The sequence below is a fragment of the Tenrec ecaudatus genome, chromosome 6, assembly GCF_050624435.1.
Source record: "Tenrec ecaudatus isolate mTenEca1 chromosome 6, mTenEca1.hap1, whole genome shotgun sequence".
Classification (NCBI taxonomy): domain Eukaryota; kingdom Metazoa; phylum Chordata; class Mammalia; order Afrosoricida; family Tenrecidae; genus Tenrec; species Tenrec ecaudatus.
In genome coordinates, this window is record NC_134535.1 from 66300792 (window position 1) to 66444970 (window position 144179).

Below are 144179 nucleotides of genomic sequence, written 5' to 3' on the forward strand. Positions count from 1 at the left end.
TAGATATATTTATAACTATGACCAAAGAATAAAAAGGAGTAGCACCAGCCAAGGTTGCTTATACACAACCAGTACCTGAAGGGGGTTTGGTTCCTTGGTCTGGAGGTCTGGGGTCATCGTTTGGTGGAAAACCCCAGTTAGTTGACCCAATAAAGTAAAGTTCCTAGTTTGTCTGTACAGCCTGAGCACTTAAAAGCTTGCAAGCTACCATCCAAGGGACAAGTGGTCTCTAGTCCCCAGAAGCAATAGAGAAGGAAAGAGAGTCAGGAATAGAAATCGGATATGAAATGTGTGGCTAATTGCTTGTATAAACAACTGCCTGCTTTGCCGCGATACCAGAAGAAGTTGATAGTGCTTGGCTGCCATTACTGACCATTTTGATCAAATATGACATAGAAAATATTCTGATTAAAAGGCTGGAAATGGAGAACACAATTTAAAATTCTGATGGACTCTAGAGTTTTGGGAGCCCTATAGGGTGGATGAACTCCTCCAACGCTTGCCCTGAGATCATCTTTAAACTTTAAAAATAGCCCCTGAAATGGTACCCACACATAATGGAACACTATGCAATATTAAAGAATAATAAAGAATCTGTTAAACTGCTTTTAATTTGCATAGACCTGGAAGATGATATGCTGAGTGAAATAAGCCAGTCACAGAAGGACAGGGATTTCAGGAAATGGCTATTGTAAAAAGTCAAGGAAAGGCTTGCACTCAAAAAGAAAGGAATCCTTGCTGGCTCCCAGGGCTGGGAATCACTAACTAGGTAATAGACGGGGAGGTTAATCTGGGTGAAGAGAAAGTCTTATAAAACATAAGGGGTGGTCAAAACATCCCGAAGACAAAGGAAACCGCTGAGAAGAATCAAAGACTAAAAGGCACATACTACCACAGCTACAATTCCGCTCCATCAGTAAGAACAACAATCTACAAGGGCATGGGTGCGTTAGACAGCCACTCAAGAGCATGTGTCCATGGTTATCCTGTGCCCGTGACCATACATAGGTTGCGCCAGAGGATATTTCTACATTTGTATTTGTAGGTGTTATAAATATACATGTCTATAGGAAACAGGGGGGCAAAGGTGTGGAAACTCCTTAGCCATAACCAAATAATTTGTGAGAAAGAGTCACTAGTCTTGGGAGCTTAGAATCACAGACTTGGGTAGGAGGGAGGCAGGGATAGCTAAGTCAATTTGCATTAAATACCGTATATACTCGTGTATAAGCCGAGTTTTTTCAGCACAAAACTGGGGTTCGGCTTATACACGGGTCAGTGGCACCCCAGCGAGGTGTAACATCTCGCTGAGGCCCCCCGAGGTAATATGACGAGTGCTGACACTGCAGGGAGGGCTTTGAATGTTTGTTTACTCACATCTAACCAATCAGAGCTGTTCTATGACATGTATCTTTGAATAAGCCTTTTAAAGACCGTGTGCGAAGGATATGACATGAATGGATGTCATCTGGTCAAGCCCGACTAACAAAAGGAGGAAATCTGATGAAGCCTGACATAGAGTTAATAGCAAAGTGGGTTCGAGATGCATGGGAAGACATTCCAGAAGACATGGTGCGACGTGCCTTCCAGAAATGTAGTATTAGTAATGCTATGGATGGCAGTGAAGACTGCGCTTTGTATGAAAATGACAGCAGTGATGGTGATGACGGCGATCTCAGTGAGGACAGCGTCTATGATGACCTCACACCAGCTGAAGCTCTGCACTGGGATACGGATGATGATGAGGAATCCAGTTTGGAAGGATTTTAACTCTTTACATTTTAGCTTGGTTGCTGATTGAGCTCAGGGAATAGTACTCTTAAGGTATCATTGTTGATACCTTATTGTTTTTGTTGAACCTATTTTCCACTTACTGTGTTTGTTTACTAATGTTAAATGACTTGTCCTTTTACTTATGTTTTTTATTTAAAATATTTAAATACATTACCCCACTGATGTCTCCATTTTTAGTCATTTTACTTTCATTTGTTTTGATTATTGAAACTCACCAATAGCTTCTGCATTTTCCACCCTAGGCTTATACTCAAGTCAATCAGTTTTTCTGGTTTCCCAGGTAATAATTAGGTACCTCAGCTTATACTCTGGTCGATTACATTCGAGTACATATGGTAGTCACAAATGTTCTACACCCACTGTGGTGAGTCACCACTCTGGCCTAAAAGCTATCCAGCGCCTATCCTAGAGGCAACCCATGGCCTCACCCTCTCTGGAGGAAAGGAGAATGAAGCAAAGGAAGGATTCCAGCCATCGACTAGTCCCGAGGACCAATAGATGACTGGAACCATAGCCGCCACTGCCCTTAGGCCAGAAGAACTGGATATGGCCTGACGCCCACCACTCTGAAGGCCCAGGGTACAGTAGGAGAGCAACGTAGAACAAAACTCAAAGGAGCAAGAAAGATCAGATTTATTGGTCTGACAGAGATTGGTGAAACCCCCAAAGCTGCGGTGGCCCACAGACACCCTTGAACCCTAGAACTGAACTTATGCCTGGGGATCACCGTGCAGCTAAACCGCACACAGGCCATCAAATGAGTAGTGAGCACATGTGAGGCAGGAGCCGCGAGAACAACGTACCGTAGAAGACCAAAGGGGCAGAGCTCGCCCAAATCTTAGAAGTCAGGGAGCAGCAAGAAAGAAGGACAAATGCCAGCGAGGATCCCAGGAGAAAGAGGGGACAGTTGTGTTACGCTGAGGGAACTGCCATTGATGCTACAAAACAAACTGTGTAGGAGCGTAGACTGGAACCCTACTTTCCTCTGTAAACTCTCCCATGGGCTACAATAGTAACAACAACAACAACAGCAAAATAGCCTTCGAAATCTTAAAACCAAATGCTAGTCTGGCTTAACCAGGAAGAAAGGTCTGCCTTGAGCATTATATTCTTTGAAGAACTATCAATATGGGGTTAACTTGACGGCAGCCACTCAAAAGACTAGATGGGAACCTCAGGGCAGGGCAAGTTTATGTGCATGAGGGAGGAGCCAGTGGGAAAGGAGGGTGAGGACAGTCGCACACTGTAACCAGGGCCACTGAATTGTAAGGGAAGACACTGTTGGGCAAGGGTGTGTTTTTCTGTGTAGCTTCTGAACAGCAGCAGAAAATAACAGAAATTTAAAAAAGAAAACCATACGGGGCCAAACTGACACCAGCAACCTGGGTTTATGTCAACGGGAAAAAACAAGTCAGAAAGAAGGCAGGGAATGGATGCACAACTTGAAGGACATCATCAATGTCATTGAATTGGACATGTAGAAATTGTTGCATTGGTGTGTGTACTGCTTTGTATCCCTCAATAACAACAACAACAAATCAATAAAACAAGTGTTTTAAAGAGAAAAATAAGGCGAGGGTTGGGGCAGGGACTCTAAGGCCATTACTGTCAGAGGGGCTTTGCTCTGTAGATGGCCTAAGCTCCCAGGAGCTCCTGGGTGGTGCCAATCACTGACCATAAGGTCAGACATTCTGGCCATCTACTCTGAGAAGGCAACCCCTTGAAAACCCCTTAGCAGGGTGGATTCTCCACGAAGCGCATGGTGTTGCCATCAATGAGAAAAGACTGGACAGCGACTGTGCTGAAGTCATTTGGATGTTCTCTCGTATTGTCTATCGCTGATTCCCTCCCTGAACATAATCACATAATCTACATGTTCCTAATTTTACCATATACAGCTTTACAAAGCATCATTCCCACCAGATGATATACAAAATCTCAAATTCAATCTAAGTTTCATTCATAGCTCTTGGTATTGAATCAAATTCCATAAATATTAGTCAACACTTCTAAAGTTCCTTTAGCACAAACAACTCAGAAATCATCATGTTCTAACAGTCACATGGCTGAAGTCAGAGCGGACTGGTTTTGAAACCGGGAATGGCCCAACCCTATGAGGGTCAGCTGCCACACTGGATGAGTAGAAGGGAGGGTGACAGCTCGGTGACATGCAGGACCGTAAGGCGTTCTTTCGGCATCCATTGAGAGAACAGTTGAATAAAAACCTGGATTAGTGATGAAATTTTTGGTTAACAAAATACAGGATGAGAAAACCTAGCTCAACACTGATCCTAAGAAAAAAGACCTAGGAATTTTAAACCAACTCAGGCACAAGTTAACCAGCAGGATTAGAATATATAAAAACATAACAGGGTAAAAACAATCGGTTCTTATGATGTGGCCCTGCTTATTCTCAGCCTCGTGACGCCATCACTGACACAAGCGCTAGAGCAATGAGTGCTGGAGAAACCAGATGATTGCTGGCTCTCGGAAAGAACAGCACCTGGGTCTCAAAGGTTTGTTTCAAAGAAGCAACCTTCTAAGTGAGGTGTCTACTAACTCCACATGGAAAAAGCACACCTGCCTGTGTGACCCAAAGATTGTAAATAATAAAACAAAAATCCAAAGAAAGGAATGGCATCAGAGGTTGAATTATGAACACAATTGTTTACCGAAGGCTATAGATGACAGTGGACACCCAAAAATCCAATTGCAGGGTCCCCACATGGATTAAGTCCCTGGTGAATTCTTTCTAACCATCCTCCAGGGATGCAAATTGCCTTGCTATCAAACAGAGCGTATTATAATGGCTGATGTAGTTAGGTTCACATTTAATAACCTATCATTTGATCTCCCTCTCAGTTTTTAATATTTTCTTCTTTCTTTTTTATTAAGACTTTTCTGTTTTGTCTAGTCTAGTTTTGTGTTGGGTTTTTGTTTGCTTCCATGCTTTGTATGATTTTGTATTATTGTGTCTTTCCTTGTATGATTTTCTGTATGAAACCCAGGATAGGTAGATGGGGGGTGGCAATGGGGAGCTAACAACAAGTATGGGAAGAAATTGTTCTGAAACTGATCATGGTGATGATTATACAAAGCTACTTAGTATGACTAAATTATATGATAGATGAAATATATGCCAATAAAGTATTTTAAAATACATAAATAAAATCAGTAACATTTAATAGGGTCTTAGACCCTGATGGAAGCTTCTAGATCAAGTATAGCAATTGTCTCTACACTTGGCATAAACCAGACCTCACCTAAGACGTTAAAATCGAGGAAAGATACAATAAGGACAAGGCATCCCAACTGTGTCCTGAGGACAGCCCGGATGGCTCAGCACACGGATCCCGGACATAAAGCTGTTCCAGAAGGACTGACGTGCAGAGAACTGACCTGCCAGTAAGGAGGGGAAGGGAAAGCGAGACAAATTTTGGCTTAACCTAAAACAGTACCGTTATGGACTGAGTTGTGTCTCCTACAAGTGTTAGAATCCTGCCTGATATCTCTGTGGATGTAACCCCATTTGGGAACAGGGTGCTCTTTGTTATGTTAATGGGGTCGTATCAGTGAGGGGTATATCCTAAACCTAATCACTTTGAGTCTGCTGAAGAGCTGCACAGGCACAGAGACAAGAAGCACAAACGGGGCAGACAGACAGACACTCAAGGAAGAATTCCAAGGATTGCTGGCTTTAGAAGCTGATGTACACAAAGGCCCTCCCCCCAGCACTACACTCAGAATCTGGACTTGCAGCCTCCTGCACCATAAGAGAATCACTGCCTGTTCTTCCAAGCCACCCACTTGCGATTCTCTGTTACAGGGGCATTGCTCTTGCCCAGCCTCTCTGAGTTGGTTCCAACTCGCAGTGACCCAGTGCACAACCAACTGAAACACTGCCTGGTCCTGTGCCATTCTCACAAGGGTTACCTCTGAGCCCCGGGTTGACGCCATTGTGCCAACCCGCCTCATTGAGGATCTCCCTCTTTTTCCATGTGCCTCTGCTTTATGATGTCCTTCTCCAGGGATTGTTCTCTCCTGAAAATACATTTGATGGGCATTCTTGCCGTACTTCTTCCCAGACAGGTTTGTTTGTTCTTTTGGCAGTCCATGGTATTTTCAGTGTTCTGTGACAGCGACATGATTCAAATGCATTGATTCTTCCGTGGCCTTCCTTATTCGGAGTCGAACTTTCATATGCATATGAGGTGATTGAAAATACCATGACTTGAGTCAGGTGCACCTTAGTTCCCACAGGGACATCTCTGTCCTTCACTTTTAAAAGACCTCGTGCAGATTTTCCCTATGCAATGCATTATTTGAATTTTTTTGACAGGTCCTCCCATGAACATTGGGGAGTCAAACAATCCTTGACAATGGCCATCTTATCTGTTGGTCCAGTTATGAGGATTTTGGTTTTCTTTACATTAAGTTCTGCTATTGGGTAAATGTTGGGCTGCTAATTACAAGGTTGGTGGTTCAAACTCACCAAGTGCTTCACAAGAGAAAGTTGAGGCTATCTGCTCCTGCAAAGATTTAGTCGATTCTATATGGTTCATTGTTTTAAAAGACAGGGGTAGTTTGGAGAGAGGTGGGACGGGTCGGGGTGGGGGATGGCACAAAGGAGAACTACCCCCTGTGGGTTTCCGAGACTAACTCTTTTTGGAAAAGAAAACCACGTCTTTCTCCAGAGGAGTGTCTGGTACTTTCAAACCGCTGACTCTGAAGTTAGTGGAATGCTTAGCCACTGAAGGCAGAAGAGTAAAATTCCCAGCAAATCGCCAAACACAGGGCATCTGGCTCTGTTTGCATGAAGCAACAGTGACATCTAGTGGTCATATTAGTTATTACATGTGTGATTAGTCATCACAACCTTGCTAACTACAAGGTTGGTGAAGAGGTTGAAAAAGTCCGTCAAACACTGAATGATGCAAACCATAGAAAGGACTTTAATCTAAAGCTCTTTGTTAACTATGCCTTCATTCTCTGGTCATCCACTGCGCTCCCAGGCCTCCCTGGAATGCGGGCGCACAAGCTGGTCACTACTCTTATATAAACTAGACCACTTGGCATCATTTGCGATGGCCCGCATGGACTCCTACAGCTAGAGAACCTGAAGGCATTTGTGAACCCACTGGAGGGCAGATTCCCTCCACTAATTCTTACTCTCAGCGATTCCCTCCACTAATTCTTACTCTCATCCCAACCCCTCTCTTAGTCGCTGTGAGTTGGAATTAACTCGAAGGCCTTTCTTTGTAGTAACTCCCTTTTATCTACTTTCCAAAACTTTCTATGTAAATTTTATAGAATCTGAAACTTCCATTTTGACTCTACTTTATGTGTATGGCATATTTTACGATACATGCATGCTGTGAGCACAAACCAGAGCTTAGTACAGGCAATCCCAGAGTTTCTAGAGAGATCTGTTCCTAAGTGTGTCTTGAAGTCAAGTTTGTCGATGAGTCAGGACAAGTGCATACGGTTGGTGATGGAGTGGCTACTAACCCCAGGGTCAAGACCACCAGCAGAGACAGAGGGAGATTTCTGATCCTGGAATGAGTTACAGTCTTAGAAGCCCAGCGGGGCATTTCTACCTTGCCCTGTAGGGTCTCTGTGAGTGGGAACGGGCTGGCTGGCAGTGAGGTTGGGTTTGGGAGTAGTAGAAGAAAAGACTAGAAGCCTTTTCGGTGTGAATAAAACTGTACATGCAGCAAGTGAAGGTGTCTATGATGGTGTCATGAGTGGGGGCTGATTCAATCTTTTCCAAGTGAGGGGAGTTTTAAATTCTCCCTGTAACCCCAACTAGTCAACAGGTGGATTCAGGAGCGACCTAGGCATGAGAAGGGGGAGGAATGACGGCCCTTTGTTTCTGCCACCATTCACCCAGAGCAGCTCTGACAGTGCGGAGGGCATGTAGGCAATCACAGCCTTCTGCTGTAGATCTCAAAACACCTAGAAACACATCCCTAAAATATACAGGAATTTAGTATGTCATGAAGGTGGCATTTCGAATAAATATGGGGAAGATAGATTATTTAGTAAGTGTTGAGAACCTTCAGAAAGCATTTGGAGGAAATATTAAGATGGACCCTTAGGCCACCACTTCAACCCCAGCAAATCCCAGCTAGATCGAAGATTGGGAATAAAACACAAAACTACTAAAGTAGAAGAAAATGACATTTTTAATGATTAGAAAGAAGCAGGCCAGGTCTTTCTAAATAGCCCTCCCAAATTCAGAAGCTATAAAAGAATATGCATATGTTTGACTCAATGAAAACACTTTTAAGCCTGACGCATGTCAACAAATTAGCACAAGTTAGGCCAAAATGTAAGTCAGAAAGCTTCAAAACTTTTTTCAACTCAAATCACAAACAAGGATTTTTTTTATTAATTGCATCAGGAACTAAGGTGGCCAATGTGTCAGGCCATCTCATTGAGTGTCTTCATTTGGAGGACTTCCCCGTGACCACGGTGCCAGAGCATAGAGTGCCACATCTATAATCCAGAACCAGAACCACCAGAACCAAACCACAACCAGAACCAAACCACCACAAGAAACACACGACCATGAAACGGACCACCATCAGAAACAGACAACTGATTCTACTTCGTAGCACATGGAGTTGCCACGAGCTGGTACTGACTCAACATCCACAAGGCCTTTGACCCAGTTTTAATCTTTGTTATTCCTTAGAACAGCGTCAAGAAATTAGAATGAAGACCTCTCAGAGTTTTCCTGGTGCTGCCTACTTCCCGAGTATCCCTAGAGATTCAATTGTCACTTTATTTCATGCCCAAGAAAGCACACAAGACTTCGGGGAAGATGGCGATGGAGTGACACATACCAGAGGGACGCCACAGAATTCAGCCCAGGAGAGTTTCTTAGAGGGAAATTTAACGCTGCTGGAATGCAGGAGGAGCATCATAAAGATAAGTAGGCACAGACCCACGGGGTTTTGAGGGGTTGGGGCTTGACCTTGGCCCTGCCACTGTCTCTGCCAGAATGGGGACCATTTGGAGCCCTTGGGGGGGAGGGGCTTGGTCTCAACACAGCCACACTTGGCTGCTGCCTGCCTCAGGGCAGGGACTGAACTCTTGCAGCTCCCTGGGCAGGGATCCGGGTTCAGCTACATTGTTACTTTTGTTTCCATCTCTGCTCTCTATCCCACTACAGTCTTGGAGGTCTGAGCAGGGACTTTTCCTCAACACATCCACAGCTTGCCACCCCAGCCTCAGGGCAGGGACTAAACCCTTGCAGTTCCACTGTAGGTGATCAGGACTCAGCTACATTGTTGTTTTTGTTTCCTTCTCTTCTCTATATCCCTACATAAGTAGTCTTACTTTTTAATTTTTTTCCTCTTCTTTGTCTCTTTCCTGTTCTCTCACACTCCACTGCTGACCTCCAGACCACTCCCCTTAGCCTAGGGCATTTATACCTGCACCACACCCAGCTAGGTAAGCTCCACCCTGTGTAGCTAGCCTGAGACTGGGAAAGCCCTGCTGACCTCCACCAGGGGATACTCTGCCCAACTTCTTACCCGGGAATTCCTGCCTGTGTTCCTGGGGGCATAAGGCAGTTTAGCCAACACTTGTCAACATTACAAGCTGCTGCAGGAACCTCTGCCCAATCTCCACAATACCACAGCAGGCAACCATCAGCCTTCTGGGGCACTCCCCTGAGAGGGAAGTCACAGGAGGATAAAGTGGTAGGTTAATTCCATAGTGAAATTAGCTGTAGGCAGTTCCAAGAAGCATTCCTACAAGTCTCCCAGAGAGAGCCAGTGCTCTTCGACTCCCTGAAAAATGGCACGTGGCTCCTCTAAGCAGCGCAATACAAACAGTCATTAGCCCCAATGGCCTCAATGAAGAAAAAAAAACAGGAGAAACAAAAGGCAATAGCAGAAGATGTCCTGAACATAATGACATGCATAGAAGAAGCAGACACTGAGTTGCCACAGAAAATTTTTCAGAATGCTTGGAGTCATACAGGATATGAGAGAAACAATACAGAAAAAAGGATGAAATGATACAGGAGATAAAGGCCATACACCAAAGGGAAATAGAGGAGCTTAGGGGGAGATAACAAAAACCAGTAACAGAAACACAGACCACAAGAATCAACTGGGGCAAGCAGAGAATCGCATCAGTGACTTGGAGGACAGCCAAGTCAGAGTTTAACAAGCATGAACAAAAATCTAATAAGATCATCAGAGAAGCTGAAGAAAACCTAAGAGCTATGTCTGATGCTATGAAGCAAAACAACATTAGCAGTATTTGCTTACTGGAGGAAGACATGACAAAGAAGGCATCTGCAACAATAGTGAGAGAATTCTTGGAAGAAAACTTCCCCACCTTAATGAGTGAAAACCAGGCAACCATTCGAGGCTGAAAAAACACCAGCTAGTCTGAATCCCAAGAATAAATCACCAAGGCACATAATAGTTAAACTATCCAACTTTGAGGAAAAGGAGAAAATCATGACAGCAGCTAGGGAAAAACAAGCAATCACATAAAAAAGGCTCCCAAATAAGAATATGCTCAGACCTATCAGCAGAAACTATCAAGAAGAGGAGTGGAGTAACATATTCCAAAAATTGAAGGAAAACAATGCAAACCCAAGAATACTCTACCCAGCCAAATTATCGATCAAGATAGATGGAAAGTAAGAGTCTTCCAAGACAAGGAAAAACTTAAAGAATACGTTAGAAGAAACCCAGCCCTTCAAAATATCCTTGCCAACCCAGTATGGGCAGAAGAACAACATTCACCAAGCATAAATAAGAGACCACCACATAGAACAACCTGACCCAGAGGGCAACAAAGAGAAAACAGACCCCAAGATAGCAATGGCTTAAGGATGGAAAGAAGTCAAGAGTGATACACACACATGCACAACACACTAATGAGACAGGAAATTAGGAAAACTCCCAACACAAAAGGTATAAGATGACTTCACAGAGTCCGCAGATGGAGATAGGAATCCTGAATATCAATGGCCTGAACTCAGGCATTAAAAGACTGAGACTAGCAGACTGGCTTAGAAAACACAACCCATCAAACTGCTGCCTACAGAAGACACATCTCAAGGCTACAGACAAAAATAGACTGAGAATCAAAAGTTGGAGAAAGTCATACCAAGCAAACAACTATTCAAAAAAAGCAGGGGTTGCACTCCTAATCTTGGATAAAATTGACCTCAAACTGTAAACCATAAAAAGAGGTAAGGAGGGAAATTATATATGCTCAAGGGAATGGTAGACAAAGAATCACTAAGCATTGTAAACATATATTCCCCGAATGAGAGACCCACTGAATGTGTCAACCAAACACTCCAGAAGATGAAAAAAGAATCACAGCCTCAACAATTATAGTGGGTGACTTCAACACAACACTGTCTGAGAAAGATAGATCACAGGAAAAGAAACTCAACAAGGAGGCTAGAGATCTAAACATAACAATTAGACAATTTGACCTGATAGATATTTACAGAGCTTTTCATCCAAATACTAAAAAAATTCACATTCTTTTCAAGCCCACATGGCACATATTCGAAGACAGACCACATGCTGGGACATAAATTTAAGCACCATAAATTTAAGCACATTGATATCATATTGATATCTGCATAAATTTAAGCACATTGATATCTCTCTCTGACCACTGTGCCATAAGGCTGGAAATCAACAAAAGGAAGGTAAAGAAAACAAGAGCAAACAATTGGAGGATGAATAACTCTCTACTGCAAAAAGAGTGCGTGCTGGCGCAGATCAGAGATGAAATTAAGAAATGTATAGAAGCCAATGAGAATGAGCACATGACGTACCAAAACTTATGGGACACAGAAAAGACAGTTATCAGAGGAAGTTTCATAGTAATATATGCACACCTGAGAAAGGAAGAGAGATTCATGATTGATATGCTATCACAAAATTTACAACAACTAGAGCAGGGTCAGCAGGACAATCCTACTAATAGCAAAAGAAAATAAATTATAAAATTCAGGGCTGAGATTCAGGAGAGGGAAAATAAGAACACTATGGAAATATTAATGCTGCTAAAAGTTGGTTCTTTGGAAGGATAAACAATTGACAGACCGCTGGCAAACCTAACCAAAGAAAGGAGGGAAGAAATTTCAATAGCTAGAATAAGAGATGAAAGGGGATATTACAACAGATCCTAATGAAATAAAAAGGATAATTACACAGTACTACAAAGGATTGTACTCCAATGAATTCAACAATTTGGAAGACATGGACAAATTCTTGAAAAAACAATCCCTCCCTAGACTATCCTCGATGGACATCAAGAATCTCAACAGATCCATAGCAATAGAAGAAATAGCCAAGGTTATCAAGGGATTACCAAAAAAAATCCCCTGGAGCAGATGGCTTCACTGGAGAATTCTACCAAGCATTAAGGGAAGAATTAACACCAATCCTACACAAACTCTTCCAGAACATAGAAAAAGACGGCAAACTCCAGAACTCCTTCTGTGAAACTAGTATAACTCTGATACCCAAACCGGGCAAGGATCCCACAAGAATTGAGAACTACAGACCAATATCCCTAATGAACATTGATGCAAAAATCCTTAACAAAATACTAGCCAACAGAATGCAAAAGTATTAAAACAAATAATTCACCATGACCAAGTGGGATTCATACCAGGGATGCAGGGATGGTTCGACATATGAAAGACCATTAGTATTATTCATCATATTGACATGAAAAACTATAAGAACCACATGATAATATCGATAGATGCAGAAAAAGCATTCGACAACACCCAAAACCAATTCCTGTTTAAGACACTGGAGAAGATAGGAATGGAAGGAAAATTCCTCAAGACAATACAAGCTATATATGAAAAACCAACAGTCAACGGAAAAAAGACTAACACAATCCTACTGAAAAAAGGTACCAGACAAGGATGCCCCTTGTCCCCACTCTCATTTACTATCGTGCTGGAGGTTTTAGCTAACAGCATAAGGCAAAGAAAGGACATAAAAGGTATTCATCTGGGGAATGAAGAGGTGAAACTATTGTTATTTGCAGATGATATGATTTTATATATGGAAAATCCCCAAAGTTCCACAAGGGGAGTACTGGAAGCAATAGAGGATTTGGCAAAGTGGCAGGATACAAGATCATAAACCAGAAGTCCATCGGACTATTATACACATCAGATAACACCACAGAAGAGGAGATCAAAAAGGTGGTACTCATCACAATAGCCAAACACAAATTGAAATATCTAGGAATATACCTAAATAAAATAACAAAAGATCTATATGGGGAAAATTACAGAACACTATTACAAAAAACCAAGAGCAACCTCAACAATGGAGGAATATCCCATGCGCATAGATTAGAAGACTCAATATAGTCAAGATGTCAGTTCTGCCAAAGGCATTATATAAGTTTAATGCAAACCCGATACAATTACCCTCATCTTTTTTCAAAGAAATGGAAAAACTGATTACCAACTTCATATGGAGAGGGAAGAATCCCAGAATTAGCAGAGAACTTCTCAAGAAGAAGGACACAGTGGGAGAGCTTGCTTTACCTGACTTTAGCACATACTATGCAGCCATAGTTGTCAAAACCACATGTCATTGGTACAATGACAGATACTCAGACCAATGGAAAAGAACTGAAAATCCAGAAATAAAATAATCAGCATACAGACAACTGATCTTTGATAAGGGCCCCAAAAATATCCAATGGGAAGCAGATGCCCTCTTTAACAAGTGGTGCTGGAAAAAATGGATATTTACCTGCAGAAAAATAAAACAAGACCCTTATCTCAATCCATGCACAAGAATAAACTCAAGGTGGATCACAGGCCTTGAAGTTAAAACTCAAACTATTAGGGCCATCAATGACGGAATTTGGACCAGCTTGGGAACTTTGGCACAGGGAATACCCAGGCTATCAGAAATAGGGTAGGACAAACACAGAGGGAGCACAAATTGACAAATGAGATATATTGAAGATAAAACACCTGTGTACATTGGAAGAATTCCCCAAGAGAGTAATAAGAGAGTCCACAGACTGGGAAAACATCTTTAGCAATGACACATCAGAAAAAGGCCTTTTTACTAAAATTTACAATACTCGGCTAGCTTCCAAGAAATGAAAAAAAAAACAACTAATTGTCCACTTGAGAGGTGGGCAAAAGACCTGAACAGGAGTTTCACAGGGGCAGAAATCCAAATGGCCAGCAAACATATGAGAAAATGCTCCCAATCTTTAGCCATAAGAGAAATGCAAATTAAAACAACAATGAGGTACCACCTAACACCCTCAAAAATAGCCCAGTTCAAAAATCAGAAAGCAACAAGTGTTAGAGGGGCTGTGGGGAGACAGGAACTCTCATCCACTGCTGGTGGACTTGTAAGTATGTATGACCACTATGGAAATCTATCTGGTGATATCTAAAACAGATGGAAATCGAGTTACCATATGACCCAGAAATCCCCCTACTGGGCATATACCCAGAAGAGGTAAGAAACAAACCAAGGCCAGACATCTGTTCTCCAATGTTCATTGCGGTACAGTTCACAATTGCAAGGAGTTGGAAGCAACCCATATTTCTATCAACTGATGATTGGATTAAAAAGCTGTGGTATATACATATAATGGAGTACTACACATCGCTAAAAATGCAGTGATGAACATATGAAGCACATCGCTGCATGGGAAGAACTGGAGGAAATCATGCTAAGCGAAGTAAGTCAAGTACAAAAGGGCAAATACAACATGAGTCTGCTGAGATAAGCTTTTAAAAAATGCAAAAAGGGTATAGGGAAAAGCTGCTGGATACAAACATTCCTGGGGTGAGAACCAGGTAATATGGCAGGGATCAGACCAAATACAGAGAGACACATGGTAGACAACTAAAAAGGAGGTGGGGAAAGGGGAAAAAATAATCAAAAAAGAAATGGGCTGCAGGGGCACAGGGCACTAACCCATCCAAGGGGAGGGTATTGTTTATATCTCCACAGGGAAAGAGTGGCCAAGCTTCAACCCAGTGTTCCAACATGTGAATGCAACATGCCAGCATGGAGTAGGGAATCAGTGGAGAGGTCTGGGAGTCCGTCCCAATCCCATCTACTAAGTGGACACCCGCCCCTCCCTGAGAAGAATTTATTTCAAAGGACAGCATTGAATCTGCAGCTATGGGAGAGGAACATATCTGATCGGAGCACACGGGAGCCAATGAAGGGAGAAGAAGAGAGTGGAGCACATCCTTGCCCACCAGGCCTTGAGGAAAATGTTCCCAATTAGAGCAGCCAGTCCACAGAGAGGACCACATGGTCGGCCCCACTATGAGACATGATGCCCCTCACTGACTCATAGCCCTACAAGAGACAACACCAGAGACACAGTGTGGGAATTGCACCTGATCTGTTCCTGCCACAGAGGCAAAATACTAAGGGGTGCAACAGAACAGCAAGGTCCCCAGGGAATGCTGATGGTGGACTTTGGGGCCAGGGCGTGGTGTCCCAGTAGACTGGACTGGAAAACACTCCTAAAGGCCAACAAAGAATCCTTGAACTAACTACAAGCTTTTCTTTTTTGTTGTGTTTTGTTCTGTTTGTTGGTATTTTGTCATTGGTTTATTGTTGTTGTTTTGCTGTATATTGTTGCTTGGTGCGATAGTTTATTGTGCCAGCCTGGCCGATAAACACAAGTAGGATTAACTGAAGAGCAGAGGGATAAATGGCTCGGTGAGTCTTGCCTTGTTTGTTCTGTGCCTCAGTTTAAAGAGGTACACTACCTGTGGGATGCCTAGCCTGTGGACTGTGTCGCTGTAAGGTGAGGTCCCTTTAAACCCACATGATTGGAATGTTCATCTCTGGAGCTGGGGACTGACAGTTGATGACAGTTGGGGACCTGCCTTGCTGTTTGCTGCCTGGATATATATATAGCCCAGCTCTCTCTACAGAAGGGAACTGGCAACTGGCAGCTCTCAAGCCTTAAAGGACTGCTAGTGTCTCACTGCTTTGTAATTGAACTGTTAATTTCTTGTATTTTCTATCTGTATATAATTTAACGGTTTATTTCTTGAATTATTTATCTATCTTTATAAATATATTTATATATAATTACTAGCAATCTGGTTTGTCTCTCTAGAGAACCCTGTCCAACACATTTTGGTACCAGGAGTGCTTCTAGAGAAATAAACTATAAATATGGATTTCTTAAATTGGCTTTCCAACCTATTTAGTCTTGATGTGGATACGTCTGCTACCCGTACTAATCCATGGTGTGAAATAGCAAAGATAATACCTAAAGTAGCACCTAAAGCAGATGACGTGCTGGATAAAGGAGATGCTCTAGGCAATCGTATATTTGATATTTTCCAGGAGTTTTGTGATAATGATAAGTATAGGGAAGCTGGTTGGCTGGTCCTTCATACAATGGAAAGTGTGATTAAGAAGAGGGATGATCTCAGAGCCTCAAAAGCACGCCTCAGGTGCAGGCTAACAGATTTGAAAACTTCCATCTGTGCTACAAAGGAGAGCCTTCTCTCCTCTAGTAAAAGAGCTGACATTGCTGAGAACCAGATCCAGAGTCTCATTATATGAGTGGCTGAATTACAATGGCAGCTGAATTGCAGATCTAGAGTAGTGTCTGAAACCAAAGTAAGGGCATTAATTGGGAAAAGTTGGGACCCTGAAACATGGGATGGGAACATATGGGCTGATGATCCAGAAGAAGAGGATATTGAGCCTTTAGAAACACCTCAGCAGATTAGCCAAACTATTCAAGTTGATATGCCAGGTGGGGCTGCATCAGTAGCATTACCTGAGGAAGATGCCTCGCACGATATTGCTGAGAGCACCCAGGAAACACCCTCACCACCCATTATTTCCACTAGACCTGTCACTAAAATGAAGTCTCAGAAACCTCTTAAAGGTGAGGTTGAGAGGATTATCCAAGAAGAAGTACACTACACACATAAAGACCTGCTCGAGTTCTCAAATACGTACAAGCAAAAGCCTGGAGAATACCCCTGGGAATGGTTACTCAGGGTGTGGGATACTGGTGCACGAAATGTACTATTAGACCGGTCTGAGTTTCTGAATATGGGACCCCTAAGCACAGACTCTTCTTTCAGTGTCTCTGCGAGACAAGCTAAAAATGGATCTAAGTCTTTATTTGGTTGGTTCAATGAAGCATGGACTGCCAGATGGCCTAGATTAGGTCAACTTGAAGTACCTGACCTACCTTGGTACACTGTAGAGGAAGGCATCCAAAATCTTAGAGAAATGGGTATGTTAGAATGGATCTATCAAGATATTCCCATAGACCCAAAAAGGGGGTGTCCTGAGGACATACCCTTTACCACAACCATAAGGAACAAGATTGTGAAGTGGGTCCCAGCATCTCTTAAGACTCCTGGAATTGCTATTTTATGTGCACCAGGATTAACAGTGGGCACTGCCCTAAGCGAACTCAGACATTTGCCACAATGGGGCTGATTGGTCCCCGTGATGGTAGAGGGCAGGTGTCAGCACTGAATCAACAGAGAGAGGGTGGGCATGGTTATAATAGACAACAAGTTTTCAATAATAATCAAAGCAATCTGTCTCGTGTGGAATTATGGCATTGGCTACTTAGCCACGGTGTCCCTAGGAATGAAATAGATGGGAAATCTACTAAATACTTACGTGATCTGTACAGACGAAAAAATGGTAGATCAGGTGAACAGCAGAATAGACAGTCACGATCGCTCAATCAATTCCCAGACCTGAGCCAGTTTACAGACCCACACCCCTTGAATGAAGGGGAGGCCGGTTCCCTTGTAAGGAGGATCCTGCTAAATCACTGAAGGATTATACTGTTAGTCTTTCTTCTAGCCTTCCCCAAGGGGACCTGCAGCCTTTCACAAGAGTGACTATTCATTGGGGGAAAGGAAATAATCAAACTTTTCAGGGATTACTAGACACCGGCTCAGAACTGACACTAATTCCAGGAGACCCAAAATGTTTCGAAGGCCCACCAGTCAGAGTGGGGGCCTATGGAGGTCAGGTTATCAATGGAGTTTTAGTTCAAGTACGCCTCACTGTGGGTCCAGTAGGCCCCCGTATCCATCCTGTGGTTATTTCCCCAGTTCCAGAATGCATCATTGGAATAGACATACTTAGTAACTGGAAGAACACCCATATCGGATCCCTAAAATGTGGAATAAGGGCTATCATGGTAGGAAAAGCCAAGTGAACACCATTAGAATTGTCATTACCTAGGAAAATAGTAAACCAAAAGCAGTACTGCATTCCTGGAGGGACTGCAGAGATCAGTGCCACCATCAAAGACTTGAAAGATGCAGGGGTGGTGATTCCTACCACATCCCCATTTAACTCACCAATTTGGCCTGTAAAGAAGACAGATGGATCCTGGAAAATGACAGTGGATTATCGTAAACTTAACCAGGTGGTGACTTCAATTGCAGCTGCTGTCCCAGATACGATTACATTGCTTGAGCAAATTAATACTTCTCCTGGTACATGGTATGCAGCTATTGATCTGGCTAATGCATTCTTCTCCATACCAGTCTCAAAGGACTACCAGAAGCAGTTTGCCTTCACCTGGCAGGGGCAACAATATACTTTCACAACTCTCCCCCAGGGGTACATCAACTCTTCTGCCCTGTGCCATAATTTAGGCCGAAGGGACCTTGACCACCTGTCTATTCCACAAAATGTCACACTGGTCCATTATATTGATGACATTAGGCTGGTTGGACCCACTAAGGAGGATGTATCAAAGAATCTAGATTCATTGGTACAATATCTGTGTACAAGGGGTTGGGAAATTAACCCAACAAAGATTCAGGTACCCTCCACATCAGTAAAATTTCTAGGGGTCCATTGGTGTGGGGCATGTCGAGATATTCCTACTAAAGTGAAGGATAAACTATTACATTTAGCTCCCCCAACGACTAAAAAGGATGCACAACGCCTAGTGGGCCTCGTCGGATTTTGGAGGCAACATATTCCTCACTTGGGTGTTCTACTTCGACCTATTTATCAGGTGACACAAAAAGCCTCCATTTTTGAGTGGGGCCAGAACAAGAAAAGGCTCTTCAACAAGTTCAGGCTGCCGTGCAAGCTGCTTTGCCACTGGACCATATGATCCAGTTGACCCAATGGTGCTAGAGGTGTCAGTTGTAGATAAAGATGCAGTGTGGAGTCTTTGGCAGACCCCTATTGGTGAATCACAGCGTAGACCATTGGGATTTTGGAGTAAAGTCTTGCCATCCTCTGCAAACAACTACTTCCCCTTTGAAAAATAGCTGTTGGCCTGTTACTGGGCCTTGGAGGAGACTGAACGCCTCACCATGGGCCACCAAGTCACCATGAGGCCTGAACTACCTATCATGAACTGGGTATTGTCTGACCCACGTAATCATAAAGTTGGACATGCGCAGCAACACTCCATTGTTAAATGGAAGTGGTATATACGAGATCGGGCCAAAGCAGGACCTGACAGAACAAGTAAGCTGCATGAAGAAGTGACCCAAATGCCCACAGTCTCCACTCCTGTCACATTGCCTCCTTTCCCCCAGTCTGCACCTATGACCTCCTGGGGAGTTCCTTACCATACTTTAAGTGAAGACCAAAAAAGTCATGCTTGGTTTACGGATGGCTCTGCACGATATGCAGGTGCCACTCGTAAGTGGACAGCAGCAGCACTACAGCCCCTTTCTGGGATCTCCCAGTGGTGAAGGGAAATCTTCCCAATGGGCAGAACTTCAAGCAGTGTACCTGGGTGTTCAGTTTGCATATAAGGAAAAATGGCCAGATGTGAGACTATATGCTGATTCATGGGCAGTGGCTAATGGCTTGGCTGGATGGTCAGGGAATTGGAAGGACCATGATTGGAAAATTGGTGACAAGGAGGTGTGGGGAAGAGGTATGTGGATAGACTTCTCTGAATGGGCCAAGAAAGTAAAGTTAATTGTATCTCACGTGAATGCTCACCAAAGGATTACCTCTGAAGAGGAGGACTTTAACAATCAAGTGGATAAGATGACACGCACTGTGGAGACTGGTCCTCCTCTTTCCTCTGCCACCCCTGTTATCGCCCAATGGGCACATGAACAAAGTGGACATGGTGGTAGGGATGGAGGTTATGCATGGGCACAGCAATATGGACTTCCACTCACCAAAGCTGACTTGGCCACTGCCACTGCTGAGTGTCCCATTTGCCAGCAACAGAAACCAACATTAAGTCCAAGATATGGGACAATTCCTCGGGGAGATCAACCAGCAACTTGGTGGCAGGTTGATTACATAGGACCACTTCCATCATGGAGGGGACAGCGTTTTGTTCTTACTGGAATAGACACCTACTCTGGATATGGATTTGCCTTCCCTGCACGTGATGCTTCTGCCAAAACTACTATTCGTGGACTTACAGAATGCCTCATCCACCGGCATGGCATCGTACATAGCATTGCTTCAGATCAAGGAACTCATTTTACAGCAAATACAGTGCGGCAATGGGCCCATTCCCACGGAATCCACTGGTTGTATCATGTTCCTCATCATCCTGAAGCTGCTGGCTTGATAGAACGATGGAATGGGCTCCTAAAGGCACAATTACGGCGCCAACTAGGTGGCAACAACTTGCGGGCCTGGGGCAATGTTCTCCAGGAAGCTGTATACGCTCTAAACCAGTGGCCAATATATGGTGCTGTGTCTTCAATAACCAGAATTCATGGGTCCAGGAACCAAGGCGTGGAAGCTGGAGTGGCACCGCTCACTATTACTCCTAGTGATCCCCTTGCAGCATTTTTGCTTCCTGTCCCAGCAACCCTGTGTTCCTCAGGCCTGGAGGTCCTGGTCCCGAGGAAAGGAACTCTCCCACCTGGAAACACAGCATGGATTCCACTGAACTGGCAGCTGAGAACGCCCCCTGGGCACTTTGGACTTCTCATGCCTTTGGATCAACAGGTCAGGAAGAGTGTCACCGTATTAAGTGGTGTGATTGATCCTGATTACCAAGGAGAAATTGGACTGGTGCTACATAATGGAGGTAAAGAAGAATATGTCTGGAATCCAGAAGATCCCATAGGCCGACTCAGTGTTACCATGCCCTGTTATTAAAGTAAATGGTAAGTTACAGCAACCCAATCCTAACAGGACTTACAATGACCCAGACCCCTCAGGAATGAAGGTCTGGGTCACGCCGACAGGCCAAAAACCACAGCCAGCTGAGGTGCTTGCTAAGGGCAAAGGTAATACAGAATGGGTAGCAGTAGAAGGAAGTTCTACCTATCAATTATGACCACGTGATCAACTGCAAAAGCGAGGCTTGTAATTGTCAATGTATTTTCTTTGTATGTGATTATTGCATATATTTCCTTTGTTCAAGTATGTTATATCAGATATAATTTGACTCAGTGTGTTTTCATTTATATGTATGATAGATGATTGATGATAAGTATAAGTGTGATTTCATTAATATCTGGAAATTATATAAGTATGTATGGGTAAAGAATTGTGTACAGGTGCCAGGTTGGCAAGGGGTGGATTGCAACAGTTTATTGTGCCAGCCTGGCCGATAAACACAACTAGAATTAACTGAAGGGGAGAGGGATAAATGGCTCGGTGAGCCTCACCTTGCTTGTTCTGTGCCTCAATTTAAAAGGGTACACTACCTGTGGGATACTTAACCTGTGGACTGTGTCGCTGTAAGTTGAGGTCCCTTTAAGCTCACATGTTTGGAATGTTCATCTCTGGAGCTGGGGACCGACAGTTGATGACAGTTGGGGACCTGCCTTGCTGTTTGCTACCTGGAAATATACAGCCCAGCTCTCTCTACAGTAGGGAACAGGCAACTGGCAGCTCTCAAGCCTTAAAGGACTACTAGTGTCTCACTGCTTTATAATTTTACTGTTAATTTCTTGTATTATCTATCTGTATATAATTTAATGGTTCATTTCTTGTATTATATAATCTATCTTTATAAATATATTTATATATAATTACTAGCAATCTGGTTTGTCTCTCTAGAGAATTCTGTCCAACACACTTGGTTTTGCTCTGTCTTGTTTCTGTGAATGTTATTATCTCTGAAGGTCTGTCTAAATAAGATAATCTGGAGGAGAAAACAAAGGGACCAACAGTTCTGGGGGAATATGGGATAGAGGGTGGTGGGGGAAAGGTAGTGGTGTTAACAAACCCAGGGACAAGGGAACAACAATGATAATAATTTATAAATTATCAAGGGTTCATGAGGGAGGAGGGAATGGGGAGGGAGGGGAAAAATGAGGAGCTGATGCCAGGGGCTTAAGTGGAGAGCAAATGTTTTGAAAATGATTAGGGCAATGAATGTACAAATGTGCTTTACACAATTGATGTATGTATGGATTGTGATAAGAGTTGTATGAGCCCCTAATAAAACAATTAAAAGAAGAAAAAAAGAAACGGATCACCACCAGAAATGGGGAGAGAGGCCTGAGACAGATTCTCTTGGAGTCACCCGAAAAATAAGACCTGCTGATACCCAGACTTTAGACTTCTAGTCTACAGAACTGTGAGTAAAAACTTCAAGGGTTTTGCTTTGGGTTGGGGTTTGAACCTTTCACGAGAAATGAATGGATGGATGGGTGAATATACACTATCAGGCTCTAGGACACTCTGTGTCACTGCATGGAGGCTCAAGGATGCACACGACAGGCAGGCAGTCACAGACAACGCACAAGGACTGAGTTATGAGGTTCCAGAAGGGAAACATGGGTGGGCGGGGCAGGTGGGGGTGGGGAGAGGCTGACACATTTGTCTCGGTTTCCTCATCATCCCTCAGCATGATGGGAATCCTGTGGCTGATGAGGAAGGGACATCTGGACTCTGGGCATTGCAGGGTACCCACCACCACCTCCACCTCCCATAGCACGTGGTGCATCTTCCCCAATCTTCATCCTGTGTATCGTTTGGTCAGCCCATTGAGGACCTCAGCCACATGCAAAGTATGGGCCACCTCCAGCAATGCGGCCCTCTTCACGTTGTGGAAGCTGCAGGAAGTCAAGAAGCTGGGACTGAACTCTCCGGGGGTTGGCCTCGGTGGCCTGCAGCTGCGTGGCCCCAATCCCCCGCCCCCCGGGCTCCCCACACCCCCACACATGGAAGCTAAGCAGGTTGTGGGTGAGCAGCTTCAGATAGCCAAACTACTATTGTTTTAATCCACCCAATGTGTGACACTTTGCTAGGGCAACACTATAACACGATACTTTAGAGAAAATGTTTATGATGCTAAGAACATTCCAATCTGTCTTGGAAGGCGTACAGCCAGAACACTTCCCTCGACAAGGATGGTGTGACTTTATCTTAGATACTTTGGACATGTTGTCAAGAGAGACCTGTCCCTGCAGAAGGACATCATGCTTGGTCAAGTGGAGGAAGACGCCAAAAGAGAGGAAGGCCCTGGATGAGGTGCCTGTAACAATGGGCTCAAACGTGAGGGCCATTGTGATGATGTCCCAGGACCAGGCAGGGTTTGCTCCATTACATACAGTGTCCCTATGAATCGGAACCAACTCAACAGCCCTGGACCACAACAACGTGTGAAAATATGTGTGCATGTGAACCGTCCTGGCTATGCATAAAGTACCTGGGGAAAAACAGGCCAGATGGTGATCAGAGTTATTTCTTGAGCGCAGGGAAATTGAACGCTGAGGCAGGAAATGGGGAAGAGACCTGTTTTTCATTCAGTGCATCTTTTGGATATCACTGTTTCCACCAGGTGCAAACCTGACCTCTTCAAGTTCAAATAAGAATTCTGTGAACTTTCTGCTGCATGAAAGAAGCTTGAAAACCCTTGCTTTATAACCTCGAGGTCTGACATTTAGGAGCGATTTCATTATTCTCCATGACCGTGCCTTGTCCCACTTGGAAAACGCTCTAGAAAGCCTGGTCCCTTGCTCTGCACCTTCACCGGTAATCCTTAAACTTTTCCCCACCGTTACATTCTGTGGTGTCTACACGTGGGGGGAGGGGTGGGGTGGGGGTCTCACTTAACAGCATGATGTAACCTGAGTTTCCCCAGAGTGAAGCAGCTTTGGGGATCAGAGAGAGCCCTGACCACAGCAGTGATTAAAATCACTGTTCTCCCGGAGATATTTTGAAATAGGACCTACAAAATCTCCCATCCCCCTAACTGGGTGGTTTCCTCAAATTCCTTTAGGGGTAACCCCTACATGCTCCAGAGCAAGTATATGCCCAGCAGGGGCTCCGCACAGCAGGTTCCCAGCAGGCACCACCGAGACAGCTGAGCCTGCTCTGTGAGAGCCCCAGCAGGGTCACCTGGAGAGGCTTGGCTTGCATTTATTTCACTGCGTGAAGGGGACCCTGCAAAGATGCGCTCTCCAACTTTGTAGAATTTGATGGAACACTTCCTCCCGGTTCTATTACACTCTGCTCCCCACAGAACACGGGCATGAACACAGGTGGGATTAGAAAGAGAGACAAAACTGAGGAAAGATCGTGTCGTGTTCAGAATCATATGTGACCATGGGGGTGCAGATCAAAAAATAACAACAAAATAAACAAAACATGCCTTGAGTTTCTAGTCAGCGTACCTGTGGGTGTGATCCTGTCTGCAGTTTTCTGTAGTCATGTCCAAGAGGTCATACCAGTGTAGGATGAATCCTAGCCCTAAACACTTCTGAGCTACAAAAAGACTAGAACACATAGCACACACACACACACACACACACACTCAGGAAGACAGATGCCATGGGAGGGGCTCTGTGCGCCAGGGACCACCACGGAAACCAGGAATAATACCCAGGGCTAATGGTTACTACGCATGGCTAGCCAAAAGGCAGCAGCTGGGAGGCCACCCCAAGGGTGTTTAGAAGCAAGGTCTGGCGGTCGATGCCCCCAAAATCGATCACTGAAACCCGTATGGAGCACGTTTCTACTCCTAGACGCGAAGTCACTAGTCTCATGCGTGATAAGACTAAAAAGATGGGGTGCATTTCCCAGACCGGCTGGAGCAGGCGGGGGCTCAAAGCAGAGGTTTGTGGCTACACGCGGGGATCGGGATGCTGGACGAGGGGGAGGGGAAGTTCACGTACAAGAGTGGCCCGAGCGAAAGGCGCAGGCTCTGGTGTTGAAGCAGATTAGGACGCAGCTACGAACCAATGTGACTGTGGCCAGGGATGTCCGGTCACCTCCTGTGGCAGTTACATCATTTTATGTCAACGCGAAGCTAGATACACATGTGGGGGTGGAATCCAGCCTGTCCATCCGCATGGCCTGCTCAGAGGGAGGGCCCAGGGAGCCTCCCTCCCTCTCCCAACCTTGATCTTCCGACGTGCCCCCCCACCCCCACCAGAGCTGCCGCAGCCTTGCCATGTGGCCACCAACCTTGGGTCCACACGACTTTGCCATCCCGGCCTGTGATCTTCCCGCGCTCTGCACCACTGCACGTGACCCTGCGAGGCTCCTGGGGCGGTCTCCTGGTTCTCGCTTCTCAGCGCTGAAAGAATCCACGAGTCAGAAGCACTTTTGCTTCCCAGCCACCCTGATACGGGAAAAGGGCGTTTCGGCTGGTGCCGCCTCCGAGAGGACACGCTAGTGGGCAAGGCCACGGAAACCACACGGGAAATGGCTGTTCCGAGGAGGCTACGGAGCCCAAAGGAGCACCGACCGACCGAGAGGGAGCTCTGAGAGGGCGCACGCGCGAGCAGATCCCACTCTCAGAGCGAGCGAGCACGCAGGCCTTCGGTCTGGGCTTTTTATCCCCTCCTACTCCCCCCGGGCGGGGGCGTGGTTGAGGATATTGCTTCACCTTAGTGGCTGAATTTAGGCGCATGGGTGACGTAATTTTGCTAGTGCCTTGTATGCATACTCAGGTTAACCTTCACCTGGGCCTAGGTAACCTGGGTCTGTGCGTGCCCAGCTTTGTATGGTCCCCACAGGGGTCTAACGTGTACCTGATTTCTTTCCAACCCCTTGATTGTAGCATGGCCGGCTAATCTCTGTTTAGCATAGGTCGCTGGCAACAACCTCCTGTGTCCCTCATCTTCCTACCTGTCAACTGCATGAGTCTTGAGGGACTTAGAGACTCGTATCGGGCTCATGGACTTGAGTAGGGCTGGGCGGGGATGTTTTCTCCATCTGTAACTCCTTGTTAACATAACGCTCTTTCTTACACATAGGCAAGTGTCACTGCATGTATTTCTGTAGTCAACTGGGCCTCGCACACCTCCGTTCCCTCATCGTACAGATTCCCCGGGGTTAACACCCTTGGCAGGGTTCTTGGGATAAAGAAGTGAGACAGGACATGAGGGGCCTTCAAAAAGTTAACGGAGAAATGATTTGCACGATAATGGAGTTTTTCCATGAACTTTCTGAAACCTCCTGGGAGACAAAGGAGCCAGCGTGGGTCCTAGCACATTGCTCAACACAGGACTGGTGTTCGTTTGCAGATTTTTACAGTTCCCAGAGACTGATGGCTGAGAAGCTGGTGGGAAAATAAGCGGAGCAAGTAAGTGTGAACCAGTTAATGCTAAGTAAGATAAGGGCTCTTTCATCCTCGAGGGAAAATGGGGCCCCCACAGGGACTTTGACTGCAGGGGTGTCCCCATCAATTTTTCTTCTCAGGAAGATCCTGAGGCAGCAATGCATAACGCCAGTGGCAGAGAGGCAGGGTAAAGCAGGGATATGCAAGATGGGCGACATGCTCGCTAAGAGACAGTTAACAGAACCAGGCTGAATAGAGGCTACCAAACCTAATCGAACATCAGAAATTCTTGGGGAGGATTTTCGCTTTGCTGTCCCTTTGTTTGGGTTTGATGCGGAATCCGAAACCCCCTAGAGGTAGGTAGGCAGCCACTATGGTTAAGGTTTTCACCAATTCCCACTGAGAAAGCATTGGCCCCTGGTGGGAAAAGATCCTTCCCCATAATCGACACTGCCTAAGGCAAACTAGAATTATTACAGCAGGAAGGAAAAAATGACTAACAGTCACCTTGATTTTTCATTTGAAGCCGTTGGTAAAAGGGGGTGCTCAATAGGTCTTCCCCAGAGCACAGTGTGGGAAAAGGAGGCTCGCCAGGACATAGCCATGACAGACTTCCATGGGAGCCGAGCCACCCAACAAACTCACCCCTTGCGCTGAGCGCAGGAATTTGGGAAAACCCCTCTCACAGCAGTGCTGAATTTAGTTCCCCCCCAGGACGGGTCTCGTGTCCATTGGTGGTCTCTCTCTGGTGGCTCTTTGACTGCAGACTTTGCTCACCTTAATCTGAACTGCTGCTTCTTATGGGTACCAGGACAGGTCAAGCACTCAGGGATCACTGCACTTCCTCCTTGTGGATGAACAGAACCATCAAACCATCCCCCCACCCTGACCTCATGTCCCAGCCATTCCCCATGTACACCAGTAAAATTAACACTGAAACGAGACAGCTTGTCCAGAAAACTTTTATTGTTTTCTCGAGATTCTAAATACCTCACATTCTTTGATGGAGTCCGGTAATGGATATTTTTCTGAGACTCCAAGTCTCCAACCCTAGTTCCTTCTTAAAGAATGCAATTCAAGATCATTTGATAAACTTATCTCATTTTTTTAACTCCTAGGAAGCAAAGAATAAAAGGGACTTTCCTTAACGTGATCAAAGATACCTACCTACCAGAAGCCTAGAAAGTATATACCTATCAGCCGAGGCACCTAATTTTACCATAAAAACGGCATTAAAATGTGCTGAAGAACTCGGCTTATCCACAAGTATATACGTGTATATACATCACCATTCCTGTGCGGGAGGCCCTAGAAAGAAGGGGGGAAAGCAGTGGGTAGGGAGACTACTCCCCCTTCCCTGGACCCAAGAGCAGCCATTCTGATTCACTGCTTATGGAAGGCCAACTTCACGGACGGCCGTCGGCCATATGTGTACTCAAAACATACGCCTATTTTCTTACCCAACAACGCTACCTCTAGGAAAACCAGACGCCATGTCTTTATGTCTGAGTGGGATGCTGTCTCCAGCACTGCATACACTCAGAAACAACCGAATAGTATGAGGAGGCGCCCGCTAGGCAAATTCTAACATGAAACAATGTGGAGAACCACTCACTGAAAAAGGAATCCTGATGGCGTCCTGGTTACGAGTTGTGATCCTCAAGGTCTGCAGCCGCTCCATGGGAAAAAGATGTGGCTTTCGACGCCAATAAACAGTTCCAGTCTCAGAAACTCTCGGGTGCAGTTCTAGCCTGTCCTATGAGCTGCCATCAAGTCAATGACGGTGAATCATTTAAAATGATGCCGCAGAACAACACTTCCTGGGGGGAAATAGCCTCCACTAGTATGTTCAGGGAACACACACACACATTGGAAAGATCCAATGTTCCTGACAGAACATAGTAATGGCTGTCTTTCTGAGAAAACTTAGGTTCCCTTGCACTCTTTTGTTTTTTTTCAAATTTTCATAAGCATGTGTTGCTTTCTAATTAAGAAAAAATACTGCATTTTAAATGGGCCCTCAGATGTTTGCTATAGGCAAAAAGAAACTGGCTCAGAAATAAAGAGGGGTTTAATGAGGGGAGAGAGGAGCACTGTGTACTTGATCCCTTCTCTTGTCATCGAGAACCTGTAAGTCCAGAAAGCTCAATCGCATCCTTACTGTTCCACAAAACAAAGGAAAATGGCCCATCTAAAGGTCCGCTTTATGCACCCACACTGGCACACGAGCACTCTGCACAGCGCGTTTACACACCAGTGGCGTCAGGCAGTCCTGTAAAGGGGCTTATTGAACTGCTTCCTTGGTTCAGCAGGACCACGGAGTGGGTACTGACGAGGAGAGCAGGGAGAGGAGAGCAGTGTTCTGTGCTTGTGCTTGGATCGAAAAATGGTACCCAACTCCAGGATTCAGTGTGGAAATCCCACTAATCAAACTGGACTTTACCTTAAATTCACCTATAGCAGATTTAAGGAACAGTCTCCCTTGGACTTAAGATTGAAACTCCCTAGTGTAAGAAGCACATGACTGCTATCCCAAGGTTATGCAATTGACGGTCATTGGAGGGGTTCAGCTCTCTTGAATGCGCCCAATGAATGATGGCCTGGGATTACCATATAGTTACTATTTTAATGTCCGCCTTGCTGGCTACATGTATTAGTTTGGCAGGCATGCTTCTTTGTAAATGAGAGTTATTAAAAGTTTTTCCCTATCGCCAGCCCCCACTGTTCATGTACACAGTCCAGTCACTTAACCACTTAATCTGTACAGTCAACAATTCTTATATTTCAGTCTGAAGCGAGCCTATAAATGTATAATTTCCTTTTCTCAAGAGCATTTTAAAATTCTTTACCATTGACTAAATTTATGACACTATCAATAGAATTACCTTAAGCCCCAGAGGGATGATTTATAATTTTCTCTATCATGTCTCTCAAATAAATCAGAGACATGTGAATCATAGACACATGAATGAATTTTGAACTCCCGCTTCCTTCTAGCCCCAGTCTAAGAACACTTAGTTCTCGCGACATGTTCCAACTTAATACTTGCCCTCATGAAGACATCACTGAAGATATGGGCGCTATAAAAAGTGTGCAGAAACCTGATGGTGCCTGGCTCTCAGAAAGAATAGTGTCTGGGATCTTAAAGACATGGCTTCAAATAAGTGAGGTGTCAGCTGAGTCCACGCTGAAAAGCACACCAGCCTGTGCTAGCCAAAGACTGTAAATTATAAAATCCAAATCTGGAGGAGGGAATGGTATGAGAGCTTAAATTGGGAACACCTGGTTTGCAGAAGGCTCTGAATGACAACAGAGACCCAAATTACATTTGCAGGGTCCCCTCATGGATTAAGCCTGCAGTTAATCCCCTGAACACAGTCCATGGATGGGAAGACTTGCTATCAGAGTATTATAAGGTTGATTATGGCATATATAATTAGGTTAAAATGTAATAAATAACTTATCATTTGATCTCTTTTGACCCATTTTAAAGTTGTTTCTGTTTTTTTATTTTTCTTCTGCTTGTCTTTTATGACTTTTTTCAAACATTTTATTAGGGACTCATACAACTTTATCACAATTCATACATGCATCAATTGTGTAAAACACATCTGTACATTCTTTGACCTCATCATTTTCAAAGCATTTGCTCTCCACTTAAGCTCTTTGCATCAGGTCCTCTTTTTTTCCCCTCCCTCCCCGCTCACACCTCCCTCATGAGCCCTTGACCATTTATAAATTATTTTGTCATATCTTGCCCTGTCCGACATCTCCCTTCACCCCCTTTTCTGTTGTCCGTCCCCCAGGGAGGAGGTCACATGTAGATTCCTGTAATTGGTTCCCTCTTTCCAAGCCACTCACCCTCTACCCTGCCAGCATCGCCCCTCACACCTCTGGTCCTGAAGGTATCATCCGCCCTGTATTCCCTGTGCCTCCAGCTCCTATCTGCACCAGTGTACATCCTCTGCTCTATCCAGACTTGCAAGGTAGAATTCGGATCATGATAGTTGGGTGGGGGGGGAGGCATTTAGGAACTGGAGGAAAGCTGTATTCGTCATCGGTGCTACATCACACCCTGACTGACTCATCTCATCCCCTAGACCCCTCTGCAAGGGGATCTCCAGCGGCCGACAAATGTGCTTTGGGTCTCCACTCTGCACTTCCCCCTTCATTCACTATGGTAAGATTTTTTTTTTCTGATGATGCCTTATACCTGATCCCTTCGACACCTTGTGATCTCACAGGCTGCTGTGTTCTTCCATGTGGGCTTTGCTGCTTCTGAGCTAGATAGCCGCTTGTTTACCTTCAAGCCTTTATGACCCCAGACACTATCTCTTTTGATAGCCGGGAACCATCAGCTTTCTTCGCCACATTTGCTTATGCACCCGTTTGTCCTTTCAATGATTTTTATATATGAAATCCAGAATAGGCAGTAATTGGATTAATAATTGCCTAGGGGCATGGCAGGGGAGGGCCAGGGGAAGGGGCGGGGACTGGGGAGCTGGCATTGAGCAAGAGAAGAAAATGCTCTGAAAGTGCTTGTGGTGGTGATGCACAACTCTTCTTCAGAGGGCGGGACGATTAGATTGAATGACGTGAAGGATATGCCAAGAAACCACTTTTTAAAAAAGGAAAATGGCACTCAGATACAACCGTGGGTTCTTTTTTGCATATATCTTTGTAATCAACGTAACGTTTCAGAACAATGGGAAACAAAAAAATAAGGGATACAAGGTTCCAAACAGTTACAACCCATCAACTGACATCACACACTAGGCTTAGCTCATCTGTAGGCATTTGCTAGAGAAGAGAAGTACAGAGGCTTTGGAGTGAGTCACCTTCCAGCATTGGTGTGGAGAGGGTGTATACATATCTAAAAACAAAGAAAACACTACTTGTTAAGTACTTTTGGTGCTTGCTGACAGGTCCAGTACCTAGGGAAGAGAACAGATCATTACTGGCCTTTGCACATGCGGACTGACAGGCTACTGCAAAGTGTCTCTATTTGCTGAAGTAAGCAAGACTCACAAGAGGGCCCATTCACATTGTGACTTTTTGGTATAATGCATGCATGTTATTGGTACATAAGAGTGCTCTAGTGGTCATTTAAAGGTCATTCAGTCTTTTTTTACCTAAAAAAAAAAACCTATCCTTCCAATTACTTTTCCAAAAATACACAAACATTGTACTATAAGGTAGTACATAAAGACAATGTACTATCTACAGCCTCGTTAGGTGGGTAGTGTCTGGGGTCTTAAAAGCTTAAGAGTGGCCATTATTGTTTCTTCCCACCCAAACAAAGGCTAATGAAGGGAACCAAAATCACAGAGAAACAATTAGTTCAAAGGGCTAATGACCCACATGAACCACAGCCTCCTCTAACTTGAAACTATAAAAACTAGATGGTACCCAGCTACCCTTACTGACTATTCTGATCAAGGACAAAATTGAAGGTATAAGTTAGAACGAGAGAAAAATGTAGAACAAACCCAACCTCAAGAAAAAAAATTTTTTTTTTACATAATGGTGCTAGAGACTGGAGGGCCCCCAGAGACTATGGTCCCACTCACTCTTCTAACGAGAACAGCAGCCACTCCCAGGCCCACTTCTCCACCAAGAAATGCAACGGCCTATAAAACAAACAAGAGCATTCATGAGGAGTGTGTTCCTTAAACAGTCAACCACATGAGACCAGAAAGGCAACATTTGCCCAAAAACCAAGATGCGAAGGCAAGGAAACCAGAAAAATGAGAACAGGGAGCCCAGGGTAGAAATGGGGAGCGTGTGGACACACTGCAGAGACTCCAGCCAGCGTGACAGATCAATGTAGGTGCAAATCATCGAATGGAAAGCTCATTTACTCATTTACAGTGTAAACGTTCACCTAACGCACAACCAAAAGTTAAAAAATAAAAACCTTAAAACCATCCCCTTCCCAGGAAAAAGCAGCCCCAGGAAACGGGTGCATGGAGAGTCTGTTATGGGCTACTGAACAGTCAAGACTGTTGGACAAGAATGACAGAACCTTACAGACTGAGCAAGCTACCTCCACCTCACGAACCACCTACGGAACCCAGAAGAGTAGCAGGCCGGGGAACAGTTCTCTCGTCAATCAGCCTGAACTCGGGAGAACATGACTCTCACTCACTTGGGAGGGAAGAGGAGAGAATAATATTAGTTATTCTTAACTGTAAAGTTTAGCAGATGACTTCACTTTGGGGAAACTAGGTCTCTTTCTTTCCCTGTGGGTGGAAGGCAAAGTGAGCCCAGTACCCCACCTACAGCCTTTCCAGACTCGAGGTGAGGGATGACTGCTCTCTAATGCAGAAGCTGCAGGTTAGCTTCAGATGGCACAGAATTCGGGACCAAAAGAGCAGTCATTCATTAGTCATGGTTTCCATTTATAATTTACTGGAAGATGGAAATATCACGATGTGGACAAAAACTGCTCTGCTCACTGCATACGCCACTCTTGTGATTTGTGTCCCAGAGCTCACACAATTCTACTAACTTGCAGGTCTCAGTTAAGGCCCTTTCTGAAAAACAATAGCTTCGGTTTCAGAATTCAGTGCAATTCGATCAAGTGCACATGGACGGCATCCACAATCTTCCCACCAGTATCTCCAAGGTCTTCCAGAGGTGGGGATAAAAATGCTGACTCTATTCTTTCCCTTGATGGTGGGAGAGGGAGCTGGGGGGTGAGCCTTTTGTTCAACCAAATGAGAGTGGCAGGGAGCATGACAAACATGAAGGGCGTTTGCAGGACGTGGAGGTCAGAGCTGGTTTTGTGGCACGCCAACCCCAGGACTCTCTGTGCCTTTTGGAGAAAAAGCTCCTCAGTCTGGAGGGAATATGGGGAGTGGTTTTCCAGCCTTGCATTATGACATACATTGCCAACACATCTTTGTACAAAGGGCATTCAACCAGACTATGACACTGGAGGGAATGTAGGCCAAGTCATGCTGAACCCCGGAGTATCTGACTCAAGTAACTGAAGTGTTACTTCACCTCCGTGGGCTCAGAGTTCCCATCTGCATAGTGGAGAAAACAGGAGCTGTCTCAGATCCGCTCCCTGGCTGGGACCTGGGGAGGGGTGGGTGAGAGAGAGCTGGAAAGCACTGGAGCCTTCTCTAGATGGAGAAAGGGAGTAACAAAGGCAGTTTCAAGTAACAAAGTACCCCCATCAAAACAAAATAAAAAACAACACGAAATTCAAGTAACAGAGTCCGGGTCCGGGGCTTGGATTCTGGCTTCTGATCTGCTGGCAGAGAGCAGAGGCCTTGGCAGGTGGCTTATGCGTGGGGGAAAGAGCCAGAGGCCAGGGCAGAGGTTCCACAGAGATTCTGTGGTGGTCTCGCCCATGCCAGTGAGCCTCTCGGTCGCTGAGCGGAAGGAGCAGGCTGTTTGGGTCCATTGCTTTGCTGCGACCCCTTGAGTGAGTATTTCTCTGCCTAGGATCTTCAGGTTGGTTAGCAACCGACATTTCAACAGAGAGCAGGGGGGTTTTCTTCATATTCCAGGGAGAAAGAGAGCAGCTAAGGAAAGCTATCTTGATCTTCCTCCTACCGTTTAGCACAAGAATAAAAGACAATTCTGAGACTCCGGCTGAAAGAACCGGAGCAAGGGAGAAGCGCCGTCCTCCCCCCCTCCCCCCCCCACCCCCTCCAAGAGACACCTGCACGTTCCTTACAACTGAGCTCTTCTCTCGCGGCAGTTTCTGTTCTCCCAAGCCCGTGTGAACATGCTTGCATATAAAAACACGCCGAGAACTGGAAGGGGGGGCGGGGTGCTGAGGGGGTGTACGGGCATCCTTAAAGTCCAACCAGAAAGATGCGGGCGGGGTTCACAGACAAGTTGCGTGGTCTTTTCTAAACAGCCCACAACGGAACAACTTTACAGTTCAAAAATCACAGTTTATTTTGGCTGTTAAAATCCACTTCCTCGGTTCTCAAGCGGACATCCTAACCCCCCCTTCCACCCCCCACCCAGGAAAACATGCCTTATTCCAACTCCCACGATCACATGAGCCGTGCAGGTGCCATTCATTGGACGGTGCAGACTCGCTGGACCCGGGGCCGGGCCCTTCCTTGCGAACCAGGCGCTGGAGGCAGGTGGGCAAAGCCCTCACCGGTTCTTGGAGGCGCCCCCCGCGCCCCCGCCGGGCCTGCCGAAGCTGCGGCTCATCTGCGGGAAGTGCACGGCGGGCGTCCTCTCCGTGGGGCCGTACAGTCCTAAATTCCTGGCCGTGGCTGACTTCCGGAGGGGCTTGACACTGGGGAAGGGGCTGAACATGGGCATTTTCGGGTTGCTGCCTTGGTGGGGTCTGCTGGTGGCTTTTTCTCCGGGCGCGTCAGGCTGCTCCGGGAGGTCGCGTGGGCCCGGCGGGTCCCCCTTGGGCTCCCTTTCGTCCCTTGGGGTCAGTTCCAAGCCTTCGAGCTTCACCTGAACTGCAGACACGCTGGCGTCAGCATCCTCAAACTCGGGCTCCGGGGACTGCCCTTCGATTGTCCTCCCCTCGGAGAGGCGGCCCTCCCTGAGAGCAGCCACGGCCGCCCCCGGGACCGGAAACGCCTCGGACCCCCCTAGGCTGCTAGCTCTGCAGCCGTCCGTCTGCTCTTCGATCAGCCCGATGGTGTCCCCACAGCCCTGCTGGCTCCTGGTCCTCGCCATGGTCTTTTTGTGCACGCGGATGTGAGTCCGCCAGGGAGAGTTGAGCTTGGTCTTAAGGTCCTCGTGGGGCGCAGGAGAGAGTTTCCCTCCAGTGTGGCCGGGGATGTGGATGACAGCGTTCTTGGCGGCCCTGTTGCTCATTTTCATCTTCTTTCCTAAGAGAAGGTGGTTGATGACTGGAGAATTGTTGACCTGAGACGGGAGGAGGCTGGTCACGGGCCCTTTGTCTGAAAAGAAATGTTGACAGGTTGTGTGAAACAGGGCTGAGGACCACATCCGTCGCCACACAGACATCGCAGGGAGCTTGGCCCGGCCCCCTTCCCACTCTTCCCAGCTGTCAGCTGAGTCCTGTGACTGACAGCGGCAGAAGCCGAATCCCACCATGGAGCCCTGGGTACCAATCTCCTCTCCTTCAAAGGGAAGAGGCTGGCCCCTCATCAAGACTGACAGCCTCGGCTCCCTCATGTGCTGTTACAGAGGCGGACTGTTGCTGAGAAGCAGCTGCGTGGCTCTTTCATCTAGAAAACCTTGGAAGCTTTTCTAAAAGAATAAGACCAACACTGCACAGATGGGCTGTCAGCTTCTGAGAGGCAGGGGAAGAAGTGAGAGACGGCAGAATGAGATGTGATGAGAAGACCATGATCATGCAGTGTAATCACAGCTCTCTAATGCCTGCCCCCACGCACAAGAAACCACTTTGACGTCCTCGAGAGACTTCAAACAAGAGATGTGTTCTCCCCGCCAGCAACACAAGAGATCTCCCTCTGGGCTCCTCTTCAATACAGCCTGCCGCAGGAGAGAAGGCCTCTCGGTGCCAACGCCCTTTCTCCCCGACGTTCCTGTCATCTGGATGAATTTGCGCCCGCACTGTTTACTGGTGGCATCCACCCTCAGTCACAGCCCAATCTTCAGTGTCCAGTGAAGACGAGACACCTGTCTCCTCCTCACCCCTCGTCTTTTAGCCCTGTGACTGGCCCACCCATTACCTATCTTCCTAGTTCCTCAAACACCCCAGTTCCAGGACTTCACCTTCAGGCCACACTGATGTTAGCACCCTGAACCGTATCCCCCAGGTCTACATGACACAATGGACATCTAACTCTGCGAGTGTTCTCTTTGACTCTAGCTTGCCTGTTCTCAAGTGTAACCAGATCTGGCACTGAGCACAGACACTGAGTCTTCAGTCTTCTCACAGCCTCTCTTCCATCATCTTTGGCTCCTTCACACCCTGTGCCTTCCTTTGAAGCACGGTCAATCACCTGGACCACTGTCTCACCAGTAACCACACCTTCCATGGTTCCCTATCCCTTTGTGGTGTCTCTCTCACTGCTATCGAGTCAATGGCAACTCATAGTGGCTCTACAGGACAGGGGTGGAACTGCCCCTGTGAGTTGCCAAGATTATCAGTGTTTACAGAAGTAGAAGCCCTATCTTTCTCGCGAGTTGCTGCTGGTGGTTTCAATCCCAAGGAGCTGCCTTGTGGATTGGAGCCCAATACATAACCACTTTGACACCAGGGCTCCCGGGCCCTGGATTCATAATTCACACCCTCTCTAAGGAAACCTGAGATACTACTGGCCTTTAATTGAGGTGCGGGTGGGGGTGAGAGACAGTCATTTAGATGGATAACCTTCAATTTCCTGATGTTCCATTTTGCAGCATTCTCAATATTGCTATTTTTTTTAACATCTATCATTCCCTCAATGACTAATCTAAATCTTTTTTTTTTCCTAATTCTCCTACCCAATCCCCAAATTGCTCCCAGCAAATGACTTTTCCTCCAATTACTCCAGGAAAACTGAAGCTATCAGAATGAAAGGCCTCAGCTTCTTGCCCTCCCTTCTCTCAGAGATGGGCACCTTAACATCACCCTTATCGCCTTCCTTTTACGTCCCCAAAGTAGAGTTCATTTGCTTTTTGCTCAAAGCCAATTTTTTCACCTGCTGTTCACCCTACCCTATACCATTTCCTGTAAAACCTTACTACTCTAAGTGAGGTTCCCCCTTCCACCCACGCAGCATCACCTAGGGGCTTTTTGGAAATGCAGAATGTGGGCCCCACCCAAAACTCCTAAAGCAGAATCAGCACTTTAGCAGACTCTCAGTGATCCATATGCATACTAACTTGAAGAATCAACGCTCTAGAACCATGCCCAGAAGCAACCATCCCGCCCTTCAAGAGAATCATGTGAATCATGACCTAGAGCAGGGCTCAGCTTTCGCAGTAAAGAGCGGTTTAGCTCTTTCTGCTGTTAGTGCAGAAGCTACCAAGAATGACAGGTAAGCAAATGGGCCTGGCTTTGCACCAACCAAGCTTCAGTTTAGGGTCCCAATGGTCTATTTGTGAACGGATGGTGAGCATTTTCCTTCCCTGAAGCACAAAGAGGAGAGGGTAGACAGGAGAGCGCGAATGTCAGAATTTGAACCACCTGGGGGAGCGGAGAGGGAGGGGTAAAAAATGAAGAGCTGATGCCAGGGGCTAAGGTGGAAAGCAGATGTTTGGAGAATGAGGAGGGCAATGAATGTACAAATGTACTTTACAAAACTGATGTACCTATGGATTGTGATAAGAGTTGTATGCGCCCCTAATAAAATTATTTTTTTAAAGAATGTAAATAGGAGAAATGCCGGTGCAACATGGAAAACGGGACCACTGTCACTGAGCAATATGCGTTGAAATTACTAAGTGGAAACGAAATTTATTGTGCAAACTTTCTCCCAAAACAAAAACTACCAGTTGGTAAAATTTGGCCTGTGGGTCATAGTTTATAGACTATGGGAACAAGCCAAGGGAAAAAGCCACCAGGTAGATTCAGCCCCCAGGGGCACAGGTTTGCCATTCCACCCAAAGCTGTGACTGTGTCCTTGCAAAGAACTACAGAAAGACTAGAAGCCTCTGGCTCCTAGCCTGGTTTGACCACTCCTGAAAGCCCTAGCACCACGGATGATCGAGAAAGCTGCCGAACAACCGTATCTTCATCGTTTAAACCAAATCAAAACCCAACTGCCCTGCCACTGAATGCATTCCAACTCCTAGTGACCTTCGGGACAGAGGGGACTTGCCCCTTGGGAGTAGAAGGCCTCCGCTTTCTAATGTGGAGTGGCTGGTAACTTCAAATCACTGACCTTGTGATGATCAGGCCAATACACGACCCACTGCACCACCAGGGCTCCTTTCAAAGAGCAGTGTTGGTCCCTGCCTTCCTGGTAGATTTATTTTAGAGACAAATAAGTGTAACAATTAAAGTGGTCTGGACTTTGGGGTCAAGGAGTGGCACCCAGAAAAGACTCCTAAAGGTCAACAAACAGACCTTGAACTATTTACAGGTTTTTCTTTTTATTTTTTTGCTCTTACACCTTTTTGTGTGTGTCATTGTTTGTGTTGTTTGTTTTCTTTTGTTGCTTTGTTTTGCTCTGTCTTGTTTTTTGTGCATATTATTATCTCTGTAGGTCTATCTGGATAAGATAGGTGGGATAAACAATCTAGAGGAGAAAACAATGGAACAAATGGTTGGGGGGGGGCATGGGGAGGTGGAGGGGGAGAAGGGGAGGTGGAGAAAAGGAAGTGGATATTAACAAACTCAGGGACAAAGGAACAATAAGTGATAAAAAATCAATGGCGAGGAGAGTGTAGGAGGCCTGGTAGGGCTTGATCAAGGGCAATGTAACTGAATTACTGAAATCCAAATGAAGACTAAGCATGATAGTGGGACAAGAGGAAAGTAAAAGGAAATAGAGGAAAGAACTCGGAGGCAAAGGACATTTAAAGAGGTTTAAATATAGGCATGCATACCTGTAATATATTTATATAGAACAATGGGGAAATAGATCTATGTGCATATATTTATAGGCTTAGTATTAAGGTAGCAGGTGGACATTGGGCCTTCACTCAAGTACTCCCTCAATGCAAGAACACTTTGTTCTATTAAACTGGCTCACCTTCCCGACATGATCGAGGAAGACAAAGAGGGTAACAACAAATATACAAACGTGCTTGACACAATGGATATATGTATGGATTATGATAAGAGTTGTACGAGCTCCCCCCCGCAAATTAAAGTAGTCTGATTATTGCTAAATTTCTTTTGTGATTCTTTCTTGACAACTCAGGAGAAAGTAGGCATCTTTAAGAACTGACTCATCATAAGGTACAAAGACAAGGTTATATATACCCTACTTGAGTGAGTAGCCTCTGGGATCTCAAAAGCTCATGAGTGGTTGCAGAACATCCCACTATTGGTTTCTCCCTGTCTGGAGGAAAGAAGAATGAGGAAAGCCTAAAATACGTGGAAATACTTAGCCCACTGGACTTACTGACCACATGAACACCAGTCTCCATAACCCAGAGAGCCAAAGAACTAGATGGTGCCCGGTCAACACTGCCAATTGCTCTGAATGGGATGAAATTCAGAGGTCCCTGGTAGAATTGGAGAAGAGCAGGGAACAAAGCTCAAGATCATTTTTAAAGACTGGCTTAATGGTCAGATAGAGGCTGGTGGAAACCGCAAGACGAAGAGCCTTTAGTCACTCTTCCGTTCTGGAAATCAATGCGGTCCCACAGCTCAGTTTCAGCCGAATAACAAGCAGGTCTATAAGGAGAATGACAACACTACTCACACAAGTTGGAATCAGCAGCCATTTGAGATCAGAAGGGCGGCACAGCTCCAAGGACAAAGCTCAGGAGGGTAAAGGAAGGAGGATGAACGGACACAGTGAACATTCCTGGACATGGGATGAGTAATGCTACACGGGGGGTACTGCACCAGGTGACACGAGACAAATGTGTATGCTCAGTTGCAGAGAAAACGGATCTGCTCTGTAAACCTCCACCCAATTCAAAATATTAAGGAAAACTAAAAGAATTTGCCTATTTCTCCCCAACATATGGAAGGTGAATTCAGCTTCTGTGCACAGTCAGTCACATGCTAAGCCTCAAAAAATTTTAAAAAAATAAAAGGCTTAATTTATATCTTGATTAACCCTGCATAGATATCATTTTCATTAGGACATTCATTCAGAACATGATAAATCAGCTCCAAAATCAGACAGTATTAAAAGATAAAGCAGATTTCTTGGAATCATGTATTTTTAAAAGGAACACCACCACAGCAGCTGGACAATCCTTGGAAACAAGTGTTTCTGACGGCACGACCATTGGCTGTCAAACTGACGACCAGGAGGGTAACCCCAAGTGCGTCAGAGTAGAACCAGGCCCCAAAGGCTTCTCGATGAGGGCTTCCCACCCCCAGGGGAGACCCCACGCCTTTTCCTGAGGCACTGCTGATGAAACTCCTATGTCCTACTTCCCAGCCAGCAGCTCAGTCCTCACCAGGGGACCCCAACTGTCCTAAAGTGTGGTTTCTCAGCAGACTCCGAAAGCACTGCGCCGGCCCGCCTTCATCTCTGACCTGATCATCTGTTCTATTGTTGTTGAGTGCCATCCCGTCAATTTTGGCTCATAGCCACCTCGTATGTGACAGAGCAGAGCTGCCCCGCAGGGCTTTCTTGGTTGTGGTTTTTATGGACCCAGATGGCTGGGTGCTTCTCCCAGAGAGCCACTGGGTGGGTATAAACGGCCAACTTTGTGGTTAAGTCACGGAACATGGAACTGTTTGCAGCATCAGGCCTCCACATCGATTACATTGCTACCTAACACTTAACTTGCTAGTGCCTAGATCAGTTGTTCTCAACCTGTGGGTCATGACCCCTTTGGGAGCCCAACAACCCTTTCACAGGGGTCACCGATTCATAACAGTACCAAATGACAGTGATGGGGTAACAACAAAAATAATTTTATGGTTGGGAGGTGACCACAACATGAGGAACTGTATGAAAGGGTCACGGCATTAGGAAGGTTGAGAACCCCTGGCCTAGATGATGAAATCCTATTTTCACATGCGTCAAATTTATGAGACAATAGCTGCAGAATTCCCCAAATCCAAGGACTGCACAGCTTTGCAGACATTCAAGTCATCCCATAAGCCCCTCTCCACCAGTGCCCACAGTGACGTCAGGCTTAATACCATCGATGCCTTGGTCCTTGGAACCTAAAAAGAAGCCAGGGTCTGTTTCTTCTGTAGAACCTGAGAAGATAAAATAGAAATGAGACTCCACACGATGCTATTATCTTGTGCCAGCTAGTAATCTTGGGACAGTAATTTCCGCCTAGGCCATTCTGGGAAAGACTGGCTCTTCCTTTCACGAGCTGAAGCGGTGGGCTGGATGCCAGGGCGCCCTGCATTACCTGCCCTGATGTACACCTGATGGACCTGCTGCTGCTGTTTCTTTTTGATCCGCGAGTACTGCCGCTTGAGCGCGTTGATATCAGTGGTCATGCGCTCCATCATCATGCTGTTAAAGGCGGCGTGGTACTCGCTCCGACAGGAATTGATGGCTCCCGGACTCAGCTCCGCAATGTTGTTGCACCTCAGACTCTGCTCCTCACCTGGCTCTGCACTCGGGAAAACAGACAAGGAGATGGTCGGTGGAGGGGGCAGGATTAAAGGGAACGGGTCACACGATAGCCTGGCGTGGTTCTCCTGGGCCTTCAGGAAATTCCAAACCACACCAACAGGAAAGGAGAAGGCGGGGGCACACAGGGAATCTGTCTAGCCCTTGGTTTGACTGCTGCCTTTTCTTATCTGCATACCTGTGGGTCTGACCTGGGCCATGCGCGTCCACTGTTTGATTTTACTCCTTGCTGGGGAAGGGGGGCGGTGCGCTTCACCACATGGTGAGAAAATGGAACTAAAAGATCATGGAACTTTCCACACCGAATCCCATGGTCTGTTATCATGGTGCGGTCTTCAGCATGCACCGAAAGCAGCAGATCTCCACACAAGGACATGGGATTCCCACAGAAAGTTTGTAAAGGTCAGTCAGCCACTGCATGCATTTTCTTTGAGTCAAAAAAACCCACATTCTCAAGGCTTCGTGACTCTGGAAGTGAATGTCTTTATCCACCTAACAGTATCTCCTGCTCGAGGACCGTGTGTGCCCTGCACGCACCCAGAGCCGGCCGGAGGCGAGGCGGACCAGCAGACACGGCCTTCAGTCAAACTGAAGAGAACCACGTACGGCCGAGGGCGCACGAGACTGCGTGGGACCATCGAGGGCGTGCATGTGGGCTCTCAGGGCTGTATGTGAAACTGGCCTGAGAATGAGATGAATGAAGGGATTTCAACTCTGCTAACATCTGCTCCAAGTCTAAAGCTGGAAATCTGATCAATGGACTGCCTTTTCTAGGGAAATCAGTTCTCTGAGGTGAAGAAAATGAAGTGGGGGATGCTTCATCTGAGCCTGATTAAAACCACAAAGAAAGACTAATGAAATACCACCTGAGGACATATCATGTCATTCTGAGCCATGTGATTGGGAGCGAGGGTGAGGGCACACGTGCGCACACGCACACACACACGCGCACACACACACACACACAAGGGAGGAAAGGAGCACAAACCAGACTACAGAAGTGCAGCATCAAAACCAGAGAAACTAATCATTTTAAACCATCATAATACACATATATCAGCATAAATTACAATATCTAAAAATATCTAAGTACAAAGACAAGCACTAGTGTTATGACATATTGATCCTGTGGTTAGAAAGTATGCATTGAAATTCAGACACACAGAAAGCAGAGGGGATGGTACGTTACAGGAAAGAATGGGCCATCAAAGGAAATCTTGGGTTCAGATTTTTTCTAAATCATTTAAAAAGAGATGAGAGCCCATGCCAAAGACACACACACACACACACATTCCAAGGACACACATACATGCCAATGACGCATACACATGCCAAAGACACACACATGCCAGAGACACACACACACACACTGTATTCTACGTAGGTTAAAACGCTAAGAAAACAGATGCTTAAGGAACATTCACAAAAGCACCCCCTCTCCCCAACCACCACCAAAAAAGGAGTTTTTCAAGCAAGAAAAACAAAAGCATGTTGGTCTGAAGAGGCAGAATGAGTTGCCGTACGGCACAGAGACGGCAGAGCTGGCTGTGTCTATCCCTGCAAGCAAGAGAATGCTCTCCGAGCTAGAAGGTGAAGATGACGCAGCGATAAATGTCCCAAAGAAGAGCTGCGTCCGAGGCAGGAGAGAACTCACTAAGAGAACCACAACTGGCTGCCAACAAGACCACACACTAGATAACACACGCAGAATAGTCTGTCTGTGCAGGGGTGGGGGGGCGGAATGCAAATTCACAACATGAATTAACTTCAGAGCTCCACGTTTTGAAGTGAATAAACAGAACCTTAAAATGTCTGGAAGCTGTAGCTAATGAAAAGCGCTTATGGAGGCTCTGAACTTGAACTTGCCGTGAAGAACGCACTCAGAGATGTGGAGGCAATCCTCGGAGATTTGAAGGAGCATCAGGCAGAAGAGGGAGGGGACTTCCCCTGTGTCATTCCCTGGGGAAGATTATTCGCACAACAATTCGTAGGGGAGGCTATCTCATTTCAACTAGAAGCCGTGGACTAAGCCGAGGAACCCTCAGAAGCCACAGTGAGATAATGAGCCTGTCAAGCAAGGGATTCAGCTGGAAACCCCACGGCAATGACCAGTGTTCTGGACTCAGCGCAGAGATCCCTGTAGTCGAAGAAGAGCCAATCTACAGAGTTCAATTCAAATAAAATAGAATTTAGTAAGCACCCACCATATGCCAGGCTCTGCACTAAGGAACTGGGCATACTGTCGTGAACAATATGGAACAGGGGAAGGGGTGGGACAGGTTAAAAGCCACCCTCAGCAAAATTTAAAACTAGGCAAGTACTATGCGTATAACATAGAAATATTCTAAGTGACAGAATAGCAGAGACCTTCAAGAGTGATAACCACTGTAGCCACTCAGTGGTCACTGAGGCATGCCCAGAACAGGGTGACAGTGTGGTATGGTGACAGTGAATCAGCACATGGGTGAGTCTTAAGGAGCGCTACCTCTACTTACCTTTAATGTGCTTCTGATACTTCTGCATTTCGGGCGCTAAAAGCCCACTGAGAGGTCCAAGGCATCCAACTGCATTGGCAATGGCATCCTCATCGTCCACCTCATGCTCTTCGTCGCTGTCTCCGACCTTACCACGTCGTCTTGAAAAATATTAGAGAGGAAGAGAAATATTCCAAGAAAATCGTGCCTTTACATAGCTACAGCTACAGTTACATGGTTTACACACCATACATATATGTAAGTCACATATGTAGATCCCCACCCACACCAACTACCATCAAGCTGACCCACGGTGACCCATATAAGGTTTGTGGGCTGTAAATCTTTAGGAAAGCAGACAGCCCCTTTTCTCTTGTGACTCTGCACACACACAAACACATGCATGGGGGCTTCAAACGTTTTTACGGAAAACTTGCATTATCTTACCATTTCCCATAAACATGTTGAAGCCCCAGAGTTTATATACCATTCAGCTGCCAACCTACTTCATGAAGAGATTGCATGTCTCTCTTCCATTTTCCACAAACATTTTGTCTTCCCCATATATTGTCTCGCTGTTCTTGTCTTGCTGCATACGCAGCAGCATGCGGCGCACACGCTTCTTCACCTGGCTTCTATGCTCCATTCGTACACAGAGCTTCCTCACCTTTTTTCACAGCTGCACTGTGATGGGACCAGGCACCTAATGATACTTACTGGATTTGCTCCCAATATTATCCCATGATTATAATGTGCACAAGTCTAATCTGTGGGATAACTTACCATGGTAGAACTGCGGGGTAAAGGGTATATGCATTAATATGAATAAATACTAAACTTCCCCCCAAAATCCTTAAATAATATTCACTCATCAGCAGGTATGAGTATTTGCTTCCCTACAACCTTATCAACAGTGTTACCAACTTTTTAAAATTTTGCCGATCTGATAAGTAAAAGACTATATCCCAATCTAGTTTTAAACCGCATTTCTCTTATTATAAGTGAACTCTATCTCACTACCATCCTTTGACCACTTTTCAGTTAGATGGTCATTTATTGGGTTCTAAGAACTTTATACACTAGAACATAAGTTACTATTCTGTGTAGTACATAACAAATATTTCCCCCAATATATATTCATCTTAAGGACTTTTGCTTTGCTGTTTTATTTTGGATCCTGCAGGAATAAAAAAATGTTGGTGTATTTAAACTTAATATTTTTGTTCATTAAAAAAATGAGCAAGTTATTAAGGTCATCCCAATCCAAAGAACTAAAGGAATTCTTTCACATTTTCTTCAGCTAATTTTATTATTTCATTCTTCTCAGTGGAACTCTTTTCCTACACGGAATTCATCCTGATATAAAATGTGAGGTATGACTATTTTTTCCAGGCCCATTTACTGAACAGTAGATTTCCCCATAAACTGAATTACTATATTTATCTTAGTCAAGTTCCAGTTTTGTATTAGTCTAAATGAAAACATCTATTCATCCACATTATTTTACTTTTGAGATTTTTTAATATTGATATTTTGAAATATGTTGCTGCTATTTTGTTGAAAGTGTTGTTAAACTTGAACTTCTTTGGAAAGTATGTTTTTAAAAAATATTATGATTGCACCAATCATACTGAATTATAAGGCAGATCCTTTAGGGAAGAGGCATTTGAATTGCAAGTACCTAACTACTTGGGCATATTTTGGTGGATTAAGGGAAATTTGTTGACAATAACAAATGAAGGTATTAAATCTTCCATCATGACCATGAAACTAGCACATGCGTACACACACACCACCACCCCTCCCCGGCAACCTTACCCAGAAAGTGAGGCGGCTTTAACTGTGGCTGGGAACGGTGTGATGTTGTAGGTATATTTCTCCCGCAACTCTGCCAACTGTGGGAAAGGGAATGGCGCCATGGAATAAACAGTCTGAAAAACAAAAGTGAATATGCCAGGTCTGAATGGTGACTTTCAGTGACGCTGCTCCTTCCTGGACCACAATGAAGTTTGGCGAGTTTGAGGGTGAAGGGACAGTGTCACCCCTCACCCACAGCGTGGGGCGGGGCAGAGCCTACTTCAGTATCCACTTTGGAGAAAGAAGGTGGGTGAGCACCACAGTGAAAGGTCAAGTCAACCCGGGTACGGCTGGGCGCCCAACTGGTGAACATGGCTGACCCTCTAGGGACCGTCGGACATCCTGAGCTCGGCTGACAGAGGGGTCAGCTCAGAAACCCTCCATCAGAAAGCTCCGGATCACTCCCATACCACAGAGGCCGGCAGTGTGCTTAACATAGTAGGCTTTCTTCTCAAAGCTTTGGTGGTTTTTACAGATATCTTATGATCAACTGTCGGTTTTTCCCAAAGATACCACCTTTTCAAATGACTGTGAGCTCTAGGTGAAAATTGCTAGCTGTTATTTTTAAACAAGGAAAGGAAAACCAGAAACAGTGACAGGGTGTAAAACCCAGGCTGTTGATGAGTCTATGAATAAAAGTGGGAAGGCACCTGTGCTTCCACCGGAACTTCAAAAGCAAGTTCAAAAACAAGTGCCACCCGTCGGCGAGGAGAGTAATCTTGTTTGCGCTCTGCTTTTTATTAAGGTTTAATTACTCCAAAATATATTTCTTTAATGCTTCAGGTTCTTACACACACCAGAAAAATGTATACAAATGACATCTTCTTTTCCCCCAGGAAGCCATTCAACTAGCTTGATGAAGCTTTTCGAGGAAAACATTCTACAGTCCTTCCACTGCAGGACTGTTTTCTGCAGGTTCCGGCGCTGTCTGCCACACGTTTTCCTGAGTAGGAAAGGTGGCCTCTGGAAGGAGTTTCATTTGGCTGCTGTTACAGATCAGAGCCACTAGTGTGACAGCCCACTGCACTCTGGTCTCAAAAACAAGAGGCATGGCTGGCCGTGCCCACACTCCCAGGGCGCCAGCTTGTGCTGTACTACGGTACCTCCCCAGATTCCAAACAAGGGCTTCCCATCACCAACTGGGCAAAGCTACTGAGCTTCGAAGCAGGAAGAGCAAAGGAGAATCAATGCTTTTCCATTCTGGTGCTGGTGCAGATCGGTCTTGGAAGAAGTAGAGCGAGAATCCTCCTTAGAGGCAAGGATAAGGAGACTCGGTCTCACGTACTGTGGACATGTTGTCAGGTGAGACCAGTCCCTGGAGAAGGGCATCCTGCTGAAATGGAGGAGGAGGGGAAAGAGGCAAGCCCCTGATGCAACAGTCTGACAAGGGGCGGCAGCAAGGGGCTCAAACATAAGAACAACTGTGAGGACCGCGCGGGACCGGGCAGTGTTTCCTTCTGTTGTGAGTCAGAACCAACTTGATGGCCCCTAACAACACAACAGCAGCAACCCCCACTTCCCCTCCCCCCCGCCCCCGCCCGAGCTTACAGACTGCGTGATGGCTGCGATGACAGTGAGCTTCACTGTGACGACAATGGCGAGGAGGACGCAAGGCCGGGCTGTGACTCCGAGTTGCCTCGAGGGCGCTTACCCAGCTTCTACCAGTTGCCAGCGAGCTAACTGATTCAGGACGCCCCCACATGCACCAGAGCAGAGCCGTGACACAGGCTTTCCAGTGGTTCATAGGGACCACAAAACTCTTCTCTACGCTGTCTTACGGCATCGAGCATCAGCTTCATTGCACCCCAAAGGCTGCGATGCTGTGCAAAGTTCTTAACCATGACCGGGCTCCATGGCCCCCCCGCCGGGAGAGTGAGAGTTTCCCTTTTCTTCCCTGCAGCACCAAGAACCGTGTCCGATGTCTCCCTGGAAACAATGGCAGAGGATGACCTGCTGCTTGTTTTGCCTGCACTGGTTTATAAAGAGGCATCACCAAAGCCCCTTGGTCAGCCTTAGGACATAAGTTTCTAAGGAGAAATGGGAAGCACATCTGTCCCCAGGCCAGATGGTCTGGACACTTGGGTTTTGAAAAAAAAAAAAAAACATAAAGAAAGCAAGCAAGCTTCAGGAGCTGCTTAGCTACAGGCACTTGACCACCAACAACAAATTTGGCTCCGCTGGGCATTCATCTTCTAGAATCCACTGGATAGCAACTGGCACGATCACTGGTTTTGTTTCGGTTTTCTAATCCTCGAGGAGCTCCTGCATGGCACACAGGGTTAAGGGCTCAGCCGCTCTCCAAAAGGTTAGCAGTGTGAGTTCGTCAGAAGAAAGACCTGGCACCCTACTTCTGAAAGGCCAGCCATTGAAATCCTCTGGACACTGTTCTCCTCTGATACACACGGTGAGGGAATATCCCTATGGCAAATAGGTAACCTAAGTTGGAATTATCCCTATGGAAAATAGTGGTCATCCTTAAGGAACTTTCAAGTCCAGTAAGAAAACAATGTAAAATAACCTTACACGTGCTTGCTGAATCAATTACTGAAAATCGTAGGTGCTGAAGGAGCCGAGAGCAGCCATCATCAATAATGCCTGCGATAAGAGAGATCACATGAGGGCAGAGACTGGGTTTGGCCCAAGTGGGCTGGTAAGGTTTTTGCAGAGGAAGCATGAGAGGAACCCCGAGCCCTGACACAGGAGTGAACAGAGCCGGCAGAGGGCTGGGCAGGAACAGAGCTCTCTATGACCAGGGCCAGAGGTGTGCCCCGAGCCAGAGGGAGAAGTGCCTGAGGACAGGTTAGAAAGGGAGCCCAAGGGCACCTGTGCAGGATGTGAGGATCGTATGTCTGGAGGAGGCCAAGCACAGACATGGCATAGGATGATGCTCAATAAAAACCCTTCTGCCAAGAGACTCGAGCATCTTTGCAGGCCTGAGAGACTACGCAGAACGGGCTACTCTCTAAGACGACTAAGGATTCATGAGAGAGAATGAGGGATGAGGTGGTGGAAGGCAGATGGGTGGGTCACAGAGCACACTTGGAAATGAGAAACATGAGTGCTCAGAGAAGTTATGCAAGGGGGCCAACTTCTTCAATCAATGGAGCGGCGGTGGTGGTGGTGGTGCCACTGGGTCGCTTGCAACCCATAGCCACCCTCTGCACAGCAGAACAAAGCCCTGCCCGGCCCCGTGCCGTCCTCACAAGGGTCCCTTCGCTGGGGCCCACTGTGGCAGCCACAGTGTCCGCCGTCTCGCTGAGGGCCTCCTCTTTCCCACTGCTAAGAGTGCGTGTTCACAGGAAAGAGCCGGGGCTAGAAGATGACCCAAGGAACAGAAGCGCCTTGAATCTCAAACCCCCATCAGACTCGCGTCATCAATTTTCTAATCTGTTGACCGAGTCCCAGTGGCCCAAACGACCTCAGGCATGGAGCCCCACCGAAAGATGAAAAGTGAATCCAAGGGAAAGGAGAACGAGGTCACACAGAGGAAGATAAAGCCCAAGACAGACTTATGGACAAGATCCAGTGAGCAAGGCGAGCCAAGAGAAGCAGCAGCAGTCCGAGGCATAGGACAAGAATGAGGAGACAATTAGCTTACAGGCCCGACTAGAAGAGAGAGGGTTAGCAATCTACTATCCATTTGATCGCACTACCCATTGTAATGACTGTTTGAGTATGATATTGCAATGTGATAACATGTCAGGAAATAAATTCTTTAAGTCTTGCACACTGACATTTGTTAGTAATATATGTAGAATGTGTTGAAAAGGTGAGCAAAGTCAAATAAAGCAAAATGCTAATACAATTCCCCTAAAATTTTTCTCTCATCCTACAAAAGTCTCCCTACATAGTCAAGAATCTGATTCACGTCTGTAGACAATTGGACATCCACTCACAGAAGGGTCAAAAGAAGGGATGAGCCAGCCAGGGTGCAGTAAAGCACCGATGAAACATACAACACACCTCTAGTTCTTTAATACTCCCCCACTCCATCGTGACCCCAATTCTACCTTACAAATCCAGCTAGACCACGGCATGTACACTGCTACAGACAAGAGCTCAAAACACAGGGAATCTAGGACAGATAAACCGCTCAGGACCAATAATGAGAGTAGCGATAACAGGAGGCTAAGGGAAGGTGGGAGAAGTATGGGGGAACAGATCACAATGATTGACATATAAGCCCCTCCCAGGGGGAGGGACAACAGAAAAGTGAGTGAAGGGAGACATCGGAGAGTGTTAGTCATGACAAAATAATTATAATTTATAAATCAACGGTTCATGAGGGAGAGAGGGTGGTGGAGGGTGGGAAAAAAATGAGCTGATACCAAAGGCTCAAATAGAAAGAAAATGTTTTGAGAATGATGATGGCAACAAATGTACTAGTGTGCTTGACACAATGGATGGATGGATGGCTTCATTGTAATAAAAGCTATAAAAGCCCCAATAAGATAAATTTTGAAATTAAAAAGAGCTGTAAGAACCCCAATAAAATTATTTTAAAAATAAATTAAAAAACAAATAAAAACAATAATAAATGAATAAGCACTTTGACATGAACAATAAAAGATTCAAGCTACTTTCCTCCTGGGGGGGTGGAATAAGAACCTGATTCAGAATAAGCACCAAGTGATTTGAATTTTTTGTTAGTTTTTTCCCCCTAATTTTTTTGAAATATATTTTTGTATTATATCTAGTAATTTTCATCTTGGAACAAATTATTTTGTTATTTTTTTCCAACACTTTTATTGGCACCTAATTCACATATCATACCATTGAACAGTTCAATCGTTCATTCACATCAAGAGGAGTTGTACAATCACCACCACATCTATCATAGAGCCCCCCATTGTTATATCGCCTTTAAACTGAGTCGTCCAATCAGATCTAGTGTGCCCTCCACCTCCCGCCTTCACTGTTTACTACTGAATTCCCCCTTCCCTCCCTATCACCCACCCCTATAACATCTTGTATCAGTTATTCCCTATAACATTCCCTATATTCCCTATAACATCTTGTATCAGTTATTATCCTTAAACATCCACATTCCTCCTGTGCTTCCCAGCTGGGAAAACCAACAGAAAACAATGAAAGACAAATTGCACTAAGGTGGTAAGGATAAGATCATATTTGTATAAAAGCAAAAATACAAATGATGCGTGAGAGGGAGAAGACCCCCATCAACATTCTAAAATCCAGGGGAGAAATTTCTGTCACGGGAAAACTAAGAGCTATTTGCACCCAGTGGTAATCCAGGCCGCACCTATGGGGCGGATAACTGGCCTGTGTACCTAGTAATTTCTATGTGCAGCATACATAGTTTGATGAAAGGCTCAAAATCCACTATTCATTACTGAATTCTTATCAGATTATATACATGTGCATACACACATGTATATAAACACACACATATATCCTCTTGCTCAACTAGACCAAACACAGATCTCAAGACCACAGTTCCCGTACTGGCGGCTCCCTCAGCACACAATCCTGTGAGCCAAGACTCGACCACACTGGCCACTCACCTGCATGAGTTCATGGCTTTCCAGAAGGTCATGATCTAGCATTTCCTGGGTAAGGCGCCCCATGGTGCTGTAGAATTCATCTGCTGTTTCACAACACTCGATCTGTCTAGATAAAGCAAGGACAGGAAGTGCCATGACACACATGCTATAACTACTACATGTCATAAGTACAGTAGGGTGAGCTGCCTCTTATCAATGCAATCAAGACAGTCATCAGCCCAACCTCAAAATCCTAGAACACGCTTACAACATAGCCTACTGAGGATGGAGAAAAGACTAGAAAATATACCAAAGGTAATCCATGAGCAAGCAGTAAATGGCGATGGAGTTGGGCATATCTGACTGACCTCCTCTGTCTTCCCTGTTGCCATAAGGCATGAATCATATAAGGCCCCACGGTCGCCCATTCTTCTTTACATATTCTGATACCAACTGTTTCTCCCAGGCCACGCAACATCTGTGCTCGGTTCAATCATTCCTTGCGACGGTCAAACAGAATGCACAGACAATAGTCACAATTAAGGGGGTTATTAGGGAAGCTAAAAGGTTGCCACCGTCAGGATCAGCAAACATTAAGGGTACAGTGATTGGTCTCCTTGGCCAACAGCCAAGTTACTCTCTCTGGTTCTCAATCACATGGTAGCCAAGCCTCTTTCCGGCATGTCTTGCAGCATGTGATTCCAAGGGCCAGGAAGCCAGCCAGCCCTCCCCCCTCCCCCAGTCACACTGTCCCACAGGTTCCACAGTGTTGGGCTAGATGAGGAGAATGTGTCCCACAGTGTTGGCACTGCTCCTGAGTCTCCGTGCCATCGTTTCTAATGCAGCTGGTCTCAAAGGTGTCTTCCACTTCAGACGGATCTCCAACATACTGCCTCCTCCGTGGTTCTCAGGGTCTCTCTCCATTGCTGCTTCAAAGATGGCTCGTTGGTACAGCCAGAGGGGGTGGTGATGAAAACAGACCAATCCACTTAGTGTTACACATGTCTCATTTGCATAGCCCCACCCAATCACTTGGTGGGAATGACAGAGACTTGGGTAGAAGAGTCAGGGAGATGTCGGACAGTGTAAGTCATGACAAAATAATAATTTATAAATTAACAAGGGTTTGTGAGGGACGGGGGCAGGGAAGAAGAAGAAAAATGAGGAGCTGATACCAAGGGCTCAAGTAGAAATAAAATGTTTTGAGAATGATGATAGCAACAAATGTACAAATGTGCTGGACACAATGAATGTATGTATGGATTGTGTATGGATTGTGTTAAGAGTTGTATGAGCCCCCAATAAAATGATGAAAAAAAGGAAGAAATTTCACTCCATCATAAGGTGCCGCTCACAGGATGAGCTCCTACTCTCTGCATTGCTCCCCCAGCTTCAGACCCATGTGTGGCACCTCTATTGCCTCTAGGTGACACATTCCTCCAGTAAAAAGTAAAACAAACAAGAAAAACCCAACTCATTGCCCTCAAGTTGATGCCGACTCATAGGGACCGCACCCTAAGGAAGAACTGCCCCTGTGAGTTCCCAAAACTGTAACTCTCTAACTCCTGATAGGAGCAGAAAGCGCCATCTTTCCCCTCAGAGAGGCTGGTGGTTTCAAACTGCTGACCTTGCAGATTGTAGCCCACCAGGTAACCACTACTCCACCCAGGCTCCACTTAGTAAAATATCCGCAAAATTATAACCATGAAAGAAAATACTGAGGGGAGAGCAAAGGTTTTGAGAATGATGAGGGCAATGAATGTACAGATGTGCTTTGCACAATTGATGTGTGTATATGTATGGATTGTGATAAGAGTTGTATGTGCCCCTAATAAAACGTTTTTTTAAAACATTTTATTAGGGGCTCACACAACTCTTATCACAATCCATACATATACACACATCAATTGTATAAAGCACATCTGTACATTCTTTGCCCTAATCATTTTTTCTTTTCTTTTTTTACATTTTATTAGGGGCTCATACAACTCTTATCACAATCCACACATATACATACATCAATTGTATAAAGACATCTGTACATTCTTTGCCCCAATCATTCTCAAAGCATTTGCTCTCCACTTAAGCCCTCTGCATCAGGTCCTCTTTTTTTTTCCCCTCCCTCCCCGCTCCCCCCTCCCTCATGAGCCCTTGATAATCCACAGATTGTTATTTTGTCATATCTTGCCCTATAATAAAACATTTTTTAAAAAGTAAATACTGAGGAATAATGATCCCTTCTAAGGAATCAATAGCTCTTAATATGCACGACTGCAATGTGGCTAATAGATTGAAATAAACTCACAGAAGTAAAAGGAAAAAAAAGGAAAAACTTTAACTGCAGATTTCATCCATCAGCAGGATGTTTTCAGAGGTGGGATTCTCAGCAATCCCCAGGGCTCAGCTGCCAGGTGGAGGCTGTACCGGTTTTTTGCATGTAAATAAAGGATCTATCTTCTAGCAACCTGAAAGGCGGGTTACACTTTAATTCTTCCTCCAGAGAGAAAAAGCGAGAGTCCAAAGCAAATTTCCCTGGGTGTTTCTTTTCTGTAGATAACATGGTTCCTCAGCTAGATGGAGAACTCTTTTGCATGCCAACACTGAGCAATAAACTCTGACATAAGCCAATGTTGGGGATCACTCACGGAACCACGGGGGAAATGTTTAATAATAGGGAAACCTCAGCTTCTGAAGTGTGGTTCGAAGCCCATCGCCACAATCACGCAAATACAGAAATCAAATAGACCTCTAAAGTATTATTCCAAAAAGTCGGGCGAGTGTGGGCCTAAACGAAAAAGCGGATGGCTTTATTTGTGGGGCGCCGGGGGAAGCAGGGAAGAGAAGAAACGGTTTGAGACAAGTTTTGAAAAAGGTTCTCCAGGCTAAAGAAGAAAAAGTTCCCCTAAGGCATGAAAAGGGCCTATTCTAGAAACTGCAAGGTCTGGAGCAGGTGAGTGGAGGCCCAGGCAGGAGGGGATGGTGAGGGCTGAGGGGAGAGGAGGCAGGGGATGGACCACAAAAGGCCTGTCCTGCCAGCTGAGCTCTGCAGGGCACACATGACTGAAGAGCTCTCTAGGGAGGAGCTTGGGAACAGCTAGGTGCGCACCGGCTCATTCAGCCTGGAGATGGCGTGGCAAGTGTGGTGAGACGGGTGAACACTGTGACGGGCAGGCATGAGGTACTCAGGGAGAAAGCGCGGAAGAAAAATGGCACATACATGAGATGCTGCTGAAGGCGAGATATTTTACATCTTACATAGTCAAAGCACCCTTCGCCTATTGCCGTCAATTTGATTCCTATTCATAGCAGTCCTGTAGACAGAGTAACACTGTCCAACAGGGCTGTCAGTCTGCACAAAAGCAAAGTAACCCATCTTTCTCATGAAGAGTGGCTGATGGATTTGAACCATCCACCTTTTGGGTGTCAGTTTAGCATTTAATCACTATGCCACCACTACTCCCAGGAGACTGTGTCGGTGTTGGTAGGTGCTGCCAAGACAGTCACCGCTCCTGGGGCCCGTGTGCACAACGCAATGCGAGCCAGGCCTCACCAGCCTCACAATCATTCCTGAGTTTGAGCCCGCTGTTGCAGTCACTGAGTCAGTCCACAATGGCCAGGGTCTTCCTCTTTTCACGGTCTCTCGACTTCCCAAGAGCGATGTCCTTCTCCAGGGACAGGTCTCTCCTGACAACATGTCCAAAGCACATGAAGTGAAGTCTCCCATCCTCGCTGCTAAGGCTCATTCTGGCTGCACCTCTTCTTCTGGGAATCACCAATACCACCATCCAAATGTATCGATTCTTCTTTGGTCTCCTTCCAGCTTTTCACATGCATATAAGGCTATTCGAGATACCATCGCTTGGGTCAGACGCATGTAAGCCTTCAAGGCGACGTCTTTGCTCTTTAACATGCTCCAAAGCACCCTTACTGTGAGTAAAAGGAAACACACAGCCAGGTGCAGAAGCAGCAAGGTAAAAGGAGGAGTGAAGTCCCACAGGTGACCACTGATCTGGCACATGTGTTACTCAGGTCTGCATAAACTGGAGAGCACCCCTTGGTTTTATGATTTTTTTTTCAGTAGAAATTTTACAGGGAAGATCATAGGGCTTGGGCTTAGAAAGTTTCCGGTTTTAATCGTGCTCTATTGCGATTTACTCATTGGCTCTGTGGCCTTGGACAAGTTACTTAATCTTCTTGAGGCCATCAACTCCTTTGGAAAGACAAGGCGAAGAATCCTATTGCTACTTCACAGGGCTAGTGGGAAAACTGAAAGAGATGTTTAAATTTATTAACAGAATGACAGGCACCGTGTGCCCTTCATAATGCCAGGCTGCTTTCGCCTTCCTTTGATGTACACGTTCAAAGCCCAAACGATGGGCAAAGACCGAAATGCTGAAAACTCAAACTCAAACAAGCACATGTTCTGAGCAACACTCTTCGTGACAATGAAAAGACAGAAATGTCGCCACCATATGCCTGCATAAGCAAGTTCTGGTGGGTCCATGCGGCGGAATATTACTTGGCTGTAGAAAAGGGTAAGCCTCAAAAATAATATGTGAAACAAAAGTCACACATCTTGTATGATCCCGGGTACACGTAATGTTCAGAAAAGGTAAATCATGGAGAGAAAGCAGATGTGCCATGGCTAGGGGCTGGGTAGAGGGAGGAATGGGGAAAAATTGCTTAATGGTTTCAGGTTTTCCTTGGGGGGGTATTAAAATGTTTGGGGAATGACTTGGAAGTGGTTGTTGCCCATTGTGGATGTGCTAAATATCACGAATGCTTCCATTTCAAGTGGTAAAAGGCTCTGTGATCTCTTTTGCCTAAAGATAGATAGATAAGAATTTTTATCACCCTGCAATTCCTGCATCCCCAGAACTTCATAAACAGTAGCCATCTATGATCAGTAGGCTCACATTATTAGAAGTACAGATGTTAGAGTGGGGAGGTCTGGGTTTAAAGGCAGGCCCTTCCGCTTCCTGAGTGGCTGTCCTTGGGCAATTTTAACTTGTCTGTGCCCCAGTGCCTGCATCTGTACACTGACGGTGGCAGCAGTACCCACCGTCGAGCAGAGATGAGGAGCAGCAGTGAGCTCGTACAGTTGCGGCGCTGAGCAGAGTGCTTACCTGCCCACGGTAAGGCTGCCATAATCACTGGCTCTTAGCTGCATTATTTTTATTTCACTTGCTAATCATGCCTGGGATGACCATACAAATAAGCTCTCATCCTACCGATGGCATGGGAATAAAATCTGAATGACGGTTTTCCTGGGCTCTGCTTCATCGTGAAGAACAAGCACAGAGGCGCCCCTCCCTGACTCAGCGTACAGTGAGTCCCTTTAAAAGCACTCACCAATTTTCCCCTTTGGGAGCAACCCTGGTTCGGGGGAGAATTCTCACCTTCCGAGCAAGGGACCAGGTTGACAGATAACCGTGCATCTCAGGGACAGCCACCACCCGTCGGTGGAACCCGCATGTTCCTGTGATGCTAACAGGTTTCAGGGGAACTTCAAGACCAGGACAGCCGAGGAAGAAAGGCCTGGGAATCTGCTCCTCAAACCAGCTAGTGAACACCTGGGGACTCCGTGATGCCATGCACGAACCGTCATGTGACCAGCACAGGATCGGCACAGCATCGGTGCATGGGTTCCATGATTAAAGGGCAGCTCACGAGGTGACCCATTAGCTGAACCATCACCCCCAGAGAACCCACGAAAGCTCGCAAAGTTCACACGGTATAGAGTAGGTTGGAAACACATGGATGCAGGCAAGCAGCGGCAGCAATTGGGAGAAAATTAAAAGCAAGTAAACAACGTCCCCCGCGCTGACACATTGATGGGCCAGCTGAAACGTAGTGTACAAAACAACGAAGGCACGGCAGTGCTACGTGTTGTTTAGGAATACTGACATACAATAATGATTTTTTTAAACCTTGAATTGAGAATCGCTGAAGCTTTCTTTGCAGAAAGCAAAAATGGTAGCAAGTCTCCCAGGAAATTAACATATCAGAAATGAAAAGACTGGTTAAAAGGTTTCTCAAACGAAACCCTGCCAATGACTGGTTCATTTTCTGTCTGTGAGAGCCACTCGGGCCATTTCTAGGTCTAGGAAAGACAGCCAGCCATTCTACTGGGTATTCCGTCCCCCAAACGACGGCTTGAATGGAGTTCTATCGGCAGTTATAGTAGGTGTGGGAGGCGGGAGGGGGCAAGTGCCCTAACTCGTCAGCAAAAACCATCCTTCCAGTCAACACACAGCCCGGCGGGGCACTCTTTAAGTGCTCGGCTGCTGACTGGAAGTTCGTGGTTGAAACCCACCCAGTGGCTGAGAGGAACAGGCCTGGAGGCATCTGTGACTACAGGTTCCAGCCGGCCTGGGCAGTTCAACTGCTTCGAGGGCCTGCAGGAGTCAAAATCCACTCAACAGCACCGAGCAGCCACTCGTTTCAAAAATGTGAGCAGCATGGATTTGCTGCTAGGCCTTGGGAGTGACTGACACGGGGGCCCGAATCTGATTGCTAACTCCAAGGTCAGCCAGCCGTTCAAACCCACCAGCTGATCATGGGAGAAAGACAAGATTTTCTACTCCCATAAAGAGCGACAGTCTTGGAAATTCACAGACGGAGTTCTACCCTGTCCTACAGGGTAACTAAGAGCGGGAAATGACCTGATGACGGCGAGTTAGTCATGGATTTGGACTGGAAAGCAATTGGGATGAAAGAAACAAAGTTCCATTTGTTCTAGACTGATCGCGTGCGGTGTGCCTACAGGCAGAACAAAATGAACACTATCCTTAAGTAACCTGAACTGTGATATTAGCCAAGAAATCCACCTGCTGCTCTCCCAGCCTTCCCACTCCCTCCTTTCTCCATCTTCCCGGCCAGTGTCCAGGAGAGGCAGACAAAGAGTGAACTACCCAGGAGAGTGAACTACCCAGGAGACCTAGCACTGAGGAGGAGAGCAGTTACAGGGGTCTGAGAGCCCCCAGCCCTTCCCTCAAAAAGATCTACTGCAATCAATCTCTCTCTCTCTCTCTCTCTCTCTCTCTCTCTCTCTCTCTCTCTCTCTCTCTCTCTCTCTCTCTCACACACACACACACACACACACACACACACACACACGACTCCACCAGCTGATATCTCAGAAGGCTAAAGCAAGACTGAGGTTTCACAACTTTCTCTTTTCCTCCCACTTCAGTGCCGTGATTTGTGGTTTGCAAGACAAATACCCCAAATTGCTCAAAGCCCTCAAGCCAGGAGAAGCGAGCAGAAGGAAGTCATCACTTACTCTCCCAGCTTAGCCCAGATAGCCAGCGACACCCTCAGGATGATTTCTGAACCTTCGAAGAAGACTGAATCCCAGATCTTCAGCACGGTGTGATTGGGGAGGCACGTGGCAAAGAGAGTCAGGAACCACTGCATGGTGAAGACGTTCGTCAGTGGGGGCTCGTAGCCACCTGAAATAAAGAAACGTACTGAGCTCCTCCGGGATCGGCGGCTTACCAGATAGAGAGACACTTTCAGTCTTCATGCCCAGCAAGCAGCGCTCACATTTGCTAACGGATTTCTCCGCAGCTCTCAAATTTGCTTTCCTTTTGAAAGTTCTTCTCTGCAGGCACAGGTGTGTCTCTTCACGTAACAAGACCTGCACAGGTTTTTCAAGATATTTGAGAAATTTACACCTGAGGTTCATTTTGGTCTCCCTAGTGTGGGCTGCTGGAAATGATGGAGAACGCTTTCCTCGCAGGTGACAGGATTTTTAAATGAAAGATTTTAGCTTCTCAAAAGGGACAACAACAACAAAGCCGTGGCTGTTGTCAAGGCCTGGTCGGGCGACCCTGACCTGCACATCAGAGTCTCTCCTGAGGCACCTCGAGGCGGACACCAACCTCCAAGCCTGTGGGCAGCAGCTGAGCTCTTAAACCATCTGGGCCACCAGGGCCTCTTCAAAGAAAAGGCCTCGGAATTTCAAAACCCTGTAAAGTCCACTTTCATTTCAATTTTTCTGATAAGAAGGAATACATGACAAATTGCTGGTCTAGTTCTAAAATTATATTAAAAGGTCAGGAATTCAGCTCGCTTAGAAGTCTGAGATTTTTTTAAAGAACTCACACCGCCCCCTCCCTTTTTCCTACGATAGCTGAGTGTATGCTATAATGAAACAAAACCCTCATCTTTCAGGATTTAGACCAAAGTACAGTCAGTAAGTGCACTTGCCCAAGGAGAAGGACAGTGAGACAGGCTGCTCTGCAGGCAGTTACTAGTCCTCACCTGAGCAAGAGGAATTCCATTGCTTGGACTGCGGAGTGTGAGGTCACTCCTTGTAGCTGAGTGCAGGGCAGAGCACGAGGGTGGGCGGGGTACACGACATTTAGCCCACTCACATGAGTCTGACTACAGTGTCAGTACAGTGGGTCTGTTGGAAAGCACCACCAATTCCACACAGGCACACTGCACAACAAATTCACTCAGAAGACTGCTCAAAGAGCTCAAAGGTGCGATGGATTGAATCGTTCCCTCCTACAGCATGTGTTGGAACCCTAAGCCCTGAACCTGAAGTTGGAGTCTCATCTAATACAATGAAATCACGTTCCATACTGTAATCTACTGCAAGGTGATCACTTTAAGCAATGAGGTCCTCCTGGAGTAGCATGTCTCCTAACCCGATCGCTTCTCAGTTCTATAAAGAAGAGCATGCACACAAACAGGAGTCATGGAAGTGCAGTGACTAAGCATCGGACCGCTAACTTCAAGGTCAGCAGTTCAAACCCCCAGCCATTCTACAGGATAAGGCACGAGGCTGTCTTCTCTGTGGATCAGCTCTACTCTGTCTTACAGCGCACCATGAGTTAGAAAGACAAACACACTGAGGAAGACAGATGCCATGTGAGGATCATCTACCAAGCAATGGCATGCCCAGGGCTAACGACAAGGGAAAGAATGGTGGAGACCCCAATTTGGACCTTTCGTGTCCAAAACGAACTCTGAGAAAATAAATTTCTGTTCTTTAAAGACACCTGTTTTGGTTATTTGAATCACAGCTGCCCTAGGAAACTCAGACAGGTGTCTCAGTTCTCTAATGCTGCTGAAACAGAAACACCTCAAAAAAAAAAAAGGCATTCTCTCACAGTTTAGGAGGCGAGAAGTCCAAATTCAGGAGAGAGGGAGAGAGAGAGGGAGAGAGAGAGAGAGCGAGAGAGAGAGAGAGAGAGAGAGAGAGAGAGAGAGAGAGAGAGAGTGTGTGTGTGAGAGAGAGAGAGAGAGAGAGAGAGAGAGAGCGAGAGAGGGAGAGAGAGAGAGAGAGAGTGTGTGTGTGTGAGAGAGAGAGAGAGAGAGAGCGAGAGAGAGAGAGAGAGAGAGAGAGAGAGAGAGAGAGAGAGAGAGAGAGAGAGAGAGAGAGAGATCTCTCTAGGGCAAGGTCCTTGTCTCCTTTCAGCATCTCTGGGCCTATGTTCCTTGGAGCTCTCCATGTGTCTTGGCTTTCCCCTGGGCACAGAAGCTTCTCGGCACAGAGACCCCAGTGTAAAGGATATCTTTTGTTCTGAGCTCTTCTTTCTTGGTGGTAATTAGTTCCCTCTGATCTCAGCTCATAAAGGTGAAGATTTATAACACATAAGATAATTAAATCAGATCACAAAATGGAGGATAATTACACCATCCTGAGACTCATGGTCCACCTTGACACATATTTGGGGTGGAGGGAAGCCACCCCTAACACACTATTCAATCCCTAATGGAAGGAAATATTTAGAGACTCTGGAGTGCTAATAAAAATGTCCCCCAAATCCTTTCATAATTTCCCAGATTTAACTGTATGGGACCGACCAGACTATGATTGGCTGGCCTACAACATGAACTGCTAACTGTTTACTGTAAACACTTATACTTCTGACTGCTCTTCTGGCATGCCAAGCACAGCCTGGAAGGCCTTCCTTCAGTGGTTCAGACTCCACCTGGAGACAAAGAAGAGCCTTTCTCCAGCAAGCACTGGCCGGTTCAGCTCAGTGAAACGGACATGCCCAGAGCAGGAATAAGTAAAAGGAACTTCCAACATTTCAATCCACAGGGCTGCTTTTAGCTCCTATGATCTTACGCAGATGCCACTCTCTCCCAGCCCCTCAATGGTTCAGACAAAGCCGCGGTGTGAGCTAAGTAGCAACTACAGATCCGTTTTCAAGAACTCTTGTGGATTGCGTGCAAGTTTAGTTAGCATGGTTTAACTACATGCTACACTGAATGCCCCCCCCGCCTACCCCCCTAAACCCCCCCCCCCATCTAGAGGGCAGGAGATCATTGCAGTTGTTCATCTGATATGGTTGAAGTATTGGGCTCTCAATCAACTTCCCAAACACGACCAAGTGGCTCTATGTTTTAACCGCTTTGATTTCATTTTCTTTATAGAGATCAATTCATTGCACAAATGATCATCAATAGTAATACTTAGAAAATGCACTTCCACTCAAGCTGTAGGCACAGGAAAAGGTGTAATAGCGCTGAATCTCTACCTCCACTTTCTTTGTTTGCAGTTCTCTGAAGAGTATCCAAGTGCTGGGATAATTCAGGGAGCTTCATTCTCAAGAGGTCTCGGAAGACAGCCATATCCACAGATAGAGCCCGGAGATTATTGACAAAATAGCTCTCAGGAAGTACCTTATCAATAAGGTAAATCATAATCTGAAGAAAAAGATAAAGAACAAAATTGCTTCAGTACTACCAGGACCTTAACAACAGAACGATCAGGTCCCAGTGGCTGAAGAACAGTTAGTCAAAGATACACTCCAGATTTCTACGGCTCATCTACACTCCGGGTAAGCAGCACGGAGCTTCATTACCTAAGTAACACAGACCGTAAGTCTGCTGCGTTTTCAACCTGCTAGATGGTGCGCTGGACCTGCAGTCACTCCAGGAGGAGCTGTGATGCACAACCTCGCCATCCCTCTGTGGGGTGAGAGAGCACGTGCCCATCAGCAGCCCACGGAGTCACCATATCAGTCCCTGGATGGCAGCGCGGATTCCCCGCCAAGCACGGCCGGTCATAAAATATCCTATGGCAGCAAGTCTCAAGACTCACTTACCATTATACTGGGTTATCGAAGCAACCGCACCTGGCTGTTTACCCACTGTCCTCTCCCGGGAAGTTTCAATAGGCTGTGCTTGAACAACTGGTGCATTTTCAACCCTTCTAAATTGGAATTTCTTTTGTAAGACTGTCAACACTGGTTGAAAAAAACGTGTCAACACAGCTACCCAGGTTCTTCATGTTAATCTTTTCATCCTGCTTCTTCTATTTGTGTTGCCTTTTCCAGAATGTCAGGAAGCATGAATGTGACCCACCAAAAACGCGAGTGCTACATGCCTGTTCTTCCCGGTCGGCAGACACACTCTGCACACGTCCGTTTCATCCCCTGAGCACACGCCAAACAAAATTCAAAACAAGATCGTGGCTGCTTCTGTATATTGGTGGAGAAGTAGCTACTTTTTAAAAAACTTAATTAGCTTATGTATTTTTTCCAGTTTCACATTTCACATAGCCCACACCTCACTAGTCCAATCACATTCATAAGGTCTGTGCAGCCTTCACAGCGATCAATTCCAGGTGTTTCTTCTTCCTCGTACCTGTTGTTAGCTCTGCATTTCCCACAACCTCCCCTGCCAAGTCCCTGGGAAACTAGTAGTCAGATTGCTGTCTCTCTAAGGTTACCTGTCCTGGGTTCCACACACAGAAAAACATACACAATTAACACAAAACACAGATGGCCCAACAACAAGGACAGAACGGAGCAGGAAAAAACTCAACTGAAAAGAAGGTAGAACATATTTTAAAAACTGGAATAATTACCTGTTGGCTCAAGAGGGCGATCAAATGACAAAGGGCCCCATTGACGACAACTGCTCTCATCTACCCTCCTGACAAGGCCTTTCCCACCCGGTCCGTCGTCAGAGGGGAGTCACCTGAGGCTTAATCGGAGTGGGGGCCCTGCAAATGGGGTTTGGGCTTTCACTGTCATCCAGAGTCTTCTGCTAACTGGGTGTTCAGAACTTTAGCTCTAATAGTGCTCCTTTCTCTGGGTTTGGGTATTACTTACAACTCTTAGGTCACATAGGTTGGTGTACTTCTTCCACATGGACTTAGCTGATGCCTCACTTAGATGGCCACTTGTTTGAAGATAAGCCTTTAAGACCACAGATGCTATTCTTTATGATAACCTGGCACAATGCCTATTTTACTTTCAGCACATCACCAAAAAACCTCATTTTCAAATGCACACATACATATATGCCAGCTTGCCAAGAGACCATTATCTCGTCATTCCCACCCTGTGATTTTTATCAGTAAGGCCCTGCCTTTGAATAAACTGGAGAGGTGAGGATATAAAATCCAGAACGCCCATCCCAAAACATCCAAACCTCCCAGTGTCCTCTCCTGCTACATCCAGAGTCATCACACCGATTCCTACTCAGAGCATACCTAGAGAGGGTTTCCAAGGCTGTAAACCTTTATGGGAGCAGACAGCCTCATCTTTCTCCCACAAGCAGCTGGTGGATTTGAACCACCGAGCTGGCAGTTAGCAAGCCAACAAATAAGACACACTGCTACCAGGGCAGCTTAGACATTGTGACTCTATAGCGAGGTCCTGGGGCTGCTACTTGGAAGGTGGGTGATTTGAAGCCACCAGGATAAGAGAAAGATGGCTGTTTCAGGAGCTTTTAAGACTTCAATCACTACTCCTCAAGATATGATCAGAGCCCCCATGAGCTGCGACTCACTCCCACTCCCTTCGGAGTGTTTGGCTATGGATAAGAAGTTTTCATTACTTTGCCCACCCACATTCATGGCTGTTGTTTGCAGCAAAGGTAAATAAATACACATTTACAAATACTCCCTGTCAAACCTACATATATTTGTGAGTCTAGTGTCCCACACAGATCACCACTACTGCAGGGCTGTGTGTAAAACAGCATTTGCCTTGGTTCCTCTCAACTCTTGCAAACCTCCCAGTGTCTTCCCCTGTCTCCATCACGTGTGAGCAGCCTCCCCAGGGGGCACTTCACCCAGGCTAACACTTGTTGACAGGCCAGATGCCCCTCCTTTGGTATGTACATGAGGCTCTGAAGTAAAATTGAAAATGAAACTAAAACTATCATAGTTCCATTTACAAACATTTTAAAGGATATTATTCAGAGAATGGTAGTTGCATTTGTTTATAAGTATGTATTTACGGCTCTCAAGTACGGTTTAAATTGTTGTGAGGGACAGGATTGGCTCTTCAGTCTCAACAGCTGGCCAACCCCTGCTCTCGCCCACGGCTTTCCCTCCCTCCCTTCCCCGTGCCCCCCCTCCCCCCGCAGCCATCAAAGAACGTGTCCTCCAGTGTGAAAAATCTTTCCTTGACTTCTTAAAACAGCTACCTCATCTTCTTTTGTGATTGATTAATTGCACTCGGCATAAATCCGGGCGCCTCCTTAAATCTCCTGTTAGGATAAAACTTACTGGGTAAAAGTATTATCGCCTTGGAAACAAACGCTCGCTGGGCCATAGGAAAGGCAGCAGCAGCGCTGAGCCTTAAACAAGGTGGGCTGGAACTGCTTGGGTCCCCTTAACTTTTATGCAGATCCCCTGTGGCTCCAGTGTTGCACGCGTCCAGCTAGGATTGGCATCACTTGGCATCACTGGTAACAGAGCTCTATACAGTAGCAAAAAAGGGGAGGAAATCTGTGACTAAGAGGGCCCACGTAGTTGCATTTCCTGCTCTTCACTGGTCACCTGCAATAGTCCGTCTGTGTGGAGGGAAGTCCTGGGAGGGCAGGTGAGTCAGGGAAAGCAGAGGCTCCCAGCAGAGGGGGCCGGTGGGCAGAGCGAGCTCGCATCTTACTGACTGACGTCAGATATCTGAGACCAGTCACTCATTCCACCCACTGCTGTTTTCCAAGACCAGCTATCAGAAGTCAAGGGGAAAAAAATGAAGAAAAATAAGAGCGTTGCAAAATTTAAGCAAATCATTTTGGGTTTTTTTAAAAATAAGTTACTAAGAAAAAATATAGTACAGAAAATGCATAAAAATATCACACCTACAGCTAATGAACTATATGTTTCCTTGGGAATCAGAACTTACAGAAACCCAAAAGGGCTAGGAAAACACTAGGAAAAACACTGACCTTCAACTCGTCCCTTTGCACCCACAGAGTTTCTCCAGGACCCAACTTTCCCCGAATGCTACTGAACATCTAAGGGCAACTATCTATATATTCCCGAACCAGGAAGATGGCATCACAGCCCACGGGGCTCCTCTTTTGGGGTGGGGCACAAATATAAATATTCAGGTTTTGGGTTCTGTCTAATCCATCTTTTAAAGTGAATACCTTGTTTCTCAAAGCTCCCTCTCCTGACTTGATATGCACAAAACTATAACTCTCCTTCTCCCTCCCGACACCCTGCCCTTTAGTCTTAATCTCTCCTTCTACCTTTTCAACAGAGAAGCTCCCAATTCATAGTCATTCATATTACCTCTACAATAAAATACATGGCACATGCTGACAGACTCAGAAAGAAAACTGCTTCTTAATGGAAAATATTTTAAACTCCTATTTCAATTGGCATTTCTTTTTTTTTTCCTTCCATCTGATGAACATGTATCTTCAAGTCTGCATCCTTAAATGACCAGAAAAACAGAGAGGCTGAATCTAGATTTACATCTTGTTAAGCTGGAATGAGCAATTAATTCTGCCTCATAATGTCTACCGCACTAGGAGGCACATGTGCTTATTTTTCCATCTCACATCCGCAAGCCATAGAGACAGGTATTCGGCACAGTCAAACACACGTGACTCCCTGCACCCCGGCACAAGCACAAAGAGGAAGTCTCCCTTTCAGACATCATAAAGCACCGTAATCAACTGCCGTTCAAAAGTTCAACTGTGAATCAGTAGCCCCACGGTGCCCTGCACAGACAAGTCCATGGCCATTCTCCGCATCTGAAATACCTCCGTTCTTACCAAGAGGAGATTTCGCCTGGCTTACAAATGCCCATTCAGATCAATGAGCTAAAATCGCTAATGCCCCATTTCCAAGGGTTTCCAGGTTTTTATTATTTTATAAATAGAGGTCGTAGAACTCAAGTGTTAAAAGATGACAGCGATGATTCGTTGTCCTAACTTTTCTCCACGCAAAACTCTTCCATCATAAACACTCCCTCTAAGCAAGTCCACCTCCTGCATCCTCTGACCCAAAGGTGAAAGAGTAAAGCAACCTAGTGAGGTCCAACCAGAATTGTCCGGACTGAGGTGGCAGGCAGTTTTAAGTCGGCCCTCACTGGGCATGTCATTTCCAACATGGGGTTAAGCATCTGAACTTAACCTCCGGCTTGCTCTCTTCTGTTGCTCACTCGGAGGGACGCGAGCCACCGGGGTGAGATGAAAAGTGGCAAGTGGCAAGGAATCCTGGGAGGCCTCTGGCCAACTGCCAACCAGGAGCAGAGGCCCTAAGGCCAAGAGCCTTCAAGGAACTGTATTGTGCCACACAGCCAGGTGAATAAACTTGAAAGGCAGCGCTCCCGGCAATTAAGTCTTCAGATGCCACTACAGCCCTGGCCAACAGTCTCAACGCAAGCTCCTGAGGGACCTTGAGCGAAGGCACCCAGCAAAGCTGGGCAAAGATTCCTGCCTCTGAGAAACTAGGAGATAAGAAAGGTTTGCTCTTTTAAGAAGCTAGTTTTGCTATATATCAATCGATAACAAATACAACGGGTAGTTTGTTTGCTTTAAAATATATGTCTGATTAAGTGAGGCACCCTCCTTTTTGGGCAGCTGGATCTAAATGAGAAGCCTTCCCTTTAGCCTCGCTTCACCCTGGGGGAAACACTTCCAAGGGTGCCTGCAGCCAAATTCAGTGCCGCAGAGTCAATTCTGACTCGCGGGGACCCTACAGGGCAGGGTTTCCAAGGCTGAAAATCTTTCTGGGCGCAGAAAGCCTCGTCTTTCTCCCCCCGGAGGACCTGGTGGACCGCAGCTCCAAATGGAACCCGCTCCACCTGCTTCCAGTTCCTGCTGCTTCCAGTTCCTCCCTGGAGGGAGAATTCCAGTTGCCTTCTTCAGAGCTAGATACTCACTTTCAGGGCATCTCCTTCGTGGCCTTCCATCACTTCCAAGATCAGTGCAGCCAGGATGTTAAAGCCTTGGCAGTACCCGACAGTCTTGTTCCACCGGGCGTATGCCAGCAGGACCCGCTTCAGGACAACTCTGTCTTGCTCGGCCTCCTGGCCGCAGTATGAACTGCAGCCCGTGCGGTGAAGATCCTAAAATAAAAGGACGCGATTCAGTATTTTTTAAAAGACTTCTTAGATCCCCCAAAAGCCTTTGAATAGTTCTTTGTCTCAACGTTAAGCAGAGTCAATGTTTGGACCCATGTGTGCCTATATGCATGTGTGGAACCAACAGCTGTAGCTTTAAAAATAAATTCTAATATGATGTCTAAGTGGCATTTTCCAGGGAAATTTCAGCCCAAATTCCTACGTAACGTGCTTCCAGAATTGACACAACATGTGACTCAGAATTAAGCAAGACCGTACTATACTTCCATATAAACTGACAGTCTTTTATAATAACATGCTTTAGACAAAACGTGTGGTGGGTGCCAGCATTCTTCCTTTCCATGGAACATGGCACATGTTTAGCTACCAAAACTTCAAAAACATCTAGAGGAAATGGAAATCAGGACAGCTAAAAAGGTGCTGTATCGCAGATCCCCAGACAGAAAAATCACTCCGTCTACCCAAAATGTTTTCGAGATCTGTGCGAGGACAGACATGTCCACTACACTCTCAAGAGGGCAATGCCCATAACTTAGTTATCAAGCAGAGACCGTGATTCCCAGGAAAATTCCCACTTTACTGATGCAGCGTTCTCTTCGATGAGAAAACCGGAGATTCTCTGCGTGATTGATCGCTGTAAAATTGCATGGCTTTCGCTCACAAGCTAATCTGAAAGAAAATGGTGCAAGGACAAAATACCTCATCTCCGTGACACGCTGAAATATCAAATAAGTAGCTAACATATGGATGTATTAGAAGGCTTTTCAACATACAATGTAAAGTTTTGGGGTTTTTTGGTAGGCATGTGTATGAAACAGATAAAATCAGATCAGAAAGTAGCTCGCTGAGTTGGTGCTTCCTCCTGGGGAAAGGCCAACAGATCTTCACGTGTGCCCAAATGCTGGAGAAAACCATCTTCCTCTTCAAGCTTCTCTATAACACACTCATATAAATAGAAAGCCACGTACCGAGAGGCTTACGTAAGAGATTGACGCTGGGTGCAAACAGAGCCAGGGCCCTTGGCCTTTAGCACTAGGTTCTAATCAGCTGGAATAAGCCAGGTGGGCCACACACAGCTGCCTCTACAGCCAGCCTAATCACTCCACCACCTGGTTTCAAATAAACCTGCCAGCCAACCTACCTTTATAAACTAACAGTGAAAAAAAATCATCAAAGAGCCTAGTAAGAGACCAATTATGCTAAAATGTAATATATTTCAACTTCTGTGGCTTTCATGTAAAAATCCAGTTGGCAGCACTGACCCAAGCTAAAGAAAAAAAGGGAATTTCCGCCTCCCAGCAGCTGAAGATGAATAAATGGAGTGTAAATGGAAGCTCGTTCACACACTCGCTTCTTACTGACAACACTGAATTGATGAAGAGAAGAAGCAGTCAACGTGCTCCATCAAAAGTAAAAAAGCTATATGCAGAAAACAGACAGACATTCAGACCTCACGGCAGAGATCACTTGAGCCTCTCTCTGGCCACACCTGGCTGTTGGAGTCTTCCTTCTAGGTTAGGATAACACACCACGTGAGAGGCATTACCTTGACGATCTGGATTCCCATCGAGTCATCATCGGGATTACTCCTTTCATTGAATGTGAACCGCAAGGTCTTGTCCCAGTCAATGGCTATGCTGTGCAAATAGTGATCTGCCAAGGTCAACCAAACCTACAATATCACATGAAGAAGAATACATAATTTCAACTTTCTTTGTTGGAAAAGCGACTGCATCCAAGAAAAATATGGCGACTATTCCTAGACCAGATATAGCCCCATGCAGACGTCTACAAGAGTCTGTTGAATTGTCTGCTGTCCTGAAGTAAACTGTTTAGGGGCTTTCATTTATTCTTGTAATCAATAATCGGTTGAAATATTCTTTCAAGTTATGTTCAGTAAATAGCTGATGTGTCAAGCAGTAATCCAGGCACTGAGGATAATGTTAAGAAAACTTTTTTAAATTACTTCAGTTCACTGAATTAGTTTACCACAATCTTATAAGCTTGGTTTATTTAGCTCTGAAGTGTTCTTATAGACGGAACCTGTTCCCTACCAGGTTATTCACAAAGAAGGGCGCCTTGTCACAGCGATGGAATGAACCCTTCTTCCAAATCGCCCGTCTCACACCATTGCCATTGAGTTGATCCTCACGGAGACCCCATAGGTCAGAGTAAAATTATCCCGTAATCTTCACGGAAGCAGATCGCCACAACTTCCTTTGAGGAGAGGCAGATGAGTCCCAACCGCTGATCTTTCGGTTAGCAGCCCCACAGCACCTAACCACTAGAGCCCGAGTAGAAGTAGGGTTAAGCAGCTCATCTGCTAACCGATAGTTCAGCAGTGCAAACCCAACAGCCACTCTGCTCCACTCCATAAAGATGACAGCCTTGGAAACCCTACGAAGAGTCCCTGTCACATAAGGTCACTATGAGTAGGAACTGGTCTGATGGCACAACTGTCTCACCCAAAAAAGGATAAAATGGGCTCCCTTCATGGGTAACTTAAAAAAAACAGGCAGAGATTTTTTTTTTAGTCCTTTATGTTCTCTTGAAAAGCTGTCACAGAAAGATGGGTCCTGAGTGCCATTTTTTAATGCATGTTCCGAGGAACCCCTACTGTTCCAATTCTCAGAGTATTAAGGCTAAGTTTACAGCTCTGGATTCTAAGGAAGCAGTTCAAGTTTCAATGTCTGAATGTATCTGAGCAGGAACAGCACTGATTAATGCCTCTCCCCAGACCTCTCTCCTAAACCACAGAATCATTTGCACCTTCAACTTACATGTCTAATAGGCATCACAACCTCAACAGATCCAAAACCAATTTCCTACTCCACACCCTTCCAACAACATACATACAACACCTGCTCCTCATACACACACGCACCTGGTTTGCCCACCTGAGTACACAGTCACCCTCACCCTCTCCGTTGCTCAGGCCAAATCTCATCCTGGGCTTTTTTTTTTTTTTTTCAAAACTCACACTCAATCCAGTAGGAAGCCATGGCAGCTCAGCCTTCAAAATGCATCTAGAATCTGAGGCCTTTTCTCTAGCTCCATTCCTGCCATCTGAATCCAATCAACAACACCTCATGCCTCGATTATCACAAGACTCCTACTGTCCCTGCTTCCGCCCTTACTCCTCCGCAGTCTAGCCTCATCAGTAGCCAGTGATTCATTTAGAATATAAGTCCCCTCGTGTCACTCCCCTGCTCAAAATCTTCCAATGCTTCCCAGCTCACATTGGGCAGAAGCTCAAGTACCACTGAGCCGTACCGGGTCCGACCTGCGATGCCATGTCCCACATCACCACCAAGAACAACACGTTATCTCAACAGCCCTGCCTCCTGGTGCGCTCCCTCATGCAGGGTGCTCCAGCCATCCTGCCCTGTTGCTTTTGCTTGGATCCTGAGCTGTTCCCACCGAGGCTTTGGCGTTGGCTGTTCCCTGGCTGCAATCTTCTTCCCCAACAACGCTTCACCTTTCTCAGAGACGTACTCAAATGCCTCTTCCTCAATGCAGTCTCCCCTTGCCTTCCACTCTAAATCCGAACTCCTGATCTCTTCCTCTGCTTTATTTTTACCCATAGAACTGATCACCATCTGACATACTTTGTATTTTTTTGCGATTGCAAAACTCCACAAAAATAAAAATTTGTTCTAAGTTTTTCCTACTGTTGGAAAATGCTTCTTATCGAAGGCAATAGACAGTAAATGAATGAAGAGGGACAAGTTTCAAATCACCAAATCTAGAACATTCTTTTTCACATTCCAGACATTTCCAAAAAAAAAAAAACCAGAGAGGTTGGCCCTAAGGATCCACCCTACCTTTCTCCTCCATTCCTTTGGTATTCCTGTTGATAGTCTGGCCACCGCCTTGAGAGCATCATACCACTAGGAAGAAAGAGGACATGTGGGCAAGTGATCATGCTGAGTCAGATACGCACCGGGCAGCCTTTTCCTCACCTGTGCCCTCCCAGAGGGGCAGCATGTGTGCAGGGCACGGGGAAGCGATGTGGCTGGCCTGCACAAGCACTCTGCAGCCTCCCCTCCAGAGCTGCACCCAGAGATTGAGGTCAAACGGGTGCAGTGCACTGACGCAGATGGTCAAAATGTCCTCCAGCCAGATGGGATTGGTCTGGGGGCTGTGCCTGCCCGAGACCTCACCCGCTGGAGTACACTGCAACTCAGTTGCAATACAATACACACACACACACACACACACATTGGTTGGGAACCTCTGTAACACAAACCAAAACATATATTCTGGTTCAGAAAAATAAAAACCCCAACATCCACCATTAAAAGAAAGGGCAGAATGTATCGTTGCAGTTTTAACCCAGGCACTGTGTGGCTTATTTTACCTATAACTTTCAAAAACTGACTCTACAGATACTCATATGTTCAAATTCCCATCACTTGAAAAATATTTATCCATGTATGTTGTAGAGACACCCCAAATGAAAGTGTGTTCAATGCCAAAAATAAAATTACCTGCTGAAAACCATTTTGACCTAAAGATGGCTCAAGAGTAAACTTCAATTTTGTGTCAACTCCTAAAAGAAAAATAGAAAAATAGCTGTTATTTTTGGAGAAACTAAAGTACATCAAAATTTGAGATTAACCCGATTCTGTTAAATCATCATGAATTTCATTTTTTTAAAGTGTTTTTAAAATACACAGAGGTGATATAATGTCACAAGCATAACTCCAGTCCCAGTGTGTGTGCCAAGCAAGAATACTGCTTGTTAAAATAGAAAACTACCCTCTGTCTCTAAAATGGAACCTATCGCACAGGACCGTACTCTCCAGAGACAGACAGGGGTCGGGAATAGAGGAAAAACAAAAGCAAAAAGGGCACCACAGGCTTTATTAGTCACCAAGCCCTCCATTCCATTTTGGTTCCTAGACTCAGAGCAAACATCTAGGGACACTGGAAATAAAGAAGGCCACATTTGTTTATCTTTAAAATGAGGAGAGTAACATGTCAGATGATGGTTGTGATCATTCGTTCAGTGCTGTGAATCACTTAGCACAGTGTAACTAAGCAAGAGAATTCTCTACCTAGACAATTTGCTTCTCTAGGAACGTGCATGGAACAGTCTATTAAGAAACTTTGAGTTGCATATCAAAAGTCATAAAAATGCTACTCTCTTCCGTCTTATGGAATAATCCATTATAGTAACTCCATTTGGAGATTTTCACATTTTGAAATTTTGGCTTGATATCCTTATTGACTAACGATAAGGCCTGAGGGCCAAAGGCCTGCCTGTTGGTACAACTGAGAAGAGGCTGTACTAATCAAAAGAACTGTATCCTAAGTCATTCTTGATCCTAAATTATAATCAGGTACTTCCATAGTGAACCTCTAATTGTGAAGGAAAAACAAAAGCAATGTATGTGTTTCAATATAGACTACAAGCTGAAAATAGAAACTAAGCTCTAATTCCAAGTAATTTTCAACGTTAGTTAAACTGCTTTGACTCTATACAAATATATGGAATGAAAGTAAATGCTCATAAATGGGGTGGGAGGCTATCTGTTTAATACTGACATGGGGCTTTGCTTAAAATTCCATATTCAAAGTATTCACTGCTATGATTTAAGTGAAAATGGACTGACACGATCTTTACTCCTACTACCTGTCCCCACTGCCACTGAGGCAATGCTGACTGTCAAGTGCTATGTACTATTTTTCCAAAATTGCAAAATCAATTAAATAACTTTCTTTAAATTACTCTTTAAAACCTTCTTACTTAAATGTTCAAAGCCCAAGAGATATCAAACATTAACAATAGCAAATTAGTTTTACAGATGACAAAAGCCCAAAATGAGGACATTTGTGTTTGCTTCTAAGATGTGGACTGCAGATTGAGCCTATTAGAACCTCGCCACAGCATCTCCTGCTTCGACATGAGGATAAGAACCATCTTCTGAATGTAACAATCACATAGATAGACATATATGGAGCCCAGAGGCTGATATCAATCACGTAGATATATATAAATGAAAAAAGACATTCCAGATTTGCCAACGTCCCTGCCCCTCCTGGCGCCCTGGAAGAGTGCCGGCAATAAATGAGCTGGGCTTCGACGTCTAAAGCCAAGCTGTGGTGGAGAACTAAACTAAAGGCATCCAACCAATGCCTTGATATTTCTTTTCAAAGATCTGCGGCTGAAACTAGACGCCACCAGGATGAATAAGATGTTCTCCAAAGGAACATGAAATACCTGCACACTGTCTCATCTCTGTAGGTTTATTTAAATTCAGCCCTGCCCCAGTGCAAAGTGGCAGTGCAATGGCCACCACCAATGGTACAAAGTGTCCCTGACCCATGGCAGGGATTTAAGCCACACCGCTGCTGACCTCGTTCTGAGGCTGCTGTCCCAAGACAGGGTGCTGAACGGAGCTGCGTACACTTGCGATTTCTGCAGTTTTATAACAAAGACCAGGATATTCCGTGTCCACCGTCCTCATTCCTATCACTGCATTAGTCCTGCTTCTCTGCATGTGTGCTCATCTGACGTTTCCAGGACACCTGCTGAGTGTCCTGCTGGTCGCCTTCCCGTGCTGGGCTTGGGTAGTCAAAGCCACAACTATTTTCTCATGACCAAAACTGAGTCAGAGCGCTAAACTGGAACTGAACACTCACCACCTGCAGCAAAAGCTGAAATCAGGTCATTTTCACCCCCTTTTCTTCTAGCTGAGCAAGGGAGGGGAGGTTTGTATTTCATCTGATAATCACTGTTCCGGATTCAGAAATACAACACACTTGGAAGGTGGGAAGGGGATTTAGAGGGGGTGGGGCGGGAAAGGTAAAAGAAGACCGTGAATAAATACTAGTATCTGCAACTAGACACTTCCTTAGGGAGAAAAACAAAGAAACCATCCGGAAAGGCAGCGCGGCGGTCCACCCTTGGGGACTCCGCGCCTCAGCTGTTTTCCCCAGCAGCTCTGGGATAGCAAGTCTCCCAAGGCGCCGAGGGTGGGGGAAGAGGGCGGGCTAACGAACCGCCTGCAGCCCAATCCGTGCCACTCTGGGCCACCCCTCGCCAGACTCCTCTGTGCCCAGGCACCCGCACCAGTGCCAACGAGTTCCAAAAGCCCAGGGGAGCGGAGGGGAGGGGAGGGGAAGGGGGGCGCAGTCGGCGGCTGAGCAGACGCAGAGTTATGCAGCCTGCAGAAGCAAGGCTATGTAAACACATGCCGACAGCAGAAAGGGCCTCGCCTAGCAGGCGCGCGCTCCTGCCCACATCTTCTCCCCTGGAAGGGGCGATCACCAGCCCGCAAGATGGGCCGTTTCCCATCCCTTCCCACCCGGACACACAATTAAAGGCAGCAGAAGGGCTGACTCTGACCTTCCCTTCCTACGGTCAGTCCCCAAGCCTAAAGGGCTCCCGTGCTCCGCCCTGGGCACCTTTATTAAGTACTGGTTTCTCCAGCCCGGAACACAATAGGTGCCCGGCCTCTGATGCCCTGGCGCCCGTCCGGACTTCATGGCAGCTGTGAGAAGGCCAAGCTCTGGGCTCATCAGCGGCGCTTAGGCCCAGGCCGGAGCGAACCTATGTCCAGGGCCCGGGCCCGGGGAGCAGCCCATTTTCACAGCCCACAGACTAGCCCCGCCGGCTCCCTGCGGTAGTAGCCGCAGGGGTCCCTCGCCCAGGCGGAGTCCAAGGGCCGCACAGCCCCGAGCGGCCGGGTGGCGCCACCTGCAACTGCCGCATCCGAAGCCCTGGGGTCCTCACCTGGCTCCAGGGTGCAAAGCAGGCGGGGCGCGGTCCGGGAGATGCAGCTGCGCTTCTTGAGCACGTTGCTCAGGATGGTGCCCACGCCGCCGCCGCCGCCACCGCCGCCGCCGCTGCCCTGCCGCTTCAGGCATCTTCCCCCGCGCCTCAGGGAGCCGGTCAGCTTGTCCTGCCGCATCCGGGAGCACCCCGAGCCCCTGCCTCGTCCCCAGGCAGCTCGCCTTCACACCCCGGGTGTCCGTGTGCCCGCCCACGCGGGGGTGGCACGGGTGCGGCGAGAAGGGGCAGCGGCACTGGGGCCCGAAGCGGCGGGGCGCGGCGGGAGCCGCTGAGCGAGCACCGGAGGCCGAGCGCAGGGAGGCCGGCGGGCATCTGCAGTGCGGACGCGGTGAGGCAGGCGAGCGCCTGGCACTGGGCGGGCGCGGGAGCGAGCGCGGGAGGCGAGGCGGCGCTCCCGCCCCCAATCCCGGCATCACCGTGCGCGGGCGGGGCGGCCCTGGCTCGCTAGCTCACTCGCCCAGCTCCGCACCACGTAGCCGCCGGGGATCCTAACTATAGAGAACTAGCAGCGGTGGGGGGGGGGGGGGGCTGACTGCGCTTCTCGCAGATCAGAGAAGCGATGGAGGGGAGCCGCGGGCGCACGTCCCCGGGCGCACTGCACAGCGGTGTGCGGCACGTGTGCCCCGGGCACCACCGCCAGCAGCCTGCGAAGGCTCAGCCGAATCTGCCCGAGGGGTTTAGTATACGACGACGGCACGTGGTGACTGGTGACGCTGGAGCCCCAGCCCAAATCCCTTCCTTAAAACGCCTTCCTAGCGGCAGAGGGTGGAGAGGCCTGAACAGGCATATGAACGAAGAAAAATTAAAGGGCTGTTTCTTTTGGAAGGATGAGCTTCAAGGGAAAAAAATGAAATTCCCTCCATTTAAAACCAGTTTGTTTTTTCTTCATCCCTCCTGCCTGAGAGGCTTCGGTAACTTATAGCTATTATTAGCCTTGCTACCAAACACAACATGATCAATCCAGCATTCACCTAATGGGGCGCTCGATTCTGTCATCAAGTGGATGCTGGCTCACAGAGACCCAAGTGACAAGGTAGAAGTGCCCCCGTGGGTTTCTGAGGCTGTTAACTCTTTATGGGAGTAGAAAGCCCCGCCTTTCTCCCATGGAGCGGCTGGTGATTTGGAACTGGGGACCTTGCGGTTAGCGGTCCACTACTATGCCATCAAGGAACCTTAATGGGACATTAAGCAGCCATAAAAATTGATGCTGATTAGAAAGGAAATGGTGTGGGGTGAACTATAAATAATAGTTGCTAATATTTAGAAAAAGAAACACTAGTAAAAATACGAGAAGAAACCTTCTGTAGGAGACAGGTTCAGAAAACGGACTTTTCTGCATGTCTTTCACATAGCTTTATCTTAAGCAGTATTAATCAATTAAAGGAAAAATAAACCCTAAAAGTGGAAAGTTATCTGAAGTGAATAACTATAACTGAAAAACTAATTGATCCATGAAAACATTTCCAAAAATGCATTTCATGAAAACATTTTCAAAAACGCATTATCTGTTGAGTTGGTTTAGAACTATGGACAACCATCAGCAATGAACACCCCCTAGGGCAGGGGCATTCCCCAATAAAAGGAGCCAGTGCTCCAGGAGGGAATGGCTTTTTCCATGTCAGGATCCCAAAATAAGAAAAGTCCAATGCCCTTTGATGAGCTCCAAAAAAAATGGTCCATGGCTAATGAGGTTGTATCAAAAGAACACAACGGCCATACGGATTCGCCAACAGTGAACAATTTGAACATCACAAACTGGTTGTTTCTGACGGAGAAATATTGCATATTCATGATAATAGTCAAAAATAATGAAATAAAGAAGCCATCCCTGTGACTCTAGCACAGACATTTTATAGTCAATGTATTCTGGGTTTTATGAAGTATCCCTAGAATCTGAAGACAACATTAGAAATTCTAATAGTCTAATGGAAATACTCTAAGAATAAAATGCATAAAACTGAAAAAAACAAACCCACAAATGCACTGTCATCAGGCCAATTCTAACTCAGCAACCTACACAGGATTTTGAAAGATGTCAGTCTTTATGGGAGCAGACAGCTTCAACTTCCTCCCTTGGAGTGGCTGGTAGGTTTGAACTACTGACCTTGCAGTAGCAGTCCACCTGACAGTGACACCAGGGTTCTTTACGGATAAAAACATAAAAGCATGTGTTAAATGTGAGCTTAGTCATCTATAGAAATAAACCAAGCTAATAAGAAATATATACACTAGTCTGTTTTGCCTCCCTGACTGGGGCAACAATGACTGGAGTCTAGGGTAAGAGGATCTTGTCAATATTATTCCCGTCAGGAGATCTCCCCTGGTCCTACTTGTGTTAGGAAAGAGGTGGGAGAGGAGCTGGGAGCAGGGAGCACTAAGCTCTTCTTAGGCACATGGATGCCTGAAAAGGTAAGAGAACTGCTTAGGTCACTAGTGATAATTTGGTGACCTCAATTAGCACCCAGTTATTCAATGAAAGAGCCCTAGTTGTCCTGTGGGTTGGGCATTGGGCTGCTAATCACAAAATCAGTGGTTCAAACCCATCAGCTGCTCCAAGAAAGGAAGATGAGGCTCTCTTCCCCTGTAAAGACAGCCCTTCCTGGTTAGGAGGAGTGGGTTTTTGTGCTAAAGTGTTACTACTTTGTACAGTGGGAAACCTCATTTGTATCCCATCAGCAATAGGCAGTTTCATAGGGGTGTAAGGAGTTACAGTAAAGCCAAACAGGCATCTGAGCAAGTTTATTCTGGCAGCATGAGAGTGGGTTGGCGTGCAGCAGAATGGCCGGGAGAAGAAACGGGAGGTTGCTGCAGTAGTCCGCTTTACATTTGATGAGGAACAGTTTCTACACTGGGGGAGGGCAGTCAAGAGACACCTAGGAAACAGAATCAAGACTTGATGTTTGAATTAATGTGGGAGGATTAAATGTGGGATCTCTCTGGCCATTTGGGAATCCAAAGAGGAGGAAGATATTGAGAGGGTGAACAATGGCTGTTGAGTTTGGGAAATCCAAGTGAAGGTGTTTTTTAAGCAACTTGAAGTGCAGGCCTGTGGCTCAGGAGAGAAAACCGGCAGCGGCAGCCCGGGGGAAGGGCAAGGTGACACCTCGTGGGTGCCCACGGTGAAAGGAGAGGATGACTCAGGTACAGAAATCTGTTCTTCATCAGCCTGGTGTTGACAGCCTTTTCCTATGTGTCCCTTTTCCTTTAGCTTTCTCTCGATTAAAAAAAAAAAGGCATCCTTGGATGGTGCCAGCCTATCTATCTCATCTGTGCTGAGAGCAGTAATCAAAGGAGCTTATGTTTGGTTCTATCCAGCCAATTGTTTCAGAAGGCACACTGTGCCCCTGGGATTGGAGATGGTGATTAACACTCCGAAGCAAAGTGAGAGAACAGGAAGTGAAGAGAAAATCCAGGGGACAATGCCAGTAACTACATGCACAGAGTGTTCATCTGCTTGAGCCGGTGTTCTATTTGAGCGAGAAGCTATTCGTGCTCAGTGGCCAGCACTAGGCCAGAAGAGGCAGACAACCTGCTCAGTCCCGGGACGCTGTCTTGAGAGCAGAGAAGGGACCATCCAACTCCCTGGGCTATAGGACACATGCCACGCACACCATTCAGTGCCCTTTGGATCCCTCAGTGTGCCACAAAAGCAAACGTCTGGTTGGCACGTGGCTTCCCCTAAAGACTTTGCTACGGACACAAAAAAGCATAGACACGTTTCCATGGGCAACCCTATAGAACAGGTGTGACTTTGGATTGGTTTCAACAGCCAGCCTTTCATTTAGTAGTCAACTGCTTAAAGATTTGTGCCACCTGAGTTGGGTAAGCTATCAATCAGCTGAAGAATCAAGTTTCTAACTGCCAAAGCAGACGTCTGGATCCTGGACGGCCAAGTTCACCCAGATCTGCCTGCACACAGAAGCCTCTCTCGGGCATTTCTCTTAAATTACGACACTTCTCTTACTTCTCATGACAACGGCTTGTGTACAGTCAAAATGAAAATTCCATGCCCCTTACTTTAGATTTATTGCAAAGAAAAACTGACTATTCAGAATAGAAACATCCTTGAAAACCGCCCCCCCTTCAGAACGCACAGGAGTTAAAACCAATAAAGCAATTCTAAGAGTTTTTACCATGTGGCCACTAAGTAGCGAAGGAATTAAACATGATTATTTTGTTTATGTTGGACAGGAAAGCCAGGGCTGCCAACTTTTATAGCAAACAGATAATTAAACACGCACTAAAATACAATACTCTGAGAGCAGCCCCAGCACAAGCCTAGTATTATATTTATTGCATGACTCATAGTTTCTTATTTCACGTCTGGGAAATTGTTTTCCAAAAGCAGAAGGTGTCATATCAAGTCACCTGGCAGAGGAGGCAACAGCAGCCTGGCCTTTGCTGGAGGATCTCAGGTGGTGAGGTTTGGGGCTTTCTTTTCTCCAGCCAGACCAACTTACCATCACTCTTGGCTAATCCAGTGATCGTTACTAATCAAGGAATTCTAGCAAATCCACGTTTAGACAACTCATACCTTGGCACAGCCCAGAACCACTAAGGGTTAAAGCAGAATTGGGGGAAAGGGAGGCCAGGTGAAAACTTCACTTTGGGGGAAGAACAGTTACTTAGATTGCTAACCCAAGAGAGTGCTTACAGGCAAGGCCCTGAAAGTCTCCATGTCTCTGTGCCCAAGACCCCCGGACCTCCCAGAGACAAGAGCTTCCAGGCTGGGTCTAAGCCAAGTCCTTGTCTCCTAACTGGGTCATTGTTCTGTCCCAGAAGCTGCAAGCCCACATGCTGAGACAGGGACTTCCGCGATGGCTAACTCGTCCTTTCCTGGCCAGAGGAGCCCTGGCGACATTAAGCTCGAGGTTTGCTAACTACACAGCCAGCAGCACAAGCCCACCAGTCTCGTTCCCTGACAGCTGCTGCTCAGCTCCTGTAAGAGAAAAGGGAGACTGCGTGCTCCTTCCCATAAGGATGGACAGGCTCGGAAACCGCAGGTGAGATGCAATCAGTTCACATTGGTTTGGCAGAACTGATACCTCGTTTTTTGTTAAGTTCAGTAATGTTCGTTGAGTTCGCTGAACTGGTTCTTAAAATGGCAGATCACAATTCACATTCCTGACTTTTGGGGTTTTTAAAAAATATATATCTCTTTCATTGTTCTTCATTAAGTATTAGCTGCAAGAAGTAATATACTACTTTTTGGTATATCCTTTTTAAAATTATTTTTATGTATAAGAAGCATTCTATTTTTCCACTCTAATTACTTTTTTAAAAATTATTGGGAGTTAATACATAGATCATATCATTCCAAAGTTCAATCACATCAAGCAGAATTGCACAATTGCTACCACAATCAATTTGAAAACATTCTTTTTCTTCCTGGACTCCTTGACATCGTCTCCCTTTTATACCCCACCCTCTTAATCACTGTACTGTCCCCCACGCCACCCCCGGAAATCCTTATTCTACTTGCTGCCCCTATAGGTTCCTCAGTCCTGAGTTTCATTGGAATATGCGGTTTTTATACTTAACGCAGCTATTAAGCAGCGAGCCTGTTGTTGAATTATTTGAATCCCACACCGGCACATTCTACTCTGTCCTATAGGGTGGTTGTGAGTCAGGGTTTTGACCGGTAAAGCAGGGGAGATGTCAGAAGGGGAAGGGAGTCAACCTGAGGAGTCACCGCCATGTCTCCAGGGGCTTCCAGTTACCATCTCAGAAGGGAATGGGGCCTACGTGCTTGTCTTCAGGGACTGAGAGGACTAGCGATGACAACTGCTGAGAGTAAAACCACAAGGAGCTAGCCTGCTCTGGGGAGGTGGGCCTGGAATCCATCCTCGCTGCCTGCCAGTCTCCTGACAGCTGCTCCTCAGGTCAGGCAACATGAGGTCCTCTTCCTGCCCTAGTATCGGTCCGGGCAGCACCTAGCACAGCCTCCACTGGGCAGGCTGCTATTGGGACATGCCTGCAAGCTGAAGTTGACTCTAAGAGGCCCCTGTGTGACACCAGAACTGCCTGCAGTGTTGCCTGGGCTATAGTCTACGCAGGAGCAGCTCACCAGACACTGTTCATTCACACGAGCAGTTGCTGGGGAGATTTGAACCACCAACCTTTGCGTTAGTGACCAAGTATGTAACCACTTATGCTACTTGGTGTGCAAGCCAATACAAAGGGGTCTTGTGTCATCAGAGGCGCTGTTCAATCGTCCCCTATCTTCATATTTTAGAAGGTAAGTAACTCTTGAATCCTGGAGGCGAAGTTTACATTTTACCAAAAGGAATAGTCCTGAATAATAAAAGTAATTTTCACCTTTTACCAAAAGGGCGGCCACTTTGGCCAGTACCATCACAAGTTAATAATCTCCTCAGACCTCGCTAAAAGTAGGTTCATGATGAGTAGATTCGGCAGCTCCTTCCCCGGGACACAGCCCACACACTCTGAGCTCACAGAGGTGACCAGTCAGCACCAGGTTCCCCTCATAAAAGACAGAACGACAGACAGAAATTAAGGCGAGAGAAAAGCCTGTGTAATTAACTGACACATCACCTCGTGAGACACTGTTTTCTTTTTAGAGCAGTTTCTCCTCTTAGCCATAAAGAGCTCCTTGTGGTGGTGGTGGTGGTGGTGGTTGTGTGTCGGGCATTCGTCTTGACTCGGTGGAACAGGGCCCGACTGTCCAGTGGCCTTTCCTCGACTGAAATCATTCCAAAAGTACACGGCCAGGTCTTTCTCCCAGGGAGCCACTGGGCGGGTTTCCGTTGGCAGCCAAGTGTTCAACCAGGTGCTCCACCAAGGCTCCTGACAAACTTGTTCTTGCCTGGTGCTGGAGAGCCCCCTCCAGTCCTAGGTCCCCTGTGCACGCAGACTGAAGCACCGCCCGGTCTCGGTCCATCCTCACGACCGTTGCTATATGTGAGCCCATCCCTGAGCCCCTGTGTCAATGCAGCTCATGGCGAGTCTTCCTCTTTGGGGCTCACCCTCTCCCTTAACAAGCATGAGGTCCTTTTCCAAGGACTGGCCGCTCCTGACAATGTGGCCAGAGTACATGAGAGGAAGTCTTGCCATCCTCACTGCTAAGGAGCTTTCTGGCTGACCGTCTTCCAAAAGAGATGCTTAAATGCAGGCATCCCTTGAGGCAATCAAGCGTGGCTTTGTTATCTGGCCTATGGCCGACGAAGGGTTCTGTGGCGTGTGGAACAGGGAAGCTCTGCAATTCCAACATCAGAGCGCCCTTGGCACCCCCGCCCCTGGCTCCCGCCAGCCGTGAGGCTTTCTGGGGATCATGCCCCCTAGTCTCTACTTGCAAGCAAGACTGCTCCTAGCATCCACTGCACCCCTCCCCCAACCTGCTCAAATAAGTTGACATGGTTTTAAAACTCAGAATGGGCATTTTAAGGATGACTAGGTACAAACCATACATTTTAGAATTAAAAATGTAGCTAAACAACTCAGTTTTTAAAATGGGTGGCAGACTTAAAAAGCCATCTCTCTACAGAAGATTGGCGAGTGGCTGAGAGGCGCAAGGAAAGGTGCTCAGCATCACTAGACATTCAAGATGCACAAGACGAGTGGCTATGATCAAAATAAAGGAAAACAAGTGTCGTCCAACCTCGGGGGGTGGGGGATGGAACCCTCCCACACAGCTGGCAGGCCGAGAAATGGTGCGGCCCACATGGAAACCCATTTAGCAGTTCCTCAGAGAGCTAGCCAGCGGGAGTAGAAATCCTGTCTCAGCACACCCTGCAGCAAACATACTTAAAACCCTGCAGAAAGATTCATGGAACTCAGACCCAGAACTAACCAGAGATTTTGGGAAGCATTATAGTATGCTCCTCGGCTTGTTTTTACTGTGAAGTATGTTTCTTGCTTCAGACTGACAAGTGTATTGGATCCCACTTACGCTAGATTTGCGGTGAGCACACAAAGACCTCTTTGCATTAATTTCATTCCTGTGGGGACTAGATGTCCACTGGTCTCCCGCTGGGCGAAAGGCACAGTGGTCTCAAGGCCTTGAGAGAAACAAGTGAGAGCCATCAAGTCAGTGCCCTCGGAGAGCTTACAGCAAGCAAGAGACAGCGTGGGAAGTGATCCCACCGACCCTGAGCATGGTCCCGAAAGTTCTATCTGAGAAGTGGGGAGGAAGACCATGATATCCCCTCCTCCCAAGTCCTGATGCAGCGGCGGCCTGGAGCGTCATTTCACTGAGCTGTCATGCATGTCCCTGAAAGCCAGCTACGAGGGCAGCTCTTCCACAGCTTCGGTACGCAGCGCTTGGCATCCAGTCCAATGCCTCAGCGCCTGGAAGCTGTAACCATTGTGTGACCTGGTCATGACTCACTGTTAAGTGCAGACCCCCGGTTTGCACACCAAGCCACTCGGGTGTCTTCAGACTGAGTCAGACTGACAAGGAAGGTGCCACCCCTCTGGATGCAAGTGAGCTTGGTTTAAAGATGTGTCTCAAGAGAGGAGGGGGAGGGGACAGCACCGGAGACACAGTGCGGGCATTGCGCCCGATCGGATCCCGCCACACCGAGGCAAACACTAAGGGGCTGCAACAGAACAGCAAGGAAATGGAGCGGCGAGGTGCCCAGGAAATGCTGAAGGTGGACTTTGGGGTCAGGGCGTGGTGCCCCAGCAGATTGAACTGGAAAACACTCCTAAAGGCCAACAAACAATCCTTGAACTAACTACAAGCTTTTCTTTCTTGTATCTTGTTTTGTTTTTTTGTCATTGGTTTGTTGTTGTTTTGTTGTATATTGTTGCTTGGTTTTTCTCTGTCTTGTTTTTGTGCATGTTATTATCTCTGCAGGTCTGTCTAAATAAGATAGGCTGGATGAACAATCTGGAGGAGAAATCAATGGGACCAAAAGTTCTGGGGAGACATGGGAGAGAGGGAGGTGGGTGAAAAGGAAGTGGTGTTAACAAACCCAGGGACAAGGGAACAAGTGATCCAAATTGGTGGTGAAGAGGGTGTGGGAGGCCTGGTAGGGCATGATCAAGGGTAATGTAACCAAGGGGAATTGCTGAAACCCTGGTGGGGACTGAGCATGATAGTAGCACAGAAGGAAAGTCAAGGGAAATAGATGAAAGAGTTAGGAGGCAAAAGGCATTTATAGACGTCTAGATAAAGACATGTACATATGCATAGATATTTATATATGATAGGAAAATAGATCTATGTGCATATATTTATAGGTTTAGTTTTAAGGTAGCAGAAGGACATTGGGCCTCCACTCAAGTACTCCCTCAATGCAAGAATATTTTCCTCTATTAAATTGGCATTGTATGATGCTCACCTTCCCAACACCACTAATGACGACAAAGTGGGTGAAGAAGCAAGTGTGGTGAAGAAAGCTGATGTTGCCTTGCTATTAAAAGATATAGCATCTGGAGTCTTAAAGGCTTGAAGGTAAACAAGTGGCCATCTAGCTCAGAAGCAACAAACCCCACATGGAAGAAGCACACAAGCCTGTGAGATAACGAGGTGTCGAAGAGATGAGATATCAGGCATCATCAGAACAAAAATTCTTACCATAATGAATTAAGAGGGGGAATGCAGAGTGGAGACCCAAAGCCCATTTGTAGGCCACTGGAGATCCCCTTGCAGAGGGGTCTAGGGGAGGAGACGAGCCAGTCAAGGTACGATATAGCACCAATGAAAAATACAACTTTCCTCTAGTTCCTAAATGTTTCCTCGCGCCCCCCCACACACACACACTATCATGATCCCAATTCTACCTTGCAAGTTTGGCTAGACCAGAGGATGTACACTGGTACAGATAGGAACTGGAAACACAGGGAATCCAGGGCAGATGATCCCTTCAGGACCAAAGGTGTGAGTGGCGATACTGGGAGGGTAGAGGGAGGGTGGATTGAAAGGGGGGAACCAGTTATAAGACTCTACTTGTGACCCCCTCCTTTGGGGATGGACAACATAAAAGTGGGTGAAGGGAGACATCGGACAGGGCAAGATATGACAAAATAATAATTTAGAAATTATCAAGCGTTCATGAGGGAGGGGGCAGCGGGGAGGGAGGGTAGAAAATGAGGCGCTGATGCCAGGGGCTTAAGTGGAGAGCAAATGTATTGAGAATGATGAGAGCAATGAATGTACAAATGTACTTCACACAATTAATGTATGTATGGATTGTGATGAGTTGTATGAGCCCCTAATAAATGATTTTTTAAAAAAGAGAGGAGGGGGTGTGTTGTTGCTGGTAGGTGCAGCTAACAGTCTGCAAGCAGGGCCCCTGTCTATGTGCCACAGAGCGAAACACTGCCCAGCTCTGTGCCATCCTCAGAATTGTTACATTTGAACCCACTGTTACAGCCACTGTGTCAATCCATCTCGCCGAAGGTCTTCCTATTTCTCGCTGACTCTCAATTTTACCAAACTTGGTGTCCTTTCCCAGGGGCTGGCCTCTCCCCATAGCATGTCTACAGCACATGGAAGAGGGGAACATTTTTAAAGTGAAATGCTGAACAGAGATGAGGAGAGAGAAGTAAGAGGGCGAGAGAAATTCAAATGGGCAGGAATGGCTGCTTGCACGGCCGAGAGGCCTAGCTCTCTGTGGTGAGTTCCTTCAGAAGGGAGGATATAGAATGTGTAGCTTGGTGAGACTGTAACGGCACTTGGTCAGGTGCTTTGGGGAGGCAGCAGAGTGTGACAGAAAAGTCCTGGCTATGCAGCCTGGCAAACAAGGGCTAGAATCGCCCCATCAATGGTAATCATACATATTCACTGTAGGTTCTTGGGCAAGTCACTTAATTTCTGAGTTTCAGTCTCCTCCTCCTCCATAGAACGAATAATGATTTATGTCATTGTGGCAAATGATATAATGTAAGAGTTTAGCGCAGGGTGAGGCACAAAGCTAGCAATTAGTACATACACTTCTTCATTAGTATCTGTTGTCACTGCAGAGCACGCTGGTCCTGGGCCACGGGGAGACTCAGAACAGCACCAAGGGCCTCGCCAGACACGCCCCTTGAGCTTCTAGCTACAGAGCCCTTCCGCACGTGGTAGGAGAAAGGCCTGCATTAGAACCACCAGTCAGGGCAGAGGCAGCCGTCAGCAATCTTGGCACACGCCCTAACTGTAACCCAACACACAGCCTTCGGAAATGGGAAACACACAGTCCCAGAGAGTGACTCAAGCTGAGGCCGCAAGTCAGGAGAGCTGTGAAGAGACACCTGGAATCAGGCGAGTTTGGACCAACTCTAAGGGGAAAACAGGCACGCCCACACGGTGATTCCCTAGGATCACTTTAACGCGCTCCATGGGAGAAAGGAGAGGCTGTCTGCTCTCGGAAAGATTCACAGCCTCGGAAACCCGATGGGGGCTTGTGACAAGTTGGAATCAACTCCACGGCCGTGGGTTTGAGCTTCATGACTCTATGAGAATTCTGAATCTGGACCAACTCTAATGCTTGGAGAAGATAGTTCAGGTTTGTTATATTTTCAAGTAAATTGAAATTTACGCCACCAAAGAATTTTACTTGTGCTGTCAGCCCTCATTAGCAATATTTCTTAAATGTATTATTCTTTCTAGACTTAAAATAAGCACTCTGCACAAGCTGAGCCTTAATTTATCTTATATCCTCTTTACTCTCACTACATAAGAATCTGAGACAGACGTTATAAGTTTAGGGCTCTGAGCTGAGCCCAAGTCATTATGTGATAGCTGAATATTTTTTAAATTACATTTGTGTATTAAAGAAATCCATATGGTTTACAGAACAATGTAAAAGAAAATCAAAATCCTCACAACTGGACCGATGGGCAATATCAAGATAAACGGAGGAAGGATTAAAGTGGTGCAGGATGCCATCTTGCATGGATCCACAGTCAGTGCTCATGGATGCAGCTATCAGGAAGTCAAATGATGTCTTGCACCGATTGGGTACGTCTGCCCCAGAAGGCGTCTTTCAAGTGTTACAGAGCGAAGATGTCATTTTGCAGAGTCAGGCGTGCCTGACCCTCGGTGTTTTCAATCGCCTCAGATGCAATGTGAAGGCTGGAGAGTGAGTGCAGAAGACGGGAGAACGGAGGCCTGTGGATGACGGTATTGGCAAGGACACTGAGAGAGCCATGCGCTGTGAGATGAATAAGTACATGTGGAATAAGGACAGCTGGACAAAGTACAGCTAGAGTGCTGCTTCCAGGCGAGGACAGTGAGACTTCACCTCACGGACTTTGGGCATGTCGTCCGGAGACTGGTTCCGGGATCATGTCACACTCGGTGAAGGAGTTCTAGTTGTCAGGTACCCGCACGGCCATTCTGCACACAGCGACACCGTGCACAACAGAGCAGTGCCCGTCCTGTGCCACAGCCTCTGTGCCAGTCCACGTCGTCAGGGGTCTCCCTCGGTTTTGCTGCCCTCTACCAGCATGCCGGAGGGAGGGGGCTTTCTACTCTCGTCTAGTTACAGCCTCGGAAACCCACCGGCGCAGGTCTCCCCGTCCTCGACGGTCGCTATGAGTCAGCATCGACTCAATAATGAGTTTGGTTTGGGTTTGGTTTCCAGGCTTGATGTCCTTCTGCAGGGACTGGTCTCGACTGACACCAGGTCCAAAATGAAGGAGGCAAAGTCTCGCGATCCTCACTTATGACTGTGCTTCTTCCAACACGGATTTGTGTGTTCAGCAAAAAGCAGCAAGACCCTCCGTGAACCGGCCTGACCCACGACTCATTACAACAATGGGCTCAAACAGGACGGTTGTTCCGATGGTACAAGACCGGCTAGGTGTTCCGTTCTGTGTGCATAGGGTCGCTCTGAGCTGGCACCCACTCAACGGCGCCTGTCAACGAGTTACCTCTGATTTCTCTAAATGTTAAACCTTCTTGGGACTTTAAAACCCAGTCCTATGATAGATTGGTGTGTTAGCAACATTATAAACAAGAACTATTTCTAGCATAGGGCCTGATGTTTGGTTGTTTTGTTTTGTTTTTATTGTCCTTATGGTACACAAAGAATACCAGACCGGGCTCCTGCCGATCTGACATGTAAAAGTGATGCCTGTTTGCAAGGCCTGCATTTCACATCTTACATGGCTCCCCAGGTCCACACCTGATTCATTCATGACCTTGAATTATTCATAGGTAGACCTTTTCCCTTAATAGCTTTACAAACTCATCTGAGCAAAGAGATTAAGCTTTAGTCATTGTTGCATCTCCTCCCCTGCCTGAAGCTACAAGGGAGCTCTGAACACATTTGAAACTCAGCACATGAATGTTACAAATAAATGAAATCATAAGCTTATCATGGCAAAGAGAGAGAGCCAGATACTCCCACTCCTTAAAGAGACCTTTTATTCAACTACAAAAGAAGGACACAGATACGTTTATGAACTGTTATTCCGACTGACATTTGCAAAATGTACAAGAAAAAAAAACAGCACAAATCCTATTTTTAGTTTCCCTGACATGTTTCCAAAACACGTGCTGCTCCAATATAACATTTTCTCTACTTGCTGGGTGAGAGATGCTTTTGAAAGCATCTACATGATTCCAGGAACCCAAGTGGAAGGCGAATTTTGGACATGACGAAGGCAACGAATGTATAAGGGTGCTTTGCTCAATTGATGTATGTATGGATTGCGATAAGAGTTTGTATGAGCCCCAATAAAAATATTTATTAATAATAAACATTAAATTTAAAAATGTCTGTGGGTTGAAGAAATCTACCTGCTGGGAAATGATACATAATTATGGAGCTTTAAAAAATTAATTCTCCAGCTTACAGTGAGTCTGAAAAGATTGTCTTAGATTGTGCTTTTCCCGGTCAACTTTGCACCCATCATAAAGGAGCTGGACAAAGGAATGAGGAGTGGCTTGTTCCTCTCTGTCACAGTATGGAGGGCTATTAGGAAGATCAAAAAGTTGAGTCATTTGTTGTAAATGTACTCAATATAATTTGGGGTGAGAATAAATAATATTATATTTGAAAGGGAAAAAAAGTCACAGAGGTCCGGTGGCAAACAGTGGTTGTGCACTGGGCTGTTAGCCACAAGGTCAGCAGTTCTAAACCATCCACCGCTCTAAGGGAGCACGAGAAGGCCTTCCAATCCTATAAAGAGCCACAGTCTTGGAAACTCTCAGGGGCCGGTCTCCCCTGTCCTATCGGGCCGCTATGGGTTGGAATTGACTTGATGGAAGTGAATAGGATGGTAAATCGAAGCACTGACTCTGGGCCAGCTGCCTGGATTTGGCACTGACTCCAGTGCTCACTGCCTACGTAACCCGTATCCAGCATGCTGGCTCTGACTCCCAGCCATGCCAGGTGTGTCCGAGAAGAACCGCCCCTTAGGGTTTTCAGTGGCTGCTTTGCTTTATAGATTGCCAGGACTTTCTCGGGAAGGACCGCATGGTGAAGTTTCAGGTAGTAACTAACCATTCAAATCATCTGCCCTAGATAAGGACTCCTACAGAGCCCTGGGCATATGAATGGCCTGGAACAATTAAAATGCCTACTTTATGGGGGTTATTCTAAGGCTAGGCATCTCTTGACACAGTCAAGTGCTCAGCTACTAACCCAAAGGTTGGTATCTCAAATCCCCCCTTGGTGCCTTAGAAGAAAGGCCTGCCGATCTGCTTCCAAAAGGTAATGACGGCCATTGAAATCCCTCTGGACCCCAGTTCTACTCTGAAACTAATGCACTCATCATGAGTCAGACTTGAGCAGGGAGCAAATCATTTTCTTTTCTTTTTTATTCTAAAGATAAAACAGTACAGGTCAACTTCTTACCACGGGGCCTTGCAAACAGTAAAATCTGAGCATCAGTGATACATTATTAAGATACAGTATCCTTCTAAAGGAGAGACCGTGACATGGTTGTAGAGGACAAACAATGCGCTCAGCTCACTCCAGTTTCTTTCCCTCTTCTGATCATCCACTGGGGCCTAAACTTTGTAGCAAAGCAAGTTCAGGGAAAGGAACACTCATTTAAATCGACAAAATGCTCACATTTTTCATTATGCTGATTTTGATGCCCCCAGCACCCTCCACACACACACACATTGAGCATTTGCTACAATGCAGATGTGCTGATCCTGCCCTGCTCTTCATAAATTAATAAAGCCCAGCAGTAATTACCAGCAGTTACTTGTTTTGTGAGATCATTTCCAGCCAGAAATCAATCTTTCAGAGCAGAGTTTAAGTGAGGAATCTTCTTTTCAATCTTTCTACTCTCCTTGTCGGCTTGAAGGACTGCAGCCTTCTGTATGGATGACAGCTCAATGTAAAGAAAACCAACATCGTCACAGCGGAACCAATAAGCAACATCACGATAAACAGAGGATCGACTGAAGTTGTCAAAGACTTCCTGCTTGGATCCACAATGGATGCTGTGGACGCAGTATCAAGAGATCGGACAATACTGTGCATTGGGTAACTCTGCTGCACAAGACCTCTCTAAAGTGTTGAAAATCGGGAGATTACGACGACTGTGTGCCAGATCAATTGCCTCATATGCATGTGACAGTTGGACGCTGAGTAAGGAATGCCAGAGAAAAGTCAATACATTTGAACTATGGTGTTGGTGAAGAATATTGGAAGTACCATGAACTGCCAAAAAGACAAACTGATCTTAGAAGAAATATAGCCCGAATGCTCCTTAGAGGCAAGAATGGTGAGACGTTGTCTCATGTACTTTGGACATATTATCAGGAGAGACCAGACCCTGGAGAAGAACATCATCGTCATGCTAGATAAGGCAGAGGGGCAGCAAAAATAAAATAAAAAAGAGGACGGCCCTTGACAAGATAGATGGGCACAGTGGCTGCAACATTGGGCACAAACATAAGCCCAGTGGGGAGGCTGGCACAGGGCTGGCCCGGCAGGGGCCTTCTGTTGTCACTGTCACTGTGAGTCAGCACCGCTGGATGGCGCCTCACAACTACTGCAAAGATATTCAAACATTCTTAATAAAGCATGACATTTTCTAAGATTTGGTGAAGCCATTTTATTTTTTAAAAGCTCTGCAAATGTAGTGCCTTATTTACTAGAAAGTTCTGCTGTTTCTAAGATGCTTATTATTTGCACTATAAATAAACTTTGCTCTATATTCCACATCACTAGATGTATTTACAACAATTCTCTGGGTTTAAAATTGAGGATGCTATAAAGATGTCCTAAAATGAGAAATATCTTGTTCAGAAAAAAATATGTTTATAAGAGTAACAATTTCTCACGACCAGAGCCTTGTGGCACAACAGCGCAGCTCAGAGGCCAACCTGAAGGCTCGCGAGTGGAACTCTCTCTCCGTACAGGAGGAAGACCTACGGATCTGCCCCCAAACCACATGTGGACATGCTTCTCGGTCACAAGTCACATGGAGTCACCGTGTGTCTAAACACACTGCATGGCCGCTAACAACACCATCTTTCCCGTGAGTCTAACAAAGGAAGGTGAGTGGGTAATGCACTGGGCTGCTGACCTCAAGATCAGCAGTTTGAATCCACCGGCCACTCCTCAGGAGAAGGATGAGGTTCTCTACTCCCCATAAAGAGTGACGGTCTTAAAAATCCACAAAGGCACTTCTACTCTGTCCTGCAGGCTTGCTCGGAGTCAGTATCGACCGGATGGCAGTGAGTTTGGTTTTAAGTTTTGGGTACACAAAGGAATAAGGCGAGAAGAACACAACAATTTACAAAAACATCAGCAGCAACAGTAGTACCAAGTGTCTACTATGGGTCAGACACTGGGCTCAAAAAAGAAAAACCCAAACTCACCCCCATCGAGGTGAGTCTGACTCGCAGTGATCTGTTGCTGTTGTTACCATTAGGTGCAGAACACCGTCTGGTCCTGCACCACCACACCATCATTCCCAGGCTTCAGCCCCAGGTTGCGACCACTCTGTCAACCCATCCCCTGCAGGGCCGTCCTCTTTTTCACTGCCCCTCTGCTCTACGTTACCAAGCAGGATGTCCGTCTCCAGGGACTGGTCTCTCCCAACATGTCCAAAGTATGTAAAACAAAGACAGTGGCCTAGTAGGACAAAACTACACTATCCCTGCAGACTTCTAAGACGTGGGCTCTTTTTCCCTTGTGGCAACTGATGGGTTTGAAATGCTGCCTCAGTGGTTAGCAGCCAACACATAACCCACGACACCACTATGGCTCCCAAGAAAGAGGTGGGGGTTACATGAGAATAGATGCACAAAGTTAGGTTCCTAGGAGGTATATATGGGTGGAAGTAAATTAGTAACCTCAGTGTTGTCAGCTTAAACCCACCCACCAAGTGCTGCCAAAGCAAGCCCTGGTGACCTGCCGTCACAATCATTACAGCTAAGAAACCCCGACGAAGCAATTCTACTCTGTAACGCGTGGCCTGCCTGGAAGAATCAACTTGATGGCAGTGCCTTTGTTTTCAGCCTCTTAAATTCCCCAGACGATGGTTGACTCTTGCTCACTGTCATCCAGTCACCTCTAACGCAGAGTGGCCCTGTGCATAACAGAAGGAAACGCTGTCTGCTCCTGTGTGAGCCCATAGCTACGGCCACTGTCAGTCCATCTCCTCGAGGGCTGCCCTCCCCTTCGCTGCCCCTTCCTCCACTGTACCAAGCACGGTCAAGCAAGGGGGAGCAGACTTCACCAAGCAGAGAAGAACTGCCTCTGATATTTCTGAGACTTGGAATCTTTACCAGAGTAAACAGACTCATGTTCTCCCTCAGAACAGCTGGCGGGTTTGAACCACTGAGCCCGTGGTCGGCAGCTCAAGGCGTGACCCCACGACACCACCAGAGATCCTTGAGTAACTACTAGACACAGGAAAAAAGAGATGATTTAGTGAAAATGCAGTCCAATGGAGATAGCTAATTCTGGGTGGTAGGACTACAGGAATTCTATTTTTCCTTGTACATTAGTCCTTCAAAATTTTTTTAGGAGGAAAATGGGAAGGAAGAGCCACGAAGTGAAATAATCTGCTCAGGTTCTACACCTGGTATGTGATGGGGCTGAGATTTCAACCCAGGGGAGTCTCACATGACAGCGGCCCTGCCCAAGCAGAGGATAAAACAGAACCAGGCCTTCTTGGTCTCCACAAGAAGACACGTTGAAGGTTCTGGAAAGAGTCTTGCTCCCAGTCCCATTTCTGTCACTCATTGACTGCAGTGGCCACCATTTCCTCAAAATCCCCCTGCATCCTCTGTCTTCTGAAACCCCTGAGACAGCGCAGGGATGAAAAAGAAATACTTCTGCCAGGTCAGCCCGTATCTATCCATAAAACATCCTGAAATGCCAGAACAAGCCACGTCAGTTTTGGGGTGAGGAACTGCCCAAGACGGATTGCACCTTATTTGGCGCCATGGCAGAGCACGCAGAGATGGGGGTGTGGTGGGGACCCCACTAGACAAGTACTTCTTTTTTACCCCAACCCACCCCCCTATTCACCAAGGAGAAAGACACCCCACCTTGAAATTCCTCAAGAAAATGTACACCCTGACTTGTCTCCAGGAGCCATCTGCCAAGTGGGAGACGGGAAACAGGAAGCTGGTTAATGCGCTGAGAACGCAACAAGTCAGAGACCAGTCCCACAAAGAGAACATGTCACGTGGGGCAGACTCAGGGTCAACCGCCAGCCTCCAAAAGGGGTCTTGCGTAGTTTGTGCATCCCTGTCGTGTCCCCTCTCAAGCAGGGAGCAGCTGTTGGAATCACTGTGTCTCAGGGTAACATCAGGACGATTTAACCTCCCGTTGCCCGGGCTTAAAAAACCGAGTTGGGAAACTCTCACACAGGCTCGTGAAGTGTCATTACCAGTTACTGAGGTTGAAGCTTCGGCACAGGGAGTTCACGCGTCAGATGCGCTCTTGTGTTACAAAATCAGGGGCACAATTCGATTCAAACGGGTGTCAGCCCGAGAGATGTTGAGTAGGCCTCCACTCCCTGCCTCCCCCGGTCCGGAGGAATTAGAACTACCTAAGTGGGTGCTATCGACAGCTGCAGGGGCACCTGGGGGCACACACACATAGGTAAGCCCTCAGCTACGATCCGAAAGGTGCGCGGTTTGAATCTACTCAGAGGTACCTCAGAAGAGGTAACCCTATGCCCCAAAATTCGTCACTGAAAAGCCATGGAGTCAAGTTCTACCTGGACCCACATGGGGTCACAAACAACTCGGCTGAGTTAGGTTTGGTTGAGTGAAGTAAGCATCGATGACTCCCTGCTTACCAACGGCTGACATTTCCTGCCAGAACAATGCGGCTAAGCCAGTGGTGAGGGTTTATGGTCCCTGCTCCCAACAGTGAGGCCTGGGAGCTCTGAAACAGACCCCCCTCCTGAGGAGAAAGGTGGACAGGGGGACCCCAGGAGGAGGAGGCCAGATAACATCGGAGAAGCAGACGTCCTCACAGGCAGCCATTCCTGCCCCCTTCCACGTGGCGGCTTCCATCCACGCGCCCGGAAGCCTTCGGTGAAGTGGGCTGACCACAGGCAGCCTCTCGGCCACGCCGCTTTGGGGAACAGAGGGGGCGGGTTTAAAGAGCAGTCACGGAATGAGAGGCACAGAGACACAGGCCCGACGCAGAGGAGGAAGGCCACAGGCGGCAGAGGCGGGTATGCACACACGCGCGTGCTCGCACACACACGCGCACACACACACACACACACACACACTCGGCCCGCTGCGGGGAAGGCCATGTGCCGCTCCTGGTTGACGCCCCTACAAGAGGTCCCTTTGCGTTTCTCCAAGGTCTTCCGAGGTTGAGCAAGCAAAGCAGGGTGCGGTGGGGGCAAAGCAGGGGTGAGGACTGCAGGGCAACCGAGCCTCTGCCTGCAGATGCCCTTCTCTTGAATGAGACTGGCCGGGAATGTGGGCGATAACGCCCTAGAGAAGGCTACGAGAGAGGGAGGAGCCCAGGAGAGACACAGCTCCACGAGGTCACAAACAAGGGGCGCACGTGACGTGGGGATGCAAAGGGAAGCCAGAGAAACTGCTGTAAAAGACCAACAACCAGGGGATCAGAGGTGGGGACACTGGAGCCAGCTGGGAGGCAGGCAGGTGGAGGAAAAGGAACGAGGGTGAAGGCGATACTTGATTCAGGGCAGCCAAGAGCGTGCTTTGTGTGTCACGGGAAGGGTGACACGAGGGATGGCTGAGGCAGTCTGCTCCATCAATCCGCAGCCTGGGAAGCCTGAGGGCAGTTCTACTCTGCCCTGCAGGGCCACTGCGCATGGGCATCCACTGATGGCAGTGGCTTTGGGGCATGTTGATCCTTAGCAAAGACTACAATGGAGACATCATCTCATTGTTCAACGAGATAAAAAGTAGGCTGGGCTGGCCGAGGTTCCCAGAAAATGTGTCATGTTTTCTATTATGGGGTGACTCCCCACCACATTTAGTAGCCCCACAACAGCAGGTAAGCCCTTACGAGGGGCCGTGCATCTTCTGGGTGAGCAAGCTGAAGTAGCGTGTCCATGTCCCTGGAGCGGGTGCTGTGTCACACAGACAGGAGCACGGAGGCCAGGAGAAGCGCCCGTGCATCCACAGGGAGCCCCGCACTTCCGCGCGGGCGGCCCGGCCCGGCCCCATGCTCAGCTCCTCCTATAAAAGGCATGGCTTCTCAGTTTGTTTTTCATAGTTTTATTGGTCTGTAACTCACGTATCATAAAAGTCAATAGTTCAATCACTTTAAGAAGAGTTGTGCAAACATTACCACAATGAACTTTAGAACATTTTCTTTTTTATTGTATTCATTGTGATTGGCTCCCCATTTCCACCCCCAGCGGCTCCTACGTTGCCCCTAGGGAATCATGAATCCAGTTACTGGTGCTACACATTCACCGACCCGGGACTTCCCACACGGAACCACATACAAAACACAAAAAGGAACCCAACAACAATGCAAAATAGAACAGAACAACCTAAGTGCACGGGTGTGGATGGCCGAGTTCCATCAAGGTCCATGATCTTTGGCAGGGCTGCTGGGTATGTGTGCCTGGATTTGGGAATCAAGCATGGGAAGCCTCCTGAAGGACCCAACACCGGGAGACCACATACCTCCCTCACTGCAGAGACTGAGGGTTGAGTCCCTTACACCATCTGGGAGCAAGCTCAGGAAAACGAGGACGGAAAAGACTCGGATAAGACCACAGATGCAGATTGCCAGCCTGCCCTCCAGGAGTCATGATGTATGGAGAAAATAAGGAAATTATTTCCATACCCCCTTTTCCATGTGTTTTTTAAATATATTTCATACCCTATTGCAGAATCTAGGGGTACCCAGACGGATCAGAACCTGAGGCAGGAAACAAGGGCTCCTAGGTTTCAGATCAGGGAGAGGAGTCAGCCTGCCCTCTAGTGGTCCTCTTCGATAATGGCAGCAGGAAGGAGAAGGCCGCTTTCTGTGTCTCTTATCTTGAGCTGCACAACCCAGCCACATAAAAAGGGAGTCAGATAAAGGGAGATGTGTACGTGACAGATGGAAGGGGGAGATCACAGGCCAGAGGGAAAACTTTGATGCTGCCTTGATGAGCACGTCCTCCCAGGAACACTGCTCTGTGCACAGCTCCACAAAGGTCAGAGAAGAGAGGAACCTAAAAAGAGCTTCAGGAAGCTAAGCATGGGCTCTGACAGACTCTGAGGAGAAGCTATTCTTTTCTCACAAAGGGTATCAAAATGCTTTCATACAGTGCCTAGCACAAGCATCTGCTTGCTCATCATGTTGTGCCCCACCTCCCCGAAACAGAGAAAGAAAATCATGCTATGGTATTGTTCAATGGACTGTAATCTATGGGGGGGGGGGGGCGAAGGGAGAATCACCTCTCAAGCTACAAGGTTGGCTTGGTATACGTCTTAAGCTTAAGAGACGTGCTTCTCGATGATTTGATTTTGATCCAATTTGAGTCTGTATTATGGGGGAGAAAGCACACGTACTTCTTCAGGTTCCTAAGAATCAGGGGTTTTCATGGACAGTTAACCCTCGGGACGCCACTAGCCACAGTGTTTCTTCCTCTCCCCTCCCCCCACCCCACCCCACGGCTACAGCACTTGGTCTCTGGCAGCAGCTGTGTCATGCAGGCCGTTTTTCCATCCGAGGATCTCTCTCCAGGGCTCCGGCTATTCCTTGGATCTGTAACACTGGAGTCCCTAGCCAGTGTGCTGGGAAGCTGCAGATGCCAATGCACCCAGGGGCACCTTGGGAAAAGGCCTGGTGTTCTAGGTCCACAGATCAGCCAGTGACAAGTCTGAACCACAGGTCTACTCTGCCCGCCGAGACACTGAGTGAGGTTCCTCGTGGCTGGGGGAGTGAGGGTGGAGCGCACAGCTGAAGGGGGTAACTGGCATCACTGACTCTGACAGTGAAAACTAGTCCGCTGGCCTATGTTTTTGCTTGGTGTATTTCCACCACATTTTTTAAGCACTGAGCAAAAGATCGCAGAAAGATGCTTATTTACCTAGAGCAGAGATAGGCAAAGACTCGAGTAGACGATGTCCATTCATAGAATAATCACCGTTTACATAGAAGTGTTACAATCTTGAAAAGACCAGTTGTACACTAATTGGTAGGTATTTGCCAGGATAGGGTTGGGAAAGCAGACACAATAAGTAGCTAAGACAAACTCCGAGGTTCATTTTATTCACTGCCCAGTGGCCTGGCTTGAAGGCTTAAATCTTATCAATAAAAGCCTCGGGTTTTTAAAGAATTTTTTATTAAAGTACTATGATTTCCCCTCTCCCCTCACCCCCAAAACACACACAAGACAAACACAGACTAAATCAAAATTTAATTGCCAAAAAAAAACCAACTCTCTTCGGACCCTTATCTCATACCATACACACACACACACACACACACACACACACACCACTCAAAATGAATCAAAGGCCTACATATAAACCACAGAACTATGAAGATGAGTCATGGAAGCCTAAGGACAAACTTAAAGGCCACGATACGTGGCACCAATACATAACTGGGCATCACTGAAAGCACACGCACAGCAGAAGGCAAACAGGGTGACGGGAGCCTCCTACCGCTTAGCCACTCTGTGCATCCAAAGAGTTCACCACATGAGTCAAAAAAAGAACACACAGCCTGGAGAAAGAAAGGTTGGCGATGACATCAGACGAGAGGCTAATCTCCAAAACGTATAGATACTTCCTCCCCTCGGCAAGTGTGGGCCGAGAGAGAAGAAAGGGAAGGTCGGGCGCCAGTCTGGGGGACGAAGAAGGCAGCAAACACTGAGAAAGGTCAGCAAAGGATACAGAAGTGGGACAAGACCCCGGAGGTCTGCAAGCAGGAAAGGCAACGGAGCCGCACTCGTGGTGATCTATGCGTGCGTAGATGTTTGAGGAAAACAGGAGGATGCCCACGAATACGTTCAGGTTTCACAGAGCATATTTGTATATGCAGATTTACCTTTGTTGCAAATACATCCACGACTGTGGAGGAACATACAAGCGGCCAAACTTAGGAATACTTCTCAAACACCTTGAGAAAAGAAGCTTCTGGACCTGGGAGCTCAGGACCATCGTCTTGGGGACACCAGTGTCCACTGGCAGAGCACTGTCCACAACAACAGTGTCTACACCGGGGTGGGGAATGTCCGGCCCGCAGGGCACAGCAGGCCTGAAAGGCCAGCAATCCCAGCTAAAGCAGCACACCTCACCCAGAGCAGAAGTCCCAGCCATCACACAGGGAGTAAGTGCCTTAAACCTCTCAGCAGTAGGGCCTGTAAATGATGTTATAAATATCCAAACAGCCCTTAGCAGGGGAAAAAAAGGCTCCCCGCACCTGTATTACATCCCACTGTGATTAGCAGCGACTGCGGCCTTGAAAGCTCCTCGGAGATACAGCTGCTGAGATGTCACCAAGCAGGGGACAGAAGAGTGATTTCAACTGAATGACTTCAGTGCCCACGACCCCAAGACCAGAAAACCTGGCTGTTGCCCAACTCCCTCCCACTACCACCACTTTGAAAAGGACCATAACCTACGGTCCTGGATGGAGTGGGAGGGAATGTGGAACAAAACTCAAAATCATAAGAGACCAGGCTGACTTGGTGGAAAGACTCGTGGCATCCCCGAATCTGTGGCCCTTCCCTTCATCTCTGGAACTGACCCTTTGCTTAAGCTCTGTCCTGCCCTGTGGGGTCATCCTGAGGCAGAACTGTTTGCGTTGTTTGGGTTCAGATCAAAAGGGCAGCATTTGCAGAGGAAACAGCTCATAGGGATAGGAAAGGAGGAGGAGCGGAAACAGGAAACACAGGGAGGAAGTGGAATGAGTGATATTACATTGTGGGATTGCAAGGGCTGTGCTCAATCAGAACGTGCGTTAATTGCTAAGGGAAAACTATGAACTGCTCTATAAACCTTTACCTCAGTCACAATAAAAAGGTTGCTGGGTTCTTTTTAAATCCGTTTCCTATATAATAAGGTCACAGAACTGTTCTTTTTTAAAGCCATAGGAATCTCTCAAAAATTAGAGGTGCTAAAAGCTATTACTGTTCCTTCAAATATTATACAAATTTATAATATGTGAAAGAATAAGCAAAGTAGGCGAAAAGAGGAAAAGAACTTTGGGCTCACAAGATTAAATAAAGGGGGAGAAATCAGTTGCTACAATAGATCATAATTATGATCCTATTTCTTTCAATAGTCATATTTTTACCAAGTTAATTCAAAGTAGATCCCACTGTTAACTACAGACAGAAATCATACCTCACACTGCTGTCAGTATTAATAAACTTGTGACAACATTCCTTAATTCTGCAATTATGTTCCAATGAAAGCAGTTACCTTATATGAATCTGTTAACTTCCTTTCATCTATGAAATCAAGTGAGATTTTGAAAAATAATAAAGATTTCTAGGTTGAGATGGCATATTTGTAAAACAGAGAAAGAAAGAAAGAAAGAAAGAAAGAAAGAAAGAAAGAAAGAAAGAAAGAAAGAAAGAAAGAAAGAAAGAGACAGACATATAATTTTGGTCCCCATCAGAGCCCACTGAAAATACAGGAGAGTGCTTTGGTTTTGGTTTGCTTTGTTGTTGTTTAACTAGGAAAAAAAGAGTGAACACAACAGTAATGAACATTTGGAAGTGGAAGAACAAAGTAGAAATTAATGTTAGCAGATCCTAGAAAATTAACAGCCAGGCAAGCTCAAGTCCAACCAAGTTTACACCAAACAATCCACCAAAGGCTTATGAGTCGGCAGCCAGTTCTCCAGAATTAGAGGCTATATAAATTAACACACAAACAACACTGAGAGCTTGTATTTCTGACTCCTAGTGACCCTATGGCGGGTTCTGAGGGTGTAAACCTGAACCACCTCTCGCTAAGTGGCCAGTGGGTTCGAACTGCAGCTTGCGGTTACCAGCCCCAACGCTAACCCACAGTTCCACCTGGGCTCCTAGAAGATAAAGGGGGCGCAGAGATTTTTTTTAATCATTTTATGGGGAGCTCTTACAGTTCTTCTAACAATCCATAATTCAGTTAGATCAAGCATAATTGCTACCACCATCAGTTTCAAATTATTTATTTTTCTTGAACTCTTCGATATCAGCTCCCCTTTATCCCCTCCTTCCCCCACCCTACCCCCAGGAACCCTTTATATATATATATATGGTTTGGGGGGGTGAGGGGTTGCCATATCTTACACCATCCAATGTATCCATTTCATCTGCAATTCTGTTATTTGTTCCCCTCAAATGGGGTTATACAGTCATCAAGGCTAGCAGCTCCCCCTTTCTCCCCTTCTCCCCTCCCCATATCCGCAGGAATCGTTACTCCCATTACTGTTTCTAAAGGTTTATCAATGTTGGCTTTCATGCATTCTTAATTATACAAATAAACATGCAGATGTAGCAAGACTACTGAGGTAAAACTAAGACTATAATTCAAGGGAGGAGACTACTAAAGAACTAAAGGGTAGTCATGTGTTTCATCCAAGCTATATGCTCCCTGGATTTATCATCCTTCCACGTAGCCCTTCTGTCCGATTACCTTACAGATGGGTTTGCATCTCCACTTTGTCTATGCCCCTTCACATTAACTTGATTGTGTGAACTTCCGCTACCTATCGGGGATGTTTAAAGAAGACAGCTGGGAGAAAGTTGTTGAGGCGCAATTGAGCCTCTGGATCTTTCCTTCTATTTCACACAGCCAGGTAACTATCCCTCCCTCCCCATCCAAACAAAAGCTTCCAAGGTTCATTCCTGGAGCATCTTTGGATCCGTCTCAGGGCGGGTACCTGACTGAAAGCAGCAGGGTGCTGAAACAACATGCATACTTAACACTGAATATAGAAAATGTCCACCTTAAGTTGTGAACACCCATTTTGCAGAAGGCTATGGATGATAGGGGAAACCCAAAATCCATTTGCAGGGTCCACACGTGAATTAAGTCCATAGTCTCAGGATGTGAATCGCCTTGCTACCAAACAGCTCAAAACCAACAAACTCACAGCCATCGAGTTGATGCCTAGTCACAGCAACCTGTAGGACAGGGCAGAACTTCCCTGTGTGAGTTTCTGAGACAGCAACTCTTTATGGGAGTAGAAAGAAAGCCTGTCTTTCTCCTGCAGAATGGCTGGTGGTTTCAAACTGCTGACCTTGCGGTTAGCAGGGCAGGCTATAACCACTATGCCACCAGGGCTCCTTGTGTCACGCAAAGAGCCTTTTAAAGTTGATTATGGCAGACGTAGTTATGTTAAAATGTAATACCTGATCACGTGATCTCCTTTTGACCAAGTTTAAAGTTGTTTCAGTTTTTAACATTTTCTGCTTTCTCTTTGAACTTTTTGTTTTGTCTAGTCATTGTTGGATTATTTTATCTGTTTGATTTATATGGTTTTGTATGACTGTGCTTTGTACAGCGTGATTTTCTGTATATAAAAATCCAACATAGGTAGCTCTAGATAGACAGTAGCTGGATTGGGGCATGGCAGGGGACGATGGGGGAAATAGAGATGTGTGTGCATAACAGGTATTCAAAAATGGAGACCCAGGTAAAGGCTTCTGGACAGGAAGTCATCATTTATTATGGGATGTGCTAGGCATGTGCTAGGCAGCTAGTTCCTCATGCTTGAGACCTCTCCCTGGGTGTTCTTTGCTCTTGGGTTCAAGTCAACGTCACAGGTGTCCGGTATGTTCCTGGCCCCGTGACTAGTTTAAGCCAGTCCAATGGAGCACGGCTGCAGAGCATGAGTGTGGAACAAAAATGCCCTCCTCATCCAGGGGAGCAAAACATCCTGGCAGTAGGGGAAGCCACAAGCTCAACTGTTTACTAGATGTGGGTATGGCTGACCTCATACATGTTGTATTCACATGGGGAAATTCCTCAAAGTCACTTGAACTTGGAAACTGGGGCCGAAGAATCCAACCTCTTTCCTAATCTGTCTCACAAGGTCAAAGCAGAAATAGCAAAGTCTTTAGGAGGCTGGCATGCTGGAAACCAGCGCCACATAAAGATAAAAGATGGATAATACCAAAAGAGCATCTCTGCATCTATGAAAGCCTGCCCTCTCCAGCAGGAGACAGACAACTCCAATGAAGAAATGGACCAGAGAGACTCAAGTGGGACCCTCTCGGGAATGCCCGAGTCACCAATCAACAGAAGGACAGGGGCTGCCCCACAGCAGTCCGCACACCATGCAGCCACTGTACACGCCCTGCTGGCTGCTGATTCTGATTCTCGGTGACCCTTTGGGTATCAGAGTCGACCTGCGCCCCATGGACGATGTTTCGGAAGGAGGTCATCAGGATATCTTTTGACGTTCTTGAGCCATCAATCTGAACTATCTCTTCACCTACACGATGAAGAGTTTACTTACTGATTACTAGTAAACTTGCGTTAAGAATGGTGTGGGGCAGGGCCTGACTATCTCTGACTTCAGAAAGAAGAAGAAACATCAGACTGAACATCACCCCACAGCCGATTGTTATGAGGTGAACATCAGGCTTGCTTCCAACCTGCACCCTTCTTTCTCAGTTCTGACACCAACCATCCCTCTCCACAGTAAGAGGAACCAGACTTCACCCAGTGCACCAAGACATAAATGCACATTCCACCATGAACCAGGAACCAATAGAGAAGTCTGAGGGCTAGCCCCAATCCCAACTACATGATCATGAGGTGTTGAAGGGATCAGACATCAGGCATCAAAGAACAAAAAGTCATATCACTGTGAATGAGAGGGAGTGCATATAGGGACGAGCCAGTCAGGGTGCAGTGTGGCAACAATGAAACATGCAACTTTCCTCTAGTTCTTAAATGCTTACTTCTCCCCCACCCCCAAGAGGATGTACACTGGTACAGATAGGAACTGGAAACACAGGGAATTCAGGGCAGATGATCCCTTCAGGACCAGTGGTGAGAGTGGTGATACCGGGAGGGAGGGAAGGTAGGATAGAAAGGGGGACCCGATCAGAAGGATCTACATATAACCTCCTCCCTGGGGGATAGAAACAGAAAAGTGGGTGAAAGGAGATGTCAGAAAGTGTAAGATATGACAAAAATAATAATAATTTATAAATTATCAAGTGTTCATGAGGAAAGGGGGGAGTGGGGAGGGAGGGAAAAAATGAGGAGCTGATTCCGAACACTCAAGTGGAAAGCAAATATTTTGAGAACGGTGAGGGCAACAAATGTGCAAATGTGCTTGACACGCAATGTATGTGTGGATGGATTGTGATAAGAGTTGTACAAGCCCCCAATAAAATGATTTTAAAACAAAGGCAGACTACAAAAATGTTACACAACACAATGACTCTGTACTGAAAAAAACTACACTTGGATAAATTACCCCAAATCGTAAGAGATTATATTCAGAAAAGCCATTTCCCTCATTTTAATCTCTATTTTTGGTTTCCACGGTGAGTATTTCTCAACTTTTTTAGTGTGACATAAGTCATATACCATACAATCCACCCTTTTCCACTGCCCTTTTCAGTGGTGTTCAGTATACTCACAGAACTGTACAGCTCCCTCTGTGATTGGATTGTTGAATGTGTCATCACCCAAGAAGAAACGCCCCCTCATTAGCAGTCACTCAGTCTCCTGGCAACCATTCATCTCCTTTCTGCAACGTGGGCTCACACATAGAGAAGGGGGAAACCACTTAAGGTAATAAGCCCTGAATTCAGAGAGACAAACACGGGGGTAGCTTGGACATTTGCATATGACAGGGACACGAGTCCACATGGCCATCAGAATGTGTCACTGTCAACTGTCATGCAAGTGGAACTGCACTTATCTAGAGTGATAATACAGTCTTGATCTTGTTTAGAACATTAATTAAGTGGGTTTATTATGAGTTAGCTTTCAGGAAGTAGGGAGCTATGCAACTACTAGAATTAGGCATTGATCCACAAGCCTCCAACCTCCGGAGTCCTTCTAGATCGGATAGAGAGCCTCTGAGTCAAAGGGAAAATACTGTCCGTGTTAAAATGTAGTATTATGTAACACGAGTCATTCTAAGGCACTGGGATTCCTTAACACAACACAAGCATTCTGGTCCATTTACTGGAGTCTTCTTATCAAGGTGAGACTGGAGCTCTCAAGGACAAGAGCCAGGAAATCCCCACTGTTCTGGGATGCAAAAATCTGGTTGGAATTAAAGCCAGAAACTCAATAAACTACACAGGAAGGGTGCATGCCTGAATTCACAAATTCAGTTGTAAACTTGTGAATGAATTTTTCTTAAAAATCTGAGGACTATATTCCCTAACACTGAGGACTATATTCCCTAACGTATAACAGAGGGAATCTGGTAAGCTAGTATTCCACAGTAGGAAAGCCTCCACTTTGGTAAGTTAGAGGTAAAATCCAAGTACATTATCCTGCTTTAAATATTCCCACAGATTCTCCCCCTAACAGCTATGCTGCCTTAAAGTGAGCACATGGTTGATTCCATCTCCCTATAGAAGCAGACATCCTTTCTTTCTTCCCGCCATGACACCCAGCCCCCACACACCTTTCCCCAATGCAGGTATTAGGTTTCCTCACCTGTGAGCACAGGGACCTTAATGTAGTCACCACCCACCTTGTGCTGCATGTAACTGCTGAATATGCATGTCCTATGGCTGCCTACAAATGTCCCACGATAGTAAAGGCGCTCTCTCACTTCTCCCAGTTCCACATGGACATCAAGAGGGGCTGAGGTGAGCATGCTACCATAAAATGTGCCTAACTCCTTTATTTTATTCTCTCTCCTATCTTTCCTATCCTCTGTGAGTTAACTATAATCTTCATATATCATCGCCGTAAAATTGCACCTACTGGCCCTTTGATTGTTGGAGGCTGGTTTCCTCTGACAAAAAAACAAAGCCATAAATGTTGCTCCTTTTATCTGTCTAATATTCATATACTCAAGTTCTACAGGATTAGAAATCCCCAGAATTCCTCAGCCTCTGACTCTGGCCTGACATTCCTCTATGCTAACTCACGTCCATCTCTGATCCTAGTTCCCACACATCCAAGCTCCAAGCACTGACCACTCTGTGCTTTTAACTCCTCATCTAAAACCCAACCATGGGCACATTAAAAAAAAAAATGTCGAAAAGGGAAAAATCATACAGCGGAAAGAAAAAAAAAGATCGGTGGGGAGAGATACTGAAACATTTTCACTTAGTGTTTATGACTGAACCAGGATCCATATAAACAGATTTAGTACTTATAGGATATGCCGCCTTTGTATAGACATCGATGCCCGCCTTTCTTCTCCAGCAAAGCCAGACAAGAGTCTGGCTTAGGTTTGGAGAAAACCCCACTGAAGCCCTGCCTACTCAATCACTCTCCTGCATGGAATCACGTCAGCTCAGTCTGTTGACACCTAGAAGCTGAAAACCTCGAGTAAGCCAGAAGAATGAGAGTTTGGGAATTGCAGATGGTGACAGAACTAAAAAAGGAAGAAGACAACACTGAACTTTCTGTTTCTCACAATACATGAGAATGGAACTTAAGCTATGCATTTTATTATCTGAAAATCTTGAGCCCTGGAAATTGCTTCATGAAAATGAATACATAGGAATATACAACAAAGCAATAAAGTAAAACGCATTGTTGTGTAGGCGATGCCAAACTCAGAGGCCCAGCATGGAGCAGAGTGCACCCGCCCCCAGGGCTCCCACGGCTGCAGCCTTCAGCAGCAGACTCCCCAGCTTCCACCCGCAGCGGAGCGGGGGTTCAAACTATCAGCTTTCTGATTAGCAGTCAAACACTTTAACCACTGTGCCACGAGGGCTCCTTTGGCTTAATATGGAATTTAAAAACTAAAATCCAAACAACCAAAAAAAAAAAAAACCTCTAAGAGGTGTAAAACATAAAATGTGAAAAAGTAAGAAAGAAAAAGCAACTTTCACATGCACCTGTAAAGCTGCCACCAGGCGTTTTAGCAAAACACAACTGTGCCTCTGTTTACCATACCTGAGCATACTGTGGGGCCAGGCTGCGTGTTAACGGAAGAATACAAAACAAAACAGGGAAACGTTAGCAGAATAAACTGGAAAGAGGTTGCATGGAGAATCACAAAACTAAGTTACAGGCTTTTATATTCTGCATTTAACAGGGGTTATCAGTTTCACAGCTTATTTTTAACTCAGTTAGCCAACCACGCTCTTAGTTATGAGCATATGACCCAGGGGATTAGTTTTATTTGTTCAAATGTTTTGTCCGTTTCAGATTCCAGAACAAATTGTAAGATCCTCTTACAAGGGCCTCATCCCTTCAAGTCACTTGTTAAATTCATTTCGTTTTAGAAGAACAGAAGTGTTCCTTTTAGGTTGTATGTACTTTATGTCATTAAAAAATATAGCCCTAGTTTGGCATCAGATAAAAACAGCTATATCAAAAGTAAGTACCATCTCAAATATAGAATAAAACAGTTTGCAGCATTAAATATAAAATATACATTTGAACTGAAAAAATGAAATAGGAAACTATCTTAGTAACATTACTCCCTTGTTTCATCAAGTCAATTCTGACTTGTTGTGACCCTACAGAACAGGGTAGAACTGCCCTGTGGATTTCTGAGGCTGGAAATCTTTATGGGATTAAACAGCCTCATGTTTTTCCTTATGTGCAACTGCTGGGTTTGAGCCGCTGATGTTGTAATTAGCAGCCCAACTACACAACCAGGGCTCCTGGTAACACTATTCAGGAAAGAGAAATCCTGTTTTCCACATTGTTTGGCGATACCGTTGTTCACAATCTCAGTAGCTCCCATTTGCAACTGTTGGATATATTCGGAAACAGCAGCATCATGAACTTGCAGCGGCACGAGGGCTGAGCCCACGTCAATACTTACTTCTCTTCTGTGACACAGCCTGCAAGCACGCCGTGACAATGTCACAGTTCTTCTGCACTTTATGCAGAAGCCTGTCCTTCTGCTTCAACTGCCGGAGCAACTTTGCCGACTGAGTGCCAATCCTGTGCTTCAGCTCTTGAAGGATCGTCCTCAGCTCACAGGTGTCTATTGGTAAAGAAAAAATGAAACACAGAGAGATAAATGCTTTGAGAAGCACTCAAATTCCAGCACCGTGTGATTCAAAAGATCCACCTTAACTTACCCTGGATTCTCACTTAGGAGAAAGTCACTAAGTCATTCTTTCATCTTCTGTCCTCACCTACGACACAAATACCTCAAGCTGCATCCTGAAGGTTACCACTAACACACGAGCAAAGACTCTTCCTTTTGAAAATTTACCATTTATTGCCTGGAAACTTCCATATGCATTTGTGTCACTAATGAGCTCAGAAAGTAAACTTCCATGAAAAATAACCTTTTTTGAGTCAGTTAGTTTAGTACTAAACCTAAAAGCTGCTAACAGTATTTTTTTAAGCACATAGCTTTGTCTGTAAATAGCCCAGCTGAAAGTAAATAATATCACTATCCTTTCTAATGCAGGTGAATGTGGCAATTCTGGTTTGGTTTTATATGGATGAATAGTTTCCTGATAGGCTGTTAGGCACAATCTTTCATCTCACAGACTCAGTGATTTCTCAAGTCTGGTAGAAAGGCTATTTCTTTTTCCTTTAAACCCAGCCAAGGATAATTCTACATTCATAACACTGATTTCTCAACAGCAGCCTGAGAACGAGAACTGTCAACAATCTCCCTCAGAATAATCCTGCTGGCTTGGGAGTTTGTTCCCCACACTCAATGTCATCCTTCATCGCTACAGGGGACCTGAGACACAGCTGAAGCGTTCTACTCAAGCAACAATGGTACGGGGGTGGGGCTGACTCGTTTTCAAAGGGATTTGGAAAACCCACAGAGGATCAGGAAAATGTAAAAGATATGCTCAAAAGTAGGAACATTACATCAGAGGTCAAAATGAACTTGCGGGGTCTGTCTAGAGAGAGTCTGAGCAGTCTGTAACAACTGTCATACCTGACAGCACCAGGGAAGATGAATATGACCTTGGGTCCCAAAGAACTGCCTTTGGGTCAGCCTGTGTGATCTTAGATAAACAAATCCCAAACCGAGCCTCGCCCACTGGATTAGTCTGTGAATGTAACCTGATGCCCTCAGGGACACTACAAAAACCGCCTTCAAGCAGCAGAAGGAATGACTATGAAGAGGAAAGCAGAGCTGAGGTCTGCCTCCCAAGTGGAGGTCAAACTGGTGGGGTACGATGGGAAGCAAAGGCACAGTTAGGTTAAAAGAAGATATTAGGATGTGGGTGCGCTCAGTTTCAACCATTGGTCTACACCCATCCACAAGAAGACCAGACTTGAGGGTATGAGAGAAACTGGAGGACCTGAGACGGTGGCCGCTGGACACCCTTCAAACCTGGACCCATCCGCAGAGATCGCCCTGCAACCAAACTACAGGCAGGCCTAGCAGGGGCACAATACACTTGGTGAGGAATGTACTCAAGGAACCAGACCAGGCCAGGCCAAAGGGCAGCGGTGCCCAAAGCAAAATCAAGAAGGAGCTGGAAAGATGAATCAAAGCTGGGAACACTGACAGAACTGCCAACTATACAAAACGGGTATAAATTGCAGCATGGAAACCGATTTTGTTCTGTAAATGCTCACGCAAACCACAATAACTAAAGACGAAACCATTTTGGCTTGAAAGATGATTACAGGTGTCGACAAATTATCAAGAGGGGCCCAGAGGTTCTCCATTGCTAGATCCCGTCAGGCAAAATGAACAGCCTTCCTTTGACTGTTTACATTTTCCTCTAGATATAAAAGATAGTGAAATACCACCTTGCATGTAAATGATGCTTTTGCTCAATGACCGAATTTTTACGTTATCTTTAAAGAAGGGGAACAAGAGAGTCCACTGTCAAACTGTTGACATTTACCTCTCTAAGGAACTTCAGCACATGCAAGAATAAAAATTTGATGTAACACTGAGCACTTTATCTATATCTTGGGAATTCTCCTCACAACTCTTGTGCTGGTGTGTTGTTAGGTGCCGTAGAGTTGATTTCAACTCCCCTGGGCCCACGTCCAACAGAACATAACACTGCCTGTTCCCGTAGCATCCTCACGGTCTTTCCAGTGTTTGCACCCATTCTTGCAAGCCTTCTGTCCATGTGTGTCATGGAGGGCCTTCCTTTTTCTTCACCAAGGGACTGGTTCCTCCTCACTAGCAGTCCAAAGTACATGAAAGGGAGTCTCCCGTTCCTGTTTCTAAGGCGCATTCTAGCGGTACTTCTTCCAAAGCAAATTTATTCACTCTTCTGGAAGTTCATGGTCTATTCAACATCTTTGTCAACACTGAATTCAAATGCATCAATTATTTTTTAGTCTTCTTCATGAATAGTTCAACTTTAATATGCATAACATGAGGCAATTGAAATTTCAATGGCTTTAGTCAAACGCATCTTTGTCCTTAAAGGGCTAGCTCTGCTCCTTAACACTTTTCAGAGGTTATTAACAAATGTGCCTAAAGCAATACATCACCTTTACTTCTTGATGGCTGCCTCCATAAATGTTCAATGTTCATCCACGTAAAATGGAACGATAGAGGAAACATCAAAAGATGGAAAGAAAACACTCACTGAACCAAAAAGAAGTGGTCGACATTCAACCATTTTAAGAGGCAGCATGTGAGCAAGAATCAGTGGTGCTGAAGACGTCTACGCCACGCTGATAACACTAGACAAAAACCAGGCTTCAGGAATGGATGGAACACCCAGGGAAGTGCTTCAACAAGCTGAGGAAGCACTGGAAGCACTCACTCATCTTTGCCAATTTGGAAGACAGCTATTTGGCCATCTCACTGGAAGAGATCCATGTTTGTACCCATTCCAAAGAAAGGCGACCCAACAGTATGTACAACTTAAAGGACAGTATATCCTTGACAGCCAGCCCATTCAACAACAGTTACAGCAGCCCCTTGGCAGGAAGCTGCCAAAAACTCAGGCTGGTCTCAGAGCAGGACTTGAAGCCAGGGGTGTCATCGCTGCTGTCAGATGGATCGTGGTCGAAAGCAGAGAGGACCAGAAAGATGTTGACGTGTGTTTCATTGACTGTGCAGAGGCATTCAGCTGTGGGGACCATCGCAAACTATGGACTGCCTTGAGAAGACTAGGAATTCCAGGACAGACCTGGGTCCCTGATAGTGAGAGGAAAGAACCAACCATCCTATCACAGGGCTTCAATATTATCTGAGACTCTTAGTGAAGTCAGAGTACGGCTAGATTTTATTTTTTACCTTTTAGAAAATGTCAAAAAATCTAGTAAGCATCATTATTTAGGCAGACAGCTAAATTCTAAATTTCTATCACCTGACCCTAGCACTCTCATGATATTTACCAATCAAGGTGCAGGTATGTGTGGTCGTGACGGTGGTCAGTGCAAACAAGTTGATTTCACCTGGTAGTAAAATTGCCCTTGTTTTCCTAGGCTTACAGGAGCTGTTCAGCAGGTCTTTCTCCTGCCGAGTAGCTGGATGGGTTTTAAATGCCAAGCTTCTGATTAGTAGCTGAGCATTAACTCTGCTGCCACCGAGACCCCTTGCATGTGCATGTGGGGCCATGAGAGGGCACCTTTCATCCTGTTCTCATAGCTAGGGCAGAGAAAGGCTCAGCGGGCAGTAAGATTGGAACTTGGACTGACTGGACTCTTAAAGGTCACTCATAACCTTGCAAAGCTGCACCTCTCCTTTCAACCTGAGCTTGCCAATTTCCCTCTTCCCAATGGAAACGGATCCCCACAAATCCCTCAGGAATAGAGAGTGAACAATCTGGTAAAAAGAGAAAGTCAAATCTTAACCCTGGAAAAACGTGTCAGAGTTTGGAAGAACTTACCCCCGAGGAACTTTTGCAGGAGAAAAGGTTTTTCACTCCCAGAAAGAGCGACAGTCTGGAAAACCCAGATGTGGTTCTACCCTATCCTATGGGGCTGCCTCCATGGCAGTGAGTTTGTTATTTTGGTAAGGAACGCTTAGCATAAACAGACACGCTGAGCACAGTCAACTAAGCATAGAACCTGAAAGGGTACAACGCCAGGCAGTCACAGGCAGGGCAGAGGAAGGTGGCAGGCATCTGTAACAATCCGCTTAAAAAAAAACAACACCATCATAATAAAATAAGCCTTTACTAGGAAGCTGAAATCTATTTACGTAGGCTTGCGAAAGCTGACAGGTTTATTTTCTGATCGTTTTATTTCTTTTGGCACCAGTGAGACTGATTTTACAATTAGGAGACAGGAAAAACGGTCCTCCTTTCCTCCCTCCCTCAGTAATTTAATTTAGCGCAAGGGTAATTACTTTCGAGAAATGTGATGGGGCTCACCATCTGTCTTCCACCCCGACCTCATTTTGTAAACTGGGATTCGGATATACCTATGCAAAAATACAGCTACTGTGACTGCATTCGTAACTAACAGGCAAGTTATTATGAATAGCTGAGAGGAAAGGATTAGGATTCAAGCATCAAACTCTGAGAACAAAGCCAACACCAAATTAGTCTCTCCCACTGAAAGCCAAGGTCATTTCCAGCCCGCCCCCTCTACAACGTCCGTCCGAAGGTAGCAGGGATTCACTTCTTGGTGAGCCCCATCCTCCGGGGCTGGCCAATAATCAATCCCTCCCAAAGGAAATTCTTCGTTCGGTGGCACTAGCCTGGGCTTGATTTGACCGGGTGGTTCCTTCGAAGCAGGAGTTCCGGCAGAAAGTGGGTTCACACGTTCGCTTCCGAAACTGCATTATCGGATGGTTCTGCCTCACTAAGTAAACACGATCGAGTCGTGTGTCCGGGAAGAGAGAGTTAACAAGCCCGGACCAGGAGTGCCCAAGCCTTACCCTCCCGGCGCCCTCGTGGCAACTTCAGGTGTACTTTTCGCCCAAACTCCGAACCTGTACCAACAGCTGGGGCTGTGCACTTGGCCGCGGGGGCTCCCTCTCCTCCAGGGCCCCCTGCGCGCCCCGACCTCCACCCCAATCACAGAGGCCCCAGGAGGAAATAGGGGGGTGGGGTGGGGGCGGCACGAAGAACCACTTTCGGTCCTGAGCCTGCGCCCCGGTCGTCAGCATCCGCGGCCGGAGACGCCCCAAACGGGGTCTGGGCGCCCCGCCGAGCCGAGGGCGCGCCCCCCCCCGGGCTCCCCCGCCCGGCCTCACCTTTCTGCCGCAGGTACCGCATCTGGAGCCGCTGGCTGGGCCGCTCCTGCAGCTCCTGCAGCTCCTGCAGCACGCGGGAGTCGCCGCGGCCGCCCAGCACGGCGTCGGAGCCCGAGGCCTCGGTGGAGCTGTCGAGGCTGTCACAGCGCCGCCCGCCGCGCGCCGCCGCCGCCGCCTCCTCGTCGTCGGCGCAGCGGTACAGCTCGGTCAGCAGCCCGCTCACCAGGGACTCGGGGCGCCGCCGGCCGCCCCGCGCCTCGCCCTCCGCCGACGGGGCCCCCCGGAGCGCCGAGCCCAGCCGCCCTCCCGGCTCCGCGCCGCCCTGCCCGGTCCCGCGGCCGCCGCGCCCCCCAGCCGCCCGGCGCCCCGGCTCGCACCCGCCCGCGGGAAGGGGCTCCATGGCCCCGGGCGCGCCGCCGCCCGCACCGCCCGCTCCGCCCGGCGCCCCGCCCGCCAGTTCCGGGAGGAGGCGGGGCCGGCGCGGCGCCAGCGGGTCCCCGAGGCGCCGATCCCTCCCCGCCCGCCCGACTGCCGGCCGGACGGACGGACGGACCTCGGCTCGCGGCCCGGCGGGCGCAGAGGGCGGCGCGGCCTGGCCGCCGGGCGACCCGGGGACACCTGCCGAAGGGCAGGCCCCCGTCGGCGGGCCTTCTCGGAGGGCAGCCGCGGAGCAGGGCCCGTGGAAGTCTGGTGGCTGCGGCGGGGCGGGCGAGCTGGCCCCCAGTGTCTGCTCTCCAAGCAGGTGCTTGAACTCAAGGGAAGGCACGTTTGCATCTTCGTCATCCACCAGCCAGTCATCCCCAGGAGAGTTCTAAAGGGCTTCCAGCCTGTTGGGTCGTGGCCAAAGGTGTGAGCCCTGAAGGCTTGGCATGTGTAAAATGTGGGTGAGCCAGAGGGAGCGCCCCACCCAAGGCCGTTGCCAGCATTAGATTCCGATTCTCATGGGAGGCTTATAAGGTAGAGTAGGAGCCTTTATAGGAGCAGGTGATCTTTCTACCAAAAGCATCCAGTGGGTCCCTCGCCTTACCAGGGCAGTGCACCGCTTAACTCGCTGTGCTACCAGGACTCCCACGGGTAGGCCGAATGGAAAATGCTATGGCTCAGTGCCCTGCTAGAAAGCTAATCTCCCAGTTTAGAAAACCAGGTCAGCAGCATATTGACAGCAAGCAGAAAGATTTGTCTTAAACTGTTTATTCTGAACTGGGTGAAAGTTTACATAACAGACCAGTTTTCCATTCAACAATTAATACACCTTTGTTTCATCTCATTGATTGCAATCCCCAGAAAGTAACATCGCTTATCTACATCCTGTGTTTCCCTGTTTCTGTTCCTCCTCCTCTCCTTATCCCTGTGAACTTTGTAATTGGACAAATGCTGCCTTGTTTTGTTTTGTTTTTTCAAATGCTGCCTTGTTATTGAAAAAGATTGTTTATGCTAAGGTTTGCAGACCCCATCCTCTTACAGCGTTATCATTCCCCTTACAGACCTATCAATGGTTTGGCTGAAATATCTGACCAGTAAGCCTGGTATTTTCTATGATTTTGAATTCTGTTCCGCGTTTCCCTCCCACTCTATCTGATAGAGAGGTGGACGAACCTGCTGTTAAAAACTAGAAATATAACACAGTTTCAGATTTAGTTTGTTAGAAATCCAAAATATAACAACCCCCTCCCTTGCAGTACATGTCCTTTTTAATTTTGTAAAGATGTTCTAACTTTGGAGGCAAGCAAGACCGTGTAGATAAGATGGGCTATGCAGGTCTGACAGCCCCTTGGAGAAATGCAGATATCAATTAAGGGTTTGACAATCCCTGGAGAAAGGTAGATTGCTTTCCTGTGAAGCCTGCTCACATTGTTTTAGGGTCCTGATCATTGTCAAACTTGATCATTATCAAACTTGATCATTATCTCCTGGGTCTGTCTGTGGCCCCACTCCCCACCCCCAATCTGCCACAGAGTTTGGGGTATTTAACTTCTTGAATGTTCACTGAATCTTTGAAACAGCTTGGAAGTAGCAAACCATACTGGTTCCTTTTGTCCTGCATGTCTAAACTTAGTTTCTCAAACCAACCTGGCCTCTCTGTCATTGGCTGAAACAGCGGCAGGCAACCCAGGATCCCTTAGTTTCCTGACATATCCAGAACCTTCTCATAAAATCCCTGGCAAAGGAATTGGTAGAGGTAGCCAGATACCATCTAGCTTTTCTGGTCTCATGGCTACAGTGGAGGCTGATGTCCTGTGGTCCATTAATCTATCGGACTAATTGTTTCTACCTGTCTTTTCGTTTTCTTCACCTTTTTTTTACATCCAGATGGGGAAGAGACCAGTACATGTACCTTAAGTGGCCACTCACAAATTTCCCAGACCACTGTTGATACTCAGCAAAGTAGGACGTAGAACATTATCTTTGTGGACTAAGTTATGCTAATTGACCTTGGTGTCTCCTGAGCCCCCAGTGGCTCGTTCTCTGAGGTGTGTGATGTTAAAGAAATGTTCATGACTTGGCTCCCTGTATGCTCCACCATCTTCATGGATATATTTACAGCAAAGGCAAATACACAGGTATATGTATCCTCTGCCAAAGCAAATCACAGGATTGTGGGTATAACAATATTTGCCTCTGTTTCTCATTGTCTCACCTGCCACCATTTTTTTGTTGTTGTACTGACCTCCCTCTTAACTGTAGTCTGCCTTTCCCTTCACTCAAGTTCATCTGTCTCTACCCTCCGAGTTTGTAATACCCTTTCTCTCCTTCCCAGCCATAGTTAAGCATCAATGAGTATTTCTATTTGTGTTAAAACTTCCATTTGACGTCTTAAAATAGAGGTTGCATATTATGCATCCTTTTGTGCTTGACTTATTTCACTCAGTATTAGTTCTTCCAGGTTTATCCATGTCACAGTGCTTTGCCCATTCATGTTGTTGCCCAAAATTGGATAGTATTCTGTGCTGTGTATGGACCAGAGTATGTTTCTCCATTCTCCCATTGATAGGCATCTAGGTTGTTTTTCTTTTTGCTATTGGGAATAGTGTTACCGTGAACATGGGTGTGCATAGATCTACTTGTGTCATGGCTGCTATCTCTCAAGGATATGTATCAAGTAGTGGGATTCCTGGATCATAAGATGTTTCTATTTCTAACTCAGGAAGCATCATACCATCTTCCACGGTGGAACCACCACAGCTGCTGAAACAATGGTGGCCCTCAAAGATGGCAGCCAACCAGCCCAGTGTGTGTCACTCTCCACAGTCCTGGCAATCATCCAGGCTCCTGCATCCGGCTCCTAAAGGAGTTTATTGGGCTGCTTAGTTTACTATTCTAGTGTTTGGGCCTGTAATTTTACCCTTTCTGGTAGTCTTTCTGCTTCACCCAAATGTTTAAATTGTGGCTATGTTCCAAGGTCACTTCAACAGCCATGACTGAACAGGTTCAAAGCCCTGCCAATTTATAGGCCCAGCGCTGAAGCGCCCTGCTTCATGTACTCCAACATGGAGTGGCGTTCTTCTTACGTTCCCATCTAACAGGAGAGCCTATAAAGCATTCCTGGTTCTGACAACGACCTTCCTAAGCCACTGACGACCTCAAGTCTACCTCAGACTCTAACAGAACCCTTTCCCTTTAGTTAAAGTACTGGATTTCTGAAACCAAGAACAAGCAACCCCATTGTCATCAAATCTATTCTAAGTCACAGCGACTACATCTGCAGTTCCTGCAGCTCTAAATCTTTACAGAGCAGTTGTAGGTTCTAACTGCTGGCTTTGTGGCTAGCAGTCACGACACCACCAGGGCTCCTTTGAGTGTTGGACTGATCGACTTCTTTCCTGGCATGAAGTCTAACACAGAGTGAGGGATTTTACGAATGCTCATGGAGTAGCCCATTGATCAACTGAGAGAGCAGGACTGTGTTTATAACAGATTTTGAAGTTTGCAAGAGATCCTGAGAGGTTAATTCATACAAGACTTAGAGAAAGAATTCTGAGGTATCCCATCACTATAAATATTCTTGTGAATCACTGTTAACATTTTTTATCACTTTGTGTCAGCCAGAAGCCATTCTTAATGATTTATATGAATTCTGTTTCATTGAAGGAGTCCTAGTGGTTACTCACTGGGCTGCAGATCTTAAGGTCAGCAGTTCAAAACCACCAGCGACTCTGGGGGAGAAAGATGAGGCTTTCTTCTACAAAGAGTTACAGTCTCAGAAATCCACAGGAGAAGTTCTACCCTATCCTATAGGATTGTTAGAGTTGGAATTGACTAGATGGCAGTGAGTTTGGTTTGGAATTATATTTCACCACCAGCTTCACCTTATAAAACAGGCAAGTACTATTTTCTCCTTTTCAGTGAGGCTGAAAAATTTACAGCTTCACACATGATATCTTGGCTGTGTTAGGATGGGTTCTCTAGAGAAGCCAAATCAGTAACACATGTATATGTATGTATACCGAAGGAAATTTATATCAAGAAATGGCTCACGGTTGTAGAAATGCTTAAGTCCAGTCTAGTCCAAGTCCATGAGTCAGATGTAAGCTGGAGCCATTTTCAGCAGGAACATCACAGGCTTCGGAGCTGGAAGAATGGATCCCAGGTTGGCATCCCAATGACGACTCCTGGAATTGGCAGGCAAAATAACAGGAGGCCATTGAACCAGACCCAGCAGTAGAACTGAGCTCGCTTCCACACCCCACAAAAAGTAGGCCACACCCCAATGAAACCTCCCTTAACGTACCAGGACTGTGACTAGAGTAAGGAGGTGGGGCTCCACCCTGTTCTTTCTACAGCTGCTTGGCTGCCTCACAGAAGACCCCCATCATGGGGTTGATCACACTGGCAGATCATATGGGAGAATCCTGGCCCACCCACGTTGATATAAAACCTAACTATCATAGTAGCTTTTATTTTTCTGTGTGAAAATACATCTAACAAAACACACATCCAGTCAACATTTTCTGCACGTTCAGTGGGGGTACAACACTTGGCTGCTAACCAATAAGGCAACTGTAGAATCCACCAGCTGACCTGCAAGAGGAAGGCCCGGCAACTGTCTCCCACAAAGATTATAACCTGGGGACAGTTGTAGTTTTTCATATTGGATCACTGGGAGTCGGAGCTAACTGAATGACACCTCACTACAACATAGTGCAATGGCATTCTCCCTGTCTCTACCCATAGATTACCCAAGTTCATGGTGTTGAAACTCAGATTCATCAACCATAAACTTAGAGTCTGGCCCCTCTGTGCTTTAGAGTAACCATTAATCTGCTAACTACAAGGTTGGCAGTTCAAACCTATGAGCCAGTCCTTAGGAGAAAAAAGCTTTCTGTCCTTGTACAGATCTACAGTTTCAAACAAACAAAAACGTTGAGAACGAGCGGGGTCAGAGCAGAGACCCGAAGCCCATCTGTAGACAATGGGACATCCCCCCACAGAGGGGTCACAGGAAAAGAATGAGTCAACCAGGACACAGTAAAGCACCAATGAAACACACAATATTTCTCTGGTTCCTGAGACTTCCTCACTCCCCACTCTCATGGCCCCAGTGCTGCCTCTCACTTTGGACTAAACTGGAGCATGTATACAGGTACAGATAGAAATAAGACCTCAATGACACATGGAATCCAAGAACAGGTATGGAAATAGCGATACCAGAAGGGTAGGGGAAAGGGGGAGCAGATCACAAGGAGATCAACAGATAACCACACACACCCCTCCAGGAGGAAGAACAATAGAAACCACTGGGGAAGTGAGACAGTGGTTGGTTGAGATATGAAAATAATTTATGATCTATCAAGGAGTCAAAAAGGTGGGTGTGACAGAGGGAAAAGAGAGGAGCTGATACCAAGGGCTCAATAGAAAGTAAATGTCTAGAAAAGAATGATGGCAACATATGTACAAATGTGCCTGATAGAATTGATATATGTATTGTACTAAGAGTTGTAAGAGTTCCCAATAAAAAATTTTAATAAAAAATAATTTTAAAATATTTACAGTGTCAGAAACCTTCTATAGTGCCATTATCAGTTAGAATCTACTCAATGGCAGTGGGTTTGGCCCAGTGTCAATGGATCCAGTAAGTCTGGTTTCTCTAAGAACATTTTTCCTCCTTTTAATCAGGATCCATCAAGTGGGTCCTTGACTAAATAAAAGACATAGTAGTGGTAGCTGGGCATTCATCCATTTCTTACGTTCCCATGGCAATGAAGGTAGTCACTCCTGAAGGCAATTAGACCTGCAGTCCATTCTTTCTCGAATTCCTGGGTCTCCATTTTCCTCTGTTATTCCAGGGAGCAGACACCAACTGTTGTATCTTACATGGCAGCTAGCAAGCTTTTAAGATCAGGCACTACACACACACACACACACACACACACACACACAAAATAGGATCAAGCACTAAGAAGTGACCTTTCCTTAAAGCTTAGCTGTGAGGAGATCCCTAAAAGTGTCCAGCATTCAATGTGGGCAAACGGATGTTTCACTGTGGACGGGATGCACGTTCATCTATCTCCTAGTGCCATTAAATATTTGCCTACCTTTTAAAAGCAGTAACAGTGCACCTGATGCACCATCATGGTTTTTTCTGGTTGTTGAGCACATTTTATTTGTCAAGTCACTTCCCTAATGGAGCCGGAGGCTACGTCTAATTAAAGGCCTGAGGTCCCTTGGCACCACTACTACAGTTCACGTAGACAGAGTGAAGACAATCAGACCGTCTGAAATTGGAATTAATAAAGGAAAGGGGTGTTTTGTGACTTTTCTCTTGGGTACTAAAAAATTAAGACAATTATTTTATGGTTTTACAACTGTGTTCCAAACTCCCTGCCATTGAGTCAATTCTGACTCATAGTGACCACCCTACAGGACAGAGGAGAGCTGTCCCTGTGAGTTTCTGAGACTAACTCTTTACGGGAGTAGAAAAATAAGTCTTTCTCCTGCAGAGCTGCTGGTGAGTTCAAACTGCTGACCTTGTGGTTAGTCCAACACATAAGCACTACACCACCAGAACCCCTCAGACTCGCTGCCATTGACTCATAGTGACCCATAGGACAGAGTACCTTGGTGGCATAGTGGTTCTGTGTTGGGCCACTGACCCCAAGATTTGCTACTTCTGCAAAGTGTTGCCGTCTCAGAAACCCAGTGGCAGTTGGACCTGGTCCTACAGGGTCTCAGAATCAACTCGATGGCAGTGAGTGAGTCTAACTGTGTTAACTATTATTTCCATTTCATGTTAAAATGTCTGAAATGGAGTGGAATTCGTTTGTTTTGTTTTTGAGGGTCTCCTCTTGTCCCCACTCATCCCCTGCATTGATTAGAGAGTCCCGAGAGTCTTCCTTCAAATGCCAAGCTTTGCCACAGCAGGACTCCCGTGAGAGCAAACACTGACACTGGGTCTCTTCTACTCCCATAAAGAGTCCGTCTCAGAAACCCACAGGGGCAGTTCTACCCTGTCCTCCAGGGTCGCTGGAAGTCAGCAGTGAGTGGATGGCAGTGAGTTCGATGGGGCTTAGTTCTCTCTGTCCCTGCCCTCTAAGAGCTGTGCGAACAATGCACCTTCAGCACCGTCCACGGTGAAGGAATCAAGCCCTGTGCATGCAGACACGCACAGCAAGCTAGCGAGGATAGCAGAAGAAGCGGCTAGCTCATTAGCATCCACACTTCTACATTTATGAGACCTTCAAATCCATGCCCCCATGCAGCAGACTATCACATCGATAAGTACATAGTTCATAAAGATAATAAATCTTTGTGTCAAAGAACTTTGTCAACAGATTGAAGAGACGCCTTACACACTGGGAGAAAAATTGAGGGGAACCAAATATATAAGGGTTTACTCCAGTGTGTGTAAAGAACTCCAACGTAGCAGCAAAAAGACAAACAACCTAAATAAAAAGTAGGCAAATGGATGGAATAAACATTTCCTCAAAGATAATTACAAATGGCCGACAAGCACATGGAAAGACGGTGAGTACCCTTAGTTATCAAACCAGCCGCCATGGAGTCCGGTCACCCCCTGTGCATAAGAGCACAACTCTAGGGGTTTCAGAGCTGATTTTTCTAAAGTAACCCAAGGGTCCTTCTTTCAGAGGTGTTTCTGAGCGGACTCAAACTGCTACCTTTTAGTTAACCGCTGAGCATGGTAACCTTTTGACCAGTCGGTGGCTCCATGAGTCATTGTTAGCTGCCGTCTAGTCAGCTGGCTCTGACTAACGGCGATCCCCAGGTCCAACAGAAGAAGACGTTGCCCAATCTGCACTGTCAGTAGGGAACTGAACTCAAAGCCACTGGACACCACTGCACTCCCACGAAAATGACTATGTTTTGTTTGTTTACGTACATGAAATTAACCATCCTCCCTTCTAAGGAGCCTTCTGGCCGTGCTTCCAGGGCAGAGTTTGTTTTTCTGGTGGTCCCCGATAGTGGCAATATTCTTTGCCAAGGTCATAATTAAAATGCATCCCTTCTTCTTCAGCCTCTGTTATTCGTTGTCCAGCTCACACATGCATATGAGAGGGTAGACATAGCACGGCCCGGGACTGGCATACCGTTCTCTTTAACACTTTAAAGAGTTCTTGGGCGACAAACCTGTCCACTGCAATGCATTATTTGAGCTCGCTCTCTTCTCTCTCTCTCTCTCTCTCTCTCTCTCTCTCTCTCTCTCTCTCTCTCTCTCTCTCTCTCTCTCTCTCTCTCTCTCTCTTCTTGACTACTGCTTCCATGAACATTGATGGTGAATCCAAGTAAAAATGTATGCAAGACAATTTCAATCTTTTCTCAATTTAGCACGATGTTGAATGTTGATTCAATAGTGAGAACTTTCTCTCTTTTGTTTTAGGAATATTATTACTTTGTTTTTAAGGTTACAATAGTTTCTTTTTTTCTTAATCATTTTACTGGGGTGGGGCTCTTACAATTTTCATGTCCTACATTGTCTGTGGTCTCCCTTCTCCCACATTTCTGTTATTTGTCCCCCTCATGGAAGGGGGACCTATATATCCAACCTTGTGATGGGTTCCCCCTTTCTCCCCATTCCCCACCATCCTCCTCTCCTCATATCGCTACTCCCACTACTGTTCCTGAAAGTTTTATCTGTCCTGAATTCCATATGTCAAGAGCTCTATTCTGTACCAATGTGTGTACTGCGGTCTAGCCGGATTTGTAAGGTGGAACTATATCATGGTAGTGGGGCGGGGGAGCAGGGAGGGGAGAGAAGCATTCCGGACCCAGAGGAATGATGTATTTTGTTGGTTCTATACTGCACCCTAGTTGAATTGTCCCTTCCTTGTAACACTTCTGGGGTGTTGGGGCAGAGGGGGGGAGGATATCCAATTTTCTACAAATGGGCTTTGGGTCTATACTCCAATCCCCCTCTTTCACATTGATATAATTATTTGTTTTGGATCTTTTAATACCTGATACTTGATCCTGTCAACACCTCATGGTCACACAGGCTGATGTGCTTCTTCCATGTGGGCATACTGCTTCTCTGCTAGATGGCTGCTTGTTTAACTTCAAGCCTTTAAGACCCCAGATGCTATATCTTTTGATACCCAGGCACCATCCACTTTCTTCACCACATTTGCTTATGCACCCATTTTATCTTCAGCGATCCTGTCAGGATGGTCAGGATGGTAAGTATCAAAGAGTGCCAGGTTATTAAAACGAAGTGTGCTTATGTTTAGGGAGGCCTTGAGTATAGGCCCAAAGTCCGTCTGCTATCTTAATACTTAACATATAAATATATGTATCTATCCCTGTCATTATAAATTAATATATTTACATATATATGTGCCTATAGCTATACTTCTATAAATAACTTTTGCCTCCTACCTCTTTCCTCTATTTCCTTTCACTTTTCTCCTGTTCCACTGTCATGCTCACCCTCCATTCAGCTCTCAGTAATTCCTCTCTGATACATTGCACTTGATCAAACCCCACCAGGCATTATACACCCTCCTTGACATCAATTTTAGATCTCTTGTTGTTCCCTTATCCCTGAGTTTGTTGACTCCCCCTCCCCGCCCCCCTCATCTCCCAAGCCCTCCCCCATTGATCCCATTGTTTTTTCCTCGGGATTGTTTGTCCTGACTATCTTAGACATAGGGTGAAAGAAAAAAAGCCAAAACTGATGGATAGTTCCAGGTCTGTCTGCTGACCCTTGTGTTTGTTTTCCAATCAGGTCTGATGAGGTGCCAGCTCCGTCCCCCAAGTCAAAGTCTATTTTCCGGATTCCTTGGGGACTTGGTTACTTTGCTCCCCTTGCTGCCCTATTGCGCTGCCTTCAAGTTTTGCCCTGCTGTGCGGGGCACAGACCGGGCCCACTTTCCACACAGTGTCCCTAGTGCTGTCCCCCATAGTGCTATGGGTCAGTGAGAGACTGTAGTGTCTCATGGTAGAGTCGGTCCTATGGTTTTTTCTGTGCTTTAGCTGATCCAAGCAGGGATGTCATCCCTAGGGCTTGGTGGGCTATGATGAGGTCCACTCTATCTGTTTCCCTTTGAGTTTGCACCCATGTGGTCTGGACAGACCTGCCACTCTCCCCAGGCTATATCTTCAGTGCTGTCCCCTGTTACCATTTCATTTCATTTCATTACATTCTTCTAGGGAGGGGGTTAACATAGCTTGGCTTGGACCCAGCCCAAGAACTTTCTTTACAGTGAGTTGCAGTCCATTCTGAGGGCTGCAGTCTGAGACTTTCATGAGCAAGTGTTTCAAGTCCTCCTCCATTTCAGCAAGCATAGGTGTGTGATCTGCACACAGTGGGGTGTTAGTGAACCTTCCTCTGATAGTGATGCCAGGCTCTCTTCATATATTTCTGCTTCTCAGATGATTTGCTTAGCATTCAGATTACGTAAGTATGGGGAAAGAATGTAGCCTGACTCACCTTTCCAGATTTAAAATCATGCGGTATTCTCTTGTTCTTTCAAACAACTGCCTCTTGGTCTATGTACAGGTTCCACATGAGCACAATAAAGTGGCTGGAATTCCCATTCTTCTCCACCTTATTATTCAACCATAGTTTGTTGAATGCCTTTTCATGGTCAGTAAACCACAAATAAACGGCTTTCTGATATTTTCTACTGTCAACCTAGATGCGGCTGATGTCTGCAATGATAGCCCTCATCCTGTATCCTCTTTTGAATCTGGCTGGAATTTCTGACCACTCCCTGCCAATGGACTGCTGCAGCCACTGATGAATTATCTTCAACAAAATTTCACTTGCATGCGATATTAATGCTATTGTTCTATGATTTCCACACTCTGGTGGGCCCTCTTACTTTGGAATGGACATAAATATGGATCACTTCCAGTTCCCTGGATCTTCCAAATTTCTTGGCATAGACGAGTGAGTGCTTCCAGTGTTGCATCTGCTGTTTGAAACTTTTCAATCGGTATTCTCTCAATTCCTGGAGCCTTGTTTTCCTAATACCTTTAGCAGAGCTAGGATGTCATTCTTCAATACCATTGTTTTTTGATCATATGCTAATTCTTCAAGTAGTTGAATGTGGGCCAAGTATTATTATTATTATTATTATTATTATTTTGGTACAGTGACTGTGTATTCCTTTTAGACTAGGTTGACTAGAGAAACAAATCCAGGGATGCTCATATACATGTAAAAGAGAGCTTTATATTAAAAAGTAATTATATATCAAGCAATCATCCAAGCCTAATTGAGATCAAGTCCGTAAGTCCAACACTAGTCCATAAGTCCCTCTTCAGACTCATGCAGCCACATGCAAAGATGTAGAATGCGGGAGGATTGTAGGCTGGTGGGTGCAAAGTCATGTGGATCCAATGGCGGTGGCCACATCACTAGGCTTAAAGCAACCAGGGTCCACCAGTACAAAGGTGAAAATAGAGAGAGGAGGTTCCCAGATCCCTCCTTCTGAGGCCACACAAGGAGTCACCATCAGGCTGTGACCTGATAGACAGGCTAAACTCCACCCCTACACTTTTATATATCTTCAAGTTGATATGCAATTATGCAACTACCACAAATATACTCAAGCTTGCATTTTGGCACTCATGTAATTGTTTTAATTGTCTGTGATCTGAACTTCCATCTAAGCAATTTAGGGTCTGTTCCACAGTCAGCCTGTGGACTTCTTTTGGCTGATGCTATTGAGTTTCTCCATTGTCCCACAGATGTATTCAATTTGATTCCTTATCACATCTGGTAAGGTCCATATATATAGTCAGTATTTACATTGCTGAGAAAAGGTGTTTGCAATGAAGAAGTCATTGGTCGTGCTAAATTCTATCATTCGATCTTCAGCTCCATTTATCTCACCAAAGCCGTATTTTCCAAGTACTCTTCCTTCCTCTTTGTTTTCAACTTTGCACTCCAATGCCCAATAATTATCAATGCATTTGATTGCATATTTGGTCCAGTTCAGACTGAAGAATTTGGTATAATTCTTCAATTTTTCATGCCTAGCTTTAGTGATTGGTGCTTAAATTTGAATAATAGTTATAATCACTAGATTTCCTTGTACGCATATGGCTCCTATCCTATCCAAGACAACACTTTACTTCAAGATAGATCTTGAAATAGTCTTCTTGAAGATGATGTGACTTCATCCTTATTCAATTTGTCATTCCCAGCACAGTAAACCAAAAGATTGCCCAACTCCAAAGGGCCAATGCCCATTCATTTCAGCTCACTAGTATCTAGGATATCAATCTCCTTAACAATTGTCAGTTTTCCTAGATTCATCATTCACACATTGCTGCCTCTACTAAGAAAATATGTTTACGACTGCTGCTTCTTATTTGAATATGTTCATCACCGATGCAGCTTTATTCTGCCGAAGGTGGACTTGACTTTGAGGAGGCAGCTCTTCTCCAGTCATATTTCAAGGGCCTTCCAAGCTGAGGGGTTCATCTTCTGACACTATATCTGACAGGGTTCTGCTGCTGTTCAAGTAAGGTCTCCAGGGACTAATCCCTCAGCAAGACTCAGTTCTTCATTGTCTGTTCTTAGTCTGGAAGCTTTGGTGAAACCGATTCGCCGCGAGTGACCTTGCTTGTGTTAGAAATACTATTGGCATAACATCCAGCATCCCAGCGACACTGAAGCCACCACAGCACAGCAACCTAATAGAGGAGTGGAAGAGGCAAGTGTACAGAAACCAATATTGTCGTTAGTGATTACTGGGATGAGGGGAGGGAGAGGGGAAAGGAAGGATTTTTGCTTAGCGGGTGCTGGAATAGTGGTGGTGGAGTCATTTAGAAATGGACAGTGGTGATAGCTGAACAATATAATGAGCTTTAATGGCTGCCATTGAGTTGTACACATACAAATGTTGAATTGGCAAGTATTTTCTTAAACATATGTATACATATTAACATGAAAAAACAATTTCTACAAAAAGGAAAATATAATTTTCTAGTTTCCACCTTTGCCTGAAGAGAGGAAATCAGTAAAATAAAAATCAATAAAGAATCACTTCTCAAGCTACTGGAATGATCTTCCCCCAGTTACCCCCATGACGGCCTTCTCCCAAGCACCCACATATGACTCCTCTCCCAGGTGCCACGTTAGGGCTCTGATCTCATGGCACCTTCTCACCAGATCCTCCCTGCCATCAGCCAGCATTCTCCTATCCCTCCTCCTCGTTCCCTTTATCACATAGTGTTCATCACTCTGAAACATGTTATATAATTTATCAGCATATTTTTTTTACCTTAAAATGAAAGTTCCGTGAGAGGAGGAATTGTGCTTTATTTACTGAAACGCCTCCACCAGCTAGAAAAATCCCTGACACATTTTAAGAGTTCAATAAATATTGGTTATGTTCATCAAAATTATAATATAAATGGGGAAAAAAAGAAAACTAGAGAAAGAGCCAGTGAAATTCATTAACTAGAATCCTACAGGGGCTCTCTGTGAACAGCACCCCATTTTTACACCCTGTACCACTGCTCCTGGTGACTGGAAGACCCCAGGCAAGTTCCCTGAACCCCTGAGCTGACTAATTTGATATGAGATTGGTCTGACAGAACCTTAGTGCCAAACTTATCACGACTAAAGGTAATAGCTGACATGAGACTTGCTAAGGTTGATCATGTTACTGATAATAATCAGTATTTTAATTCTATTGAGACCTTAATTTTAACACTCAAATAATTACACTAATACTGTTATGCCAGGCACAACAGGCATACAAGTCCAATGCTGCATTATAATTAGAAACAGTTACCTCTAAATTGAGGATAATTTACTGTAAGATGCAATTTACAGACTCTGACCACTTGAGTTGCTTCTAAACGCGCATCTGCATCAGGGTTTCCCATTAACCTTTTGGCATTCTTGCTGCAAAATGAACTTTTAACAGAACTCTCCTATTTTCTGATAATTCGATCATTTCCCAGTGTGTGCCTAAACGCACACAGAAATGGCATTGCTCTGATGAACGCCGTGGTGACACGGGCAATGAGTAGTTTCTAAGATCTAGCAGTTAGCCTTTGGCACTAATCTTGCAGATTACTCATTCCCAGAGTCACATGAAAGATGCAAAAGTTCATGGCTGGGTTTCAGCTTATCCTGATTACAGTGTTTTTATATGTTACAAGTTATGTTTGGGATGTAATACAATTTGCATTTCTTAATTTTTCACGTATCGTACGATTTGATAGCTCGGTCATATTAAGAAGAGTTGTCCCATCAACACCACAATAAATTTCACAACTTTTTCTTCTTTCATTGTTGTTAGCTCCCCGTTTCCCCGAAACCTCTCCTGCCGTGCCCCTGGGTAACTATTAATCCGGTTTTTGTCTCTATAGATCTGCCTATCCTGGATTTCATACACAGAAAAACATGCAACAACAACATCCCCTCCAAATAAAAGCCCCAAACAGTATCAAACCAAAGGCAAGCCTCAGTTGAAAATATTAAAAACTGAAGCAACTTTAAAATGGGTCAAAAGGGAGATCAAATGATAAAGTAGTACATTTTCACCTGACTCCATGCATCCATAACCAACTTTACAATGCTCTCCATCTGGCAGGAAGGTTATGAATATCCCTGGACTAGGGTCAGAAGTGTTTCACCACAGCTTTAGCCATGGTGGACCCTGCGAATGGATTTGGGGTCTCCACTGCCAACCACAGCTTTCTGCAAACCAGGGGTTCAGAAGTTAATCTCTGGTACCATTCTCTCCTTTGGATTTGGATTTTTTTTATTTACAACGTTCGGATCACATAAGCTGGGGTGCTTCTTCCATGTGGATTTTAGTTGATGTCTCACTTTTGTTTCAAGACCAGCCTTTAAGATTCCAGCCGCTATTGTCTCTGATAACTGAGCACCATCTGATTTCTTCACCACACTTTGCTGTAGCACCCAGATCTTCTATGGTCGCGTCCTGATGTGAGTATCAAGTAGGGCCATTTCAAAGGAACTAACTGTTCTTATGCTAGAGCTTCAATTAAGCAGGAGGCCAAAATCCTTCAATCTACCTATGGTTTATACCTGTGTCTGGTTCACATCAGCACCATCAGTATTGTTTTATACCAGAGAATAATATAAATCACACCTGGGGGACATAAGTCAATTCTATTGATGGTGGCATTGACTTAGCCAATGGCATAAATTTAAAACATTGTTGAGTGAAGGAAATTATATATTTATGGTCTAGCTTTTCAGATCACAATGGTTGACTTGCAAAGATTAAAAGTTTACGTGACAGGACACTATTTACACAAACAATGAAGGTTGGGGAGAGGGCAAAACTGCATAACACACAGCCACAAAGGCAGACTTTGCCTGCCAGACAAAACACGGGCCATGAAAAAGCAGAGCGCTTTCCCATAGGCAACACATGGTAGTCCTGGGCCCCCATTCATTGGGCATCTTCAACGCAAGGGACTGGGCCCAAAGTCCAATGATCACCAATTCCCACACCTTGGGACATCAGTCATCCTCATCATCTCCAACTAGGCAGTAGAAGGGAGCAAATCAGTTCCCTCAACCTGCTACAAGTGAGTTGGAGGTTAAGTCGAGTTCACTGGATGGCGTTTCCATGTTCACTGTGATGGGGTCTCTGAAGGACATGTGCTCCTCAAAAGAACAGAGGCTAAGGCCCAGTTGTCTATCGTCTGTGGTCAGCTCTGAGCCAACAAGGCCTGGAGAGGAACTATGTAAACTGTATCCAATTAGGAATGTAATGGCGGGCTTCTCCTCCCCTTGGGTTCCATGTAAGTACAGCTGAGCGTTTTTACCACTGGCAGGTTGTCCCACCTGGTTTACCCACCAACAGAAGTGCAATCCCCTTCTCCAAGACAGACATGTCCAACCCACCACAGCCCACTCCACCCCACCCCATCACCTCTTGATTTGAATTTCCAGTCAGGTCTGCTAATTGCTTTTGTAGGAGTGTCTGTTGATTTGGGGTGAACTCAGAACAGTATTACATGGCAGCAACTGAATGGTCTTCTCTCTTTCCTTCTTCTTGAGAAACTGGCTGAAGTAAGGTCTCCTCCGTGGAAGTGGTTTGTAGGATGTACGTACAAAGTGGGTGACAGATGCTTCACAGGCCCTCGGCAGGCACACCACCTCACTGCTTGTGAGACCAGAGAAGAAGGTGGCATGCCCTCAGAGCAGACTCCTGCCTTGCTCTGGGTGATCATCGTCCTAGGAGTACACTCACACTCTACTGGTCCTTTTGTGACTGATTAACTTCATGCAGCATAATGGTTTCCTGGTCCATCCGTGACAGGAAGTGTGTCAACACTGTTTTTAGTGTTGCATAGTATTCCATTGTGTGGATGTACCAGAGGGTCTTTATCCATTCTTCTACTGATGGGTACTTGGGCTGTTTCTAGCTTCTTGCTATTGTGAACTGTGCTGCAGTGGATGTGTAAGAGCATACGTCTGTTGGTCTTTTCTCTGACCTCCTTGGGGTATATGCTGGTTCACCTGGTGGTTCTATTCCCCGTCATTGGGGTACCACTGTGCCACTTTCACAATGTTTGCTCATGTTTACAAGTCTATCAGCAGGATATAAGCATTCCAGTCTCTCCACACCATCACCAGCATTTGCTGTTCTCCGTGTCTTTGAATTGGGCTATTGTTGTGCCTATGTCCCCAATTTAATATACTAACAATGAAAAGTATTGTCTTTCTGAACCCTAAAAGTTGGGTGAGTAGTAGAAAGCAGAGGGTTTTAGTATAGGTAGCCCTGATGTGTGAAAATAAAATGACTGTCATCAGTTGGTTCTGAGGCAACTCAAATAATTTCCGTTTTGTTTTTAGTTTTCATTCTTATTTCTCTTTCTTCCCACAGTATCCTTATAAGTCTGATCGTTATTTATCTGCAGAAGTTGGAAACATTACATAAAAAAAGATATATAATTTATACATAAAATATGCAAAAAATAAAAATTCACTTTTGCAATAAAGAAGAGTTACACAGCCCTGGCATTTTGCCAGTTGCAGGAATGCCCTCTTGTGGAAGGTCCTGGGTCACCTGGTTATTCATGAGAATGGGGACACGGGACTTTTTTTGCTGTAGTTTCTCACTGTTTCCCAAATCTGCCTGTCAATTTAAGCAAAGTGAACCTTTGTTTTTAGGCAAAGCCCCTAATTTAGTTATGAAAAAAAACCAACTACCAAGCCCTCTCTGAAAACCTTTCAGACAATTTTCTTCTGCTGCTTCCTTGTTGTTTTTCTCTTCTTCGGCGTCTCTCTCCTCCGTTAAGTCCTGATCTGTCAATTCCCCTTCTTCATGATCTATGTACTAATCCACATCAGAGCTAGCTACTTATACTTGCCATGCGTATGATTTTCCCACCGACTCTTCCATCATAGTATCCTGATCAAACACCTGAAGCATGTTCATATAACTCGGCAAATGTTTCCATATCTCCTGCGTGCATTTTTCCCATCATTTCATCCCAGGAAACTACTAATAAAAAGATGTAAACAAAAAAGCACCCACCCACCCCCACAGAACAGTCATTTAAGTGCAGTTCCTTATAACTCAATACCTCCTAAGACAGGGACTACGTGTCTTTAATAGCCATCAAGCCTTGGACCGATCTTACAAAATAGGTAGTGAGATGTAGAAAGCAATCAGTAAGTTTTAAAACAACAACAACAAAATAGTTGCTGGCAAAAGTGGACCTGTGTTCTCTAGGGTTTTCTGAAGGAGACTGCCAGACCTTTCTTCCAAGTCACCCAATAGTTAGCACTTAAGCATGCTAACCATTTGCACCACCCAGGAACTATGTCAATAAATAAGAGTGACTAACAGTGAATGATTTTTAAGCTATGAAATTTGAATGCTTAGAGGAACTCTGAAGGCATTCTAAGTTAACTACACTAGTGGTCATGCGTTGGGCTGCTAACTGCAAGGTCGGCAGTTTGAAAGCACCAGAGGCTCCATGGGAGAAAGAGGAGACTTTCTACTCCCACAAAGACTTACAGTCTCAGAACCCACAGGGGCAGTTCTCCCCTGTCCTACAGGGTCCCTTTGAGTCAGCATCGACATGATAACAGTGAGTTTGAGTTTGACTCCTCACTTAAGGACCCCTGATAGCATTGGGCTTGTAGCCAACAGGTTGTTTGTTCAAATCCACCAACTGCTCCATGGGAGACAGATGAGGCAGTTTGCTTCCTTTCAGGAGTTAAGGATTTGCCAGCTCAGAAATCCTATGAAGTGGTTCAACTCTGTCCTATGGAATTGCTCTGAGTGGGCACTGACTCAATGGCAGTGGGTTGATTTTGGGGTGCTCCTCACTCACTGACTTGCTCATTATCCAATATTGCACATTTATGACATTGCAAACATCTGCCTTCTGGTTAGTTTGCACATGAATGGTGTCTGCCTGGTCGCGAGTGCTGGTGTACAAGGCAGGAGGCGTGCTGGTGGTGATGGTTGTGCATCCGCTTGGCTGGCCCACAAGTATCAGTGATTTGGCATCCCACAGAGGGTTCAATGTGTGCCCAGCCCATCCTGTCGCAGTTCACCCAGTTCCAGAACACACACTTGCAATAAACGTATGCAGCATCTGGCAAAACCCCACATTGGATCACTGACATGTGGGGGAGGGCTATTATGGTAGAAACAGCTAAGTGGAAGCCGTGAGAACTGCCTCGACCTAGGACAATGGTAAACTAAAAGCAATCCCACAATTCTGGAGTGATGCCAGAGGTGAATAAAAACAAAGACTTGAGAAACACATGGTGATGATTTACACACACCACTCCCCATTTAACGCACCTATTTGATCTGTGAAAAATCACAAATGGATCTTAAGAATGCAGAGGATTATCATAAACTTACCCAGATGGTGACTCGATTTGAAGTTATGGTTCCGGATGTGGTCTCATTGTTTGAGTCAATTAATACATTGCCTGGTACCAATGCCCTTTTCTCAATTCCAGTTTTGAAGGGTCACCTGTAACAGTTTGTCAGCACTGCCCTACCTCAAATGGATCAATGCCCTAACACGCTGTCATAGTTTAGTCTTCAGGCACTTTGATCACTTTCCCTTCCACAAGGTGTCAGCTTGTCCTTTACACTGATGACCTTATGATGATTGGCCCTAGTAAGGGAGAAGGATCGATGCCTTGAGACTTACTGCTTCCAAGGCTGTGGGCAAGGTCATCCTTGGGCTACACTCAAAACTCACTGACTGGTATGACCCCGCTCCCAAGGATCTGACCTGCTGTCTGAAGAAAGCCACCCAAAATGATGACATTGAGCAGGTGGTGGGCGGGTGTCATGGCGTTCCCTAATAGGCATCCTGGGCTGCACAGTAGACCAAGTTGTCTCCTGTGACTTTAACAATGACACTTTTTAGACTGCGGCTGGGATTGCCCTCCAGGACTAACAGTTCATTTCCTGGTATGACAATGACTTTGGCTACAGCAACAGCGTGGTGGACCTTATGGTCTAGATGGGGATGGCCTCCAAGGACTAAGAGCCCCATTGACCACTAGCCCAGCAATAGCACGAGAAGAGAACCCCTTAGCTGCTGGTGAGTCTTGGCTTCGACTCAATCTCCCAAAACACTGAGAATACCATATTCTGGAGACTTTCCATCCAGACTCCCTAAGGAAGGGGAAGGGTTTAAAGAACCCAACTTTGTCACATGCCATCAGTAAAGTACGTTGTACCTTGCCAAAAAATAGAAGAAGAAAGAAGATGAAGTTGGTATAAATTTGAATAGCCTAATAAATGAAATTCTAAAAACACAGACCAAAAAAAAGTCTTATGATCAATCAAGAATCACATTAATACAGTATTATGTATTATATTATATAAAATTGACTGCTGTCCATTATGATACACTCAACCATCTTGTCTTCACCAATTAAGTGCTTCCATCTGTCTCCTACCAACCATGGACCCAAATCAACCCCCAAATAGCAACCAGAGCAGTCTTCAAGCATGCTGGGGCTCCCTTCACATACATTTCCCTCATCGTTGTGGGTAAAGAGTGTTTGTGCTCTGGGCATCATGTGGGATCGATGGGTCTAACCTTAGAAATCCACTATATCATACCAATTTTCCGAAGCCTTTGGACACTTTCTTCTACAGTATACCAAGGCAGGTCTGGCACTTCAACTTAATTTAGTGTAGGCCACCATGTAAACCATGCTTCAGTGGCCCAACCAAATAAACTATTAGATCCTTTCTTAACCTCTTGCGCTGAAACACTGAATGAGGAGCTTATGTTTAGGGGGCCCATGCCAATAAACTCAAATCGACCCCACTTTATGTTCCTTGGACCATCATCCCACACTCTTCTTAAATATTTACACACTTGTTCTGCAGGTTTTGTTTGTACATATTGAAACATTAGGAAGGACTTTTGGGGTGTGGTCTGCCTCTTCCTGGGTCACACTTTGTACTGCTTGCTGGGACTCAGTCTAGATAGACGCTACCTCAAGTTCTATCCAGCTAAGGCTCATCGAACACAGCTGGGTTCATGTCATCAGATGAGAGTACGAGAGCAGGTTGTGTTGAGTGATTCGGTGACATTTAGGGGCCGAGTGTCACCAGTTTCCTGATTATCTGTCCATATGTCCTCATACCAAGTTTCAGGACCCATTTCTTCCCTAGGAATGTCCTCGTTTTAACTCCAGACACCATTTGAAGTACACAATTCAACTAGTGTGGTAATTCAGCTACTTTTAATTATAAGATATGGTTTGGCCTTTGGCAATTTCAGCTTGTACAAGATATAAAGCTTTCTTCCAGGACATAAATGGCAACGTTGAGGTCTTCCTTCTATGCAGCGCTGGAGCTGTGATGCTGAAGCCCTGAGCTTATCTTTTTAGTCCACTACTTTGTGTAGAATGCTATTGTTGTTAGGGGCCGTTAAGTCAGTTAGGACTCATAGTGGCCCGGGGCTGTGTCATCCTCACTTGTCAACCCACCTTGCCAAAGACCTTCCCCTTTGCCGCCGCCCCTCGACTTTACCAGCATGATGGCCTTCTCCAGGGATGGGTCTCTCCTGAAAACACGTCCACAGCACATGAGACAAAGTCTCGCGATCTTGGCCTCTAAGGAGCGTTCTGGCCAGACTTCTTCCACAACAGATTTGTTTGTTCTCTTGGTACTTTCAGTATTCTTCGCCAGCACCACAATTCAAATACATCCATTCTTCCTCTGTCTTCCTTATTCGATGTCCGACTACCATAGGCTTATGAGATGGTTGAAAATCCCATGGCTTGAGTCAGGCACACTGTAGTTCTCAAAGTAACATCCTTGCATTTCAATATTCTCAAGAGGTCTTGTGCTGCAGCTTTACCCAGTGCAATGAATCGTTCAGTGGAAGTAGAATCAACCAACCAGCTTCCTTATACTTTCATTCTGGCAAAATTGTAGAAAAGTACCTAACATACAATCACCAAAATTCTCATTTTTATAAATCCCTAATGATTTTTTGTGTATTAATATTGCCACCTGAAGCCAAGGATTAATAGGGTCCTCCTTATTAAGAGGCAGAATCATCACCTTGAAGACTGGTCACATTTGAGCATCAACCTTAAACCCTCCTCCTCCAAATGTTGTTTCTCTAAAACCACTTTAACATGTCTATCTTGTGCCGGTCGCACCACTGTACTTCATCCACGATGTCTTCGTTTCTTCGTACTAACATAACAAAAGTATCACACTTGGATAGCTTTGACAAACAGATTTATTCTCTCCGTTTAGAAAGCTAGAAGTTCAAATGCAACATACCCGTTCCCGGGAAGGCTACCTCTCTGTCCACTCTGGTGGAGGATCGTGCTTGTCATCAATCTTCCTCTGGAAGGTTCTCTGTACAGGGACCCTGCGTCCAAGTGACATGTCCCAGGCTCAGCTCCCTTTCTTGGTGATAGAGGTCCCTCTAATCCCTCCTCCCTTTAGTTTAGTCCCTTTTTATCTCCCAAGAGATTGACTCAAAATGTACGGTAACCAAATCTTGTAGAGTATATCCTGCCTCAATGTAACTACCTCTAATCCTGCCTCATTAATATCATAGAAAGGAGGATTTATAACACATAAGGTAATGACATCAGATTATAAAATTGAGGATAATTACATACTATTGAAAGTCATGGCTTAGACAAGTTGATATATATTTTGAGAGGACATGATATTCAGTTCAGTCATAACACCGAATGTGTATCCTCTAGGTCTCCCCATGGCAAATGACATCCTAATGGGTTTTCTGACCATGCAAATATATCTATTTCAACATGCCTACTTCCGTGAAGCTCTTAATGTTCTTAGCTACCATCTGCCCAGCAATGCTACTGTTTCCATCTCGTGCAGAATGAACCATCATTTTTCAGGCTTCAATAGTCCTTGGGATCAAACTAAAATACAAATATTTGGTTTAAATGTAATGCATTCTATTTCTGTGATTCACAGTCACTTCTCTGTGTGATTAAGCTGGGGGTACACCCATCGTGGGTTTAATGAAACATACTTATGTGATTCAGAGTCACTTCTTTTTCATTTTTTGTCACTTCTATTTATAGTTCATTGCTAGCTAGTTGGGCATCATGACACAAAGATGTAGAAGCAGACATTGTGCCTTGGTGTGAAGGTAGGCTAGGGTGTCTGGCACCAGAAATAGGCAATTGTGTAAGAGCAAGCGGTTTGAAATGTATGGAGCAAGTTGGTGGGAAACCATCAATCACTAGGCGGGTAGAATTATAAATACGGTAGATTATTTGGTTCTCATTGGCACTTAGTCAAAACGGACAATCTTTTCTTTCAGGAATATATCTTATAATACAGCATAAATAATTGCAAAAAAATCTATTGATTAGACACTATATTTTCTCTTGTTTGAGGAAAATTCCCCGAAATAGAATTTATATATTCTAGTGTCTATGTAGCAGTTATTTAACATGCCAGTAAATTATGACTATTTCACCAACCCCAAACACCCCCCCGGTCTGTCATACTTGGTGATTTGATTGTTTCTACAACCCAGGAAGCTCTACCATGGAAAAGACGGGCATCAACCAAGCTTCGAGGCAAGGAAGAAAGGCCTGGTGGCCTTCCTACAAATTATCCAATGAACAGTTTGTGGGGTCACAACAGAATACTATTTGATACAGTGCTAGAAAATAAAATTCCTAGGTTTGAAAACAAGCATTGTCTCAAACCTATCAATAATCTTGAGAATAGTATAGGACTGGGCAGTTGATATTTTTAAACTTCTGCAAGGTTTTCTTTTCATATTGACATATTAGTATGATAAATTCAGAATATATTTTAAATGATTTGAAATTAAATCATGCAAAGATCAATTTATATAAGTTTGAAAAGAGCATCTTGATATATGACCCTGGTTATATGAACCCTGGGGTCATCATGAGTACAAGTGGGGCTGCGATTCAGCAAGTCCCTGGTTCAAAACCAATAGCCGCTCCCTGTGATAAAGATGGGGCTTTCTACTCCTATACACAGTTCCCGCTTCAGAAACCCATAGTGGCAGTTCTAGCTTGCCGTATAGGGTCACTATGCGTCAGCATCGACTAAATGGCAGTGAGGACCGTATAACGTGCTATTACAACCCCCCAAAGCAAACCACAGCCATCCAGTCCATACTGACCAGTATCGTCCTACATAGGGCTTCTGAGATCATAAACCTCTATAGCACATGATGGTGAGATTTTATGTTAACTGCACCCGTATGAAAGTAGGATTGCAGTCCGAGGGAGGGGTGGAGACCAGCCTCTCAGTCAGGTCACAGCCTGATGATGTCTGCTAAGATCTCTCTCTCTCTCTCTCTCTCTCTCTCTCTCTCTCTCTCTCTCTCTCTCTCCCCCCCCCCTCTCCACGTGCCTCCTTGCTTGGATTCTATGTCTGGCTCTGGGTCTAGGCCAGCAAACCATGTGGCCTGCTGTCCCTGAGAGTCGTTGGAGTCCTGCTATGCTTCTGCGGACCTTGAAGCCACATGACTCTGCACTCGGCCTGTGATCGCCCAGCTTCCTGATTTGCCTTCCTGTTTCACACACTGGTAGCTGAGTGAGTCTGAAGAGAGCTCCACCAACAATGAACCCGTGGCTCGAGCTGGACTAGGCTGGGCTGCTTTCGTCACATAAAACTCTTTTTTTGATATAAAGATTTTTCTTCCACAAATATTCATGCTGCTGTTTTTATTTCTCTAGAAAACTCAGCCTCACACATAGCAACAGACAGCCTCGTCTTTTTCAGGAGGAGTTGATGGTGGATTTGAACTGTTGACCTTGCAGTTAGTGGTTCAATGCCAAACCCACAGTGCCACCAATACTACTTATATTTACATGTTATATGATATACTCTATCTCTATTGTGTTTTACATATGTGACATTGCCAAGAGTCAGAGTCTACTCAACATTACCCAACAACAATAAAACCCATCAAAATATATTCCCAACTCAACTTTCCCCTAGTAGTCAGATCAGAAAAATGCCCCAAACCATTGCACTAGCACCCAACATAAGGGAAGTGATAGAAAGTTGACGGGGAAACAAGGAGGTCTTCTAAAAGGAATATTTAAATGAGTAAGTGATCATATTGCTAGGACCTCAGTTGGTGACATCTGATGACATGTATGCATTTCATGACATGCCATTTTAGTCATTCTGTCCTAATGAAGCCTAGAGGCTTTCAACAAATTAATATACAAAATTGGCATGTGTGTGTAAAATGGCCTAAAGAAACTAGTGCACCAATGAGAAAACGCGTATACATAAACAAATAAGGCAATCATATTTGGTATAAAAGTAATTGGATTACAACATAATCCTCTAGCTCTACATAGCATAATCAAACCCACTGCTGTTGAGGCGATTCCAATGATTCTAAAGGGCAGGCCAGAACCATTCCAAACAGTTCTCTTAAATCTTCAAGCATGAACAGCCTCATCTTTTGTCTGAGAAACAGCTGGTGGGTTTGAACTGTGGATCTTCCAGTTAGCGGCGCTATATTTAATTCCCCGCTCCACCAAGGCTCCTTATATAATACAGGGGAGGGGATGCGTTTAAACATTTAAATTGCAAGTCGTTTCAAAATAATTTAAAAATATATTTTGGGATTATTTATCATATCAATATGCAAATATATCAATGTACATTCAAGTGGAAAGAAAGCATGGCAGATGTTTCAAAATGTCAAGAGCACTCTCATCATATCACAATGGAACTTGAAACTTTAAGGGTCAAATCATGAGGATAGGGAAAAGAATCATAATGACTTAGGATTACCAATAAAATAATAACAAAGGAGATGAATAATATGAAGCGAATCATATTATTCAGGAATAATATGAAGAAAACCAAAAGGTAGAAAATGGATCAAAGAAATCAGAAACTGACACAATTTGCATGATGAAAAAGATGCAGAGTGTTTGTCCCACATCTTAGCGAGGCTGCTGCAGTAATAGCTTCTCCCCAAGCTTCGTGATGCCACCAACGACGACAAGAAGACGATGCTGGGCTGGGAAGTCAGCCAAGAAAGACAAAGACCCAGGGAACCAATTTGGGGGCAAGGCCCAGAAGAAGAAGTGGTCTAAAGGCAAAGTTCAGGTCAAGCTCAATAACCTAACTTTCTTCTAGTTCCTCAATGCTTCCTCCCGCCCCCACCCCCGACTATCACGATCCCAATTCTACCTTGCAAGTCTGGCTAGACCAGAGGATGTACACTGGTACAGGTAGGAACCAGAAACACAGGGAATCCAGGCCAGATGATCCCTTAGGGACCAGTTGTGTGAGTGGCGATACTGGGAGCGTAGAGGGAGGGTGGGTTGGAAAGGGGATCCGATTACAAGGATCTATATGTGACCTCCTCCCTGGGGGATGGAGAACAGAAAAGTGGGTGAAAGGAGATGTTGGACAGGGAAAAATATAACAAAATAGGAATTTATAAATTATAAAGGGTTCATGAGGGAGTGGGGAAGGAGGGAAAAAAATAAGGACCTGATGCCAGGGGCTTAAGGGGAGAGCAAATGTTTTGAGAATGATGAGGGCAATGAATGTACAAATGTGCTCTACATAATGGATGTATGAATGGATTGTGGTAAGAGTTGTATGAGCCCCTAATAAAACGAATTTTAAAAAAGAGTTGGGCTGATAACCACAAGGTTGGTGTTTCAAATCCACCAGTTGCTCACCAGAAAGGTGTAAGTCCACAGAGGCAGTACTACTTTGTTATATGGGATTGCTATGAATCGGCACAGACTCAGTGAGTTTGGTATTGTGTATGACAACCAAAAACATCATTCAATGCTGTTTGATGATGGCTTAGTTTTTCAAAATTGTGACTTTGATATTTTCAGACCACCACTTGTCTGTCAGTTTGTCATACTGTGGTGGTTTGGGTGTTGCTGTGGTGCTGGAAGCTATGTCACACGTATTTAAAACACCAGCAGGGTCACCCCAAGTGAACCGGTTTCAGCAGAGCTTCCAGACAAGAAAAGACAACGAAGAAGGAATAGGCTGTCCACTTCAGAGGAATTAGCCGCTGAAAATCTTATCAATAGCATCCAAACATTAACAGATTTTGAAAACCCTGTGAGTAGTAGCAAAACGTTGTCTGATGTAGTGGCAGAAAATGAACCCCTCCAGTCAGAAGGCACCCAAAATATCACTGAAGAAGAACTCTCAAAATAGAGTTGCCCATAATGCCCTGCGTGGAGAAATGTCTGTGGGAATACAGCCTGCCAGGCCTTCATTTGCTAAGGGGCCACAAGAAGAAACAGCTATAAACGTCAATTAATAATTGGAACTTCAGATGTGTGAAGTAGGGATCTAAGAAAAGTGGAAGTCATCAAAACTGAATGGAACATATAAAAATCAATATCCTAGGCATTTGTGGCCTTAAATGGACTAGTATTGGCCATTTTGAATCAGAAAATCATATGATTTATTATGCTGGGAATGACAGACTCAAGAGGGATGACATTGTATTAATCATTAAAAAGATAGTTCTAGAAGCGCAAAGCTGTATGTGATAGGATAATATGTATTCCCACATAGGAAAACCAGTCAATACAACTATTATTCAAATTTATGCATCAACCACTAAAACTAGTAATGAAGAAATTGAAGACGTCTTCCAATTTCTTCCGTCTGAAATTTCATCAAACTTGCACTGAAGAGGCATTGATAATTATCAATAATTGAAATGCAAAAGGTGGAAACAAAGAGGAAAAACACTAGTTGCACAATATGGTCTTGATGATAGAAATGAAGCTGGAGATACACTGGTAAGACCAATGACTTCTCGATCAGAATTTCGGGAGAATGAAAACCCAGTCCCAGGCATCACATATGGAAGAAACAAGGGTATCGTCGGGCTGGTCGCCTTGTACCTGGTGTTCGGTTATGGGGCCTCTCTCCTCTGCAACCTGATAGGATTCGGCTACCCAGCCTACATCTCAATTAAAGCTATAGAGAGTCCCAACAAAGAAGATGATACCCAGTGGCTAACTTACTGGGTCGTGTATGGTGTGTTCAGTATTGCTGAATTCTTCTCTGATATCTTCCTGTCATGGTTTCCCTTCTACTACATGCTGAAGTGTGGCTTCCTGTTGTGGTGCATGGCACCAAGCCCTTCGAATGGAGCTGAACTGCTCTACAAGCGCCTCATCCGCCCCATCTTCCTGAAGCATGAGTACCAGGTAGACAATGTGATGAAGGTTCTGAAGGATAAAGCCAAAGAGACTGCAGATGCCATCACTAAAGAAGCCAAGAAAGCGACCGTGAATTTGCTGGGCGAAGAAAAGAAGAGCACAGAAGCCAGCGCCGGGATGGGCCCTTTCTGCTCGCTCGGCCGTCCTGTGAAGCTCGCTGTCAGACTAGGGATTGTGGTATGATCGCTGAATGATGTTGTTGCCTTGGAAACATTTTTGATATATTAAAAAATGTGTTGTGAGTTTCATTTTTGTGTATTTTTACTGCATACATTAATATAGAAACATTTAAATTTAATGTAGTGTGGGTACTGTCCAAATTGTTATAGAAAGTATTTTGTCTTTAATAGGTAAGGAAATATGTACCACTATCCTGCAGGAAATATAAACTTAAAATGATCTATCTCACAGGCTTTAATTCACTGAGCTCTTTGCATGGATTTTCTCTGTATTTTCAGTTAAAATACACCTTATGGCTTATCATGTAATGTATAATTTTGTATAATTCTCAAGTGTTTTAATGAATTTGTGCATGTGTGTGTACATACATTAATTTGGGTATGATGAGTGTCTAACTATATAGTAATTCTCATGGGGAGGTGGGAGGTTACATATGCCTTCTATAACTTCTGTACAAGAAGACCACCTGCCAAAAGCTGAAGGTTCTATTGTGCTGGTATGATATGCTAAATAATAGTTGATAAAATTAATACTAATGAGTAATTTTTTTAATGAACAGAGTTATGTAAGAAATGACATTGAATGGTGGCTGGCCTGTTTGCTTTCCTAACACTGAAGGGAGTAGTTTGACTTGAATGGGGAAATTTATAAATATATTGGGTAGGAATGTAGAACTCTTAAATTATCTGTAAAAAGTGTCTTGTGTTCTTAAAAATCTGCTCATGACTGTTAGATTTGTCTGTTTATAAAATGCTGAACTGGAAAAACCATTCTTGGTTTTATCCTTAGAGCCGGGTCACATATTGGTTTCATCTTATTTCTTCCCCAATTGAAACTCTTTGTTTCTTTAATTCCAGTAAGTGTAAGGAATCTAAAGACTTGTCTAGCTCGAATTCACATATAGGAGGGTGATTGGAAAGTTCCTGGAAGATGCCATTATCCCATTTTTCCATGATCTTTTGGAAGCCCCCTCATACGTTCTTGTCCACAGCATTAGCAACAGGACGCTAATGATGAGCAATTGTGGGACAATGAAAGGAAGTGGGTTAGAGCCTATAATCACGTTGGCAGTGATCATGTCCCAATGCCTTCATTTTCTAACTGGCCTCCAAGGCTGCTACGATAACTCAAGCAGCTTCAATAGCTTGTCAGAATCAGTAGTCGTTCATTTAGATACCTTCGCTCTTACTCTGTTGTGATAAATTATTTAACTACATACAAAACAAAAGTTAAAAGTAATGCCTCCAATTTGGTCAACCATTGCTTAGAGTAGAAAAACTAAACATAACATTAGGATCCTTTAGAATTATATTAAACTTGAAAAAAAAGTAGAATTTAACAAGATTAAATATTCAGCCAGTAAAATCAAATTTCATAAGGCAGATAAAAAGTATCCTTTAGATAACAAGGTCATGATGACATCTCATGGTATAAAAATATAAAATAGGGGTAATATCTGCAAATATTCTAATAACATGGATCAGGTATTGAGAATTCAACCTTGCTGTGAACCATGATTCTTTCTCTAAAGAGCCCTGATGACACTGTCAGTAAGCCCACAGGGAGAAATCTTTGCTCCCGTAAAGATTTACAGCCTCAGATACCCCCTATTCAGCAATCAGTGGGTCTTAACCTTCCTCAGGCCACGGCCCTGTCATACAGTTCCTCAGGTGGTGGTGACCCCCAACATTATTATTTTCATTGCTACTTCATCACTGTCATTTTGCTACTGTTATGAATCGGGCGACCCAGTGAAAGGGTCGTTCCACCCCCCAAGGGAGCACAACCCACAAGTTGAGAACCGCTGCTACGCAGGCTCACTCTGAGTTGGAATGAGCTCATTGGCAGCTTAGTGATCTGGAGATGGTAGAAGCTCAAAGACTATGGACACTGTGTTAGTCTGGGTAAAAAAGAGAAACAAATTCACGGAGACACGCATATGTGTATAAGAGATTTATATACAAGAGCAATTGAACATTGAGAAAACATCCCAACCCAGTCCAGTCCATAAGTCTGATACTAGCCTATATGTCCAATTCCAATCTATAAAGTCCTCCTCAGACTCACCAAACACATGCAATGACACTGAATGTAGAAAATCACAGGCTAGTGGGTAGAAAGTCTTTGGATCCAGTGGCGTTGGAAACATCTCAGTGCTGGCAGGGGTCTCTGCATCAGGGTGGGTCCATGTGTATTGTCAGCGGCTCTGTCTCCCAGGGTGTGAGCAGATAGTATCCCACCCGCAAGGAAGAAATGCCAGATTTCCCAGAATTCTCGGGAGAAGGCCATGCCCACACAAAAGCCTCATTGGCTATTATCCGATTGACAAGCTAGACTCCACCCCAATACCCTTAATCCTCAAATTGACAAACAATTATATATCTACCACAGACACCCTTCAAACCTGGAAATGAACCTACCCTTGGGAACCAACTTTCAGCCAAACACTAGGCAAACCTCAAAACAAAACAAAGCAAACCCACTGCCAATGACTTGATTCAGATTTAGAGCGACCCTATAGGACAGAGTACAACTGTCCCTGTGGGTTTCTAAGACTGTAACTCTTTACAAGAGCCCTGTCTTTTGCCTGAAGAGTGGCTAATGGTTTCAAACTGCTGACCTTGAAGTTAGTAGTTCAATGTGTAACCATCTGCAGGCCTATCCAGGGAAAGATAGCTAGTACCAGGGAGGTACATACTCCTCAGAACAATCCACCATTCCAAAGCAAAGGGCAGCATTTACCCCAAAGCTCAGAAGAGCAGATGGGGCAGAAAGAATGTTCATGGAAACAGGGAGGAGGTGGGAAGGGCGTTGTTACAGGGCGGGGGCTACAATCAAGGTCATGAAAGGTGCATAAATTGAATGGAAAACTGACTTGCTCTGTACACTTTCATCCAAACCACAATAAGATTTGAAAATCATTATAAGAAATGGGACTGAACGTTACCAATCGTTTTATTAATTGTTTTGTTAACTAGACA

The 144179-nt window shown here is 45.7% G+C and overlaps 1 protein-coding gene across 1 annotated transcript; it reads right to left on the reverse strand.

The window, feature by feature from the left end:
* Window positions 1-34262: 34262 nt before the first annotated feature.
* On the reverse strand, window positions 34263-117977 carry TBC1D30 (TBC1 domain family member 30). Its single transcript, XM_075553232.1, has 14 exons — window positions 117909-117977; window positions 112890-113700; window positions 107613-107777; window positions 72053-72114; window positions 71387-71452; window positions 69109-69234; window positions 67362-67547; window positions 61761-61929; window positions 58544-58712; window positions 51280-51385; window positions 45716-45828; window positions 43919-44058; window positions 41197-41403; window positions 34263-35180 (listed from the first exon to the last, which is right to left on the reverse strand). Exons 1-14 carry the CDS (start codon window positions 117975-117977, stop codon window positions 34408-34410), a joined length of 3162 nt encoding a protein of 1053 aa, XP_075409347.1. The 3' UTR covers window positions 34263-34407.
* Window positions 117978-144179: the final 26202 nt, after the last annotated feature.

Excerpts from the sequence above, each read along its gene's own strand:
- TBC1D30 (XM_075553232.1), bottom strand. The coding sequence starts at position 117,977 with ATGAAAAACTACAACTGTCCCCAGGTTATAATCTTTGTGGGAGACAGT. Across the intron at positions 71,453-72,052 it reads GTCAAAATGGTTTTCAGCAG|TGGTATGATGCTCTCAAGGC; the intron begins GTAATTTTATTT and ends CTTTCTTCCTAG. Across the intron at positions 35,181-41,196 it reads TCAGGTGTACATCAGGGCAG|ACAAAGGGCCCGTGACCAGC; the intron begins GTAATGCAGGGC and ends ATTTCTTTTCAG.